Source organism: Cynocephalus volans, chromosome 4 (genome assembly GCF_027409185.1).
Source record: "Cynocephalus volans isolate mCynVol1 chromosome 4, mCynVol1.pri, whole genome shotgun sequence".
Classification (NCBI taxonomy): domain Eukaryota; kingdom Metazoa; phylum Chordata; class Mammalia; order Dermoptera; family Cynocephalidae; genus Cynocephalus; species Cynocephalus volans.
In genome coordinates, this window is record NC_084463.1 from 5,139,553 (window position 1) to 5,275,233 (window position 135,681).

The 135,681-nt window shown below is 37.2% G+C and overlaps 1 protein-coding gene across 1 annotated transcript; it reads right to left on the reverse strand.

Annotated features, from left to right (window-relative positions):
* Positions 1 to 233: 233 nt before the first annotated feature.
* On the reverse strand, positions 234 to 71,472 carry LOC134375109 (rho GTPase-activating protein 20-like). The gene is made up of 17 exons (XM_063093287.1): positions 71,177 to 71,472; positions 70,459 to 70,492; positions 58,190 to 58,266; positions 45,238 to 45,402; positions 37,823 to 37,972; positions 34,033 to 34,074; positions 33,029 to 33,113; positions 30,018 to 30,095; positions 27,686 to 27,752; positions 24,792 to 24,980; positions 14,438 to 14,616; positions 13,096 to 13,257; positions 9,799 to 9,908; positions 6,165 to 6,354; positions 4,873 to 4,987; positions 3,597 to 3,746; positions 234 to 3,140 (listed from the first exon to the last, which is right to left on the reverse strand). The coding sequence occupies exons 3-17, from the start codon at positions 58,261 to 58,263 to the stop codon at positions 1,483 to 1,485; spliced, it is 3,414 nt and encodes a 1,137-aa protein (XP_062949357.1). The 5' UTR covers positions 58,264 to 58,266; positions 70,459 to 70,492; positions 71,177 to 71,472; the 3' UTR covers positions 234 to 1,482.
* Between the last annotated feature and the right edge of the window lie 64,209 nt (positions 71,473 to 135,681).

A 135,681-nucleotide genomic window follows, 5' to 3' on the forward strand; every position in this document is an offset into this window, starting at 1 on the left:
AAATAAACCATGGATATGAAATGAGGTATAAACCATGAATCATTTGGGACAAAAATATGGAAAAACTTCAGGAAGTAAGAAAACCCAAAGCCAATGAACATCTGATAAGGCCTGGCAGCCACTTTGTTCAGTATTCTATCCAGGGACTTCTTATAATTTACCAACTTCTAGATTGCTCTCTCAATTACAAAACTACAAAAATCAGAAAAACGATTTATGTCTATGGCCCTCCCACCCTGAACGTGCCCGATCTCATCAGAAAAATGATTTATAAGTAACTTTTGGGGGGGGTTGACTGTAATCTGAGGGTAAGGGCTGCAGAGAAACACCTCAGCAAAGAGGTGCCAAGCTTTCACATGATTTGATGGTTTATACCTCCTTGGTTTAAGCCTCCATGATTTATACCTCCACGGACCTTTCTCCTCTTTTTTGCCATAAAAGGTTACACCAATTCATTTCCTCACCTAGGAATAGGTCATTAGGCCTTGCCAACTAGTATAAAAATGGACGTGTGTCTTCCTTTATCATAACTTCTTACTATAATGCTTTGATTACATGTTGGTAACAGCACTTGTGTAACTGAGAAGGAACTGTTGCTGCACTCTTTTCCTCCATGCTGAGACAGCGAATGCTGTCAGGAGGTCACCTTCTAAACAGGAAAATTTACATTTTTGAAGAATGTTACTAGCACAGGTACCTAAGGAAAGGGCATTGAAATGAGCAACCATTCCCTTCTTTCTCCTCACATCTTTTTCTTGGAGCCTTTGCAAAGCAATTCAACACTAATGGAAAAAAACACATCAACTAACACAACAAACAAAAGTTATATCATGGTACCCGGGGCTCTTGAATCACTCCAGTTTTCTTCACACTAGCTGAATCAATGGGCTGTTTCTGGAATGATCCTGTGAGGACATGTGACTATAAGATACCACAGAATGGCCACTGGCTTAGATTTGAGGAAAGTGTTTCCATGACTTCCATCATTATCAGACATGCTTTTCTTCTTTTGCTTTGAGTAGCGGCATTTTTCTTGCTTATTAAAAACATTCCATCGAATGTGGATGTTTTCTCTGTACCCTTCCCCTCTCTCTCCAGTCCCCTATATTTCATTTATATCCTGGTTTTCTCAGGACACTAATCTCACAGACTGTTCATAAGGCATGTTTCCTTTATAGAAGATGCTTTCTCTAGTCCTCTGCTAGTATCTCTATAACCATATAACAGGACCAATCCCATGCTTTAATAAGGAAAAAATCTCCCAAACACTTAGGTGGTAAAAGTTTTTAGCATAAAATTTTTGTCAAGTAGTCTCAATAAAAAGAATTATTTTGTTGCCCTAAGTATTAGCAATAATTATCCTTATGCTACCTATCCCAGATATCTTGTACAAAGGGGTCATAATAACTATCATCTTTATATTATTAGCCTAGTTCTTGTTCTCGTAGATGTTGGATCCTCATTGTGGTTAAATGTCTTTGGTTAAATGTCTGGGCTGGCCATATCCTCCAGTCTCTGATAGCTGGCTGAGGCTCTTCCCCAACACAGAAGTGTAGAATAGCCCTGACCTACAGGCTTGACTTCCTTGTGGGGCTTCATACGCAGTTTGAGTCCGCTGTCTACTAGGCTGAATGGAGAGCTGCTGTGTCTCTCTGATTCCTGGGAGGGAGAAGAATTATATGAATGGGTTGTCTGCACAGTACCAAGTCCTTCCACGGCCTTCATGGGCATGTCTTTCTGTCTCTCTTCCAGTGAGTTGGCTTCTGGAACACCAGAAGCACGAGGAGGTGGCTCTGAAAGTCCTTTTAGAGAACCTATTTTATTTTCCTCTGGCCTGGCTGCCTTTGCTTTCTTTTTGAGGGACCAGTTTCTCAAACGGGCTATACCATTTCTCAACCATGTGTTGGGATGAAGACTTACAGAACGCATTTGTGAATGCCACCCTACACTATCCTTTTCTGTATTGACGAGGTGGCTGCTGCCCTGCCCTGATGACGGACCAGGCATTCCAGAAATGAAGTTGGAACTGCTAAAGTCAGAAGAGAGCTCTCCCTGTTTTCTTTGAGCCTGAAAATTGCAATCTATTGGAGAGGGAGTTTCAGTGGGTGGAAACACGGAATGTTCAGAAGTCTGAGGAAAAGGGCTGTCCTGACAGCTCACTGATGAGCCATATGGGGAGGTGCCTGGGGAGGATAAGCTGGAACAGCTAGTCTTTGGGCAAAGGCTTAATCTTGGGGGTAAAACCTTCTCAGTGTTTTGGTTTGTGGCACTACTCTTGCCCACCTCAATCCCCATGACCAAACTCTGATTAATAAGCTTTTGCCCCTCCATTTGCAAAGACTTATGCTGTTTGAGATAATCCTCCTCTCCCTGCAAGAGACCAGCTCCACAGCTGGTTTTACGTTTCTTTGAATCAATCCCCCTGAGATAGGTCAGTTTGCAGTGCTGGTTATCTATGTTGGGCTCTGAGCAGCGCTGGTGTGTCCTTGACCTCTTGAGGGTACCTGTTGTGTGTGGCAGGGAGTATCCTGATGTATCTTCATCAAAGGGCTGGTTCCTGGAATGATCTTGTGAGGACATATGACTATAGGATGCCACAGAATTGGACACTCGCGTGGAATTACGGAAAAGTTTCCCATGATTTTCTTCAGTACCAGACAAGTTTTTCTTCTTAATGTTTTGATTGGTGGCATTTTTCTCGCTGACATCAGTGCTTGTGACTGAACTCTGTTTAAAACATGTCTTATCTCCTTCCTGGAGACGTTGATTCTGCTTCAGATAATCCTCATCTTTTTGAGAAAGAATTGCATCATAGCTGGACTTGCGCAGCTTTTTCTGATAAACCTCCTCGAGAGAGGAAAGCTTAGAATCTAGACAGTAGGTTCTGGGCTCCGAGCAGCGCCAGTGTCGCCTCAGGGTTTTTGGAGCATCTGTTGCATCTGAGGACAGGTAGCTGGGTGTGCACATGTCAGATGGGGCCCTGGCATGCTCCTGCAGTGGGAGGGCCTCTCTGTACATCACTGCAATAGTCATCTGCTTGGATTCAAGAGGCTGTTTCATTTGAATGTCTTCATCTTTAGACTGGTCTAAGTCAAAGTCACTCAGGGTTAAAAGGCCTTCCACCTCAGGCTGGTCAAGATCTTCCATCTCAGGCTGCTCAAGGTCTTCCATCTCAGGCTGGTCTACGCCTTCCGCCTCAGGCTGTTCAGGGTCTTCGGCCTCAAGCTGGTCTATGCCTTCGGCCTCAGGCTGGTCAAGACCTTCCGCCTCAGGCTGTTCAGGGCCTTCGGCCTCAGGCTGGTCAGGGCCTTCGGCCTCAGGCTGGTCAGGGCCTTCGGCCTCAGGCTGGTCAGGGCCTTCGGCCTCAGGCTGATCAGGGCCTTCCGCCTCAGGCTGGTCAGGGCCTTCCGCCTCAGGCTGGTCAGGGCCTTCGGACTCAGGCTGGTCAGGGCCTTCCGCCTCAGGCTGGTCTATGCCTTCCGCCTCAGGCTGGTCAGGGCCTTCGGCCTCAGGCTGGTCAGGGCCTTCCGCCTCAGGCTGGTCAGGGTCTTCACCCTCAGGCTGGTCAGGGCCTTCCGCCACAGGCTGGTCAAGGCCATGGTCACTGAGGGTTAAGATAGAGTCCATGCTTCTGCTACTCTGGTCAAGTTTCTTTGCCAAGTCACTACAGGGAGCGTCCACATCCCCATTTACTTCATTTTCCAAGCTGTCATGAGAAGAGTCACTTGGTTGGAAGCAAGAGACATCTGTCAAAAAAAAACCAAACCATGATTAACATATTTACTTACCATAAATATAGCCCAAGCTGCCTTAAGCACAAACTATGGTGCTTAGTTTAATTCTCTTTTCACGCAGAGTGTTCAAATCTCTACTCTCAGGAAAGAAAGATTCTGTCACAATCTTCTCATTTGTTAGTGCAGAATAAAAATAAACTGTTGGGGTATACTGTACTAAATTTATCTCAGTTCCTGACAAAATGTTCCTTAAGTTTTTCTCAAAACATTGAAAATGTCATAAGACCATGAAAGGGTTAAAAAAGAACCCCAAACCAAAACAAGAGCATAAGGGAATTACTACTAGGTATATCCAGATTCCAAATAAGACTGCCTTCTAACATGGATTGTTGGTGTTTATATAGAATTAACTCTAGTCTTGGGGAAACCATTTACTAACCCTATTAGTTCCTCTTTTACAAAGTTCTTTAATATCCATTACCTTATTTAATCTTTACAATAATCATAAAGTTAGATTTTATTGTTATCCACATTTTACAGATGAAGATACTGATGTTCAGTGGCATAGAATAATTGGCCAAGGATGACATAATTGGCAGTAGAGGAATTCTGGAAGGTTGTATGTCTTTGAATTCAGCACTTCCCCCCCCCTCAATGATGCTAGTTTTCAAACTGTTTCATAGCACACTAGAATCCTGAGGTGTCTCAGGGATCAGTAAGAGGAAGGAGAAAAAGGAAAACAAGAACAAAAAACAGGTCTGCCTCTACTGCCTCTGGGCCTTCTACCCTAGTTTTAACAACAGCAATTCTATTATATATATTAGGATTCTTCATAAAGTTTTACTAAAAAAAAAAAAAAAAAAAAGCTTCAAACGATCATGCCACAGCACGCTGCCATTAAACATTTCTTGAAGGCTGGGACCTCATCTTACACATTTCTTAACCCCACCACACTGCTAATATACCCTGACCTACGTAGCAGGACTTCTAAGGAAGGAACAGAGGCCCTGGGCCCCACTGACCCAGGTCAGAGGCCTCTTTCACCTCAGCTGCTGTGGGCTTTTGGACATCCACTGTCCTAGCATCTTCACAGACAAAATCTCTTTCTCACAAAAACAAACCCAATTATTCACAATACCTGAGGCATTCTCTCTAGTGCCACATCTCACTGAAGTCTCTCCTAAGAGGGAAGTAATTTCTTCACCAAATATCCTGCAGCAATTTTCAATCAGAAACTGTACAAGCAGGGGAACCTGTAAAAAAGGGAGAATGAACTGCTACTTTTCATATAACATGTTTATAAATCACATTTTATGTGAATCTTGATTTTAACAAAAAATACTGAAGTATCCTGAGAAATTTATATGCTTTAAAAGTATACAAAACAGTATCCCCTAAAAAATACTTTCAAGAGAAGTTTGGGCATAGAACTTAATTTTAATCAGTGGCCTAAATTATTTGTGTCCTTGGCTTAGAGCTAACATTTTATACCAATAGCTCTGTTTGTAACATTAGGATAATTTCAAGTATTCTCTATAGGGTGTTTGGGATGAAGAAATATATTTTGTTACTAAAATTTTTAAGTATCATTACAAGATAAAGACTTATGAAAAGTACTTCTTGTGTAAAGGACAGCTTGTCCTAAGCTTGGGAAGAGGGCTCCTCTGTAGGTATATTGTGAAGGACAGAGACAGCTAGAAAGAACATTTGTGTTTTTCCTGACTAGTGTCTACCCATGCACTTGTCTGACTAGCTTATCCACTGTTGCCTTCCATAAGCTTCCTAACTGAAAGTGCTTGTGGGGGTAAGAGTTTACTTGGGGGCTTTGTGAATCCATTGAGATGTACTGGAACCTTTCTGTAGTTTCTTACCCCAGTAGCTGAGGCCAAGGGGCAGGAGGAATGTTGGGAGCAAAGGAAATTAATATCCCCAAACCCTTTATTAACTGCCAGGCACTACAGGGGTGTGATTTCAAGTAACTACAGTATTATCACCACCTCCCTTTTTCAGATGAGGACATAGTGGCTCAGTATAACTGACTTTGCCTAAGACTGTACATCTGGCAAATGTGGGGGGGGGCTGAGAATTAAACCTTAGCTTGTCTAACTCCAAAGTCCTTGGGGTTTTTTTTGTTTTTTTAATAATCATATCAACTGCTTTATTATCACTTTATGGTTTAAGTCAGTCATAGAGTTTAGCCTCCTTAAAGGGAAAAGAGAAGAAACCCAAGTGCAATCTCTTTTCTGCTTAACTATCACCTTCCTATAGCCTATTAGGCTAGGATAAACCACTTCATAATCAGTAAACTCAGTTTATAAGGAGGTGTACTTAAGTTAATTAAGAAACTGTCTTTCAGAATTAATGCTCTGAATTTTGGTTTCAAAATGGGGACTCAGTCCCCCAGGGCATAAAAATGAGAAACTTCTTTACCTTTTTTGTAAATTCATTTTGTACTTCCAGGCTGGAGGAAAGAGGAGGCCAAAGGATGCTTGGAGCAATACACACAGCTAAATTATATGCAGTCATCTGGTTAGACGAGGACTGTTGTTCGATGTTGTGTAATACCCCAAAAAGATTCCTTAGGAGAACAACATTTGCTCTCGGAAGCTGGTCTAATAGCCTAAAGACAGAAAAATGTGCTGTTTAAACATTTCATTAAGAAACTTGTAAAGATGGGCAACCCTAACTTTGCATAAGGAACTGTGCAAGTCAAGGGGGTGAATCAGGAACAGAGTTCAGATATGCAAGAATATCAGTTAACGTGGTACCATACAGAGTGAGGACCGTCTATACAGAAAGAGAAAATTTTATTTTTTATTTTTTATTTATTTATTTTCATCTCAACCCTTGGCTTGGTGTTGTCAGCACCATGCTCAGCCAGTGAGCAAACCGGCCATCCCTATATAGGGTCCGAACCCGTGGCCTTGGTGTTATCAGCACCACACTCTACCGAGTGAGCCAGGGGCCGGCCTCAGAAAGAGAAAATTTTAAAAAGCACTGCGGATTTCTTTTTTCACTGCCTTCACAACCCAATGAAAATGTAAAAGAATGCAGAAAAATGTCCCATAAAACAGTGCTGCCTGAAATATTTCCCTGAAATTAGTACAATGTGTTTTAGCTTAGGCAAATCCTATAACATTTCAGAATATTCTCAACCAAACTCCACAAAAAGTTTTCTGATAAAGTGTAACAGTGATTAAATTTAAAGTGCTTCTTTATTTCCAAATAGCAACACAGAAATGCTGTCTCTTGGTGAGAACCCAAACCTTAGCTATTAAGACTTTCAGGTCTATTCTGAAAACTTATGCTCTGCTACACCAGCTTCCAAGGTCAATTTTGTCCCAAATCTCTGTTTCATTGGTATCACTTTCACATACCTGTCAAGCTTACAATAGTATATTTTCTACTGTTTTCATTTTGTAATTGATAAGGGATTTTATATTTATTTTTTTTATTTTTATTGAATCAAAATTGATTATACATATTTTGGGGGTTCAACATAGAGATATGCTGATCAAATCAATATTACTAGCATAAGTATTGTTACAAATCATAATTATTCTTTACACACTTTGTCCAATCTCTCCCCATTCCCCCTCTAATTAACCTAGATTTCTTCTCTCCTTCTGAGAGAATAATGGTTACTCTGTTGATTTGTTGCCTAGATGATCTGTCCAATGCTAAGAGGTGTGATCAGGTCCCCCAATATTATCATAGAGCAGATGCTTCTTCTGTCACTCTGAAATGGGCTTTGTGGAAAGAGACATCCTCCTCTTTTCTTTATCTCTGCTGGTGACTCTCCCTGTGTCAGTGCATTCCAGTGGCTGGTGGACCATTTGCATGGTGGTTGTGGCATCTAGCTGCTTTTGTGGCAGACATGGTTATTGTGATGGCTGTGATGGGCCACCCACATGGAGGTGATGTTTTTGGCATGCTTCTTGGCGCTGGTGGTGTGCCTGGTTGTGAGGAGTGTCTGGTCCCTGGCTCCATACCTTGGGTCCCCAGGTGGGCCCCAAGGAACTGGAGTGGTGCCTGGTTGTGGGAGGGGGTTCTGGTCCCTGGCTCCATGCCTCAGGTCACTGGGTGGGCCCTGAGGCACTGACGCAGTATGCCTTGTTGTGGGTGAGGGTTCTGGTCCCCTTCTCCATGCCTTGGGTCCCCAGGCAGGCTCCAACGTGCTGGCACAGTGTGCCTGGTTGTGGGAGGGGGTCTAGTCCCCACTCCATGCCTCGTGTCCCCTGGTGGACACTAAGGCACTGGTTGTATGCCTGGGCTGGAACTAATTTTTTGTCCTTTGCTTCCCACTTCCTGTGGGAATCAGTACTTGAGCTGTGTGGTTGAGCTAAATTGCTGCTTTGTTGCTGTTTCCCCAGGGAAGGCATTTTTTGCAGCTCAAGGTTTAATTGTTGGCCTTATAGGTACTTCAGGCTCTCCAGAGACCTGGTGCACCTGGGTGGTGCAGAAATCCTGATCTAGGCCTGAGTTTTTCCATCAAACTGCACCCCATACAATTCTGCATTCCGGGCCAGTCTCCTCTGAGTGGTCCTGTGCTGACTGGGGGTCAGATCAGCTGTCCTTGCTGTGTCCCAGTGTTCTCTTGGTGGGCCTGTCTCCCCCACTGCCCATGCTCCAAACAGTTCCCATGGGACGGGGCCTGCGATGGTCCCTTGTGATGACTCATGGGCCTCTGAATGGCTCCCCTTTTTCAGCTGTTCTGGCTCCTCCTGCGTGGCTCCACGGGAACCCTATTAGTGGTCTTGCTCTCCTGGGGGCCACCAAGGCCCTCTTCTTCCTCCCTGCTGCCTACAAGTAACTCCATCTGAAGGGCACAGCTGCGGCTTCTGCCAGCTCCTCTTTCATGCACTCAGCAGTTCCAGACTTAAAGTGGCCACAGCACGAAATGCTCAGAGCAGTTTTTTCTTTCTGTCATCATGGTTTCTCCCACCTTCATGAACTCTGTAGGTCTCTCCTTCTCTTCCCCTGAGCTCCAGCAGCCCCGGCTTGGCTGATGTTACATTTTTATAGTTGTCAATTTGTGGATTTGTGGGAGAGAGGGATACTGGGGACCGTCTATTCTGCCATCTTGACCAGAACTTGATACGGGATTTTTAAATGATCATTCACCAAAAATGTTTTTTACTACCATTCGGAAAACAGATAAGCTGATATTCATGACTACTGCTTTTTTCAATAAGAATCTGCAACCTGGGGGGAATAAGGTAATCTGAATCCTGTTGCACAAACAGCAGAGAGGTCTTTCTTCAGTACAATGGACTGACAATGAGTATATTTTGTTAGATAACTTATGAAGAACTTTGAAACAGACCAAAAGTTTACTGGGTGTATTCAATGGCAAATAAGTCATCTAGCACATGCTTCTGGGTTCTCTGTTTCTATGGGGGCTCTGAGCCTTTGAGCTATTTTACAACTCCACACGTTATAGATAACTGATAGCAGTGTACCTAATACTTGTCTACAGACTTGAAAATTCTGTCTGACGGAGAGACAACTGATTGATCTGCACTCATGTTTGAAAGTTGCTCAAGAAAAAACTGTACTAAACAAGCACACACAAAGAAATTATATTGGGATTCTCGGGATTCTCGGGTTTACTCCTATTATCTTTTACACCACAGATTATACTGCATTGTAATTCACAATTTATCTACTTTATCAGACTGCAGACTGTGAGTTCCTTGAAGGGAGAAAATAGGTCATTTTCTCTGTATCACTTCAGTTGCTGAAGACAATAAGGAGTCATCTGGTTAGTTAGATATTTACCAAAATTAAGACCATAAACTATAGATTGGGCCTACATTGTCGCTAGTAAACGAATGTGTTTCATTTGCTACCAGATTCAGATATACAGAAGGTATACAATGTTCAAGTATTCCATGTTAATAAGACGAGGGAAAGAAACAATAACAATGACAGAAGTCAGCATAAATCTATTTTCAAACTGGTCCCTGGGACCATGACTTTGATAATTGTCCTTATTTTAATAGACAAGCTTATAAAGCTTTTTAGAAGTATTTTTGAGACATGACCAAATTAGAATAATTACCTTTGAATTGTATTTATTTTCTCTTCATTGTTTCCTTGATCCATTACACAGACCCAGTGATCATAGAGATCTGATGAAAAAATGCTTCCAGGAATATTTCGCAGAAATTCCTTACATAGATGGAAAAACAAACATTTTAAATCATTATTCTCATGCCAAATATGTATTGGATAAATAGGAAAGAAAACATCTTGTTGAAAGTTCTGTGAATTCCTCCCTTCTTTGTACTACACAGAGCTCTGTGCCCGCTCTCCACTGACTTCTGCACATGGAAACGTGTGCTTTTATTTTTTTCTAAGGAAAACCATTTGGATAACCAAAGTCTGGATGATGGTGAGAAAGATAAAGGACAACCTATTTGGGCCAAAGCCTCCTGTTTTATGTATTTTAAGCAAATTGGTACTTTATAGGGTCTGGCAGTAAACCATCTTAAATCCTTTTTTCCCTCCTTTCCCCTTAAATAGCTAGTCCAAGGAAATGCACTAAGATATCTGGGAGATTCATAATCTGGTAATCATTCATTTGCTCATTCTATATATATTTATTCAACACTCTATATGTATTTATACATATATGTCAGGCACTGTTTGAGGTGCTAGGGATAGAGAAGTGAATAAAACCAAGTCCATGCTAAATAGTATGTCCATGGTACAATATCCTTTCTTAGAGATCCCATTCTGCTGAGACCACTGGCAGGACTAAGTGTGGTGAAACTAGACGATGACACAAACAGGATAGGACCAAGGGCATTTGCTGCTTTGATTTTTGTTTATCAAAAGCTTAAAAATAAAATACGTTTGCTCTTGGTCCAAGAGTTCATTCTAGGCCAATCTTCTCTGTTGCTTTCGGTATGGCAACAAGAAGGCCAAGCTTGCAGTCTCATCTCCTGTCAGCAAACTTTAGTCAGAGAAAACTCAGTTCTTTGTCAATGCCAAGCACATCCCCAGCCATAGTAGAAGTCATGACTGAACTGCTGCTATGTGTCACATGGGAAAATACTAATGGGGGACAAGAGAAGGCTAATCAACTGTAACTGAGATTCTAAGATAATTTTAAGAACATCCTTGTAGTCACTCTGTTAACATATTCTTTTTAGAGTGTTTAACAAGAAGGATGGATTAATTCAAAGTTTTCCACTGTTCTATTGTATCTTGCAGTAGAAATATACCTGGATACTTGTGGTTCAGATATATTGTCACAAAACTTACCTTTTTGGGTAAAGCTATTGAATTTTCATAATTCCAAACTAATTTTAGCTGCTGCACCCACTTTAAAAGTCAGTTAGAAGAAGCAAACTTTGTTATTTTAAAATGGGGTGCTGACAATAGCTCTCTTTTTAAATCTCAATGGAAAACATACTTATGATCTGCCTTGAAGAAAAACATCATTAAATCTTAAACTTACACTAAAAAGATAATAACTCATAATATCTCAATGAACTCTCCCACAGCTGGAATAACAAGTTACAAAATAGAGCCACCATCACAGCTGAGAAGGATGTGCGAGCTGGTTCTGAATTACAATCACCAACTCACAGAAACCACAGGCCAGACCATCAGCAGAACTCTCCAATTCATTTGAGATGAAATACTGCCAGATTAAATATGAAATTTTCCTTAAAGGTCTGATAAGATCAAAGCTATAGTGTCTCAAGCAATTTTTGTCCAATTATAGTTTGAGAAGTTAAATGTATACTATACCACTTTAAAACAGTCTTAAAAATGAGAAACAAAAGTTCAAAAACTTTTGGCAAAATTGATCTCCTTTCATGAAAGCACTTGGAAGAAATGTGACTAAAACACAGTTACATAATGATAAACCTTCAATTATTTGGAACCTATTTACTCAGACTCTTCAATCGGATAATTTTTTGTCTTTTGCTTATTTTTGGAAAAATAATATTTCTGCAATCTAAAACACAAATGAACTCTTCTAGAACTATGCTTCTTTGTAATAGCCTCCAGAATGTAGCACAAAATTTTAAGAAGTATGGTGTTGTGAAGAACAGCACAGTAAGGAAATTCTTCTAAAACATTGGTTTTACCTTCCTAAATTGCGAGCTGGGAGAGAACCTAATTATATGAACAAGAAAAACTCATATGCATATACTCGTATATCCTTGGCATATATATCTAGCTAAGCATACCACAGATATCCTTATTGTATTTCAGGACTGAAGAGTCATCACAAACCCTGTACAAAACAGATTAGATGACCCTAGCTAAAACTCTCCAGTTCTCTTGAGTGATAATATATTGCAAAAGTCCACAGCAGGGTTTGTTTAAGAGCAGACATGGCCCATTTACCCCCAAACACCTAGTGTTCATGAAGTTATGCAGTAAAATTCTGTAAGCAGCTGGCCACTCAGCTGGAGTAGGGGTATGCAAAAGTCTTCTTCACCGTATTTTCCGTCATTTGGTTTTTATGTTTCAGGCCTTGGGATGCAGGCTGGGGGCCTTGTCTCTACCTGTGGCTCCAGTATACCCCAACCCTTTGGGAGATGGGGCCTCCTTCTGCAGGTCTGCAGAAGCTACTACTGGGGTCAAAAGCTCTGCTTAAAGCTGGTTTTGACTCTAGGTTTTCCAAAAATGTATGACATTTCCAAGAATGTGAGGGAAGAAAACATTTTAGAACTCTGTCAGCCATGGGTAGATGTGACTAAGTAACCATGGGTAAAGGGTAAGAACAATAGAGACTGTCAAATGTAGTAAAAGTGAAAGAAGGCCCAGATGTTGTAGCCTTTCTTACTCCACTTCCAAAGTAAAAGGCATTAGGGGACAAAGGAAGGAATATTTGTGGGCATGATGATTATGTAAATGAATGCAATTTTCAGTCGTCTCAATAGTTTTTTGTTTCAGTTGTAAGGCAAATTTTTGTTTATTGCATGGTAAGCTGTAACTGTTTTTGAAAACTTTGCCTTCATTAGGAAGGTAGTGATATAGTGAGAAAATCATCATAAGCAGGATGTTTATTTTGGTAAACATGCTGTGTATGTTTTGATTATTTTAATTTTTAATTACAATTTTTTCTTTTTGCACGGGGTGGCAGAACTGAAGAAGAGATTGGTGTGAGGTAAAAAAATTTTTTTTAAGTATATCTGACATGTCATATCATCGGCAGTGGCTTTAAAGTCCAATATTGACTTTTTGAAATGTTTTTAACCTTTTTTAGATTCTAAATCTACTTTGGTTCTTTCCACATAGGAATAATGTTCATAATGAAACAAAACAAAACATAAAATGTTTAACTTGCTCCAGAGCTACACCACGGGGTGGATAAAGGGAGAACTTTTCCTACCTTGAAAACAGATGCTATCACAAAAATACATTCACAGTCTAGGTGTACTTCGACTCCAGAATTCAGTTTCTCTTTTAGCTCTCTGCAGGATTTCAGATTAGCTGATAGCCTGAAGATTCCTTTTGTTAGGGGTCCTTTTTGATTAAGAAAATAAAGCATATCCTATGGGGAAGCAAAGGAAACAAAACAAAAAAGCACTTCACACATACATGCAAGGGAACATGTACTTCGGCTGCTAGAGGCCAGATGAAAAGCACTGAAGGATCGGAGCTGGATGGACAGCTAGAAGGATTAAAGTCAATCTTTTAGAGAGTAGAATGGTGGTTACCAGGGGCTGGGGATGATGGCGGGGGAGTTAGGGAGATGTTGGTCAAAAGATACAGAATTTCAGTTAGAAAAGAGAAATAAATTAAGGTGACCTATGGTATAACATGGTGATGACAGTTAATATCAATGAACTGAATTCTTGAAAATTGCTAGGAGAGTAGATTTTAAGTGTTTACTCACTTTGCTTTCTTTCTGTTTGTATGTCTTCTTGCAGTGTAGGAAGAGAATGGGTTTGGGAGACAAGCAATCCATTTCATTTAAAATCTAGTTATGCCACTTATTTACTGTGTAACCCTGGGTAAAGTTCAGAGGCTTTTTTTTTAATTAGTAAAGAAGGAATGATGACAACAATAACTACCCCCTATATTTGCTGTGACAGATAAGCTGTGAAGGGGCTAGACTAGTGTCTGGCATTTATAGATGCACAATACGGCATAAAATGCCATACATCTAGTATAGTGCTTGCAGGATACTGGATACTCAATAAAAATGTTGGTTAACAGTGATTATTTAATATATCAACACAAACTCAGTGGCTTTCAACTGACCCATTCTATACACAAAAGATAACTAAATGCCAGAGAATGTATCTTTATTCTTAAACACTTGAAATACAAATAAAGCAGTTTTAAAAACTTTAAAAAATAGAAGATTAAGTAGTCTCTGTTGCTGAAGTGGTTAAAAAAAAAAAAGACTTTCAGAACAATATGGAGTTTAAGAAGGATTTGTGAGAGATAGAATATGGATTGTCTATCTACAGAGCAAATTCTAATTTACCTGAGCAGGCTTATATGGCTCTTTCTTGAAACCAGTAGTCTAGATTATCTCTTATGTTTTCCTTATGATTCTGCAATAGCTAAGTCAGATTTTAATTCTTTTAAGTAATGATAATAGAGATTCTTAGCTAAAGCCAGGGATGTCTATAATCTTTCCATCTGGGGACAGGTTTACTTTCCAGAGTTCCCCATTCCTAAAATTCCTTTCCCATTAGTTTACAGGCCGAAATGAGACTTACTAAGACAGGTTTGGGCAGATTATCATTCTCACAAATATTTGGCAGAGAAACTCCAAACAGCTGTCCTGGCACAGGAGATGTTGGAGATATGGGCAAGTTGTGCTGGTGAGTGCTAGAACCTCGCCAAAAGGCCCAGTTTAAGATAGATCTTCTCCTTTTAAATGTCTTCTGATTTGAATCTAAGGCAGAATTGAGAGTATTAGAAAAACTAGTTTAGTTTACTTAACTTTATTTCTATAATTTCCATTTCACTGTATGTTCGTTACTATGGCTCAGAAAAAAAATGCTTATAGTTGTCCTTTGTTATTGACAATTGAACCTATGAAATTTCATTATGATATTCTGTAAATTAAGGAAAAATCAACTAAAGAAGAATCAAATGTTTGGTTCTTCTTCTATCCATTTTTGAGACACCACTGGTATGTTTACTCGAGTTTTGGCACTAAATTTCAAAGGTGAAAGAATGGCTTCCCTATTGAACTATTACAACTTAAAGCAAAAAGTGTTTTTCATACTAACATATACATTTTCCCATTTTAAAAGACTGGGCATCCAAAAATTTGAAGACTGAATTATACTACAATTAAATCATGAGAAAAAGCAAGCAAGGAGGAGGGAAAGGGGAAGATGGAGGAGAAAGAGGAAGAAGAGGAGGAAGAGGAGAAGAGTTGTTGTCTCTATTAAGATGTTCTATGGAAACAAAGAATGCTTTATTGCCTGATGTCCCACTCTACTACTGACAACAGATACAGGAAGCCAATGTCCTTCATTTTTTTCCATTCTTGGCAACTGCAAAGACTTTCCTGTATCTTTTCAGTTCCTGACTTTAAGACATATGCTTAAGGCAGGATGGATGGGTGCAAACATGACTGAGACTTGCCCTTGCTATGGTGACATTTATAATCTAATAGAGAACAAGACTGGTGATGGGGTGGGAGAGGGGAAAAGTATATTAATAAATAAAACATCATAAGGACATGATGTACCTTTGGTACAACAGACCAAAGGTATTTAGAAGAAAGTAAAGCACATTGATCCAGTATGAGGGAGAGGAGTGATCCTGGAGGCGTTTGCATTTGATTTGGATGTTTTTTTTGGCAGTTGGCCGGTATGGGGATCCGAACCATTGACCTTGGTGTTTATAACACTGTGTTCTAATGAACTGAGCCAACTGGCCAGCCTGATTTGGATTTTGAATAAGACTTCAACAGACAGCATCCAGCGTAATGCCTTGTACCTAATAAGTACTCTATTGTTACTGAACAATGATGGAAACGGAGGAGAAATTTAAGTGGAAAAAAACAACATATACAAAGTAGGCAGAAGTAAAAAGGGTCAATAGTGAGTTATGATTTTGATACCACAGTGCTGAAATTTTTGTCATCTGTGTCTAATTTTAACATGAAAGTTTGCAAATGATCTGATACATAAAAAGGTTCCATTTTTTAAAGTTCCACTTCTAAAAGTGGCTGGCTCCTTCTCCCCCTCTCCTTTCCCCCAACACACACACACACACACACACACACACACACAACTATAAACTCTACACAAGTGAATGAAAATAAACCTACCTGTAGTCACTAAAGAGTGATCAAAAGAAGGTAGATACTGAAAGTAAAGGTTTGACCCTTCAAAGAAGGGAATTGCATGGCACTGAATGTTTCCCATTCTTATAGCTTTTATCATGAAGACAGGCCCCAGGGTGGCGGGGTAACTAAAATTTGGAGAGAAACTGGAACTCTTACTGGCTTGGAGAAATAGAGAACAAAGATAAAGGTACCCACAGCATCTGGAAAGTGAGAGGGAATCATAGAAAGGACAAAACCTGACAGTGGAAGCCCCAAATATTGTACATTCAGTTCTGCCCAGATTGCTGGCTAACCCCTAAAGCATGCATTCCTGGGGCAGATTCAAAACATCTTGCAATTAAGGCTAACAGAACCAAGATATGAGAGGCCACAATACCCAGATAACACTCACTCATGGTTTGACTCCATTCTCTCTAAGCATCATCAAATACTAACTTTAAAGAAGTCTTTTATCTAGTTTGGATATAATGTACCTTAGCATTTTATTTTCTCAGAATAACCTACTTAAACCAAATACTAAAAAAGCCAAGTTGTGAGAGGAAAGCAAATAAGCAACATTTTACCAGATGGCCTTACGACCATCATCCACACTTCACTCCCTTCGGATACAGTAAGCACGTTGTCAATGTACACACACGGTCAGGTGTGCAAAGCTCTTTGGCTTTGGAGTCAGGAGCCGAGTTAGACTCTTGGTTCAGACACTTATTTAGGTGAGTTACTTAACTTCTTTCCTTAACTTTAAAATGCAAAGGATAACCTATCCCTCAAAGGCTTACTGAAAGGATCATGCAAGATAATGTACGGAAAGTATTACTTTGCCCAGGGCATGGGTCAAAGGAATCTTGATTAAAGCTGCCAAGAGACCAATCTACTCCTCAAAAACAAGACCTCCTCTCTGTACTTACTCTCCATTTGGTTTAACAGCCTTCTGGGGGTATGTAGACATGAAAGAATACCACTACTCTATTAAGAATTTTCTTCCTGCTTTGACATTCCCAACCTACACCATTTTAGAAAGCAGAAAAAGAAATGAAACCCTTTCTGAAATCCAGAAAGGGGTTCCTGTATGTCTAGCAATGTCAATCTGGGCAAATGTTTGTTTAGTATGTACCATAATATATATGCTGAGTAGCTGTACTCAGTCTGGTTTGCTCATATTTAACCTGGTCTTTTTTATTTCTATAACTATGAGATTTACTTAACTTTTTAGCTTTCACATTTCTTAAGAATGCTCTATCACAAGTTATAAACTCAGTTATTCTATAAATGTAGACAGAGGTTTAAGTGCAAATTGAGTTCTTTACTTTATCATAAATACTTTCAGCTGTAGCCATGCTTTTAATGTTCAGCATTGAATCTGAGAGTCCAGGTTCCCTCTGGGACTGAGAGAAAAAAATTCATTAAAATTTACTTTGGTGCAGAGCCTTTAATGTATAGACCTTATTTTCTAAATGTCAAAAGCTGATGAACAAACATGCTACTACAATAAAAAAAAAGATTATGTAAATGTAAAGCAAACTAATTTCATGTAAATCTAGCTTTCCTAAATAGCCCTGGCAAGATTCAGGCTAGTGTTTTTGCATGCTTAAATTAGAAAACTGAATATTAAAAATTACGATCCTTAAAACTTTGTGCATATAGAACATAACCACAACAGTAAAAGCTTTAAGTAGAAATTCTATTCTGGCCACATAGCTACAGAAATTAAGAATACCGTTATTTTTGTTTTTTTCCAGAGTGGGAAATACATATGAGAGAACACTGGAATGACAGGGCAAACAGGTAAAAGAAGAAACATGTCCCATATTTTACTATCCACTATAAAAGTTCAGATTAATTCCAGTTTAGTCCTGGGTCTGAAGCAGATATGGAAGGTAATAAGCCTGCTGTGGGCTCACAGAAATGGGAGTTCCATTCACAATAGAACCCCAAGAGTTGCTTCAGACCACACTCAGAAAGATCCCGCTTAATTAACTCTTCCACTTCATTCAAGGTTTTCCAGTAGGTGTGACTAAGCCATTCAATCTTTCATTTAACTTCTGCTCTGTTCTATACACTGGACTAAGTCCTGGGATGAGTTCCCAGGCCTTAGACAAGCTCATAGTCTAAAGAGACATGTAGATATGTAAACAAATAATCAAAATGTAATTTTTTATGTTACACTAGAGATATGTATACAGTGCTCTGGAGACACAGAGAAAGGGGTAGCTAAAGATTCAAAGAAACAAAGATTTCCTAGAAGTGACATTTGAGTTGGGTCTTGAGGTCAGATTTTTGAATGTCTCTATATTCTGCATCCTCAATTAACACTAGAGCTATCTCACTGTGGACCAACCACCCCAAGGATGAGTTGTAATGACTCGAGTCTCAGAGGTGGAGTTCTGAGAGATCTATTGCTCTTCTGTTTCCAGTGTAAGACTATTTAGTAGGAGGTCTTCTCCACCATGAAGCAGAAATTTGAAAAACAGATGGAAGATGACTGTGCTCACCTAAAGCTATGCTGGTTAACAGGGATATTTTCTTTGAGCTAACTAGAGAAAACCTCTCTCAGAAATGGATGTATGAAGCTCTGTCTAATTGTGGCTTATTTTATTCAGGTGGTTTAAAAACATTAATTGTTCTCAGCCAATATTTTAATAGAAACTATCTTCCTCTTTTATCTCCTTGCTAACCTTAGAAACAACATATAAATTTCCACATAAGATCATGCAAAATATCTACTTCCTGGGGCTAAGCAATTTAAGATTTTAAGAGTTCTGTGGATTTTAAATATACAGGCCACAAACAGTGTGATGAACTCTGAGTATAACAAGTGGCACTTGGTAAATAAGGCCAAATTCTATATGTATATAATATGTGCTGAAAAAGTATTAGCTCATTTTTCCCTGTTAGAAGTCAGGTTAATTGTTGGTATGTATGTGAAGAAAGGCAGGGAAAGAGAGTGAAGAGAGTCCTGTTCTTAAACTCATTTCCTCCTACAAGGTCTCCTTGTTAATTCTGATTTATGTTAGGGATGAGTTGGGGGCACAGAAGGTGAGAAAGAAGGAAACAGAAATATGGACTTTAAAGTACATAAAATTTTGATAATCATAGGGTCATATATTCTACATCACAATGAGGCTATGGAAGTACTGAAAATTTCCAGAGTGGCATGTTGCCTTCAAATTTGAAAAAAATCAAGAGTATTAATAAAAGCTGTGAGGATGTTAACAGTAAGACAAACAATAACTATGTAAAACTGTCTCTATTTCATGAAGTGAGTTAGTACTAACATGTCCACATAATAGGGCAGTTGGGTCTAGTGATGAGTGGAGATCTAAGGACAGAAGATCTATGTTGAGATTTCAGTTCTACTGCTATATGCTTTGTGATGCTGGACACAGTCTGAGTCTGCTCATTTGTAAAATGGGTAATAATGGAAACTTACATGGTTGTTTTGAGGCTTAAAAGAAAGTATTCTATAAACTGTGAAGTTTTACGTAGAAATTACTTGAGAACATTATGAAAAGTGTCATCATCCAGGGACCAAAAATTCCATTGGTAGAATTTCTAGGCTCTCTACAGTTCTTTAGTCTTTCTAAATGCCTTTTGGCTTTTTTACTTCTCATTAAAACACTGCAAAGATGTAACAGGCAAAGAAACGGAAACCAGTCAAAAGAGATGGTTCTGTTACTTAGGGGAAGCTCTGTTATAAAGTCTGGTAGAATACTGAGACTTTAGCTGAAATGTTTTTGATTAAATGTGCATTCTAATAATCTAAATTAGAGGGCAGCAAACTACGATCCCTGGGCCAAATCTGGCCTGCCACCTCTCTTTGGATAGTCTGTGAGCTAAGAATAGTTTTTACATTTTTAAAAGGTTGAAAAATTCAAAAGAAGAATAATATTTGGTGACACATAAAAAATGTTATGAAATTCAAATTTTACTGTCTGTCACAGTTTTGCTGGGACACTACCACACTCATTCATTTATGTATTGTCTATGACTGTTTTCACTTCACACTCTATGGCAGAGTTGAGTAGCTGTGACCAAGACAATATGTTGTGCTCTCATTGCTTTGCACTGTTGCTCAGGGCACTACAAATTTTGGTGACTCCACTATATCTTGACAATGTTTCAAGTGCCAGGTGTGTCATGATACTGCAAATCTAACTTTATTTTTTATTATTCATCATGTCAAAACAAGAAAAGTAGACTTCCAGTGCTGAGTTTTTAGGGCACCGTGAAGTGTGTATGACATTGTTATTGAATCAATAGCCAAAGTATGTGGTTACTGTGCAACGACATAACAGCCATGGTGAAAAACTATATGTCAACTTTACCAGACTAAGCACTTGTCAATATAGGTTGACATTACCAGACTAAACAGTAACAATCACAGTATCCCCAATGTAAAGAAAGCAACGATAAGAAAAATTAGAATATTTAAAATAAAATATCTCATCACCGCAGAGTTTCTTCACAAAGACAAAAAATGAAAACAGACTGCAACAAAAGTAAATTTGAGTGGCTCATTTGTTAGCCAAGAAAGGACAGCCATATACTAATGGTGAGTTGATGAAATCCCGTGTGCTTGTAGTAGATGAAGAAATGAGTCCAGAGAAACTAGACTTAAGATTATTAGCCTTTTAGTGAGAATAGCTGATCAAATAGTTGAGGACCTCAGGAATAATATCCACAGTAAACTAAAACAAGGCAGGTGACTCTCTTTGGTTCTTAATGAGTTGACAGATGTTACCAATACTGCTCAGTTGCCAATTCAAGAAGTTGATGCCAAGTTTGAAGTGACTGAAGAATTAGCCTTAAACAAACTGCATAGAACAACTATGGGTGAGAATATTTTGAAAGAATTTGAGAAAATAATTCAGCACCACCTGAAGTGGAATCTGCTAAAATGTGTTATGTCTGATGATGTAGCAGATGTGTGGAGTGGAAAAACGGTGTGATTTAACAAATTTACAAAGGTTGTAAAATTTTAAAATGTTTAATACCTATGGTTTATTCATTGTATTGATCAGTGGCACTGCGGGGAAAATATTTCAATCTATAAAGTGTTACTGGATTAGTAGTGTCAACAGTGACCTTCATTTACTCTCATGGACTTAACCATTGTCAGTTTTGTGAATCATCAGAAATAGAAGCCAAATATTAGCCTTTCTTGTACTATCACAGAGTAGTTCAATGGCTCAGCAGTGGTAAATTTTTATAATGATGTTTTGAATGCTGGGCTGAGATTAAACTTTTTATGAATGAGAAGAACTGCTTTCAATCACTATTCCTGGACATTGAATGGATTTATAAATTAATTTTTCCTGTAGATTTGATGTTTCTTAATGAATCCCACCTAAAATTACAAGGCAAAACAAGGCTTACACATAAAACTTTTAATGCAGTAAAGTCATTCAACAATATTTAATCACAAGTAATGTCAAGCTGCTTTATACACTTCTGGTGCTGTCAAAACAAGAAGCAAGATCTCTAGTCCCACACAAGTCTGCAGCACATATATTTTCCGAGTTCAAACGATAACTCTAGTAGTGTTTTACCAATCTCCACGCAAGAACAAAAGAAAATATCATAACTCAAAATCTATTCAATTGAGGAGCTTCCACTTAACCTGCAATTGGAAGTGATTATCTTCCATGAAATGAAGAAGAATCTAACACAAGTCTACAAATGCCATCTAAGAGAGAAATGTGCTCAATTAGGATTATATGCTCGTAGAAGGATATCGATATTTGGCAGTACCTATCTGTGTGAAGAAAACGTTTTCAAAGGTGAAATATAAAAATCTCATTACAGATCAGAACATTTGCAATCGATTTTGATGATTAAGTCACGAACTTTAAATCCCAATTAAGTCAAATTTTATCCCCCTCCAAATAATTCAACTCTTATTAGTAGACCTGTATTATGTATAATTATATTCAATTATTATATTTTGAATTCCATCAGTAAAAAAACATGGAAACTTTCCTTCTTTTGTTACATAAGCACCTACCTGCAAATTTCACTATCCAGCCCCTTACAGAAAAACTTTGCTGACCCCTGATCTAATTCAGTGGTTTCTGAAACAATTGTTCATCAAAATCTTCTGTATTAAAAAAAAAAAAGAAACAACCCACATAAGTGGTTCACCTGCAATTTTTAGTTGCACAGGTGATTCTGATATCCAGCTTGGCTTTGGCACCATTGGGCTATAGTTACTCCATCCCTGATCCCATGTGCCACGAATCATCTACCACTGGAACTACCATTATCCTAACTTTCAATAGAAAGAAACTAAGCGGAGGATGCCTACAATTTATCTTAGAAAGCAAGTCACTGGCAAAACTGAGTAAGACCCTTAGGATTCCTACTCTCTGATTATCAGTCAAATTAATTAAAATTGACAACAGACCCAGAGAAATAGTTCTGAAAACATGGGTAAAAAAGGTAGAATGGGAGAATATTATTCTCCTTAGCATAGCTATAAAGATTCTCTTTGTATCTTTAATGAGATAACAAATCTAAAAATTAATTTGATTATCCATTAAACAAATATTCATTGAGTAAATATTCATTTACATATGCCAGGCACTGTGGCAGGTTCTGGCAGTACAGAAGTGAACAAAACACACCAAAATCCCTGCTTTCATGAAGCTCACATTTTACTGGATGGTAAACCATGATACCTTTCTCTATAGCACCCCCTCAGAACAGCCCAAGGAAGTGAGCAAACAGCTTTATAGTCCAAAAGTTCAATTTACCGTTATAGGAGAGGAGAAGATGACAGGTATGAATTCACGGTAAGTTTGTACACCGGTGTTGGCAAGATGAGGGAGCCCCTGATGACTGATCTATTAATTTACTGTTGACTTCAGTAAAGTATAGAGTTGGAGGCCAGGTCACCATCCACAGAAAGTGACGGGATTGGGTGTGTATATGTGTGTGGAGGCGATTCAGACAGAACTGTTGACTCAAGGAGTTGGAAAATGCCTTAGAGAAAAAGTTAAGTCTCTCTAGCCAGTATAGACTGCCCATTTGAGGGGGGTCATTAGTGACATAAAACTGCCCTGCTGCTGTATTATTTCCTCTAGCAGTGTTTCTTTAGAGTTCATCTAAAGAAGGACTTTTACTAGGTACATAGGAAAGTAGGAGAGAGGGTCAAAGAAGCTGAGGTTATCTGCAAGAGAGATACTCATGATAATCATGGAATTCAAGTTGGATAAGGAAAGAAGTAAAAGTAGGAGTTGACTAAAAGATGGAGAAAGTGATACAGTGTTGTAAGTTATAAGTAGACAGGAGGAATCTGGGTTTCCAGAGAGGAAAAACTGTTTTGTTTTGTTTTTCCATGTTTCCATGCACAAAGACTAGACGTGTTATTGTAAATGAGGAACTGACAAATCATTTGGGAAGGTCGAGATAGTAAATATTGTAGCTTTTGTGTGCCACAGCTTCTGTCCTAGTTATTCAACTCTTTAACAATAGCAAGAAAGCAGAGAAGAAAAAATGAACAAATCCTGGCTGAAGAGGAAGAGAGGGCAGTTACAACTCTTTTTGCCCAATAAGATGTCAAAATTTGGAATCAATGGAGTGAATAGGAAGATAAGTTTTATGCTAGTATTGCAATTATTTTTTAAAAATCTATACATGTTTTAATATGAAAATTATAAATTAAACAGTTTTAAAGGAATGGAAAGATGTTTTGTTTAAAAGGATCTTGGTGTGTAAAATTCTTCACAATGAGTGCTGATTTGTCTGTTTTCTCTAAGTTTAGATTGCTACATACATACACATTTTTCTTAAAGTAGGGTCATTCTACAATGAGGTTAAAAACAGTATGAGCTACTTTTTCATTAATGCTATATCAATTGGATCACACACAGATGAAGTACTTCAAAATTTCATCTGGCATTCAGACGATGCCTAAAATCTGTCATGTGGCAGGTAGGTGGCTTCAGTGATCTCTCAAGGTCCATGCTATGCCTTTAAATTTATTACTCCTTGGGCCCGAGTTTGCTCATTTGCAAAGGCAATTCCACTGTTCACTGGACCCCCTAGTTGGTTCAAATTGATAAGGGCAACTGTAGAAATTTAGCATCCATTTTCTACTATCCCACTCAGTTTCTGGTATCCATTTTCTATTTCTCATACACTCTTAATGTCAGACTGAGAGCTTAAAACTCAAACTTGGCTTAGGGTAAATTATGTTGGACACCATTTTTATCATTCTAGAGTCTTTATAATGCAGAGGTAACAGACAGCTCTGTTCACAGGAAATTAATACTCAAATGGTAGGCTAAGGAGAGACTTTTGTAGAAATCATCCTAGTCTTCACATAGCTATCAGTCCCAGGATCCAGGCAGGGCATCAGAGTCTTCTGACATCCATCACTGACAGCCTCATTTTTATACTGTGACCAGTTAGGGGGAACACACAGTGGAGTGTATTACAGTACAAAGAAGGTATTGAAGCACCTGCAGCATTGCCTAGTGCCTTTGACTCTGCAGTGGCCATAAGGTTAAAGGGGAAAGAATGGCGAAGAAAGAAGGGATAGACTGTATTGCTCTTAGTTGCTGGTTACATCAATCATGCCTATTGCTGATTTATAAAATGATCTTCTTCTAAAACTCCATCTTTCCTTTCAAAACTCCTAGCTAATTCAAAAGAAAAATCACCCCATCTGGCTGGAAGTTTGGGTCTTTTCATTTGTACAAAATGTGTGTCCAGGAATGAAAACTTTTGCTGAAAGATGGCTCTATGAAGGACGAGAAGCGACTCACCACTCAGTTGCTGGGCCATAGCCAGACGGCTGCGCTTCAGGATGAACTGGCACCGCATCTCTTTGGGCAGCTGTTCCATAAGGAAGGGCTCCTGGAAGTTAAGAGGTGTGGTGGAGTCCTTTGATCCCTGTGTCAGGAGTGCAGTGTCTCGAAGATGGCTCATTTTAATTCCATAAGGATATTCATGCCCTACACAGAGAAAAATCTAAATGTAGACTTCAGACAGGCTGATACTGTGAGCATGTGTGCTACAAGCTGGAATGTACTGCAATTTACCCCTGGTACTTTTGGTATAAAGAATCCTTTTGTTGACTGAATGATCACCATGTGCACTCTCATAGTTGGAGACCACTGCATAATGGAGGTGGTCCTACCAAAATAGTTTTAAGGACGAGAAGAAAGGAAGGAAGAAAAAAAGTCTTTTAAAAATATCTAGTGTGGAGTGAATGTACAGGTCAGTTTGTGAGTTGCATAATGTTGGTTTCTCCTATCTCCATATAAGAATATTTAGAGGTATTCTAGTTTCTCCTTTGACACTAACCAGATCTATAAACCTTCGGCAAATCCCCGTCCTCTCTCAGCCTCAAATGCATGATTTAAAATACTTACCCTACCCCTATCACACGAGTATTGTAAAGATCAAATAAGTAAACATTGGTGGTTAATATTACTTAAATAATAGGGACAATGAACTATATATGTCAAGAATTACTATTGTTACTATTATTTAACACAAGATGTCTGACTGAAAAACGTTTAATTAGTTTTTATTAGTTATATAAGTAGAGCTTCTCAAGAGCATTGAGACTGGTTTGACTTATGCTTCCCTCCCACTGCTGCCCTCTGAGGCTGGTGTTCATAGGCAATAATCAGAAGGAAGACTGCAGGGGATTAGAAACACAGAAACAGATGCAAAAAGGAATTTACAAACTAGAAAAGCTAAACCCTGCACATCTGATCACAACATAACTTTTGCTCTTTAATACTCTAAGTAATTGCAGCCTCTTAGTGTAAAGCTCAAACACTACTGGGTTGCAGATTTTTTAAGCACAGGAGTAAGTTCCCTTCTATTGCTGACTTATCACTAAATGTAACTCAGTAAATGCTTACTGTTCCTTTCTACCTGGCACAGGCACATAATGTCAATATTCGATTAATATCAAGCGATACAGCAACTTCTAAGAATTAAGCCAAAAAAAAAAAAAAAGAAGGCTTCTATAACAGCAATAAAACAATCAATTTATCTAAATAGCCAGCAGCTCATCTACAATTGAGGTTTGCAAGGCACATTAAAATATACAATTATTTTTATTTTTATTTTTTGGTATATCGCCAATACAGGGATTTGAACCCTTGGCCTTGGTGTTATAACACTGCACTCTAACCCACTGAGCTAACCAGCCAGCCCCAAATATACAAATAAGAACTGCTATTCAATCGTGGGACAATCATATGTCATGTTCCATGGTTTTTTAGTAAGAGCTAGTAATGAAGCTTGGAGATGTTTCCAGCTTGAAAGTTACCATCCACCTAGTTTTAATTAAATTAATGTATTTTATTAAGACATATTTTAAGTATTTTTTTAAAATTTGACAACTTTAATTGTTGTCCATTGACTTTACAAAAATGGCAACATTAAGTGAGAACTAAAAAAGAGAAAGAAAGGAACTACAATCACAATAATACATTGAACTTCCAGAAGTAGAAAACAGAACTGTGATTACTAGAGGTAGGAAGGGGTAGGGGTATTAGGGAGAAATTGGTTAATGGACACAAAGAATTATGTTTTGAAATGATAAATACACTAATTATCCTGATTGGATCACCATATATTGTCCACAAATACTGATCGTCCACTCTGTACCCCACAAATATGTATAATCAACTATTTCAATAAAAATAAAATTTTAAGATAGAGGGGGGAAAAAAACCCTGAAATAAGTCAATTTTGTCCTCAGTTTATGCATGATCACTTTCTACATTCTAGGCATACACATTTTGTAGAAAAGTTTGGTTTTAGATTACTCACATCACTTGAAACACTGATTACACAGTAGTGACCTCACAGATAAATGAAAGGACTGCACGAGATGATGCATGTGAAATGCTTTTCACAATGTCTAGCAGGTAGTAAGCATTTTTCAATTGTTAACAGAAATCATCATCATCAACATCATTGTGTTCATCATCTCAAAATCTGCTACAGATATTGTCCCTCATTTTAATTGCTCTGTTTCTGTTCACCACTCTGAATAAAATTACTGATCAAAAAACATTTTTAAGTAAAATGATTTAAATAAGGTGAGGTGTAACCTATATACCAATACTCCTCAAATCAAATGCTGGGTAATTGAGCTACAGAAATAGCAAAGTAAGTTAGTGAAGGGGTAGTAGGTTAGCCAGTGAAGATTTATATGTTCGAATGGATTAATCCATTTTCTTTGATGCCTAGAAAGTTCCTGGCACAGGGCAGGTATTTCATACTCACTGATGGTTTAAGATGCATGACTGGATTATAGACTGGTCTTCCAGAGAGGCAAAATAGTAGATAGGAAAGGGAACAGAAAATCCCAAGAACTGAACATAAAAATAAGTGTATGAAGAAAAGGAAATACATATTGCTGTGTTACAGAAAAAAAGTAAAGGTTTGGCAAGCTAGCTCTGTTTATAAAGTGAAAAAAAAAAATTCACATTTTTCTTCCCAACTATAAAATTAGCTGCTTGAGCAAAGAGATTTTGTCTAACACACAGAAATGTTTGGTAGATATTTATTCTTCATATGAGATTTAACATTTAATAGTATTTAAACTTAGGACCATACGACTAATTCTCTCAGCCACTTAGTATTCACTGAATTTTAATTATAGTTCTCTTAGATTTTCACAGAAACTTACCAATGAGTGGGTATGGTGCCGCTTCTTTGCCAGAATTGACCCATAACTGGTAATCTCTCTCAGAGCCCTTGGAGATAAAAGAGTTAAAAGTCATAACAAATCTTCAACATTTGGTACTTCAATGAGGACTTTTTTTTTTTTTTTTTTTTTTTTTTGCATTTTTATGTTTCGTCAAAGGAAAAATCTGGGGACAATGTAAATGCTATATAGGTTCACGGGAGTGATTATGATTTTTTAAGAAAACCCCATCTCTCTCCCCCCAATCCCCAGTGATGGCTAGGGATCCACAAAGTTCAATGGAATCAGGCCCTCGATATAAAGGGAGCTCACAGAATGGGAAATCTTGACTAAATCTTTTTACAAAGGAAGAACAAACTTCCTGGTTCTAAAAGGCTAATCTCTTCTTTAGAGTCCTGACTTCTGCTATGTCTCTGGACTTCTCAGAGAATATCAGACTTAACCTTCAACATGTCCCTGGCAAAGACAACCTTGTTATCCAGAAAGCCACAAACATTTCTGTATGTATGATTAAGAAGTAAAATATCAAAGGCTGATTTTAGTTCAGCTGCTACTGAGCAGGAGAAGAATGACCAAGAGGCTTTGAGCAGATAGGCAGTTGGCATAGTCTACATTGGCTTTAGTTTGGGCAAGTCCACTCCTGGGCACAGAAAGAATGAGAATTCAATCTAGAGAATAGTCCCAGTCATGGAAAACAATAAAACAAAATTTTTCACTAGTAGAATTATAACCCAGGAAGGGTTATATTCCTCTAGGAGGAATAAGGTAAATATATTTTAAAAGAAGCCAGAACAGATAAAGTCAAGTCTGTTGGCAGTATTTCATATTCTTGACTTTAACTTCTGATTAGCAATCACAGGCCTGCCCTTATAATGGAGGGTCTTGGCTATGGAGAATACCCTACAGACTGCCCCCACTACCATACACACATAGTTTGTTACTTCATCACTAGTCAAAAAATTATATTTCAAATGGAATGAGCAACCTAATAAAAATCCTTTCTTTTTATATAGTGTCTAAAAACACTGTGATCATCTCTTACACCAGGTATACTCAAATAGCCTCAATTCCTAATTAAATTAATAGAATTATTTTTGGGTCTGAGGAGATTGGTCACTTTATCCAAAAGAAAAATACAGATAAGGAAATGAATCCTGTCATTAATTAATCTCCCTTCCTACCCCTAAATCTATTCACTTTCTTCCAAAACATATTCACACAGGTTAGAAATCAATGCAGAGATGCCTGCTTTACTCACTGCATATAAATTTAATTACATTTAAAACACATTACTAAATTTAATAATTCAGATTTTTTAATCCCAAATTTTTAAAGAGCTCAGGATAAACCCTGAGCTCTTTAAAGGCTTACTATAGCACCGTATAACTAGAAAGTTGAAATACATGGCATGTCTTAAACATGTGTGATGTCACATCAGTGTGTTTTAAAATTTATGGGGAATCTCACGCAAGGAATAGTGTTGTTCAAGTGCTTTCCTTAGTTTCCACCCTTCTGAAAATCACTCTCTTTAATAAAAGTACTCATTATGTGGTGTTTATATAACTGATAGGGAGGCAATGAGGAGAGCCTTCCAATTCTCTTTCCCCAACTCATTCTCAAACATTTTAATATTTTCCTCTAAAACAATCTCAAATGGTAACCTCTGTCCCAGAAAACAGGAGCAGAAACTAAAAGCAAAATGAAAAATGTGGAGTATACACTAAAGCCCTTCAAATCCATGATCTAATTAAAAGCTTGTCTTTTTATTTACCAGTTCATTAGAAGTACCAGGCATCTTATCCTCAGGACCTGCAGCCAGGCAATATGGCTTCTAGCCATGTGTTCTTTATGTAAAAATTCTACTACAGAGCAAATCCTTCAGAATTCATCATCCTAAGACTAATTGTGTCTTGGGATAATAACAGGATGATTAGGTAGGGAGAACTGTCAAATATTGACAAGCAGAAAGGAGGGAAAGAGTTGAAACTGTATTATTAAGAATCTTACACCAAAACAAATTTTTTTGTAGATGTATATAGTATATACAATAAAAATACATATCATCATCCTAAAATTATAGTCCAATCTTATGCTTTTTGGTTCATACAAGTTTTAAAATAAGAGTGGAAGATAGCATCCATATTTTAAACAAATATTAAAGATTTACTGTCCTTATTTTCTATGCTTTGGGGGATAAAATATGATTTGGGTATATCTAATAACCAGCTGTCTTATGATGGAAGGGATAATATTTACATGAATCTAAAGTATCAAGGTTTGTTTTCAAATAAGAATATCTAGCAGAGTAACTTACAGTTATCCTTAGCATTGTTAATGACATGTTGATAACTTCATTCGCTGTATCTGAATTCATTACTGTTATAGTTTTAGACTGTAGAAAAAAAAGAAATAAGAAATACAGCTATAAATAAAGAATTTTAAAACAGGTGAACAAATAACAATTCTCAAATGATTATCCAAAGGCAAATCCTGATTTCCTTTAGGTGGTTGTAAATAAAATTTCAAACCCGATTTCAAGTGTGGACAGAGTAAAGCACATGACTTAAGTAGAATATACACCTTTGACTATAATTTACTTTCATTTCCTTATATATGATGCCCTTTAATAAAACATTTATTTCTCTCAAAATAAAGGATGTGTGGCTCACAAAATGTAAGAGCTTAAGCAAGTAAGGAGAAGACTAAATATATTTCATAGAGAGTATAATAAGAAAAATTCAGTGAGCCTGGTGTTCTGCCTCATTTCCATAGTTGTATTTCCATAGCGCAATGGGTAATAAAAAAGGGAGAGAGCTGAATCTCTTTCTATCTCTTCCTTAGTACTGTTTTCACAATGTAGGATTTTATTTCTTTGCATGGTATAAAGTTAGTTTAGGTAAAATCAGAATAAGAATTGGTTAGGAAAGACATTTAAAGCTTAGAATTTTAAAACACAGCTATTTATTGAGCACTTTCTATGTGTTAGGCATTGTGGCTACTAAGATTCTTATTGTGAAAATCTTCAGAGAATTTAAAACTGATGAGTCTAGGAAAAAAATGAAAATTTTAGAAAGCTCAATTCTATTACCAACTCTGCCATTCAATAGGGTATCTGTAATAGCTCCGTGCTAAACCACATTGAGAATTGCTATTTAAAAATAGACAATTTGCATGCTACAAACAGAAAAGGGATTAAGAAGATTCGGGGCTATCTATAGAGCTCACTGCATTCCAGAATATATTATGTAAATATAAGACAGTGTTGTGTTATCAAAAAGGAAATATTTTTGCTATGCACATAGGTTTTATATATGATAATTATCAGATAAATAAGTGATCAGGGCTGCTGATAGAAGGGCTTAAATGGTACAAATAAGTAGCATAAAAGGAAAAAAATAATATAAAAGCAAAAATGATATAAAAATAAAGCTAAGTGAAATCCACTGATAATTCATCAATTGCTGTTCCCTTATATTATGTCTTCCCAATAAGTCAATTACTTCACATGACAAATTGCCTTTAAAAGTTGTTGGTTAATTGAATTTTATGTAAAAAAAATTTTTTTAAGTGCACTGATTTCCAATTGTCCTCCTTCTATCCCAAAGATTATGCAAAAGTGTCTCAGAGCACAACAAAAAGGTCTTGGAATGCCCAATCCGGTGCCTGTTTTCTACCAGAGTGGCATAGTTATATTACATACTGAGCTTTGTAACTTGACATATAATTTCAAAAAAGGCTTCTGCTTTTTTCTTTTTCTTTCTTTTTTTCCAAGTCTGAAAACCATTTGATTCAATTTAAAGCAAATCTCTCATGAAGTCTTTGGTAGTGAAGAATCTATCCTCCCAATTACCTGGTCTCTAAGGTAATGGTTTTTCTTAACACTAGGCACATATGTTTCAAGTAGTGCTATAGGAAGTGTATTTTTTCCTGCTTGCCTTTCTGGTAGACAAAAAAAATGAATTTCGGCAGATAAAGCTCTTTGGCTAGTAAACAAACAACAAAACAAACAGACAAAACTGAAAATGTGACAATTCCTTTCCATATTAGCAGAACTCACTGACAGGTTGTGCCTAACTGAAGACCAAGGATAAAGAATACTTCCCATAGATGCACTCCTATTTGGGGAAATCACTCTTTCTGGAAGCAGGGCTCCCTGAAAGAGAGTCCTGCCACAAAAGCTACTTCAGAGAGCAAAGGACATAGTGTGTCACAGCACCCTTGACTTATAAAGGGTACTAGTGATAAAACCAGAGCACCCAACCTGACCACACCTCCTGTCTTCTCTTTCAAAATGGGGGACATCAGTCCTTTCTCAAGCACACACTTTCTATATACTGAAAAAAAAAGTGTTAAAGGATTTTCCATGAAAATCCTGAATGTAACCAACTGCCACAACAGTCGAATGAAAGCAGGCTGAAACAACAGTGTTGTTGTTGTTGTTTTCCGACTTTGCTGCAGGAGATCTCCGTAGTCTCATACCATAAAAATCTGAGTACTTTCCTCAAGCAGCGATATCTCACACTCAGGAGTTGGTCAGAACATTTGCATAGCTTTTGCTTTTCTCCCAAACATAACTGTTTTGCATGTATTTTCTACACACAAATAAAGCTATCCAGTGTAATCTAGAGCTGCTGTGAAGTATGACAGTCCATAAGATCATAAAAACATTCCTAAGTTTCCGTCTTGTTCATCACTGATAACATCTTGGCCCTTGTACTACAATTTCAGTCATCAAATTAAACATAACAACTATGGTTAAAGAATTAATATTAATTTGACCAAAATGATAAATACCGTGATGTAGAAAAATGCTGATTCTCCTATAAATATCATCTTTCTCAGATCTTCCACTTATTAACCTGAGGGATTCAATCCCTAAAAACTTAAAGAATGAAAAACTTTTCAAAACCACTCTCTACTTAAGAAGTGATAAGTTGGAAAAAAATTGCATAATACTAATAGGAAATACCTTGTGGAAGTAGATTTACTAAAAGCCTCTGCAGCTGCTATTGAAAAGATCCAGAGAAACATTCAGGCCAGAGGGAGGAAAAAGACATCTGACAAGCAATATTCTTTCCAAGTGTAAATGTTAAATACTGTAGTTCATATAAATCTTTCTTGCTTTATTTTTGCTAGGTTTACTTTTCATATATACAAAGACATAAATATATCCAGGAAAATGCATTTTCCCCCTATCGTATTTCAAAACACCTTCCTCCTATAGCACACACACAGTCTGTTTGCCTGCCTGTCTCTCTTTTTATTCATGGTGTTCTGCCTTATGCAGGGACTTGGAATTTAATTTTCTGGCTTAGAAACACTTACATAGGCACAATTCCCAATGTCCTTGGTGAAGATTTTGAGCGGAATGCTCTTCGGGTAGTCCTTGTCTTTCTCTAGATTGATGTATCTAATCAAATGCAACAACAACCCAAAACAACACTGAGTCAGATGGAATTCGCTAATGGCTTATTTTAAAAATCAATCTATTTTGCTAATATTCTCAATATACTACTTATATGCCATTTTTAAAAAGGCAGAAGGAAAGACTCAGCAAGCTCAGATTACATTATGGGTTGGAAGGAAATTTTTAAAAATCAGGACATTAGGCATGGGCACAAAAAAGAATGGGACATTCATGTCAGATGAGGTTTGAGAAGCACAATCAGCTCAAGGCACCTCTGGGAGATATTTTATCTTCAAAGCTTCCCTGTCTTCTCTGGACAGGTCTGGCACCTTACTAATAAGTACAGGAACATATATGATACTTTTAACTAGGACAAACCAAAGCAATGGCTTTGGACTTCTCATTTAGCTCTCCAGCAGAGGGTAAATCTTGGTTATCCCACTGCTTAGGAAGCAGGAGAGGGGAGAAAGGGGAAAAAAATTGTGGGTCTAACAGACGTGCCTAAGTTGACCATTTTAGTCTGTATGTTCAATAACAGGGATAATAATTCATTTTTGAGGTGCTCAACAGAAAGCTCTGAATTTGTGGAAACGGTATATACTTTGAGGAAACTGTTAGTTCCAATTGGTAGGTTGGAGACAACAGAAAGAGATGGGAGAGATTATTACCTAAATTCTGTCTCAAATGATCTAACTAGACCTCAATGTTCTCCTTCCTAGAAAGTACGAAATACATGTAATGAGAGAACATTATTTACAGTAAGTAGTAGCTAATGTACAGTCTAAACAACAGCTTATTCTGAGGACAAATGAACAATTTCTACCAAAGAGAAGGAAAATAGTTTGGGGAACATCTCTGCAGAAAAGGTTTTAATTCATTTATTACAGGTTGAAGACTAAAAACACATATACTGAAAAAGTACCTCTGAAGGAGAGAGAACCATTTTTCCTTTTGTTCCGGAGAACTGCAATCAAAGAAAATGAGAGAAAAAAAATTAAACCATGTAAAATATTATGCTAGCATATTTAAGATTGTCAATCCAGGTGAAAATATCAACAGCCTGTTGTTACTGATGTAGTTACACATGTAAGCTGCAACCGCGGCACAACTGTGTTTTGGATAACCCTGCTGTGAAAATGCCCTTTAGGAAAAACTACATAGTCAAGTGTGGTTTTATTAAATCCTCTTGGATAGATACAAGACAGAACCAGTGTCCTCATTTACTGCTCTTTTACAAATGGTATTATACCAGTGGGAGGTATCTCTTACAGTGGAAAGAACAACTTGATTTGGAATTCAAACACCTGGTTTCCAAATTATATGCAGGCTAGGTGATCCTAAGTCACTTAATCTCTATAAGCCTCAGTTTCCACACCAGAAAAACTGGGTTAATTATCTCCCAGAGTATTTTTGCAGCTTAAAGGGCCATACAAATAAATTATCTTAGAAAGTTTATGCAGTTGAAAAGGGCCATACTTAAGAAAGTATGCTTAATATTGAGATTAAAGAGTTTGAAGAGAAATTTGGCATATGGATGGAAAAATCTTGGCCCAGAAACCCATGGCCCAGAGCCCATGGCGCTTCCTGCAGTGCTCGGTGGTGGTTGCTGGGCTGTCTGAACACTTTAAAGATGTTGTTCCACTGTCTTCTGCCCTTCATGGTTTCTAATGAAAAATCTCACAAAATTTTAAATTGCAGTTCTGCTATATGTAATGGGTTGTTTTCTCTCTGGCTGCTTTCAAGAATTTTCTCTTTTGATTTACAGAAATTTGTCTATAACATGGCCAGGTGTAGTTTTCTTCATACACTTCCTTTTGGAGTTACTGTGCTTACTGAATATGTACATTTTTGTCTTCCACCAAATTTGGGAGGTTTTTAACCATTATTTCTTTACTGTTCCAAACACTCTCTCTCCTCTTTTTCAGATTTCATTAATACGTATATTATATCTTTTAATATTTTTTCACAAGTCTCTGATACGTTTTTTCATTTAAAAAATCTTTGTTTTCTCTGTTCTTCAGATTGGACAATTTGAACTGATATATCTTCAAATTCACTGACTCCTCTTTCACTTCCATTCTGCAAGGAAGGCCATGTGGGAGATTTTTTATTTGAGATACTGCAGTTTTCAGTTTTAGAATTTTTATTTGGTCTTTTTTATATTTTCTTTTTCTCTGCTGAGATTTCCTATCTTTTCATTAATTTCAATTGAATTTTCCTTTTATCTATCATGCATACCTAAAAAAGCTGCTTTAAAGTTCTTTTCTGTAATTCAACACATAGGTCATCTCAGGATTGGCTTTTATTATCTTTTCTCTTTCCTTGTTATTCATATGTCAAGAAATTTTAGATTGTATTCTGGACATTACGAATGTTTGGTTTGGAGACCATATTCTATTGTAATTGCAAAACGGTGTTGATGTTTTTGTTTTAACAGACAACTAACCAGATTAGATGAAGCTACAAATTCAAACTTACCTGTGGTGGGCAGCAGCTCAGTTCAATTCTTTTAGTCTTAGGTTTAAGGTGCTTTGAGTCTATCCCATGCATGTGAGGTTCAGCAATCAGCCACAGACTTGGGCAGTATCTATACACAGAATTTGGAGATTCCCTTCTCTAATGCACTCCTTTTTGAGATTTCTACTTTTGCTTTCCAATAACTGTGGTTGATCTGGACTTCATATTCTAGTTCTTCAGCCCAGAAAGACTGTGGGTTTTTGTCAGTTTTAGTAGCACCATACCATGATGTGACTGCAGCCTGACCTCAAGCTAAAGCCTTAAAAATAGGAAACGCACCCAGTGTGGTGTCTTCTTCCAAGTTTCAACTCCTCTCCCAAATCTTCCAACTTTTGTTCAGTCTCCCAAACCCTCAGTAGTTACTGTTTGTATATTATTCAGAGTTTACAGTTGTTATCTGTAGGGTGGTCAGTCGGTTGAGACCTCACTCTGCATTCCAGAGGCAGAACTCAACACTTTCTTAAAAAAATAAACTTAACTTTGAAATAATTTTAGATTTCCAGAAAAGTTACAAAGATAACCCAGAGGTTCCCTGTATACTTCTCATCTAGTGCCAGTTTCCTCTAATGTTATCCTCTTACATTATCATGGCCTATTTGTCAAAACTAAGAAACCAATATTGGTACATTACTATTAACTAAACTCTTGATCTTACTCAGATTTCACCAGTTTTGTTTTTATTTAATTAATGATCCTTTTCTGTTCTAGGAGCCAATTAAGGATAACACATTACATTTGTCTCCTTAGTGATTGGTCTATGACAGTTTCTCAGTCTTTCCCTGTTTTGTTTGTTTGCTTGTTTGTCTGCCTTTTTTTTTTTTTTTTTTTTTTTACCTTCACAGTTTTAAAGAGTACTGGTCAGGTAACCTATTGAATGTTCTTAATTTGTGCTTGCTGTATGTTTTTCTCATGATTAGACTGAGATTATGGTTTCGGGGGTAGGAATATCACAGAGATGAATTGCTTTTCTCTTCACATGATATCAAGGGGTATATGATATCTACATGACATCACTGGTAATGTTAACTTTGATCACTTGGTCAAAGAACCATAGTTTGAGCAATACAATGTATGTAAAACTTGTTTCCACATTTTCCCCTCTTCTTAGAAAGAAGTTTCATGGAAAATCCTTGATTAAAAATATCGTGTAGTCACATCCCTCACTTGAAATTGCTTCCTTTCACTTCCAATTCCAAGAAGATTAAGCAATAGGTAATGATAATATGAGAATACTTCAAAAGGTTCATGGAAAGATTCATATTATCTTTTGATTCTACTTTTCCACAAACTTTTTGAAGTGTCCTTTTAACTACAGAAATACATCATGCAGAGAATGATACAAATACATGTTTCTTCCAAATAAGCTGTTAAAATCTTGGGGTAGGCCAATACTGCAAAACAGAATATAATGGCATGCCTGTCCTTTATTGGAAAATTAACAGCTTGGAAAATTTTAGTTACGTGGCTTTAGAATGGTGCCTAAAGAGTTTGGTGGTAGTGTGAAGAGAAGCAGAATGAAGAGCATCCTTTGCATGTGATAAATACTAACTCTTAAATGTAAAATAAATACTGGAGTTGGGGCACATTGTTTAAAAATTCACAGGTGTGAATTTTGGTTGTTCACTCTAACTGAAAATTACAATTAAGTATGTTCAGGGTAAGAGGACAAATACTTTGTATTCATACATTCTCCAACCCCATCTCAGCCGAAAAGTGAGTCTTGGGAAACTAACTTTTACTCCTTAAACTCATAAATTTGCTTATGATTATTATATTTCTATAGATACTAAATCAGATTTAATACACAATTCAGGCAACCCAGTATTTCATGACATTAATTTATATAATGAAAAACTTTCTTTAGAAAGTTTGTCAGTATAAACCAGTTAGTCAAACTTAATTGGACATTTAATAATCATTTTATAATGATGGAAAATGATCCCAGGAGTTCCCAATATTTACCATTAATTTTCACATATTTTAATTAAAAGCTCTTTGGGAGAAACATAAAGCACACAAGTATTTGCATTGGGGGTGTGTGTCAAAACATGAGTTATCGAGTGAGTACTCAAGCAGAATAAAACATTTTCTTTTAAAAAATTAAAGGAACAAGATTTTATTAAATTTTTCTCTCCAGACAAGAAATTATCACAGTAGCTAACCCAGGTAAATACAGAACAAGCTGTGGTTCTTACCTGAAAGTGGCCACAAAGTTCACTGTGGGCCAGCCCAAGACAAAGGATTTCATGGCATTGGTGTTGCCTTCTCCCACTTCGTCCACACAGGTTGCCGTCCACATATCAGTTAATTTAATTTTATTTTTTATCTTAAAGTTGTTGTTATATCTAGAAAGATAAAATCCAAACAGGATCTCTTGTTTTGTTTCTTAAATTTTACAGGAGCTTCTGTACTTGTGATAAGAGGGCAGTTTTCACTAATCATGACTCAAGAATGTCTTATTCATTGTATTAATCTTCAGTATCCAGCACAGTAAATCGTAACATGATTGGCTACCTTGGCCCAAGAAAGCCTCTGAAACTTTGGTGAAACATTTATTTAGTCGTCACCCTTGCATTTACAGCAGCAAATAGCCACAAACTGGCTTTTTAAAAATTTTCTATATGTTAGGCACTGCATTTGGATCAAAAATCTAATTTTAAATTTACTGCTGTTACAAAAATTAATTTATTATTTGTAATTTCCTTACTTCCAAAAAGATTGGAGTGGCTGAACACAAAAACTACACATGATTTATTAAGATGATTTTAAATTTTTTATCTTAAAAGAGATGCACTAAAAAACCCTGAAATTAGAGGAATTTAAAGTACATTTTTAAGTAAATGGTTACAAAATTTTCTAGCCTTTAGAAGCACAGATTAATTTCCTTTCTTAAGATTTTGTTCAACTATTTTCCCTTATATTCCAGCTAGAACTGAAAAACTGTAGCCTAAAAACAGAACCTAAACTTAAACAAACAAAAAAGCAGAGCTGACAAAATTAGCAATCATCTCTGGGGACTCTGAAGGTCATCTACTTTAAGATAGCAGTGAAATTGCTTTTTGACAATTTCTACCTAATACCGTTTAGTCCCCTGTTATGGAAACCACCATCCATCTTCACATAATTGACAGATTTACTGCTCACGATAGACCTGAGAAGTAAATACACATCAATCATAACAACTCCTTGAACTTTTTAAGACAAGTGAATAGATATGATGTGGGGGAGAGGGGAGATAAAAACCAGGGAAGAGGAATGGGTAAAGGGTCATGAAAATCAACTACAATGTATATTGAGACGTTAAAATTTTTTAAAAAGATACATTTGGAAGTATCCCTAAAACTGCACTGATTTATAGAATATTTAAAGCTAAAACTATTCACCAGGATTATAAAACGAAAACGTGTTTTTCAGGAACTATAAATGAAGGATGATCTAGATTCAAAGTCTCATTTATACTTTCCATAGGGTACACTGATTTTAAGTGTAATTGAAAAGTGCCTGTGTGGCATGATAGCTTCTTTCTATATCTCACCCTACTGCTATAAATCTTTAGAGTTTGTTTATGAAATAGACTCTATTACAGACAAAATCTTACTTCTTTGTGGCAACTATTTAGGTAATGTCAAACAAAATCTATAAAGTCAAACAGCTTAAGTAGTAAGCTAGAATATGAAATTGGGCAGTGTTGATTCATGATCTTATTCATGCCCTTAACTACTATGTATCTATAAAAAGCTCTGGATATTGCCATTCCTATAAAGCACATGGATGAAGTATCTTTCCATAAAGTTCCCTTTTGCATTTCTATCTTTGGCCTACTTTTTTGTTTCTCCAGAGCTATACGGTTTTTCTGATGAGGCTGTGTTAGTTTACTTCAGAGTTTGGGAGAGAAATCTCATGAACACTGATAGAGTTTGGATGTGTTATCCCTGCCAAAACAAATGTGGAAATCTGATCCCCAATGTGGCAGTGTTGGAAGCTGTGTCATGGGGGTGAATCCCTCATGAATGGATTGATTCTCTCCCTGGGGGATGGGGGTTCTGAGTGAGATCTTGCTCTATTAGTTCCTTCGAGAGCTGGTTGTTTAAAAGACTTTAGTACTTCTCTCTCTCTGTCTCTCTCCATGTGATCTCTTCCTCTCGCCATTTGATCTGCTAGTACCCACCAGCTGCCTTCCGCTTTCCGCCATGAGCAGAAGCAGCCTGAGGCCCATGCCAGATGCAGCTGTCCCAGAATTGTAAGCCAAATAAACCTCTGTTCTTTATAAATTACCCAGTCTCAGGTGTTCTGTTATAGCAACACAAAATGGACTAATATGAACGTTTTTGTACATAAAGCTAGATGGGCGAGCTTGAAAATATTTAAAAGAAGTATTCCAATAAAGCTTTGTATTAAAATGAACAGTCCTGAAGTCACAGTGTACATTTTCAGATTTGTCACTCTCAATTTCCAATAGCGTTATGCTACAAAAATTTAAAAATATATAAATCTAATGTGGACTGGCTGAAAACAAAGCAAAACAACACCTAAAATCAAATATTTATTTCCACAATGTAGTTCCTTACTGCAAATTTATTAAGATAACAGATATACTTTGCTTTCCTCTCCTCCAATCTTCAAACTGTAAGGAATTAAAGTGTAATGTTGAAATACGCAAGATTCTAGGGAGGTTTCTCCAAATTTTAAGATGAAGATATCTTATCAAATATACTCTAGAGCATAGATCAAGATGTATTCCACAAGTATATGATGGCAATTCTATTGATAATGAATTAATAATCAGACTTTGTTTAACTTCATCTTTTTCACTTAAACAGAACTCATTATTGTTTACTATTTGCTTAGGAAGTAAAATATGAGAATAGTGATGGCTTAAGAGGGTGTGAGGTAAGTATAGTCATTTTCTCTCTGTAAATTCCATATGAGTACTGTTGTAGTTTAGATATGTTTGTCCCCTGAAAGCTCATCTTGGAAACTTAATTCCCACTGTGACAGTGTTAAGAGGGTGAGAAATCCTTTTATGGTAATTGAAAAGTAGGGCCTTTAAGAGGTGATTAGATCGTGAGGACCATGCCCTCGTGAATGGATTAATCCATTGATGGTTTAATGGTGGTTATGGGTGTGGTTCTGATGGCTTCAAAAGGAGAGCGCATGAGAAGCTCTCTCTCTCTCTCTCTCTCTCTCTCCTGCTTCTGCCATTCTCGCCATATGATACCCTGTGGCACTTAGAGTCATCACTAAGAATGAGGCTCTTACCAGATGTGTTCCCTGGACTTTGGACTTACCAGTTACCAAAACCAGTTATAAGCGATAAATATTATTTCTTTACAAATTACCCAGTTTCAGATATTTCTGTTATAAGCAACAGAAACAGACTAATACAGGTGCTCTATGACTATTAAAAAATATGAACTCTTCTAAATATTTTAATGTCTATACAACAGATCCTGTTTTAAAAAATGAAAAACCATAATTTTATTGGAAAAACAATTCTTATTTATTTTTCTAATGAATATCAAAAGTGGTCTCTAATAACCCATCTACCTTTAACACTTTTCTAACTTAGTAAGGAAAACAATGACAATAAACTGAAAACAATTTTCAGCAAACGTTGTCAACATTCAGCACAAAATGGAGCAAATGTAATACTTTAGCCAATAAAAGGAAGCATTTCACATCCTCTATATTATTGCACTTACTACAATTAATTTAGTTTGACTAAATAAATATGTAAGTAGCTAGTCAATGATTTATCCCGCTTGTTTATTTCTGTAGGCTCAACTAAAGATTGAAAGCAGTTTCCAAATGAAGCATGAAGATGAGGTGATATAATATGGAAATTAAGTTATCTCCTCCTTCCTCATGGTTAAGAATAAAGACTAACTGCTAGTCTTGGATAATTTCAGCAAATATATTGATTCACAGTACTACCCAATCCTTCATCTAAAAGTGAGAAGTGATAGGAAATAAACCGGTTTGGTATTGCAGGTGGCTATTTCTTCTTGGTTGCTGTTTATTTCAGAAAAAATAAATAAGTTCTTTCACATTAAGAAGGATCTGTGAATATATTTAAATGTTTGCTACGAGAATGATCATGTAAGCAATTTACTGGAAAATGGTGGTCAAAATTTTTGCAATGTGGCAGGATTCAATAATAATATAATTATCTCCTCAAATATCCATGTTTTATCCCAAGGGTCTTGGGTTTATGGCAAAAAAATAAGTAAAAACAACTTAGATCACTCACACTTTTAAATATCCCCAACAGATATAGAAAGTACTAAAATGAATTGAATCTCTCAAAAACAACATTTAAATCAATTCATATAAATTTTGTCACTTCATAAAAGCATTGAAGTGGACACAAAGAGTTCTCTCAAAAGCAGTCTGTGGAAACAAATTGTGTAACTTTAGGTACAATCAAAATAAAAAGTCAGCTATAGAAGTAGAAGATTGGCACACATTTTTCCAATATATCTAAAAGAGCAATTTTCTAGTGGAAAAGAAATTGTCCTTATATAAAAAGTTTTTCCAAAACATAGGTTATATAAAAACCACTTAGATGCTAGCAGTAAACAGAACATAAATAACTTCAGGTAAGAAAACAAAGGCCCTGTATGATAAATATTACTACAACTGCTAAAGGAAAAAAATCTAAAGATAAAGGAAAATACATTCCTCCCTATGAACTAGATGCATGTTACAAGTAAATAGTCTTTAAGGTTCTAAAGTTTAGGAAATTGGTTATTATAATAAATTTTTGTTGTCTGTGTATCTACCTCCAGGCTGAGCACAAAGCTATGTACCTAATGAACACAATGCGGTAAAGTGGAAAGAGCCAGCCATGGAATTAAGGCCTTCATTGAAACTCCAGGTCTGCCATTTTCTAGTACCCAACAAACCTCACTGAGCCCCTGTGTTCAATATGTAAAACAACTCTTGTTTGGGGCACTTGTTAGGAAAATCATTATTATTTTTTCCTACGATTTTATTTTATTGACAGTTTTTTTTTAATTCATCACCAATATGTGGTGATCAAATCAGGATAATTAGTATTCTCATGTTTGCAAAATGTAATCAATCTTTGTGCCCCTTAACTAATTTCTTGCTAACCCCCCTTCCCCTCTCCCTTTCCCACCTCTAATTTGTTAGGAAAATTAAATGAGACATTTGTGATTCTCCTATTATAATACCTAGCATATAGAACCCATCTAATAATTTTTAAACAAAAAAATCATAACTAAACTACATTTTAAAAAAATAATGATTTGTTCCTGTGTTAATAGCCTCCCTACTTAGAGCTTCAAGTGGACCTAGTGCAAAAGCATAGAAGGAGAGACTTTTCGTGCTCTTTATTCCTCATAACATCATATCCACATATAATTACATTGTATTATTTCTATTCAAAACACATTCTGAAACTGTTTTCTTTATCTTTGCATTGAAAAAAATATATGAACATTTCACTAAACATTCCATTCCATTTCTGACTAGATGAGTAGTTGGACACTTTTACTCATCACAAAGGGAAAGACTGATTTTAATGGTAATAAAAACTATATGGTTGAGAAATCTATGAAATCCAGAAGAAAACAAAGAGTAATAGAGGCAGCAGACCACATATGGGTTAAAAGAATGAAATTAGAAATAAGATGGACATAGGTTCACATGTAGGCTCAACTAATTACTTTGTGATCTTAGGGAAGTCACTTAACTTCTCTCAGTATCAATTTCTCTTGTAAAATGAGGCAAATAATACCCACCCTGTAGAACAGTTATAAGGGTTAAAGTACGTAGAATAATACCTAACATACAATAAGATCCCAATAAATTTTGGTTTTATTGCTATTAATACCACTCAGATTAAATATAGTATGTTGCAAAATTAGTACTTAGCCCTGCCCATGTCTCATTTATGACACTGAACAACTTAGGTGTGAGAGTGTAGGTATTAGAAAAAGTGTTTACTATTCTCTAGTGACTAAAAGTCCCTTTGATGAGATTGAATCTGTTAAAATACCCTTATCGTTCATGATGTTTCATAAATAATGAGAATGAGGGATGAAGCAAGTAGCAGCCACCATGTTCTAGTCTGGGTATTAATGCATTAACATTGAACATGAACATTTAGTGTTGAACAGAAAGTGAATTCTCTTAGGTACTTCTAAAGTATATTCCAAATGTCTGTATCCTTCTTTTAACTGTCATTTCCTCAGATGAAGCCTCCTTATCTCTCATCAGGATTGCTACAATAACCTCCTGTCTAGTCTCCTTGCTTGCACTCTTGCCTACCATTATTCAATCCATTATCTAACATGAGCCGGAATGATATTTTAAAAACATGAATCACATTATGCCACTCCCCCAGTTAAAACCCTTTGGAATAATATCCAAACTCCTGATCACAACCTTGGTGGAACCAAGCCTCCAAGATGGCACCCAATGAACCCTGCTTCCTGATATTCACACCCTTGTGAAGTTCTCTTCCATACTGTACCAAGACTGATCTGTGTGGCCAATAGAGTATGTCAGAAATGATGGCACACCACTTCCAAAATAAAAGAATATGGCTTCTATTTTGGGTGCTCTCTCCATTGCCTTCTCTCTCTCTCTCTCACACACACACACACACACACACACACACACTCTCTCTCTCTCAGATTTTTCACTCTGAAGGAAGCAATCTACCATGTTGAGTAGCCCTGTAGAGAGACCCACATGCAGAGGAACTAAGGCCTCTGGTCAACAGACAGTGAGGAACCGAGGCTGCCAGCATCCACATGAGTGGACCTGGAAGTGGATTCTCCAACTTCAGTCAAGCCTTGAGATGACTGCAATCCTGGCCAACAAATGACTGCAACTTCACAAGGCCCCTTGAGCCAGAACTACCCAGATAAACACTTCCACCTTGCTGTCTTCAGAGAAACTATGAAATGTTTATAGTTTAAACTCTTATGTTTTGGGTTAATTTAGCAATAGATAACTAATATAACCTACAAAGTTCCTGATAACCTAACCCTTGTCTACTTTAACCTTAACTCCTGTCACTCTTCTTTTGTTCATTATGTTCCAGTAACACAGGCCTTTTAACTCCTCCAAGGGCCAACCTTTCCCACCAGCTTTAGACCTGCTATTCCTTCTACCTAGAATGCTTATCCTCACAATACCTGAATACCTGGTTGCTTTTCATCAAACTTCAGTTATTTTTTGCTCCTAATTCACCTACCTAACATATATCCCACCCCCATTTTACTTCACCCAGCAGCCTATTTTCTTCATAGCACTAATCACAATCTATAATTCCCTCTCCCACACATAAGAATGGAAGCTCCCAAAGTGTAGGGACCATACCCATCACATTCTTCATTGCATCTTAGAATAAATTTATTCAGGGCATAGCACAGAACAGAGATTAAATACACATTTGTTGCATGAATAACAATTGACTTCTTTTTGGCAAAAACAAAACAAAAAGCTCACTACAGATATTAGCTTTAGTAATAGAGGCCAGACATTCTTACAGTAAACATTGTATAGAAAAGGTATCTTTGTTAGTGGAAATGCAATCTTATAATGATTACTGGGAGAGAGTATGCAGTATACTTACTTGATTTTAGTCACAACAAACAGATCGTTGAATAGGAAAAGGTGTCGCTCCTTCCTCTGCAGGCCTCTTTTCAGTTCTGCTGGGGCATCAATCAGCAGAGTCCTACTGGAGCACATAAATGATGACAGAAATGCAGATGTGTCAACACTAGCAGAAGGACTTTTCCTGTAACAGATCAAATGCCACAGATCAGTTAGTCAAATGATCAAGTATAGAACCAAGTTTTTATAAAAGTATAGCTAATAGTTGGTCAAGAAATATATAATTCTATAATTTTTTTAATGCAATGGCATAGTGTCCTTATTGGTCTCCAGTCTATTCTTCACACAACAGTCTTTAAAGTTTCATTATAAAAATTTTGAAACATAAAGCAAAGCTGAAATAGTTTTACAGTAAACACATATATACTCCAATGTAGATTCTAACATAAATATTTTATGTACTTGCTTTATCATATACCTACTCAACTATCTATCCTTCTATCTCTTTATTCATTTTATTTCTGGCATTCTGTGCAAACTGCATACAGCAGTGCATATCTCCCAAAATATTTCGGTATGCATATCATTAGAGTTCAATATTTATTTAGAATTTTTATTTTGATATAAAATTAATTTAAAAATGAAATACACAAATGCACAAATCTTAGGTGTATATTCACTGAGTTTTGACAAATGTATTCATCTGGGTAATTTAAGCCCCTATCAAGATACAGAAAATTATTATCATTCCAGAATATTCCCTCTTGTCCCTTCTCAGTAATTATATATATTATCTCTATGCATTGGCCCCTAGGTTGTTAATTTTTTCATTGTATGCTGAGACCTATTAGCTCAAAAGCTCACTGGTACCAAATTCAAGTTCACACACCCAATTATTTGAAAAACAGCCCAAATGAGCAGATTTTTAGCCCCCCACGGCACCGCCATGCTACTGAGCAACATGACCTGGACATGTAACCACCAGAGATATCCTCTCTGATCTTCCTCTCCCTTAGGAGGTTCCCTTGTCCTCCTCCCCTTCTGGATGGTGGCCCCTTGCCATAAGCCTCTGGACAGTTTCATGCTATGAGTGACTTATCTTCTCAGGCAATCCTGTCCAATGGTCATATCTTTTTCCATGATCAACCCCCAAATCCCTCAAACTCCTTATACCAGTCAGTCTCTATTCCATCTCCCCATAAGCAACCACTATTTCCCAATGAAGATTAGTTTTGCCTGTTCTAGAATTTTATATAAATGGCACCACAGTATATTCCCTTTTGTGTAAGATATCTTTTACTCAGCATGTTTTTGGAATTCATTCATATTGTTACATTTGTGAGTAATCCATTCCTTTATATTACTGAATAGTATTCAATGTATAAACATACCAAAGTTTATCTCTTCTCCTATGGATGGACATCTAGGCCATTTCCAGTTTTAGCTATTATGAATAAAACTGCTATTAAATATTCTATTGATCTTTTTGTGACCTACGTTTTCATTTCTCTTGGGTAACTACCTCAGAGTGGAACTTTTGGGTCACAGAGCAAGTGTATGTTTAATTTTAGAAAAAACACTAGTTTTCCAGAGTGGTTGTACCATTTTACATTCCCAGCAACACTGTAGAGGAGTTCCAGTTTCTCCACAAACTTACCAACATTTGGTGGTGTCCGTCTTTTGAATTTTAGCTACTCAAGTGGATGTATAGTAGCATCTCATTAAGATTTTGATTTTCATTTCTCTGATAACTAATTAATTTATTTCATGTTCTTACTGGCCATTTGTGTATCTTCACTGGGAACTGTCCTTTAGCCTATTTATCTAAAAATCATGTATGTATCTTTTTATTACTGAGTTGTAGCAATTTCTTTATGTTTCCTACATAGCAGTCATCTGTCAGGTATGTGTTTTGGGAAATATTTTCTCCCTACCTACTGCTTGCCTGTATACTTTCTTAGTGATGTTTTGAAGAAGAAAGAAACAATCAGCACTAAAGGTACATGTTATCCCTCATTTTACAGATTTGAAGCTATTTACAGTAGTCAAAATATACCATAATTAAGTGAAAGCAATTTACCAGTAAGCATGGTTTCAAAACATGTGCATTTAAAACTTCAATGTAGCCTCTCAAACAGCCAAGCATTTCACATTGATTCAACTCCCTCCTCTACCCATGGTGACTGAGCTCAGTAGTTTAGCTGAGTCGGTTAGGACTTAATGGCTTGGGAGGTGGGGGCTGATTCTAACTTTTTTGTGAAGTAGCGTGCAAGTTATTTGGTTGCCTGTTTCTGCAGCTGTAAAGTAAGGAAGAAAGACTTGGATTATAAGGTCTTTAAATTTCCCTTATAATTTGTATATGGTACTAAGTATAATAAGAAGTACCCAAAAAGTAGAATTAAGATTACTGATGAAAGAGAAAAAGATAATGGATATGATTAGCTATCTCCATGAAAGCAACCCAATCAAAAAGCATGGTTTATAAATGCATAGTTAAGCATATTGAGAGTCATCTCAGGGAAACAATTTAGAGTTGAAATAATAATAATAATAATAATAATAATAATAATAAAACCCAAGCAACAGTGACACATCCATGCAAGCAACAAAGCCAGCCAAGATGCCTGGGGGTCTGCAGGCAGGGGCCAAGGGCCTAGGCCATGCCCTCGCCCACATCCAGGCAAGCAACACAGCCAGCCAGGATGTTCAAAGGTCCTGAGATGGGAGCCAAGGGCCAGCCACACCCCCAACCGCAACCAGATCCTAAAATGTATTTATTAGACATGTGTGTTTCTTTGGGGTGTGTGACTTATCTGCTCATTTATTTGACCAGATATCTGCTTAACTTTTTCTAACACATTTTTAAGAGTTCTTTTTGCAATTAAAAATTAAAATAAAATAAAATAAACCCCAAGCAACAGTAATAACAATAATAATAACAAGAACTAAGAGATAGTTCTCTATTAGTCCAATTAAAAAGGAGCTCAAAGAACAAGAACTTGGCAGAGTCTCCATTAAATTACACGTCATAAGAGGCCATGAGTTATCACCCCAACTATCCGATTCACCTGGCAGCTATAATAAATGGGGATTCTAGCTTATCTATGTTCCTTGGGTTTGAATAGTATGGGTCATAATGTCTGATCTCTCCCAGGAATACTAAAAGTCTAAGGACCATACACAATCCTGACAACTTTGAGATAATGCCTGAGTGATCAGCCATCCCTTCCTCTATTATAGTCATTCTCTGTGTGTTGTCCCCTGACCAGTAGTATCAGCAATAACTGGGAACTTCTTAAACATGCAAATTTTAAGGACCACCTCAGACTTACTGAATCAGAAATGCTGAAGGGTTGTTTCAACATTCTGTATTTTAACAAGCCATTCAAGTAACTACTACACATTGACATTTGAGAACCACAGTGGTTGACTGCTGGTAACTGAAACTGTGGGTAATGGGGGACTATGTATAAGTTAAAAAGATGTATAGGGGAAGAACAAGGCAAGTAAATCAATTAGAGTCCTTTGGAAGAAAAGGGAAAAGGGGTTTTTATGCTTGCTATTATAGATTGGAATTAAGCAGGGACAAAAGAAAATGCCCACATTCTCCATCATAGAGAAGAATCTTTTCTCTCTCAAATTCTCTTAGGGTGAGGGATCAAAAAAAGGTATAATGACATTTTTTCTATGTAGTGATCTTCAAATTTATAGAAGATAGGAATAAAGCTTCATTTACTCTTACCAAAACTGGGCAAGGACAAGGCTAGCAAGCAATAAATGGATGAAAGAATGGCTAAAATAGCATTTTACATAGCTTTAATCTCTTTATGGAATGACAAGAAAACACTGAGAGAGAGAAAATCATCTTTTGCATTTCGGTTTAGGTATCCAATAAACAACTGCTTTTTGGTTATAGTAATAAACCAGCAGAGAGCAGTATGGTTTAAACTAGCGATCCTCAAACTATTACTTAAAGTGTCAGATAATAAATAATTTAAGCTTTGTGGGCCATACAGTCTGTGTTGAAACTATTCAACTCTGCTTTTGTATGGCTACATCACTCATAGACAATACATAAGTGAACAGGTATGGCTGTGTTCCAATAAAACTTCATGCATGAAAACAGGAGGTCTGTCTGGGCCGTGGTTTGCTGACCTCTGGTTTAAACAATACTTCTAAATGTTTAAATGTTTATAAATTAAGGATAATCTGAAACAATTAGGAAATCATTATTTTTTGCTTGGGGTTAGCCTAGGCCAAAGATTAAATAGGCTATTTTTAAAACTGGTTTTTATTTTAGAGCAATTCCAAAGGATGTTCATACATAGCAACTCATTTCTACTTCATGGTAATACTGTCCAATAAGTACATTTGGTGGTGGCGTTGAGGAGAATCCACAATGAAATTACTTTTATTTTTCTGTGTGGGTTTATCAACATATATGTCTATAATCTGTCATGTTAAAGATCGACATATAAGTATGGCAAGAGATGTTTCAATACTTTAGCAAGCTCAGCATTGGTTTAAAAACATTCATGCAGTACTTCAGAGAAAAATAAACATCTCAGCACCCACATAAGTTAAAAAGAAAAAAATCTTTCATAGAAGGAAACAAAAACACAACCTTTGTGTTTTTTAAAACTACAAATCTTAATCAGTGTTTCCTACATGAAAATGTATTTCTCAATTATGTGATTCTGAAGTGTTTATTTTTAATCTGAGTGCAAAGTAGATGTGTTTATTTTAGTCTCTTAGACTATGGAAATGGGGGGGGGGGTAAGATTATAACCTTCTATTTAGCCTCTTAATATAACCTGATTAGGATTTACAAGTTATAATTAACAGAGCTCTAAAATGATCTAACAAATACAAGCAGAGTCTAACAAGCAAGTTTCTTGCTTCTTATATATTAACATTTCATTTTCAAATGGGATTGTGAAGCTATTTCTGAAGGCAAAAAGGAGTTTTAGGAACTTAATCTTTTTTTGCTAAAACTAGATAATAACCTTCATGAAAGATGGCCACAGTAATATCTCTTAGTTTATTGCTAAGGCTCATTCTAAAAGTCAATCCACTTTTTGGTACAGTTTTAGAGGTGGTGCTTTGTTGTAAATCACAAAATAAACTAAAATTCAGAATACTTCTTGGAAATGTCTATGTTTATAAGTGGTAATCAATACGAGATTATGATGACCACTGCTATATATGACCTGGACAATCTCAAAGCCTGTTACACTAACGAGCACATAGTCACTGCTCAATAATTACTGAATAACTGAATAGAATTTACCTTCCAGAAATTTACTCATATCTCAAAGCCCATTCCAAATGCCATCTATCCCATGAAAACTTTCTCTCCACTGAATCCTTGCTTGGCATCTCTATACGACATCTAACATTCATATTCTCATTTGACATTAATTGAACACACAATTACCATATAATAAGTTATTTGTAATAGTGATAAGGGTTGCCTTTGCTGGCTATCTGCCAAGTGCCAGGCACTGAAGATAGGTTTGATCCCTGACCTTAAGGAGTTAGCAGTCTGACAGGGAATTCAGACTTACTAGTAAACACAATGATAAACCAGTGAGGTAAGTGCAATAAAAGAAATGCAAAGTGCCAAGGCACAAAGAAGAGCAAACACAGGAATCCCTATCTGAGATTGGATTGGTTAGAAAAGTTTCTTGGAAGAACCAAAGTTTTAAGACAGACAGACCAATGAAGTCTGAAGAGAACTCTAAGAAGAGCATGTCAAACATGTACCTGCACCGTGTGCTTCAGGAACTGTGGAAAGTTCAGAAAGTCTGGAGTTACAAGCACCTGAGGAAGAGTTGCAGCAAATGAGGAAGGGGCCAGATCATCAATGTTTTCCCTACCATGCTATGGGGCTTTGATCTGAAAGCTTAAAGGATTTTAAGCAGTATACTGTGTTTTGTAACATATTGAAGAAAACAGAGAAGGGCATCTTAGAGGAAAGGAGACATTAGGGAGTTACTGCAGTAATCTTAGGCAAGAAATGTTGCACACCTGAGTTGGCAGTGAGAAAAGGATAGGGAAGATAGAAGAAAACATATTTAAGAGATTTTTTTTAAAGATTGTTAATTAATTCCATGCAATTGTATGTTTAAAAATGATTAAAATGACAATCCTTATGTTATATGTATCTTACCACAATAAAATAAATAAACACAGATTGTTAAAACATGTAAATTGATAAGTTGTGAGGGGTGAGATGAAGATAAAATTTTTTTAAAAATACAGCCTTACTGCCCATTCTTTATTTATTTTTTATTTATTTTTCATGCATCAAATACCTGCTGAGCGTCTATATGTGTTGGCTAGGCATTGTGCTAAAATGGTGGAGATACAAAGCAAAGAGTCTAGTTATTCAGCTCGATTTCTAGTAGAGGTTGGAAACTGCACTCCACAGTTTAATTTTATTTGGCCCACAGAGGATTTTCAAAAACATTTGGTTTTCAATGTCTAGTTCACCATGTTCCCTCTCTGCTACTTCTTTACTCTGTCTACTGCACTTCCTAGGGCCCTGAAATCCTTTCAGTTTGTGATTCTTGTCCTAGTGTTGCTTCTTTTTAACTAGCTTAATATTGAGTTCTTTTTAAAAATTATGGTAAAATGCACATAATAAAAAATTTCCATTTTGATGATTTAAAAATGTATAATTCAGTGGTATTTAGTACAATACCAATGTTGTGCAACCATTAACACCATCTAGTTCCCAAATATTTTCAGCACCCCTAAAGGAAATCCTATACCTATTAAGCAGTCACTTCCCTTAGCTCCTGGCTGGCAATTACTAACAACTTTCTGTCTCTATGGATTTGCCTATTCTGGATATTTCATATCATATAATACATATGTCCTTTTATGTCCAGTTTACTTCACTTAGCATAATGTTTTCAAGTTTGATAGATGTGGTAGCATGTATCACTACTTCATTCCTTTTGATTGCTGAATAATATATTCCATTGTATGAATATACCAAATTTATTTATCCAGTCATTAGCTGATGAACATTTGAGTCATTTCCACCTTTTGGCCATTCTGCATAGTGCTGTTATAAAAGTTTGTGTGCACATTTTTATTTGAATATCTGTTTTCAATAATTTTGAATACATATCCAGGAGTAAAATTGCTGGATCATATGGTAATTCTATGTTTAACCTATTGAAGAACTGCCAAACTGTTTTCCACATTGGCTGCATCAGCTGACGTTCCCACCAGCAACGTATGAAGGTCCTAGTGTTACTTTTGATTCTTCCCTCTTTTGCTCCCCGCATATAATAATTTCCTATGTTTTAAGGACATTCTAACTAAACAATAAAATTTCTTGACTCCAAGCCCTCACATAACCTACAGTCATTTCATTCATAATGAACTCCTAACTGAACTCTCTACTTTCATGCTCTTTTTTCCTAATCTATATTACTCACTTCTCACTTCTGTCAAATTAATCTTCCTGATGCAAGTACCAATCATTATAACATGTACTCTAAAGAGTAAACCCAACTTAATAAACTATCAAGTTCTAGCATGTTTTACCTTACCTGGTTATGATATAGCAGGTTAGAACTCCCTATATTGCCTGTATAAGGGGCAATCCTGTTGAGTCTTAGACAATAAATTAGTCCAGAAGTAATTTGGAACAAAAAGACATAACTATTGAAATAAAGCTATAAAAACCATTATCAACATCAAAACTGTATCTTACTCAGCAATAAAAATTTGTCCATTAAATATTAATGACTATTTTGAACATCTCAGCATTGAAAGCATATTATCTGGAAATAGAGTCTAAAACGACCATTTGTCTTATTGATGAGACAAAGCATAAGAAAGTACTATGACATTTTGATTGTCATTATCTTGATAAAATCACATTCAAATCACCAAAGGAAACTACATATAGTGATTATAACATGATGTGATTGCAATATGTACTATACTTCCACTTCCAAGTACTCTCAGTGATAAAATGATGAATCATGTAGCTCATATACAGTCTGAATTCTGACTTGGATTATGAGAACAAAGCCTAGTGATAATCCCAAGATCAAAATGAACTAAGATAGGATAAGGGCTTAGCAGGATAGATGGATGAGTGGTTGGATAAACAGAGTGAGCAAGGGCTTAAAAGCAAGAAGTATTCAAAGCAGCATTTTAAAATTATCATCAAAATGCTGATTGGAACAGACAGCTTATATGATATAATGAGATCAACAATCTTACATCAACAGTAATGCTAATATTTAAAGATCAAGGAAAACATTAAATTAGTAAAGACAGAATAACAAGAATGGAAAGAGGGAGTGAAGGACAGAGAAGGACACTAATAAATAGTTACACTAATAGAGCAAGATCCACACACAAAGAAACATCATTTCCAAAGAAGGGAGTTAATTACATCACTTCCTCACAGCCTTGACACAGAAACTGCGCAACAACATCTATTAGGAATTCACTTAGTGCAAAGCACTTGACATTACAAAAACAAAGGAGAGAACAAGATCCTAAAAGCATTGTCTCTGAGGACTTAAAAAGGTGATAATTTATATACAAATTACATACCATGATGCAAGCCCATTAATCAGAGAAAAATTTGAGCTTGAGAACTTCGAATAGCCAAGTAAAAATGGCAACTTTTTGAGAAGAATAGCTCTACTTGATTATGAAAGAATGAGTAGAAACAGAGAGATACCAATTAAGGACTGGAGAAAACGCCAAACCAGTCACTCTCTTATGGCCTGCTGGCTTGAAAATACTACTTATCTTCATTATCAACTAAGTAAAGTTGGTTTTGGTCATCATCTTGAATCAAAGAAGAATGGAGAAAACAGTCAGGCTACTCAAGGAAATTTATATATGTAGTAATTACAAAGTGATGTGGTTATATGTTTATTTACTGATTCAACAATGAAACAAGTCACTAGTATGCAGATTAGGCATTCTAGTAGTTTGACTAGTTTAGTTCAGGTAATAATTAAATAATGGTACACTAAAAAGAGAAAAAAGAATAATACCTGATTAAAGGTAGTTTTATCTACAATTTTTAGGTCTGTTAAAGTTAAAAAATATCAGCTAATAACTTGTAACTAGGACATTAAGAACTATCATATTATACTTATGAATTACAAAGTCTTTAAGGCAGTATACTCCAGGCACTGACTTAAGTTACCTATCACCTCCAGCTCATTAATGCCAAAATGTCAATATTCAGGTTAATACATAAATGAGTTGATTCATAATTAATAGAAGAGATAGCTTGGACAGGAAACTTTAACTATTATCCTGCCAAAATACCTACATAATATGTTTTAAGATAAGTAAGAACCACATAATGAATACTTGCTTTAAGACATTTTTAAAAGAAAATAAGAGGTTCAATGAGTTAAAGTTTCTTTAAAAAAAAAATCATTACTCTTTGAAATAAATTTTTGAGAACATTCTTGTTTTTGATAAATTTATTTCAAATTAAATCATTTGAAGAATTAGAGCAAATAATTTTTTTAGTGGATGCTAAATAAAAACATGAATATAATGGAATATTTTAATTCAGAGTGTTGTTTTTCTATACTGAGGTGGCTAAACTATTTGATGAAGGTTTAACTTTTATTTTTTAAATCCCAAATCATATTCCACATCTAAAAATAATTTATTCCATCACTCACACATGAATGATTGCCCACAGTACATTAAATACTATTCAAAGTACTGGGAATATAGCAGCCAATGAAGTAGCGAGGGGCCACACAAAGAATTTCACATTTTAGTCTAAGTGAGATAGAAGAGTGGATGGTTTGAACAGAGAAACAGCAGAATCCATATGGCGAACAGATGGCAAATAGACTGGAGGGAGGCAAGAGTGGAAGCATGCATTAAATACTTGCTTCAACAAAATTTTAAAAGACGGTGTTATAACAACAAGGTCAAGGGTTTGGATCCCTTTACCAGCTGGCTGCACAACCTCTGCCTCCCCAAAAAAGAAAGAAAATTTAAAAGAAAACTACAGTAAAGAGTTGGCTAAAATTATTTAAATAAAATCTTTTTGGAGGCTTTTTGCAATATAATAACTTAGGAGAGAGATAATGATGGTTTGCAAAAGATGATAGTTGTGGAGGTGCTAAGAAATTCTGGATATATTTCAAAGGTAGAACTTAAAAGGATTTGATGATAGAGTGATTTCTGGCATGAGCAAATGGGGTGGAGATGAAGATAAGAAATTTGGTTTTGTACAAGTTAGGCTTGAAACACCTGTTACACATCAAAATGGGGATTTTAAAGCTACGGGAGAGATCAGATCATCTAGAAAGTTAGTACAGAAGGAGAGCAGGTTCAAGTACTGAGCCCTGGGGCATATCGACATTTACAGTATGGGAAAAGAAGGAGAAACTAGTAAAGCAGAACAAACTGGCTGTCAGTAAACAGAACTAAGAAACCAAGGGAAGAAGGGAGAGACTGGGGTGTCCAATGCTGAAGAAAGGTCAAGGAAGATGATATGACCAAAGATTATGAAGTTCTCTAGTGACCCTGAGAAGAACAACTTGATGGGCATTCATGAAGAAATGACTCCAGCTTGGTTTTATGTTAACTTCAAATTTTTGGAAATTGATGATTCTGCAAAGTCACTATCTAACTTGTTCAAAACCATGTTCGATTTCTGGAAAAATGTGTTAAGAAGATAACAAATAAAACTGGATACATACAAAAGATGTCTCAAATCTAGGGAAGCCCTAATAAAGTGATATTGTCCGTTATTTGGTAGAGCTATTTACAAAGCTGTAACAGTATTCTCTCCCTACAACAGCTAAAACAACTAAACTTAATAGAACCTAAAAGCTACATCATAATTAGAGTAGATATTTTCACATATTCCAGAAAATTCTTCCCCACAGTTCCAAGAAAGTATCTCCCCTGTGAGAATGCTGAGCATGCTTTCTTGTGCTCAGCAGCAATAACATTTAAGAAACACTACCAACTTTTCACAAATTTTTATTGGAAGTTAAGAATCAGTTGAGATAAAGAAAAGAAGTCAGAATACTCTCCTTTGACAGCGTCAATTTCAGTTTTCCAAAAGAATGTTTTAAAACTATCTTATATATTAAAGCCTTGAATAACTACCAAAAAACCGGGGATTGTTTGTTTTAACATTTAGGACTGAACAGCCTTCCTGTCTACCAAATCTAACATATGTATGTCACAATATACATGTATATATGTATATGTATATATGAATATGTGTGTGTACAGATGTTTTTAACTTACAATGGGGTTACATTCTGATGAAAACCGATTCTAAGTTGAAAATATCGTGGGTTTAATATACCTAAACTTATGGAATATCATAGCTCAGAACACTTACATTAGCCTACAATTGGGCAAAATCATCTAACAACACACTTATTTTTATAACAAGTTGTTGAATATCTCATGTAATTTATTGAATACTGTACTGTCTTGAAAATGAAAAACAGAATGGTTGTATGGGTACTCAATTATGATTTCTACTTGAATGTGTATCACTTTCACACCATCACAGAGCTGAAAAATCATAAGTCGAACTATCTTAAGTCTGGAACCGTGTGTATCTGAATCCTTGATAACTGAGGATTAAGTAGATGTTAGAGACAGAATGAATTATGATTCCGGACAAAGGAATAGACTCATAAGTCCCACATCATAACACGAAATGCTTTTTAAATCAGTAAATCTCTGATGTTCACTTGCAATAAAGTATTCAATGTCTCTTTTGGAAAAAAGTACACCAAAATTCAGATAACTGAGGTTTCCAGATAACTTGGTTGTTTATTTTACTGTACTAAAACTTACTTACTCTAGGTAGAATAAAAGCAATAACATACTAAAAACATACCGAAGTCTTAGATAGGGCTGCTTTAATATATCTCAAGTGCTTCACGCAAGCCTACATTGGAAAATCTAGTCTTGCCATTTACACTTTGAAGCATTAAAAATCTAACATACTTTCCATTTTCAAACAAAAGAAAACTCAAGTCTTAAAATTATATAGAATATACGCAACATACATTGTCAAAAAACTGTGCTAAAAGGCTCAAATTGGACAGAAAATTTCATATTTACTACTGTATAAGAAATTGCCTATTTTACAATTATTAATCCTTTCCACCTGGTGCTGTCACCATTGGTGAAAACACCTAAATGAAATATGATATAACAGTACTTCAAAGGTCTGGCATTTAAAATAACTTTTTACCCTGTACAATCTTAACATCTTTCATTTCATTTCACCGTCACCAAAACAAATAAAAATCCTCTGAATTGACCAGATACATGGTCATTGCCATTAATATGTACTAAAAACAGTGTAATTAGATGTAAAAATGATACAAAAGAAGGTTAAAGGTGGTAAGTATCATAGAAAAGAGGTCAATATTAAGGGAGTTTAGGAGTCAGAAAGTGTCCTCCCTGACAACTAGGTGGTGAAGTTGCAGAGGAGGGGGCAGGGAGGAAGACAAGATCAGAAAAAGCTTCACAGAGGAGTCAGTATTTTTTCTAAGTCTTTCGGAGAGTTATGTTTTGGATAAAAGAGAAAAACTGAAGCATAAATTGATCAGGTGATTTGCTAAAGGTCACAAAGCTACTTATTGCAAAGTTAGACCTGGAACAATGGTTTCCTGATGCCTAAAGCAAGTTGACTTTGGATTAGGCATGAAATTCCAGACATAAGTGGCAGTTTGGGCAGTATTTTTCATCTAGTTTTACTTGTAGGAAATAATCTTTGTTTATTTTTCAAACAACCCCCATGCATAAAAAAAAATGTGATGTTAAACACTCTTCGTCTAACAGAATGTTCCAAGCACATACCAAATGTATATCAGAGTACTTCAAAAATTTCGTGGAAGAATAGAATTAAAAAACAATATGGACTTTCCGTGAACTTTCTGAAGCACCCTCATATAAAACTTAGCACTCACCTGGTACTAGGCCGCTTTTGTAAGCCTTTACCCAGGATATGAGATGGAGCATTCCTCCTCCTTTCTGCATCCATTTTCTGTGAGGAAAAAAAATATTGGAATGAAGACCACGTGGCTTATAAGGGAAGTAAATGTTGATTTTCAACTCAACTCAACAAATTTTGTATTGCCTTTCTTTACCTAGTAAGGAACCTAAATTTCATTAGGGAGATAAACTATAACATCAAAAACGGGCTAGTAAGTGTCAAACATAGTATAGGCAGTGTTTCTTATGAGAATAAACAGGTTAAATGTTGATCTGAATATTTGGGAAAAGTAAGATCATAACCATTATTATTGCTTATCGTGGGTCAGGCACTATGTTAAAGGCTGGACATAGATTATCTCATTTATACCCCAAAATGTCATCAGGGTAGGAACTACTATTCCTATCTCATAGGCAGGACAGGAACCAAACTGGGCTTCAAGGAAAGACAGGACTTGGAAAGATCCAGTAAAAGAGAAGAAAAAAACTGTTAAAGTGAAGGCACAGAGACTAAATTTTTACATAAACATTTAATCAACCTTTAAATTTTATTCTACATTGAAATATTTGCACATTTGGGAATCTCTTCCTCCAAATAGGCTTTTTTACTATAACTTTTTTTTTAAAAAGAAAAAAATCATGTTTTCTCTTCTAGGTGGTATATTAATAGAAGATAAACTTTATAAGTCAGGCACTCTGTTTCCAATGACCTAAAATTTGTGGTGAATGAGGTTTGGATTACCCAGATAATTACTCTCTAAATTCAATCTTAATATCTCTAGATACAGCCAGAGAGCCTGCCACTAGAGACAGATGAGTAAAATTAACAATATAACCACAAATAGCCATGAGGGAAGTTCAGGCTGTGTCACACTAAAGCCATTCTTCCTGCTATACCCTTTCGCCCTATCCTAACCAGAAGTCTCACCCATGCCTGTGGGCCTAGGGCAGTCATGCTTGGCAACGGATGTCACTCTAATAGGAACCATATAAAACTAACTAGCTGGCTCAGTGTCAGTATCTCATTACATGACTCATAAAGGAACTGTTTCTTGGCTAGTAAAATAAAACCTACATCCTAGCACAGATCCAGTGGGAAGGGGATACTGAAATTCTTTGGCACAATTCTTATCCCACAAATTCACCATGACTCCAGGGATCTCCCCCAAATTATTGTTGTCGTCACTGCTCTGGCCTTAGTGTTTCTTTCCCCTCATTAATCTTTTGGTTCACATAGGGAGTCTATACACCCAAGTCTTCTTACCACAGCTGAGACAGCAGTTGAAACAATTATATAAAACACCGATCAAAGACAAGAAACAAATGGGTTAAGAAATAGAGAATATCAAACGTAATGATCAGGAGTTATTGACAATGAATCAGTTTCATGTCAGGTTACTTGTATAACATTTTTTGCATGATGTGTATTTATTTCGTGCTTTTCTTCTAGAGAAACAGCCCACAACTGTCAGATTTCCAGAAGAGTCTAATCTCTCCCGACCATAGTGATTTCAATAACCTAGTTTATATATTCTAGCTTGCTAGTCTCATCTCACTACTTCTATTAGTCACACCTCTTCGGAACATAACCCTCAGGAATCTAACATCCTGAGGCGAATGTAACTGCACAGGTTGCAGGGAGAAAGGAAATCTGGAAGTCAAGTATTTGTATTGCAGGATATAGCAGCACCTCCCGATGTGAAAAGTATCAATAATGGAATACTGCATTGATTTTACTAAAAAAAAAAAAGTGGCAGTTTGTTCATATGCATCAAGCTATAGTCTAAATTTTTTGCAGGATTCTGTTTCACGTTCAGACCTTGGTTTGATTCCTATTACCTGTATTGTATTGATACAGCAGTACCTTGGCTTGATTCCTACTACCTGTATTGTATTGTTACAGCAGTAGTTACACCAATTGTCTGGTTGGAGTTATTGTTGGACTCCTGCCGACATAAGCAATGGTAAAGCTACGTGACAACAGCAATTGTGTGGCTAGGCAATTCATAACTAAAGCCAAAACATTTCATTATTTTAGTTATACTAAGTTTCCACTTGTACTGTCAGGACTAGGGCTCAGACACTTCAAAGCCATTGTATAGACTGGGTCATAGACCCCTCACACACAGGTCCACACTAGGTAATTGGGAAAGATCCCAGGAGCCATTGGCAGTCTTCAGCAGTAGCAGTAGAAGCAGCAGTGGTGGTGGCCTCCCAGGACATCCTGGGGACACTGGCAACAACAGCTTACAGCAATGGCCTCCAGCAGCAGTAGAAGCCTCCCCATGGCCGCCCCCACCCCCTGGGGGCATCCCAGGGGGTGAGGGGCTTTGTGGATCAGAGCCACTTGTCCTTTACACTTAAGTCCATAACCCAGGACACCTGGGTGCACATGAGCAATTACATTAGACAATAACCAAGGAACACCTGGGCACACGTGCATCTCTACATCAAATGCTCGGCAAGATTCTGAACATCTGAGGGGCTCTGACCACTGATTCCCATTTTTCAGGACCTATTTAGTCCTTTGAAATTTGAAATGTGCCTAATCCTGTGAGCTTTACCTGAGCCCCTTACCCTCTGTTTTGGCCTTGAGGGTCTGGCCTAACCTAGTGGGGGTCATTCCAGGATCTATCTCAGCAGCTTTATGTCTGCTTCCTCTACCTTTTGATTTCAGTATCAGATCCAAGATCCTAAACTTTGTTAGTACATGATTTTTAATTCTGAGCTCCTGGCTTTTTCAGATTTATAAAGAATTTGGAAAGAGTTCAAAAGACAGCCATAAAGTGATTTAAAATGTGGAGAAAAGAAAGAGCCTATGAAAAAAGGTAAAATGATTTGAGAGTCTTCACTGGAAACAGCCATAATCTCCAAATTAATAAAGACCTATAATATGGAGAAAGTAAGCATCTTCCAAGGAAGACGAGGCAAAAAGAAATGGGGCTAACCTGTAGAGCAGGAATCCATGTTGATGCTGGATGTGGTTCTTTAAGAAATTAACAAAAGCTGTGAACTAAATTTTGCATACAACTTCAGGGGGTTCGGAAATTCCCATAAAATAAATTCCTTAGGCATTCATGGACTCCAAATTATGAAACCTCCTGGTATAAAGAAATCTTTCTGAAAGTGATAGCTGTTAAACATGAGAACATATAATCAAAGAAGGGTGAAAATTTTTCTTCTGCAAAGGTGCTTTGAAAATAGAAGTTTTGCATATAAACTTAATGTAGATCTTTTACATACACAGTGATTAGACTGTGTTTTCTGAGTTACCAAAACTGTCAGGTGTGTAAGCAGCCAAATGTTGAATGCATCCACCTCCTCCAGATAAATTCATATTGACGAGAATGCAGTCAAACCACAGGCAAATGTTGTTTTTATCTAAGGTCCTACTGTTTGTATTCAGACTTATTCTACCAGTAATGAGATATAAAACCCAAGGCAATTCAGTCACTTCTCTGGGCCTCCATTTCCTTACTTACAAAATGAGAATATTTGGACTACTTAGTTTCTTAGGTCCTTCTATTTCTGACATTCTCACATTAAGTGTTCACTAAAGATTTACCCTGGATATGTAAGAAAAGAAACATTACGTGCAACATGCATTTAGGATTCACAGGATTCATTTTTTCTTGTAAGCAATAAAAAATCTTAAGAGCAGCTAATATAATCAGCGCTTAATAAATAGATTTAGGTATAATTCATTCAAATACACATATCTCTTTCTTTTGTTCAGAAGTGTAGCAGAGCAAATGGCCAATAGTAACTTCAAAACAAATTCACTAATCTATTAAAGAATCTGTTCTCTGGCAATAATGACTTGAATTTTCTTCTTGTTTATAACAACTGTGTGAAATGCAATACATCGAAATAGAGTGAAACTATTGATTAATTTACAAATGTATAATAGTACAAACTTATCAGGACAAGTTGAGGTTATGCTCATATTAGCACCAACACATTTCACAGTTGTTCTGTGACAGGAATAACTATTATTCTTTGCCTTACAGGAAACAGAAGGTAAACTTCAAACAGTGAATATTTTCTTTGTAAGTTTAAAAATCACATAGTGGATGCCATTTTGAAGTGAATTATTTTTAATTTTTTTTTAAATCGATAAACTATAGATTAGGCAAAAAACAAAAACAATTTCATTAATCTTCAGGAAATGGTTTTCTTCATATAGTACCATTTACCTAGTGTTAAGCAATCCCAAAAACTAAACAAGAAATTTATGTGAGTTAGAAAACAAACATAAAGTAGCATCTATCTACTTCTCTGCCCCCAAATGGGAAAATATGAGGAGGAGCTTGGAAGAAGTTATAAATGGGAATTAAGAGTGGTGAAATTTCAAAAATTGTTGTCTTTTTACAAACAGCCATTTATTAGGGAAGCATAACATGCCTATTGTGGTTTCCTACCGTTCCTCCTCTACTCCTCTATTGCTCTACTTAGGGTTTGGGGAGATGAGGGGGGGAAGTGGGGTGATTGTGTATTAAGTGAATGAATTAACATTGTCTATACATGAGATTTTAAGGTGGTAAAAAAGTGTGCCTATGTACAAAAATGAAGTTATAAACAGGTAACTAAAAAAAAGTTTTGTTTTATTTTCAACAACTCAAAATATTTTTACAAATAAACCTGTATATACAATGAAATTTTAACTTCATATCAACCAAGAGATACAGTATCATTTTTGGAACTTCTAAATCAGTCTGAATCTGGTCATTCTTTTTTCTCACAGCAATTAAAGGAAATTAAAGTAGACCAAAAGAAAGGAACAGAATGAAAGATTTGTCAGAGGCAAACAGCAATTTTTCTTGCTTTATTTTGTTCCAATCACTATGAAGAAAAAAAGTTCATGCATTTTAGTTGAATTTAAGTGAAATGGTGCTGAAGTCACTTTCAAGTATTTGAAATAAGCATAGCATTAAAATAAGGGCTTTGAAGAAAGCCCTTAAAGATTACCCTAGGTTTTTAAGGCTAGAAAAAATATTTAAAATATTTAATCAAATTTACAAATTGGCTTATTCAAATTTGACAATTAATCCTTTTGTGGCTAGTCTGTGCAATTTGGTGAACAATAAACTATTTCTTTCTTCTCTTCCCTACATGCCTGTAGCATTTATGTGTGGAGACACACCCAAGCCATTGAACAATTACACTTCAAAGACCCTGGCTCTGCAAGAGGAAAAGAGAATTACTTTTAACCTTGCTCCTTGTCTCTGGGCCCTATTATCACAACAAGGTTTTGACCACCGCATAAGCTGAAACTTCCCACTATTGTCAGTTTGGTCTGTGATAAGTATGATCTATTTACTCACAAATCATCTTATCCAGAATCAGTGTGAGCATTTATCTAAAACAAATGTCATCACAGTACAAACTACTGTTAAGGAATATAAATTCCTTCCTGAGGTTAAGAAAGAAATTCTTTCACTTTTGGCTCTTTCCTCTTTCTAGGGGACAATTACCACTTTGAAGTACAACAATAAACATGAGAATTTATGTAATGTAGAAGAACAGGCACTGGGCTAGAAGACATTAGACCTTAATTCTGGACCCAAGTTCTATTACTTAATTCCTCAGATTCTCTCTAAAATGGACATAATACTCCCCCTCCCTACCACAATCAAACAGTGTGTGTGTATATATATATATAAAATCCTCCGAAATAAAAGGCACTGTGATAATGTAACATATATAGTAAGCTTTGATGTGCGTAAGTACTGTGCATAAATAAATATGAGGACACTAGAATTTTCTTATGCATTATTCTTTGTTCCTCTGCCTCTTCTCCCACTCATACAGGACTGGAGTATCACAATGGGCCCTCAAGATGGCTGGACTTTCTTCTTTGGCAAAGCCACCAGTTTCAACATTTGGTCATGATTCCAGCAGTATCTGAAGTAGGCAGCGTCAATCACCAATGATCTCTGCCTAATAATCGGCAGGGACCCATTAAATTTTTCACATAATGGCCCACACAAAATATTATTTATACAACCATGACCCAGTATGATAGAAAAATGGGCATTCTGGCTACCCTAGTACCATCCACTTCCCTGAAAGCCAGGAGGCTGAATGCATCAGACACATCTGCAATGGTTGGGAAGCTTTGCCTTATAGTAGAAAAGTACATGATCAAATCCAAAAACCATACTGGTAAAAAACAGTGTATCAAATGAGAACAAAAAAAGATCCAGGTCTATCAGGATTCTGACATATTACCACCCGGTAATGGCTACTGTCAAAGTTGAAGTTCAAGAGTAGGGGTAGAAGAGAGAATACAGATATTCTCCTAGGTGTAAATTAGGACCCAGGTAAAGAGGAAAACAAAAGGCCACAGAGAAGCTGGGCTTTCCAGATCTTTGGTATGTGAGCTGAAGTGGGAACACATACATTCTTTTTTCAGAGTCCACACACAAGTGACCAGACATCCAGAAAGAGGTTTCACATTTCAGTTGTGCCACGTGACAAGTGTCTGACAAAATTAGGTCAAGGCTGTTCATCACAATGCTGACATACAGTGCTGATGAGGCTATTTCTGCTGTTGGTTGGATGTCTCTAACCTAAACTTGTCCTAGATAAAGAAAATAAGTCTGAAACAAAATTACAAAATAAACTGGGCTGTGTTGCTTATAAGCCTCATAATTGGTGGCTGAAAAATGAAATTACCTCTGTTCCCTTTCCAGCCTCCCCCATTGTGGCCAACTCTCTCATAAGTAAACAAAAGCTAAAGATCACCCTCACCCCAGTTTACCTCAGAAAACTGCTGCCAAATTGAGCATTCTCTCTGCAATCTTCCTGCACACATCAGGACCTCTAGAATCCCTGTGATCTTGAACACTTGAGATACCAAAATAAAAAAGAGCAAACTTTTCCTTTTGTGAAAATTTATTTTAGAGGTTTTTACCAAATGATCTGGAGACAATAAGGGGAATGAAACTCCACTGAATCACAATAATAAAAATATATATATACCTCAAAGCACTGTGTATATTACACAAATGTATGTACAACCATATATACACACATATAACTTTGATATTGTATGCCTTTTTGTGATAATTTATAGTTTATAATGTGATTTAGTGACAGTTTAAGTTGAAATCTAGTATATTTTCAGATACAGATACATTATACAACAAAGGCAAGTTTTATAATCACATATTTTTGGTAAGTTGTATATGATCCTATAAGGCACAAGATGGCTCTACTTTGAAAAGAACAGCCACCGAGTCGTGGATGGAAGGATAAAAGGTATGAAAGAATTCAGATATCTGTTATTGATTGGAGAGGATTTCATTTTCTGTAGGTACCATCAGTTTTTTCACTTCTATTCAGTCTACTGAATATGGTCTACCTTTTGTTCTACATATTTTTCACCAAATTATAACCTGGGAGAATGCTGAAGTCACAGAGAGTGATAAATTACTTGACAATCTTCATTCAGAAATAAAAGCAACAACTGCACTAACTATTTAGGTGCCTGTGATTTGTGAATTTTCAGTCTATGAGTTACAACTATCTATGTTAACTTAGGAGACTCAATACTCAAAATTAATAATTACTTTTTAGACAAATGTGTAAACATAAAAGATTATCCTTAACATTTATTTTATAAAGACTATGACTAAATTGAGAGAGTTTCATCTGGGTTTCCCACACATGTGATTTTCCACAGCAAAATCATCCGAGACCTAGGATTCAGTGCACCCACAATGACTTTTGAAATATAGCCCTAAGAGTTTGTCTGGAGAATATGCCAAGCTTTCCAACAGTTAGCACGACTGAGGAATCAGCATGGAGATCAAGCTTGGCTGAGGAGCTCCTGAAACACTACATCTGCCTGATACAAAAAAAATCTGAAAATGTCAGACAATGAGGCATAAAAATCACAAAGTAATTAGTAATTATCAAAGTAGTTAGAACAGTGATTGTGTCATTGATTGTCATTATTAGCCAATGTTTACCTAATGGCAGCAGTGAACATAACATTCAATGATAGGGAGAGACGGTAGAAACTCTGCTCCCTAAAGAATGTAATCTCCTGTCAAGAGAAAAGCCCCTCAAATGTACTTTTTCCAGCTGGTTGTATATAATTCAAATCTACTCTCTCCTACATCTAATGTTACAAATAATAATAAATGCAGATACGGTCTAGTTGGAAAGAGAAACAGAGCTGGAAGATCTGGGTTCAAATTCCAGCTCTGCCACTTACTACATGTAGCCTTGATAGGGCTCAGTTCCTTCTGTAAGAAAAAAGTTAATATCTACACCTCATATAATTGATGTGTTTTAAATATGGTTAGGCATTCACTTAGAGGTTTTTAAATTTTCTGCACTCTTCCATAAATTGCAGCCAACTCATCTTTTTGCTCAAGTTTCTCCCTGTAAATGTTTTAGTACTATATATTTTTTTAAAAAACAAAACTTTTGTTGCTTTACACTTACTCATGCATGGTAAAATACACTAATGACTTCTGCACTTTTTCTAAAGTGTTTTCATACACCTTCTTTTAACCCATAAAAGCAACCTTGTGAGGTATACAGGATATGGATTATTACCCCCATTTTACAAAGAAACAAAGTCCAATCAGAAGTTGAGGTCACATAAGTGATAACAGAGGCATTTCCTGATTAATCTAGTTCTATTTTTATAATTCCAGGATCCTCCCAGCCAAAACAATCTTATATGTCTGATTTTATGCAATTCACTCTGTGAGTCACAGCAGAGAAAGGCTCAGCAGGATCCTGGTTTGACCACGAGCATATCTTTCTCAGTATTGAAGAGTAAAACTAAAGCTTACTCACCAAGATGTTTCATTCAAACCCCAGTATAAGACACACATGGCCAAAGTCAGCTCTTGGAGGTGTTCTACCATAAGGTGGTATAAACACATTTGGACCCAGAGAATGTAGGAAAAAAAGAGAGAATGAAGTTTACAACAGCAGCTGCTACTGTTTAAAATGTTAGAGCTATTTTAAAATTACTTCCCCCTGACTAGCTTTCTGTGCCTGTAGATTTCTCTTCTCTTTCCCAACACTCATTTAAAGAGTTTTTGATCAGTATGTGAAGCCAAAGTGTCACTGTGTTTGAGTAGGACAGAAATCATCCCTAACTGAAACGATATCAAAACTGTTCTATGCGAATGCGAATATCCTCAAGGATGCATTATCCCAGAAGTATCTATATGCTGCTATTATATTTTATTATTTTTAGGAATTATTGTACAAGTTTACTGTATTCTTTTGAAGAGCCTCAGTGATGGAAAATCTTTGTCCTCTGAAGGTGGATTTGATTTTTGGAAATAACCAAATCCTCTGAATAGCAAATAAAGGTGATCCAGCTAGGCAATTCGGCTTGAGGTTAAAAAAATAAATGTGGCAATAAGATAAGGAGGCTGACTTCTTATACACTATCTATAAACTAGCTTCTCAAACATATCTACCTCACAACCTTTGAACTTAATGGTCCCATTTCTTGCAATCTTTTTATAGCATGCTCTTTTTCATCCATAAAAGAGTTAGGGGTCACTTAAAAGAGGCCTTCCCTGAACTCCATAATGCAAAGTGGTCTAGCTCAATAATCACATTTGTCTAAATCGGGGTCATATTTATTTCTTTAATAATAGTTATCATCATTTATATTTTTTTTTTGTTACTGCTATTGTTTTTCTCTCTTCCTCTTGACTTTGCTATCCAATGCAGTAACCACAAGACACATTTGGCTATTTAAATTTAAATTCAAATTAATTATAATTAAATAAAATTAAAGAAAAAAAACCTGGCAAATTAGACTTCACCAAAATGAAGAACTTCTATTCTTTGAAAGACACTGTTAAGAGAGGAAAAAGACCAGTCACAGACTGGCAGAAAACATTTGCAAATCACAAAGCTGATAAAGGACTTGAATTTAGAATACATAAGGAATTTTTGAAACTCAGTAATATAAAAGCTAGCAACCCAATTAAAACTGGGCAAAATATTTGAATAGGCCCATCACCAAAGATAACATATAGATGACAAATAAGCACACAAAAAAAATGCTCAACATCATTAGTCATTCCCATCATTAGGAGATGCAAATCAAAACAACTAGATACCATTTTGCACCTACTAGAATGACTATTATCAAAAAGACAGAAAATAACAAGTTTTGGTGAGAATGTGGAGAAATTGGACTCTTGAACACTGCTGGTGGAATGTAAAATCACTGGGGAAAAAAATTAGTTTCTTAAAAAGTTAAGTATTCACCTAAAATATAAGGGTACTTCAGAAAGTTTGTGGAAAAATGAAATTAAAAGATAATACAAATCTTTCCATGATCTTTTTGAAAATCCCTTATATGATGCAGCCATTTCACACCTACATATTTACCCAAAAGAAATGAAAGCATAAGTCCATGCAGAGACTTGTACATGGATGTATGTTCACAGCAGCTTTATTTGTAATAGCCAAAACCTGGAAATAATCCAAATGTCCACTAATAGATGAATAGATAAACAAACTGTGGTCTATCTCTACAATAGAATACTACTCAGCAATGAAATGAACTATCAAAACATGCAAATCCACAGATAAATCTCAAAATAAAAGAAGCCAGGCAAATGTAAAGTCTGATTCCGTTTATATAAAAGTCTTGAAAATGCAAATTAACCTACAGCAACAGAAAGCAGGCCAGTGGGTGCCTGGGATTGGGGAGAGACTAAAGGGATTAGAAAGGGACATGAGGGAACTTCGAGGGATGATGAATATGTCCCTTACCTTGACTGTGGAGATGGTTTCACATGCATCAAACTTATGTCAAAACTCATACATTTACAATACTTTAAAGATGTACAGTTAAGTTGTATGTCAATTATACCTCAATGAAGCTGTTGAAAAATTTTAGCTCCTCAGTTGAACCAGCCACATTTCAAGAGCCATATGTAGCACAGTGGCTACTAAACGGGACATTGTAAATAAAGAACAGTTCCATCAATGCACAAAGTTCCACTCAACAGTACTGCTCTAGACCAGGGGTCAGGAAACTACACAACAGGGAATAACTGCTTGTTTTTCTAAATAAAGTTTTACTGGAACACACAAGCCCATTCATATGCATATTGTTTACAGTGCCACAATGGCAGAGCTGAGAAACTGCAACAGAGTAGGTATGTCCTGCAATCCTAAAATATTACCTGGTCCTTTAAGAAAAGGTTTGCTGACCCTGCTCTAAACCATAAATTCTGAGGACAGGATTCATATCTGCCTTGTTCACCACAGTACATAACCCAACTAGTATTGATGAAACACCTAATATGCAGCAAGCACTACTCTAGGCACAGGGAGGTAGCCTTGAACAATATAGAGAAGGTCCCTATCTCAATATTTTCACAATTTGGGGAGAGATACAGGTAACAGATGAAAAGCAAGTAAATAAAATATCAAGCAAGGATGAATGCTGAGATGACAATAAAGCAGGGGCAACTTCCATTTAGGTAGTCAGGACAGCCCTGTGGGAGAACCTAAGATCTGAACAACATGAAACAGTCAACATTGCAAAGACACCATGGCCTCAAAACAGGAATTGATTTGATGATTTGATGTATGAGAAAGAAGGCCCATGTAGCTAGAGAACAAACAAATGAAGACGAAAAGAGGTCTAAATGTTGTTATAAATGTGACCGAAAGCCACTACAAAATTTTAAGCAGGTGAGCAACATTATCAATTTACATTTACACTGAGTAAAAAAGTGGAAAAAGGGTAAAGCAACCTTTCATTTATTGGGCAAGTACTACTTGATAAATGATGAAGCTATTCTTTAATTCTTCCCCCCTTTACCAGTATGCTTAATAACACTTAGAACTGTTCAGGAAAATGTCTTTTATTTTTTCCCAATTCTGTAAGTTCACAAAAATAAAAAATGCTTTAAAACCTCTGTCAATTACTTAACATTCATTTATTTTCCCAAATGTAGCACTAACCTCATAAATTCATATGTGTTATTTAGGAAGACTTGAACACACACACACACACACACACACACACACACTCACTCTCTCTCTCTCTCTCTCTCCCCTTCCATCTCTGAAGGGGAAAAGCAACAAGGACAAACCGCAGCTTGAATACATCAGAGGCTGAGCTGGCACTACAGCCCATACATCATCAAGCTCACGGACACCCCTAGATGGCTCTGCGACACGATTAAGGTCCTTAAGAACTTATATACTCATAGACTCGGCGCACAGATCTCACCTCTCTTCAACTGACCTCCAGCCGACCCACGATCCTGTTGGGAAGATTTATGAAAGACAGTAAGATCAGTACAAGCAGGGAGCTAGAGGTATAGGTGCAATGCCTTAAGATATTTCCTCAGTAAGAGCTACATGATCCCTCCAATCACATCTTCTTTCCAGAGAAGCTGGAAGAGCACCACCATGATAAAGAACAAAAATTGCCAAATATCCAAATATTGTAAGGTTTTGTGCTGGGAGTGAGGGGGCGGGGATGGTGGCAGACACGGCTAGAAACATCCAAATCAATGCCGCACCGCGGCCATGTTTATGGGAATGGCAACGCTACAAGTAGTTGCCCGCATCCCTCCTCCCAGCTTTGACAGGGAGCGCGCCGCCCCCACGCCCACACAGACACCCAGATCCCTCTCCAGCTATGCCCGAGTCCCGAGGGCCAGAGGACGAGCGCAGGGCGAAGGCCCCCCCACCTCGGCCCTCGCAACTCCCTGACACATCCCCAGCTCCCACACAGCCTGGCTCTAGGCCAAGCCAAACCCCTATGTACCTGAGTGTCGACCATTAGCACCCATAGTAGCACCTCCAACTCTGACCACCACCTTGGAGACCTGGGGTTGATCCAGGACCGTCTGGCAGAGCACGGGAACACCTCCCCTCCCCAAATTACCGCGGAGCAGCCGCGCCTCCGCGGCCAGGGGAGGGGGATGAGCCCGTCCACCTACCTTTTAAGTGGCTGGCTGCTGCGCCCGCGCAGACGCCTGCGGTCCTGATGACTTTGGAGATGACCTTGCCAAGGGGCGATGCGCGCCCAGACGACCTTGGGGGGACTCAGGGGCGGAGCACGCAGAGGGGCCGGGGGAAGGTGAACCCCCAGTCCAGGCCCCAGGCCCGGACTGAGGGAGGAGCCGGGCTGCCGATCCGGCGGGGGGTGGTGACGGGGAGGGAGGCTGCTGGTTGCTCAGAGACGGGTTAAGACTTCGGAGATGGGTTAAGACTTCGGAGACGGGTTAAGGCTTCAGAGATCAATAAGGCAGCTGGTACAGGAGTGAACCGAGAGACGGCAGTGTGGTCGTCGTCAGAGGCAACAGAACAAGCGCGAACACCCTGAACGGAACACGGAGTGCCTCAAGCTTCCAGCGTTAAATCCCTGCAATGGCGTCCAACTCACGTGCCATGGTGGCGGGCGTGGAGGGCATGTGCGGGAAGAGGGAACTGCGGCAGCCACAGCCAAGGGCGCAAGCCCCCGCTCAACATCCTCACCTTCTTGGTGCCGGGGCATCCGGCGATGAGAGACACTCCTGTCAGGGGAGAGGAGCGCCCCGGCTGCCCCCACTAGAGTCCCCTGCTGGGGGGATATCGCTTCCATGAAGAAAATCTTCAAGCAAATCCCATTCCAGGAGGAGGCTTCGCGGTCATGTCTGCGGGCTGGCGGCCAGAGGGGCGAGGACGTGCAGCCGAGGCACGGCCTCCGCACTCAGGCAGGGCGCCGAGCTCCGGGTGTGTGGGCAGCGCGCCTCCCGTCGGGGCCATGTATTGCCGCCTGCGCTGGGCACCTCCAGCAGAAGGCGATTACAGCAGCGACCGCCTGTCAGCCCAGGGCCGGGTGCCTCGGGTCCGCCCCCTCCGCGCAGGGACTCGCCCCCCGCCGCCGTCCACAGGCCTCTGTGCTCAATGGATGGGTTTAACAGCCTATTGGACACAGCTAAAAAAAAAAAAAAAAAAAATCAATAAATTGTAAGATAGGTCAGTGTAAATATCCAGAATGAACCGTTGAGAAACAGAGGTGGAAAACACAGAAGAGAAGTCAAGCAACAGAGGACACAGCCATAAAGTCTAACACTTTATAACTGGAATCGCAGAAAAACAGAAAGTAGAATGGACCACAAGAAATATTTTAAAAGATAATGGCCTAGAATTTTTCAAAACTGCTGAAAAGCATCAACTTGCAGATTCATGAATTTCTATGAAAATTAAAAGAAGAAAAATTTAAAGAAATGTACATCTAACAAAACATGGGAAGATTAGTGAATATGAAAGATAAAGACAAAAATTTCAGAGCATTCAGAGAAAACTAGACTATTTCCTTCAAAGAAGCAACAAATAGATTGATAGCTGGCATTTCAACAGAAAAAATAAAGAAAGAAACCAGAAGACGATTAAAATACATTTTCAAAGTTCTGAAAAATAATTACTGCCAAGATATCTATATTCAAAAAAAAGATATTTAGCTCAGCAAAAATATCCCTCAAGAATGAAGGTAAAAAAATTTCCAGGAAAAGCAAAGCTAAGAGAATTGTTCACTTCCAGTATGTCATTAAAGAAAATAACAAAAGAATTCTTTAGAATTTTAAATTGAAGACATGTACAAAGAATTGAGAGGACAAAAGGGTGAGAGTGAGGTAAAATAATTGTTTAAACAATAACAGTATCTTGTTAGTTTAAAATAAACAGAATTAAAATACTCAAAAACTGTAGTGTATAAGTCAGGAAGATGTGAAAATATTTCCAAGGTCTTTGCATTGCCCAGGAAGAGGGTAAAAATGCAATTAACAATAAATATTAAGCTTTGATAAACTGATATATCTTAATATTTAGAGTAATTACTAAAAAATCATAAGAGCATGTAACTACTAAGGAAACAAAGATTAAATAATTAAAGTTATCAATTCAGTAACTAGAAACCTAAATAACTAAAAAATTCCTTGTCTAAAAGCTAGGAAAAAAACAGCCAATTAAACCTAAGGGGAGTAAAACTAAAGAAATAATAGTGTAATGTCAATAAAAATCCAAATAGATTTTTAGGTAAGAATTGAAAAGCTGATTCTAAAATTTCTATGGATGATCCAGCAATCCGCCTACTGGGTATATGCCCAAAAGAATGGGAACCATCATGTCAAAGAGATACTTGCATTCCCATGTTTATTGCAGCTTTATTTACAAAAGCCAAGATATGGAACCCACCTAAATGTGCATCGACAGATGACTGGATAAAGAAAATATGGCATATATACACAGTGGAATACTACTTAGCCATAAAAAAGAATGAGATTCTGTCATTTGGAACAACATGGATGAACTTGGAGAAAATTATGTTAAGTGAATAAGCCAGGCACAGAAAAAGAAATACTGCATGTCCTCCCTCATAAATGGGGCTAAAAAAGAAACACCAAACACAATAAGACATGGAACTTTCAGAAGGAGAGATCAGAGCTATAGTTGTTAGAAGGGGAAGGGGAATGGGAGGAGGGTTAGGGAGAAAATTGCTTAATGGACACAAAGAATGAGTAAGTTTATAATGAATATGTCAACTATACTGATTTGATCATCATGTATTGTATGTAAATGCTGATAGTCAATTCTGTACCCCACAAATATGTATAATCAATTATGTTGCAATTAAAAATAAAATTAAAAGATAAAATAAAATTTGTATGGAATTACAAAGGTCTAAGAATAAACACAGCATTCTTGAAGAATTGGGTGAGATAATTTTCTTTACCAGGTACCAAGACTTCTGAAAAATCTCCTATTATCGAGATAGTGCAATACTACATAAGGAGAAGACAAATGGGCCAAGAAAACAAGACGTGGTACAAAAACACCACCATTCGTAAATAGCCACCTGATCTATACAAAGGAGGCATTGCAAAACAGTAAGGAAAGGATAATCTTAACTAATTTTGGCTGAGTCAATTGAGTATCCCACAGGGTTCTTTTGAAGTAAATCTCAGACATCATATTATTTCATTCATAAATACTTCATTAAGTATATTTAAGGGATTTTTCAAAAACATAATACAATACCGTTATCCCATGTAAAAGTTACTATAATCCCTTAGTATACTCAGATATCCAAGCAGTGTTCAAATTTTCCTTTCATAGTTGGCGAGTTAAAATCAGTTCCAATGAAACCCACACTTTTCATTTATTGTTATCTTTTAAATCTGTGTGTGTGTGTGTGTGTGTGTGTGTGTGTGTGTGTGTGTGTGTGTGTGTGTGTGTGTGTGTGTGTGTGTGTGTGTGTGTGTGTGTGTGTGTGTGTGTGTGTGTGTGTGTGTGTGTGTGTGTGTGTGTGTGTGTGTGTGTGTGTGTGTGTGTGTGTGTGTGTGTGTGTGTGTGTGTGTGTGTGTGTGTGTGTGTGTGTGTGTGTGTGTGTGTGTGTGTGTGTGACTGGTAAGGGGATCGCAACCCTTGGCTTGGTGTCGCCCGCACTGCACTCAGCCAGTGAGTGCACCGCCCATCCCTATATAGGATCTGAACCCGGGGCAGGAGCGCCGCTGTGCTCCCAGTGCGGCACTCTCCCGAGTGAGCCACGGGGTTGGCCCTTAAATCTTTTTTAATCTGTAGATCTCCCTTCCTTTTTATCTTGCGAATTATTGTAAAATAACTGAGTTCTTTGTCCTGTAGAGCTTCCTACATTTTGAATTTTGTACCCCTGTAGTGTCATTTAGCATGTTCCTGCGGCACCTGTACTTCATATAAATTAGGAGTTTGATAGAGGTTCAATCAGATTCAGGTTCAATATTGTGTAAAGACCATTAATGTTGTGTTCTTACTGCAACATAGCAGAAGGCATATAATGTATGCTTATCTCTTTGTGGTTTTAATATTGATCAGTGAGTTCACTTATTGTCAGCCTGACCCATCCATTTTAAAATTCCCCAATCATTTTTTGACCTAATGGACTTGGTTGGTAAACTAGATTCACTTGGTAATTTGCCTAGATCCATTATTTTACTAAAGGCTGAAAAATGAGGATATTCTAACTTTCCTTCTTTATTTATTAAGCCTGAATACTTCCATAAGGAACTTTCCTTTATCAACTGCTTAGCTAATCCGAATATAGTTCACAGAGGAAAAGCAGGATTATTTTGCTTTATCCTACTAGTACTATTATCCTACTACTACTACTACTACAGTACTACAACACACACACACACACACACACTCTCTCTCTGCACACACACAGGGCTTTCAGGAAAACAACTGCAATATTATTAATAACATGTTATTAAAATAGTTTAAGATTTCTTTGAAGTTTTTGTCAAATTACTGTTTTCAAATCATTTGAAATAATTTTCCTCTATGTCATTACAAAGTTATTTTTATTGCTTTTAATTTTTAGCCACTGCTGTTTATCTTTGTTCATTTTTATTTAATGGTGTTTTATAACTTTCTAACATAGATCCAAAAACAGATATACAAAATAAGGTCTAGCTTTCTTCTCTGACTCCTAATCCCTTTATCTTGTTTTGTCCCTCTAAGTAATAATTTTAGTCTATGGTTTTTAATCTTTCCATTTGTCAAAAAATAAGTACACATAAACACACATTCAAATACATATTTGTATTTTTTCTCCCTTTTTTATAAAAATGTACCATACTATACATTGATCTGCACTTTCCTTTTCTCAATTAACTTGTATATAGAAATATTGCAGAATTTTTGCAGAAGAATAGTACTTCGTAGTGTGATTGGACCATAATTTATTTAACTAGTTCTCTATTTATGGGCATTTGTGTTGTTTCCAGTCTTTTGTTATAATAAACAGTGCTGCAATATGTAGCCACTTGTATACATCTTTTTGTATTTTTGCAAATGTGTAGTTTTATTGTTGGATCAAAGGGTTGGGTCAAATCCTTATGCCATTTTCCTAGCTATTACTAAGTTCTCTAATAAAATATTCTGATTAAATTAAAATTAAGAGCTTCAAACAAAAGAAACCATTAAGAGAATGAAAAGGCATATTACAGAGAAGATATTTGCAACATGTACAACTGACAAAGGGCTCTTATCCAGAATGTGTGTACTTATGTACATATAAATCTTAAAAATTCACAAGAAAGACAGACAACCCAACCCAATAGGAAAATGGATTGAATCTCATTAAAATTATATTACAAAAATTGAAATAAAAACTTGTAATGTTAAAATGAAAAAGACTGCTAAAACCAAGTGTTGGTGAAAATATGAAGCAAATGGAAAATTGGTGGGAGTACAAATTATTATACTCAGTCTGGAAAACTGTTTAACATTCTGTATTAAAGCTGAAGATACACATATTCACCACCCAGGGATTCCTCTTCTAGATATAAGCACAACTAAAGTGTGTATAATGTGCACCAAGGGACATGTTCAAGAATGTTCATAGTAGCATTGCATAAACAACCACGTCTATCAGCAGTAGAATGGTTTACTAACCATTAATTGTGGTAGACCCATACAATGAAATGTTATATAGTCATGAACATGAATAAACTTTATCTATCTGCATATAACAATATAAAGCATTTAAATATAAAGTTGAATGAAATAAGCTTGACACAAAAATATATACTATATAATCCTATGTATACAAAGCACAAAAATCAGGCAAAACTAAACCACAGTAGTAGCAGTCATTGTAGGGGTTACCTTTGCAGGGAAGGAAGTGATTGAGGTAGTGGTTGAGAGGGGCAGTATCAGGAAGGCAGGGGGCTGCTGGGATGCCAGTGATGTCTATGTTTTAAACCAGGTAGCAATTAAATGGGTATCTGTTTTATTGAGATGTATTTTTATTTTTATGCAGTTTTTACATGTGTTTTACTTCCCAATAAAAAAGTAAAAAAAAAAAAAATTTAGAAGAGATGTTTTTGTGTTCACTCTCTGTCCATGTCCACATTTTTATAAGAGTAAGGGACTATTCTCTTGGAATGGTGGTTATTATTGCTCTGGAGTCAGAGTACCTTGGTTTGGGTCCTAGCTTGTTCATTGTTTTGACTTTGTGATCTCAAAATCTGCTTTTTTTTTGTGGTTTAGTTTTCTTATATCTACAATGGAACTGATAGTACTAATTGCCTCGGATGAGTTCATATATTAAATATGCTTAGAACAGTGCTCAGCTGATACCAAGAACTCAGTGTGTATCAGCCATTGTCCTCTGTCTCCCTCCTCCTCCTCCCCCTCCTCCTGTCGTCGTCTTCATCATCATTACCATTATCATGGTTATTATTCTCTCAGGTCACTGGTAATGCAGAGGCCCCAGAATTCTTTTAAAGTAAGAAAGGATGGGCTCTCTCCTCTCTTAGGGCTCCAAATCCGTCCTAGAAAGTCTGCTTGTTCTTTAGAGAAACCTTCCACCCTTTTTCTTAGAGAACCCATATCAGAGCTTGAGCCTGGGGGCAAAAGCTGTTCTGCCAGATGTTCTGTATGTGAGGGTGACGGGGAGGGGCCTGAGGCTCAGCTGTTCCAAATGTAGTTCTTAAACTAACTACCCTAGTGATTCCCCCATTAGCCTCTCTGACGTGCTGTAGTTAGTTGTTCTGAGCTTGGAGCTTCTCCAGGGTGCCCCTTGAGAAGAATTGTACTCCCCTCTGGTATGTGAGACAGACATTTTCTCTGTGACAGCTTCTCTGTCTATCTAATCCCAGGGATTTCCAGACAGCATAAATTTCTTAACATTTTTAGTTCATTGATTGCATTCTTTATTGTTTTCTTTATTATAATTGTGTCTTAACACTATGCCTCTTTTTGTTATTTCAGCAGAACCTTTGGCAAGAGGTAAGGTAGATATGTGTTCATATTGCTACTTTGAACAGAAGTACTCTTCCTCAATCCTATTTGTCAGAATTAGACTGTATTTTGACTATTGTTTTTTACGTGTGTTGTCTGATTGTCAGCTCTGCTCTGATGCTATATCTTCTGCCCTTACGTTTAGCTTAATTTCTATTAGCTTTCCCTCCACCTTCTGAATAGTTTTTCACCTTTCCTCCTGGGCACCACATGCTGTAAACCTCTTCTGGGGGCTAACCTCTAGTATAATATCCAGCTGGACACCCAACGAATGTTTGAATAATTTGAACTAAATATTGTATTTTCCTCTATTTCTTTTATGAAAAATACATAAAAATAATCAAAGTAATCTTCAAAATTTATTACATCATTTCTTCTATGGCTTGTCAGTTGGATATAAGTACTTGGTCACTGGGAAAATACTGACTTCTTGTTCAACTTTGGCTTCCAACCCTTGACTGCTGATTCTCTTCCAATTTCCAATAATGGCTGAGACAGTAATTTAAAGGCTCACAGATCCTTCCTATAGTGATTCAGTGGAGCTGGTGAAGTGGTGGGTAAGCTGTTCCATTCAAATCACAAATTCTCAGAGGGCTTAGTAAATGCAGGCTTAACTCAAGCTTGATTCAGTATTATTATTTCTGACATTGCATGTGGGGCATGGCAGTGAAAGCTTCTATGCAGGGATGAGAGTTCCAAGGGGACAGACACATCCTCATTCTGGCTGGTCCCTCTTATTTGTATGACAGGCTGCAGAGGGGAGGATCCAAGAAGTGCTAAATAGCGGCCTGGAGCTCAGGCCAAATAAGCTGGGGTTCGAAACACAAATCTTGCTTCTAGAGGGAACAGACAAAACAATCACAGCAACCACCTTTTCCCAAGATTTGGCAAACATAGCAGAGGTGAGAGAAGACCACAGCCTGTGACATCCAGTGGCTGGCCAGGGCTCACACAGACTCCAGTCACCAATGTGGATAGGGCTCTGAATGTCCCTCCAAGCTGGTGAGGACTGACTCAGGCCAGGCTTGGGATCATCCTGCAGAGTGAGGCTGGGGAAGGCAGGGATTAGCATATCATTCCTTCAAATTCCTTCTCTGGGTTTTCAATGTAGTTTCCATCTGTACAACCTGCTGTTCTTTGCAGCTGGGCTTCTTTTCTGGCCAGTCAGAGGGTCCTCACTGCTAAGTAGGGGTGACGGGTGAAATAAGCACATCCATGCTCCTCCTTCTGTGCCTCTGATCCCATGAGAGGAGCCAGTGTGAAGCAGAATCTTCAACCAAACAGGCCCCAGGGATCGCTGCAGCCAGTGGCACCAGCACTTTCTCTGCCTTGAGATTATTCTTTTTCTTTCTCTCTTTTTTTTTTTTTTTTGCAAGTTTGACAGCGATACTACTGGATATTGACAGACCTTGCAAGTTCATCTTGCCAACTGCTCCTGCCAAAGCTGAAAGGTGAAAGAGCAGCAACAGATGCCACGATAGCAGCTGCAGCCACTCTGCTAGAAGATAAAATGCATTGCCAAGAACAGTGCTGGGAAGAGGAGAGGGGAAAAGAGGGCACACTTGAAACGAACCAGCCACTCCACCTTAGAATCCAGAGCACGGCAGAGCTAATAGGCAGTTTTTTGTTTTTCTTTCCTGAGGTAACTCTCCGCACCTCTCCATCTGCCACTCTGCCTTCCCCAACTCTATCTCCTGGTGAACATTCAGTTAGTGAGCCCCCAGCCCCCTTGTTTGAGAGTGCTTTACAGACTGCAAATTAGGCCCTGCCTTCCACACTCAGATCAGGTCACCCTCGAGCTCCCAGAGCTCTCATCTTGTCAATGAAAATCACTTCTCCTCTTCCTTGGATCCTTTTCCATTCCAGTACAGAACCTAACGCTGCTTGTGTTTAGGCCTCCCAGGCATGGAAGGAACCATGACTTTTCTACTAATATGCAGATCAATGAGGGCTATGTGAAATTCTAGGATGTTGGATAAATCAACTTCTCTAGACCTCGATGTTCCCATTTCTAAAGTGGAAGGTGGAATTAATAAATTATATGTATTGAATACTTAGTAGGCAAGAATTTAAGCCCTTCACATTTACTAACTTATTTAATCCTCACAACAACTCTGAGAAGTAGGTATTATTATTATTATCACCATTTTACAGATGAGAAATTTGAGGCACAGAGAGGTTAAGTAACTCTCCCATTCAGCTAGAAGAGGTAGAGCTAAGACACAATTCTAGACAGCTGGGCTCCAGATCTTGTACTTCTATCCACCGTGTTGTATTGCCTCTGTTATAGCCCCTTCCAGTTTTAAGATTCCCTAATTTTCTTCAAGGCCCTAGCTTTTTCTTCTCATTGTGGAGGACACATTATCAGAATTGAGGACTTTAAGTAATTTTGCAAAAGGTACAAATCAACTTCTGCAGGTCTCATGGCTAGAAAATGACAGAGCTAGGACTAGACCTCTTTACTGTCAATGTCTTAGAATGTTTGCCCAAATTATCCTAAATGGGTTTGGGCATATCCTGAATGTAGAAATGTAGCTAGTCACATCTGGATTCTTAGAACTTTTTGTTTGCTGGCTTCCAACCTTTCTCCTACTCTCAAAAATCCAGAACTGCCCATTTTACTTTTTTTTGATATTATTTATTATAAGCATATTATTACAAATTGTGATTTTTCTTTATGCCCTTTACCCAACCTATCCCTCCCCAACACTCCCCACTATCACCACCCCACCCTCTCCCCCATCTCTAGTATTCTGAAAGTTCAAGGAATTGTTTAGGTCTTTCTTTCTTTCTTAGCACCCAGTTATAAGTGAAAATGTGGTATTTTGCTTTCTTTGTCTGGCTTATTTCACTTAACATAATTTTCTCCAGACTAATCCATGTTGCTGCAAATGGCAGAATTTCATTCTTTCTTATGGCTGAGTAGTATTCCTTTGTGTATTTATACCACATTTTCCTTATCCAGTCATCCCTCAATGGACATTTAGGTGGGTTCCATATTTTGGCTATTGTAAATAGAGCTGCAATGAACATAGGAGTGCAGGTATCCCTTTGACATGATGATTTCCATTCCTTTGGATATATGCCCAGTAGTGGAATTGATGGATCATATGGTAGTTCTATCTGTAATTGTTTGAGGAACCACCACACTGTTTTCGATAATGGCTGTACTATGCCACTCCTGTCAACCTTCAGAAGCATCCATTGACTTTTCAGATCAAATGTCAATACTTCTGCTACCTTCACAGCTTTCCAACTAGTGATCTTCTGGTGCATGTGTGATCTCACTGCTTTCTAGCACATTCCTCCATTTGGGAGAACTTGCATTCTTGTCTTGCTTTATTCTCACTTTACTTTGCCCTCCAACATTTGCTGTTTTCATTAGAAAAATATTGTTTTATGTTTGTTTGCTTTACAGTTTATAGTCTGCTTCCACATGCATCATTTCATTGGCTCCTGCCAGCAAATCCATGAAGCATATACCTGGATTATTACAACCAGACATTGGTTTCTCTACTTCCAGTATGTCCACCCCAAATCCTTCCTCTGCATTGCTACCAGAGGAATCTTTCAGGCAGGACAAATCTATCCATATCAATCCCTGGCTTAAAATATTTCAGTGGTTTCTTATGCCCACAGGATCTTGCTGATTTCCACCTATCCAGTGCTTTTCACTTCACTCTCCTCTCCTCATTATGTGATTCAGCAATGCCAAACTAAGCACAGTTCCCAGAACCCACCACACCATCCCACGCTTGCCAGTTTTTGCTCTTGCTCTTCCTTGGCCATGACTTGCCCTCCCCTTTTGTTGCCTTTCCAGTTCCTATTGTCCTTTAATGTTTTGGGGCCAGCTCTCCCAGGCACTTTCTCTGCCCATCTTCCTGCTCCAAGATCATGGTCCCTTAGTGTGCTCGTCCACATCCTAACATTTATCAGTTTGTATTGAAATGATCTATTTGTCTTCTCTCCCAAAGTGCATTTATTCCTGTAGCATATAACCTATATCAATACACCTTTGAAGCTTTTGAATCCCATGTTTTAGCACTGCAGCATTCTGCTAAAGAAAGTAGGCTGACCTGAACTGAACTGACTCCCCATTTTATAGACCAGTAAACGGAGTCTGAGAAAGCTTCCACCATCTTGTGCAGAAAGATGGAAGCCGTTTTCTATGGCTAGGAGACAACAAAACTGGGATTAGACCTCTTGACTGTCAGTGCCTTAGAACTTTTGCACAAATTGTCCTAAATGGGTTTGGGCCATAATCCTGAATGTTGAAATCTCAAAAGATCAAAATTTCAAAAATATAATTCAGGGAAAAAAAATTTTTTTTAATTCCGTAAGAAACATTTACATTTTTAAAAGGGTATTTATTTGGGAAACATGTAAAAACACAACAGAACAGTTTATAGGCCACTTTGCACAATAAAACAGGCAATAATAACACATTTTTGTAAGCATAAACACAGGTATACTAACAGTTTTAACAGTTATGAGCAGATGAACTGTATTCATAAAGGGATAGGTCAAAAAGCAAAATGTATAAAGGCGTATCTCTATGGTTGGTAATTGTGTGCACCAAGCTCTGTAACTGCAGTCATCTGAGATACCATGACCGGCAACCTAAGTCTTTTGTCATGATCTATCAAAAACCGCAATGAGTCACCACCACATATGCAACTGCCCAGAGCCATGATCTTGAGAAATTTTATCTTTCACAAATACAGATATACAAAAAAAGGACATCTCCTCATTTACTGAGGAAGTTGCAACATTTTTACATACAGGCACAGTGTTTACAAAGTCAACTTTGTGATAATGCACTTTCTTGGAGTTAAATATATAAAAAATGCTTTAAAAGAGTTAGAACTCTCTAAATGTCTTTACACAATTTATACCTCCAGTATTAGAAATGATGTGAGGATGAATTGTTAAAAAATAAAAATTCAGGATTTTAATCCTTAGGGATTGTGATTTTCTGGATTTTAGATATTAAGGATTTTAGACTTTAGGGATTTTGCTCTTTAGAGATTCAACATTTGGGATTATGGCATTTGGGGGTGTGACTTTCAAAATTCTGATCAGCACGGGGTACTCAAATACCTACTGGCCAGTATTGCAGAGGCGCTGACCACTTAAGGACCAACACTGGTTGTAATCCTGAAGAAGGGCCCTGGCAGCTTCCTGCTGTGCTGGGCCAGTTGCTTGTTTGATCATGAGGAGATCCTCAGGGGTTGCAGGGGAAGGGACCAGAGGAGCATAATCAGTGTTTGAGAGGCTCCAAGAAGTGACTATTTACCTAAGGTTTGGAAGTATTTTGATGGTATAGTAAAAAGTATAGTCACATTGGTGTGTACTTGCTGAGTACCAGCCCTGCTTTCATGCTTTCTAGTCTGGGGACTCTAAATAAGTACTTTAGCTTCCTAAGACTGTCTCAGATGGCAAATGGTAGTCTGAGAACTCTTTACAAGGTTGTCTTGAGAATTAAATGAGATAATATATATGTAAGAAAGAGGCTATTCCTGCTTAAGACACAATAGGCGTTTGATAAATAGCAGCTAAATGAACTAACAAAAAAAATCTGTCCTGCCAGCTATCAAAGCTTTCAAGTGCCTTTGGTCCACCCATTTCCCTTAATGGATAGTTTTAGAGCTATTTGTTAGAGTGTTTGGACACTCTGTTTTTTCTCCCAGCCTCTGTATCCAGTAACAGGATTGACAACCCTCTCAAGAGCCAGCAACTAGTGTCTGACTGCCAACAGGAAAATTGAGTGAATGGTCATTAAAATTAGTGTCTGCCGGTGGAGTCAGACAAACTCTCCATTTAGGAAGCAAGCTCACTGTGTGCTTGAATGCCTCTTACCCTATCTGCCAGGTAAATTAAGGTGATTTAACACTATCGCATCCAGGAGTTATTCAGGATTTGCCAAATAGAAATAAGAAGGACTTACCATCAAGAAGGACCTGTAGCCATTTTACAGATGGCTAAGCTGAGACCCTGAGAGGCATCATTTGCCTGAGGCTACATGGCTATTCAATAGTGGATGAGTTTGGCCTAAGAGAGCCCATGCTCTTTTCAAATGTCCCACTAGAAATGTCAGTAAACAGGTGCAGTGAGCAGGTAATTAAACACAACAGAGACTATCTGCTGCTAGAGGCAGTAATCCATAAAAATAAAGCCCTATATTTTTCAAGTAAAGGTAATATTGCTAAAAAGTAAGATTCTAGAGACTCATAGAGCAGGGCTTTCAACAGAGACATGAAACCCAGTGATCTACTTAGAGATGAAAACTGGCCGTGTTCCAAAGAACTCCACAGGAGAGAAGTAAGTCCTTGGCTCAATGATCCTAATGCACGTGAGTCATATGATGAAAATGCACAGACTTTGGGCTCCATTTATTGGTCTGTGTCCCGGGGTAGGAAGCCCTGTTCCTTCCTTTGGGAATGTGAAGAGGTCTCAGCTGACAAATAGTAACAATAGCAGGGCAGCTGGACTTAGATCCCATCCTTGGAGCATCTCTCCTTCAAAATATTTACAGTTCCCTGGAGAAAAGAAAAATGCATGCAGTCCTTTTCAGGTCTTTGTACTTGTTCTTTCTGCCTGGAATTCGATTCCTCTAGACACTTTCATGGTTTTCCCCCTTGCTCAATTCAATTCTCTACTCCGATGCCTCCTTCTCCTCTGAGAGATCATTTGAGATCATCCTATTTAAAAAAGCCCTCCGGTCATATTCTATATCCTTACCCTGGTTTATTATTCTTTGCAACACCCATCACTATCTAAAATTATTTTATGCATCTTAATGGGTATTCATCTCCCCTCACTATTGTATAAGCTCCATGAGGGCACAGGCTTTGTTGGTTCTGTTCATGGTTGTATCACCTGTGACTAGAACAGTGCCAGACACACAGGGGACACTCAGTTAATATTTTTCAAATAAATAAAAGCAAAGCTGGCCTTGTCTGCATCCATGACTGCATATGTGCAAAGGTAGAGAGGTAATAAAGATCAAAGAAAATCAAATGCCTAATACAGGAACCAAAAATATTGCACATTCATTACTACAATCTTGTGAAGGAGATTTTTTGCTATGTTGAGCATCATTATGTAAAAATGTTTGGGGAGCCAACCACCTCCTAACCCTCTCACCCGAGCCCTTGATGGGTGGAGTGTCAACATCATATTGCAAGAAGAGTATGGGGGATGAGAGATTCTGTAGTGGCCACCTTGGAAAATACAATTTGCTACAACAATGTCATCTCATAGAAGTTTTTAAAGGTTAAAGAGCTGAAGAAATACCAGTTTCAAAACAAATAAGCACCTGCTGTGATGTGACGGGAAGAACACTGGACTAAAATTACAGATTCCTGTGGAATCCGGCTTCTGCCACAAAGTCACGACTCTTCAAGCCTACCCTGCACTCAGGCTTCATCTCATGCAATTTCCCTGCTTCGAATGTCTCTATTTCCTCTGCTCCACCAGAGGCAGTTGGAAAAGCTTCCCTGACATCACTGTGCCCACACTCAACCCCCAAAGGATGCTTTCAAAGGTCTGTTAGGACACTGAGCTCCTTGCATCTTCCTTCCTTCATGCCTTCAGTCATTCACTGCACAGACATTTTTACAGTCCCGGACACTATTCTAGGTACCAGATAAAGTGGTGGATCTTTCAGAAAATTAATGAAGGTGGAACTGAGAGCCCCTCACTTACATGAGTCCCCTCTAACACCCTCAGAGAGGCCTTAATGTGTTCATATAGTCAAATGTTGTATTAGTTTGCAAGGGCTGCTGCAACAAAATACCAGAGATTGTGTGACTTCAAAAGCAGACATTTGTTTTCACAGTCCTTGATGACTAGAAGTCTAAGAACAAGGTGTCAGCAGGTTTAATTTCTCCTGAGGCCTCTCTTCTAGGCCTGTAGATGGCTGCTTTCTCAGTATGTCCTCACATTGCCTTTTCTCTATGTGAGAGCATCACTGGTGTCTCACCCTCTCATTTTAAGGATGCCAGTCATACTGGATCAGGGCTCCACCCTAACAGCCTTGGTTTAACGTAATTACCTGTTTGACAGCTCTGTCTCCAAACTTAGTCCATTAATTGGGATTAGAACTTCGACATATGAATTTGGGGCAATACAATTCAGTCTATAACATGTTTCCACAGTACTTGCACAAGTAAGGTCATAAGTGCTATGGGCTTGTCCTCACCACTAGATCAGGAGCTCCTTGAAGACCAGGATTGTTTCTTATTTCACTGATCCCTGGAACCTAAGCACAGTTTCTGGAACAAGGTAGGCACATGATAAACATTGGATAGATGGATGGTTAAGGATTTGAGCAAGTTAGTTAATCTGTGTACTTTAGTTTCCAAAGATGGAAAATTAGATTTTATGATCATTTTTACTCAAAGTATCTTATGTGATAATAAATTTTAATACTAGCTGTATAATCTTTCTTTGTCCTTAGCATTGGCTGTTTTATATTATTATTCAATTTTTAGCTCTATGTTTTATTTGTCCAGCAAGATTTCAAGTTTCTTAAACTAGAACATCTTTTTACCCCTGATGTCTAGCAGAACGCTGCATAGGATAGGTGTGTTTGCTGAAAATACCGATGCTGGAAATGCTGATGAACATTGGTATACTCACCATTCTTCTTTACATCAAGATAACAATCCAAACAAAGAAATACGAGAGGCAACACTATGTGGAGGCTAGGACCCTGGGCTCTGGAGACACACATCCTGGATTTGCATCCCTTCTCTGACAAGTATTAGTGTTTATAAGCTTCTCAAGTTCTTATCCTCTCTGTACTCCTGTCACCTTATCTGTTAAACAGATATAATAACAGCACCTGCTCATAGGGTTGTTGTCAAGGGTTAATATATGTAACGTACTTATACAGTGCCTGACGTGTAGCAATTGCACAAAGTATGCCAGCTATTATCATTACCATGGGAATGAGAACATATTCACAAGTGTGTCTCTCCCATTTTCCTTTGCTACCATCAAGATCTGCTCTCCTGGGTCCCCACTGGAACAGGGGCTGATGTTGGGAATCACAAAGTTTTTTCAATTTCCAAACTTTTTAAAGAGGCCGTGAGTGTGCAGTGACATAACATTCCCTAGGCAACCCCCAGTGTCTGTCTGGCCAGCTCTTTCCCTCGGATAGCTCACTTAAGGACCTATCTGCTTTTGCAGTGCTGGCTTGTATGGCCTGTTAAAACTTCAGTTACTTCTTTCTTCTGTCTATTCTTTTATAATTTGATCAATACAACATCACTATGTACCCATCGGGTGCCAGATGCTGAAAACACAAAAATGGAAAGACACAGTTCCTGGTCTTAACTAGCTCATAGACTAGCTGGGAAGACAGACGTGAATATGACTCACTAGAGGAATATGGTAAGAGATATAATGAGAGAATGAAAAGAGCACTTTGGGAACAGGGAGGAAGGCATCAAAAAGCCACTGTAACCTGCCTTAAGTACTAAAGGTCACAATGTTATGGTCATCTTTAGGGGCATTAAAAGGACAAGAAATGAGATAAAAGAACAGTTAATAGGTTTTAATATGAAGACTAAGAGACTCTAAGATAGTTAACTCATTTGGGTCTTTGGTGAGCCCAATAATCTAGTGTTTCTTCACTTAATAATTATCTTTACAGATCTGCCATATGACCCAGCTATCCCACTGCTGGGAATATACCCAGAGGAATGGAAATCATCAAGTCAAAGGTATACCTGTTCACCAATGTTCATCGCAGCACTCTTTACAATAGCCAAGAGTTGGAACCAGCCCAAATGTCCATCATCAGATGAGTGGATAAGGAAAATGTGGTATATCTACACAATGGAATACTACTCAGCTATAAAAACGAATGAAATACTGCCATTTGCAACAACATGGATGGACCTTGAGAGAATTATATTAAGTGAAACAAGTCAGGCATAGAGAGAAATACCACATGTTCTCACTTATTGGTGGGAGCTAAAAATAAATAAATAAATTCACACACACACACACACACACAAAAAAGGGGGGGGGGTGGAGAGAAGACATAACAACTACAATTCCTTGAAGTTGATACAACAAGCAAACAGAAAGGACATTGTTGGGTGGGAGGAGGGAGGGAGGTTTTGGTAATGGGCCACAATAATCAACCACATTGTATATCGTCAAAATAAAATTAAGAAAAAAATAAAAATAAAAATAAAAATAATTAAAGGATCAGCCTGTGGCTGACTTGGGAGAGTGTGGTGCTGATAACACCAAGGCCACAGGTTCAGATCCCTATATAGGGATGGCCGGTTAGCTCACTTGGGAGAGTGTGGTGCTGACAACACCAAGTCAAGGGTTAAGATCCCCTTACCGGTCATCTTTTAAAAAAAAAAAAAAAAAAAAAAAAAATTTTTTTAAATAAATAAAATAAAATATAAAATAAAATAAAATAATAAAATAAATAAAATAAAATATAAAGGAAAAAATGAAATTGCCAGAGAATTAGGAGAAAAGCCAGAAGAAAAATTGTGTCACAAACACTAAAGATAAAGTAACCAAGAGTCTCATTTTATCAACACAAAATCAATTTAGTTCTAAAATGTGTCCGCCATAACTTCTGAACAAAAAAACAGAAATCTTCATTCAATTTGTTCAAAAATCAACCAAGTTGAGGAAGCTGGAAACATTTTTCTAATAGTTGTCAGCTTACCTAAAAAGAAGTAGGTGAAGAAAGAAATCTTTACTACTAGACAGCATTTTGCCAGCAACTGAAATGTAACATTCCACAAAATAAAAAGGGAGTGCGTCTCTGATTCTCAGAATTCATGTTAACATTGACCCTGACTGTTAACACTGACCCACTAAAAAAAAGGAAAGCTGTACTCATGAAAAGTAGGTTAACCTCTCTTGAACACATGCGAGAAGAGTAGCCCTTAAAACAAGTTTTCTGGTGAACTGGTCAATCTGGCCCTTCAGTGAAAGACCTGGCTACTACTGAAAGCCCCTTAGACACCTGACAGACCCTTCCTCCTACGCAGGTGTGGCCCTGGTGGTGGCCCTACACCATTATCCCTAGCAACTCCTCTCCTAGGTCCATGCCCTCTGGGGAGTGCTCAGGGTCTTCCAGAAATGTCCGCTGCCCTCCGTTTACCTCCTTCCCTGGAACTATAACCTCTGAAAAGAAAAAAGGGAAGCTGGTGTCCAGGTTCCTCAAACAGCAGAAAATAACTGTCACTAACAGGCCAGTGATGGGAGTGAACCCGGGTTTCCACCGTCTGAGGGGTTGATGGCCTAGTCCTGCGAAGGCCCGGCCAACAGACTGGCTCGAACTCAGATTCGACGAGTGAAGGGAGCTGAAGCCAGTTTCCTGCGTACTGAAGGGGGAAAAAGGAGGGACCCCTTGATCCCTCAGCTCCACAGAGCCTGAGGAGTCCAGCAGGCTCCCGCCCAGTGGCCGGTTACCCCTTGGCAGTATCCAGTGAGCCCAAGCCTTAGAAATGGCGCCCAGCCTCACACATCCCAGATCTATGAATGTTTCAGTGCTTCCTGGGCCAAATGACACTCACCCTGGCCTCAAGGTCCCTACCGGGGTCCTCACTCCAGTCTGTCAGGCAAATTTAGGATGAAGAAGCCTCAGCTGAGAAACCTTGCAACCTCCTCATGCCCCTTCAGGCCTCTTTAGATCCGCTCAGAAGACACTCCTCGCTGTACCTCACAAATGGCCTTTCCCGCTGTTCTGCGCACGCGTGGCAGCCCCTGGCGCGCGCCACCAACTGTTGTAGCTAAAGACTTTGCCACTTCTGTTCCCTCAGAACACCTCTCCCCACACGCACGTGCCTACGCTCTCCAACTGCGCATGTGCCGATGCTCTCAACGGTTTCTCCTTTGGACCGTGTGCCCCCGATCCCTTTCCTCCTCCTCCCTCGTCGACCCCTCAGGCCAGGATCTCATTGACCCGTCTGGCTCTTGTGCTTAGCTTCCACTTCCCCAGATAAGGTGAAAGTGGAAATGAGTTGGGAGGCTTGATCTTCCCATGTTTTCCCTGTAGCCTTCAAATCTTTGAAGCTTATTTGAAGATCCCCTACCAGCAGCCAAATTTTAAATACGCATCCAACAAGGCAGACAGCGACCATGCGTTAAGAGACCTCGGAAATCTACTGGGGCTACAGAAAAAAATTAAAAACTCAAAGATTTACTTATACTTAGGTCAGCCGTTCTCAAAATTTTTTTTTGTCTCAGGGCCCCTTTTACACTCATAAAAATTAAGGATCCCAGTAATTTATATGGATTATATTTACATGGGTTGTGTGTTTATAGAGTTATATCTATCAATACTAAAACTGAGAAATTTCAAAAAAAAATAATTATCTTTACAGATGTTAATGTCTGATTTTCTCTGAAGAAACTAGACATGAAAGGAGAATCCTGTTGTTATCAATAAGTCAGTTACTTAGTGCAAAATTTCCATAATAACAAATTTATATAATACAATTAATATAACAATGTCAACTGGCCATACATATAAATAGTATTTAATTATTTCATTAAAGCCTATTGTAATGCACTGCATCTCAGTGATGAAAAATATTTTATTTTACTTCAACTCTGCACTGATGTGCTCTGGGAATCCCAGATATACAATATTTTAATGCTACTATTTGTAAAGTTGAAAATTGTCACATTTATATAAACATCATCAGAATCCACCCCATGCTTATCTACTTGGTAAATCCTCAGGATATTTAATTAAAAGAGGCATGCACACGAGCTCCTACCCACACTTCTAACCGCCCCCACCACCACCATCAGAACTCGCTACTGTACTGAATAATCCAAACATCATGAACTTTAAGCCTGGCCTCTTTTTTGACATTCTGGCTAGCAGTCTCTCCTTTCACATCCTAGTCAGCCCCTGTGTTGTAGTCCGTTTTGTGTTGCTATAACAGAAATACCTGAGACTGGGTAATTTATAAAGGAAAGAGATTTATTTGGCTTGCGATTCTGGGACAGCTGCATCTGGCGTGGGCTTCAGGCTGCTTCTACTCATGGTGGAAAGTGGCAGGCAGCCAGCGGGTACAAGCAGATCACATGGCCAGAGAAAGCAAGAGAGAGAGAGAGAAGGTGCCAGGATCTTTTTAAGCAACGAGCTCTCACAGGAACTAATAGAGTGAGAACTCACTCATTTCCCCCTCCCCCAGGGAGAACATTAATCCATTCATGAGGGATCTGCCCCCATGACTCAATCAGTTTCCTACACTGCCACATTGGAGATCAAATTTCCACATGAGTTTTGGAGGGGACAACACATCCAAACTCCATCACCCTGCCTAAGGGAGGATCCAGAAAGGTAGATGTCTGGTGTGATCAATCTATAAGAAACAGTAAAGCACCAGGGAATAGGCAGACACTGAGGTGGCAGTTTCCACACATGATGACATCATAAGCAGAATGAATGTGGTCCAGATCACATAGAGGTGGGCAGTACCCTCGAGTGAAAATTTTAAAAGGTGCTCCTCGCCGGTGCTGATCTCTCTGTGTTGATTATTTCCACGAGGCACATATGCACATTTAGGTATGCACCTGCAGTAATCTGAAGCTGGCAGTCACTGTCAGCATCACGCAATGCCCTTCACTGCAAATGATTGCTTCATTCTAATATCTATATAGTAACCCTTTTAGTATGATTCTGAAGAAGTGGTCCAGTTCAAAAGTTCAAAAATAAAAATGAATATAAAATAGAAACAACCAAGAAATGGGAAACATTGTGCCTACCTATAAGACAGAAAAAAGTTTCAAAATATTTTGAATAAGACTTAACAAGTATCTCTATGTAAATTGCTTCTATACTTAGTGCATCTGAGTGACATAAAAACTGAAAAATGAAAAATAAACCAAATCAATGAAAACATCAGGTTACATTTGGTACAGTGTATATGACAAGTTTTGCATATGCCCTACTTTTAAAGAATCAAGAGTTAATGAGACATAAAATTATCACAACACAAGTAATTTTGGACATAAAGGAAGAGGCATAAAAATTTTATTAGCAAAATATATAAATTTGTCCCATTCCCTTATGTAAATGTTGAACAAGTATTTTAAAAATACTGATTAAAAGGGTCAGCAAATCATATGCCTGCCTGTGGGTATTCACATGTATCCGCCCACCTCAGGTCCTGGCTTATTGTTCTTCTCTTAAGGTCAGAACAAATTGAGAGAAAAACACATAAGTCAGGCAGATGCTTTTTGGAGAAGATGACTAAATTCTGGGTCAAGTGGTCTTTCTAATATCTCCAGTACGAATTTATCCTGATACACCCAGAGACCAGCATTTTACCCAAAAGCAAAATGCTCTGAACATTGAATTTACCTAGCACTTCTTGCAGTAGGGGGATCCAAAGAAATAAAACAGAAAGCAAAGGTATAACCAGTTACTCCTCCCAAACTTCTCAATCAGAATTCCATTCTCCTACTGTAAGAGGCAATGAGTGAGATCAGAAAGTAGCCAAAATTCTTAACTGACAAAGCCATCCCACCTGGAAACAGGAAGAGCAGGGAATGTTCTCTCTTCCCCCCCACCACTCCCCCCAACCCCAGGTTAAATTCTGGCACTGCTATTAAGAGCTGGGTACTACCTACCTCATCAATTTCTCCACATAAAATGGAGCTGATAATATAAGTATCTCTCACTATGTAAATTATTTTATCCAAATTCAGGAACTGAACAGATCCATATAACACAGTGTATCAGTGGAACTTCACAGGATTATGGCGTTGAGATTATATGTAGATATACATATACATACATATATACACACACATATATATGTTTTCTATATCCTAGCAGAGTGCCTGGCATTTAGCATGTGTTCTATAATGTGGTAGCTTATTACCCCCTCTATTTTTCCATCTGTAAAATGGCAACAATAAAATCTTACATTTTGGCATATACTGGGTCTCAGCAAATGGTTACTATTATTGTCTCAATCTTGCTCAAATTAACATTTTTTTTTCCAAGTTCTCTCTGAGGAGGATTACCATATTTCAGGTAAAAGAAGTGGTTGTCTCATCTGAAAACTAAAAGAGGGGGAAATACTCTTTTCAGCCTAACACTTGTTGGTTATCTTTTAATGTCTAGGATGTGGCCTGGGTATTGAGATTTTTAAAAAGCTTCCCAGGAGATTCTAATGAGCAGCCATAGTTGAGAACCACTGCATTAATCCCATGTCCAAACAGATGAGAGGAAGAAGGTCAAAGAGTCTGTCCTATCTTCCTGAATTCAATCTCCCAATGCCAATCCTTGTTTGTTTGTGGGTTTTTCTGGGGTCCCTCTAGCTTTTTGCCCTCTAAGAGCTCTGAAATGGGTTGATGTAGTTCATCAATCCAATTAACTTCACAGCTTAAAACTTCACTCTGTATTCCATTTCCCATCCCAAATTTGCCCAGCCATTAAATTTAGTACAGCTCATCAGAAGTTCTGCATTGCTATTAAATAGCAACAGACAAATACTGTACACCATTAATAAAATACCAACAGTACATGTCCCCAAGTCTGAGTATAAACTATTTCAAATTATACATTTTCCAGGAAGAAATTAATGTTCAGAAAATGAATCTTATTGCAAATCAAACTCCAAAATCAAATTCTCTTTCCTTTTTAAATTCAAAGCCCAAAGGCTTTGAATCCTTTAGGATGATTCTCAATGCCTGGGTAGATTTTGAATTTTTCACTCCCTGCTGCCTGGGTTCTTGTCTACTGTATGTATTTAATCTCTTCAGACACTTCCAAGTTGAATTAAATAACAAGCTTTGTGTTATGTCCCACTTTTAAGGAATCAAAAGAGTTAACAGGACCTATAAAATTATCACAGCACAGTTCCCACAGTGATGAAATATAGACCCTAAAACTATTAATCCCTGGATCCCTACATCCCCAGATATGAGTACTTTGTGGTACCACAGACCAGAGCAAAGACTCACTGCTATAAGGGGAAAATGAAAGTCAGACAAAGATCTCTTAGTTCAGCCTCACCCAGACACCAGAGTCTCTGCCGTTGTTAGAAAGTCCCCATGTGTGCCCTTAATAATCCAATCATCTCTTTAAGGCCCCACCTCTCAATATTGCCACATTGGGGATTAAGTTCCAATATGAGCTATGGGAGGAACATTCAAACCAAAGCAGTATGGATATATTTTGAAGGAAGAGTAAGCAAGACTTCCTAAAAGGGTAGATATGGAAGGTGAAAGTAAAAGAAGATTCAGAGATAACTATCCTAGGTACTTGGTCTGAGTGACTGAGTAAATGGTATTAAACACCCAAGAGATATTAAACAGCTAGTTAAAAGGACTTTAGGGAAGCTGAAGGGGGGGTTCAGAACATACATCTAGATTCAACTGCACACAACAACTTACTGAAGTTGCCTAGGTGGATAACAGAGTTTAAGGCAAAGCCTGGGGGTACTCCATCATTTAAAGATGGGGGGAAAAGGAAGAACCAGCAAAGATGACTAAGGAGGAGCAACCAGTTACAGCAGGAACAAAAACCAGGCAAGTGTGGTGTGCCAAAAGCCATGTGAAGAAGGCATCCAAACAGAAAAGGAAAGTGCTGAGATGCTGATTAAGACGAGTCTTAATAGTTGATTCTTGAATTTAGCAAAGTAAGAATTGCTGCCAACCTGAGCAAGAAAAGTTTTGACAGACTGGCAGGGAAAAAATTCCAACCAGAAAAGATTCAAAAGGAAATGTGAGGTCAGGTAGTGAAAACTGTAAGTACAGGTTACCCTTTCAAGAATTCTCTTCCTCATCTGTCCCCCACAGTGCAGGTCCTGAATTCAACCTAGTGTTATTGGGACTAGAGTTCACCTATACAGTGGGTTACTTTTTTTCTTTTAATATGCTAGATTGAATGCCTAATCACCAATTTTTATGTTTCTCAGAAAATAATTAAGGATTGTAAATACAGAATTCTCATTACATCATTGCATTTATTACAGGAAAAATGAGATAGAATCTGAAAGTATTACAATAAGGGTTACCTGAGTAAAATTTGTTACATATCCATTCACACAATGAGATATAAGATAGCCATTAAATCATGGCATTATAGAAGCATATTTACTGATATGGAAACTTTCTCTAATATTGTGGACTTTTTTTTTTAAAAGTTATAAATCAGAATACCACATCTCCTCTATAACTTAAAATGTGTTTGCGGAGGAAGAGTATGTGCATGTTTGTATACATAGAAAAAAGGGGCCCAGAAGTATACAAATTAAAAGGCTGACAGTAGCTATATCAAAGTACATGATAGTATTATGGTTGATTTTTATTTTCTTTGTCATATGTCCTTATTTGACAAATTTTTAGGAGAAAATCAAATGACTAGCAAAAATTATTAGTCATAATAAAATAAGATCTGCTGAGAAAAATGTTAAAATGAAGGACAAAATTCCTACTATCCTTCTAGATTAGCTCTATTGTCAATTACGTAAAGTAGTGTTTCTTGATTCCCATCTTCTTCCCCATCCTTATAGGATGGGTGACGTGCCCTTGTCTAAGTTCCTAGAGACTGTATTACTTAGCTGTCAGTTTCTGAGAATTAATAATTCACCAGATTATTTAATCAATGGCATCAAACTTAGCAAGGAAAACTGGACATTCAGTAAATATTAGTTTGTTCCATCTCCTATAACAAATTGACAGATGCGCTCCAAATTTTCCCCCAAGTATCATTAACTTATTACAAACAATCATTTTTCTTTAAAACTGATGTTTGAAGATGGAGTCCTTTAAAAAATTTGAGGTCTTTTTGTACTCTAACATTCAAAATTTTAAGTTCAATAGTTTATAAACCAGAAAATATCTGATGTTATATTAGTATGTATACAAAGCATTTACATTTTTATTGTGTTCAGTATCCTATGGTAATTTATGATGCATTAAAAAAGATACATATCATGATGTGATAACTTGTCATCCTAACTTGCTAAAAGATCAGAGCTGAAAGTGAATTCCCTATACTTGGGGCTTATTAATTACAAAGATGTAAAATAATAGTTGCATTTGCTTTAGAACCTAAATAAACAAACAAAAAACATTTCACAAACCTCTAATTAAAAATGAACAATGACATGTTTACAAATAGGGACTGATACACAAACGAGAAAAATTTCATCCTCTACTTTAGCCTGCAAATAATCTTTATATAAAAAATAAAAATTGGATGAGACCATGTTTCATTTATAATACAAAGTCATCACTTCTTATTCTATGTTTGTCCCACCTGAATAGCTAGAAATATAACCTTTCTGGTAGATATATTATCCTATACTTCCTAATGAAGCTTTCAAGAGATGACAATTCACGCCAAGTGCATAAAAGAGGAAGGAGTAGTAACGTAGATTTTATTAAATTTCTGTGAAATGATCTAAAGAAAATAGGTAAATTACAGCATTGAGGAATGCAGCCCTAATTAACAAAGACCTTCAAAAGTAGGAATATGTTAAAGTTATTTTAAAGACAAGCAGTAAATTCTAAAATTCTAAATATACTGGAATTCAATTGTCCAAACATGCTACTATTTCATTTTAGACCCAATCTCAAAGCAAATAAACAAAATTAAATTTTGGACTTTTAAATTTTAACAAGCTTACTCCTTTTAATCTCATCTTCACGCTGTGATGGAGGGAATGACAAATCAGTTTATTATGATTCAGATTTAAGTAAATAAGAAAAAGAAATACAGTTTACTGAGCCCCCCCCATCTCATTATTTAAAGAGTCAGATTTGATTCATGGTCGCAAATTTGATTTACAACCATGAAAGCAATTAAGCGCATTTTACAGAAAGAAATCCAGATCTTTGGAACATCTTAAATAATATTAAACACCCATTTCCCAGGAAACTTTGGATCATTAATAGTGCTCATTAATTCCAAAAATCTAGCTCATCCAAAAATAATGTAAGCTTCCATCTTGCTTACCTTTTCTGTTTTAAAATACCTCCCAGAATCTTACTAAGAGAGACTAATAAATTTATCTAATGATTAATCATAGAATTTCTTAATGTCGAATTAGAAGATTTCACCTCCTAAGCCTAATAGGGTTGGTAAAGCATGGAAAGGTAAAAACGTAAGTGTTCTGTTATTCCCAAGATTAATAACCAGTTTGTTTGTTTTAATGATAGTGTTGTATCAAAAATCACTAACATAAAAAATAAACTCTAGATATAATAAAGAAAACAATGGGTTAAAGAAAGTGTCTAAGCAGGGATAGTTTGTTAATTTTTCATTGTTAATAAATATGGACGGGGGTAGAGAGTAATTCTAGAAGACCTATACAAAGACTTGATTTTATATATACATACTGTGTGAGCCTGACTAGACCTGGCCAACCATTATTTGCATAGGTATATTAAAGATATGCAAATTTGCTACTGTTTAAGTCTAACAATTAATGGAAAAATAAAAACTGACTCAAAAGGCTTGCTTCATTAATGAGGCAGTGTAACAGAGAGATATGCATACAAGTTTCAGAACTGCTTATTACTATGTCCAAATCCCAGCTCTACCATTCCCTAGCTCAAGTTTTTTAACATTCCAAACTTCAATTTCCTCATGTGTAAAATATGAAAGATACTATACTTTCGATAAGGCTATTTTCAGGATTAATTGGAAAACGTTAAGAGAAGAGCTTAGCAAACTGCCTACTGCAATAAGTGGATCCTATCTTGTTGTCGCCACACCACCAAGGCAGTCAACAAAACAATGTGCCAGGGTGTAACAGCATCGATGCCCAATTCAGAGACCAGCAGAGAATGGGAGTGGGCCCCAGAAGTTTTAACTTCACTCATCTAGTTTTCAGCCAGTTCTGATTTAAAATGTGCCCTTCTACTTTGGTTCTGCTACCATCACCCCACCAACATATTGAGCATGGCATCTAGCACTGATGCTCTGACCACTGACCTGTTATGCTTTCTACTTCACTCTGTTGTCCTGCCGCCTTATACTCTCTCCCATATGACACTGCAGACCTGACTCCTATTTTCAGTGTCAGTTCCCTCACTCTGTGGTTAAGAGCAGAAAGCTACCCGCCACAGGTCTGGCCCAAAATAAAATAGTCACAAGCTTAGAAAATAAACTTCTACTAACATTCAAGTAGTGTTTAAATAAATATAGAAAATAGTTTACATCTAATGTCAACTTAGAAACACTGACAAACATCTAATTTTTGTTTTTCATAAATCGTGGCTTGTCCAATACATACATCCAAAAAATGAAATGTCAAAAGACCACCTAAAAGTTTGTTCAGCCTTTCTACCCATTATCTATTCTATACATAAGAGAAAATCATACATCACTATTTATAGGAAAAGTGGTTTTAAATGCATAATGAGGCATATTAGTCCATTTTTGTGTTGCTATAACAGAATACCAGAGAGTGGATGATTTATAAAGAAAATAAAACATTGCTCATGGTTTCTAAGCCTGGGAAGTCCAAAGTCCATCTAGTGGTGGCAACAGTGACCCAGGGGTCTCACATTGCAAGATAAGATGGTAGAAGCAGAGACAGAGAGAGACTCTCCTCTCTCTTCTTTTAAAACCCTCAGATCCACGCCCCTGACCACCATTTCTAATAAAGTATAGTCCTACAATCTAATCACCTCTTCAAGGCTCTGCCTTTCAATTACCATAATAGGATTTCCCACCCTCTTAATAGTCACAGTGGAGACCAAGTTTCTAATACATAAAACTTGGGGGACACGATTCAAGCTTCAGTGAGTTTTGGGGGGACATAATTCAATCCACTAAATGAGGGTACTTCAGAAAGTTCATGGAAAGACTGGTGCTATCTTTTAATTTTATTTTCCACAAACTTTTTGAAGTACTGTCATATTTAGAGACTCCTGGTTCTGACAACATGGTGAAACTCCTACCATAAACATCTAGAAAAAGTGATAAAATATAACCAAAAAGCTTTTCAATAATTAAACACATTGTTAATTTTGCAAGAAAGAATCAGAAAAGAAAAAAGAAATTAGGCAGTCCTGAGGTATGCTATCAATCTAGAAACATACTATAAATGCTGTGGTGTTGAGTACTAGACCTATACCTAGACAGAACACATGTGGGAAGTTAATACTATTAATGCTCTCTGAAACTCTCAAAAGGCTATACTCTCTATGAAAGAAGGACCAGAAAAAATATGCCTAAGAAGCCAACACAATTGTTAGTTTAGCTGATGCTCTGAGCTTTGGGTGCAAGGTAGAAGGTAGGGGGAGGGAAATGAAAAACACTCAGAATAAAATAAAACCCCCAAGGTGGACTGCCCAAATTTCTACCACCAGAAATCTCCAGGTCACAAAACAAACATAAAAATAGTTTAAGTTCAGGATTTCAGAAAATTCTGAAAAAGCATAAGTAATGCTCAGAAATATTTAAATATACTATGAAGGAACATATGGAGATCAACGGAACAGAATAGAAAGTCCAAAAATACACACAAAATATATACAAGTTTTTAAACAGGATAAAGGTGGTAGGTTAAATCAATGAAAAAGATATTTCAATAAACAGTGTTGGGATAACTGGCTAGCTATATAAAAAAAAGTTGGATCCACACTTCATGCCTTGCAACAGAATAAATTGCAAATGGGTCAAAAACTTAGATACAAAAAAATTAAGCCATAAAAGTACTAAATAAACCCTGGGAGAATTCTTTTATAACCTTAGAGTAGTGAAGGCCTTTTTCAACTTTAACATGAAACTCAGAAGCCACAAAGACAAAATTGGCAAATCCAACTATATAAAAATTTTATTTTATGTATTTTTTTATTTTTTGGCGGCTGGCTGGTACGGGGATCCAACTATACCAAAATTTTAAAACATTACCCAAAGTCAGTAAAACAAATGACAATCTGAAAAATGTAAAACAAGAAAAACAAGTTACTTGCAACTTATCAGAAGTAAAAGGCAAACATTCCCAATGCAAAGAGAATATAAACAGTAAGGAAAAAGATCAACAGCCCAATAGGGCAAAAGATATGGTCAGTTCCCAGAAAGGCCAATATAAATAGCTCACTCATAATATGAGAAATGTAAATGTAAACTTCACTAAGATACCATTGCCTTCCTATCTAATTGGAAAAGATGAAATATTTGAAACAATACTGTGTTAGGAGAAAAAGTGGAGTAATATACTGAGTGGAAATGTAAGTTAGTACAATTTACAGTATCTAACAAAATTTAAAACTTCATACCCTTTGACTTAGTAATTCCATTTCTAGGAATTTATTCTATAGGTATTTTTTCCTCAAATGAAGAGAAATACATGGTCTTAAATTTTTTTAATGTCAGAAAAAGAGAGAAAATAGATATTTTGGTTGTTGTTTTCAAAAACATATCATGAATTTCATACCAATTTAGGAGCAACTTGGGAAATCTGTTCATAAATAGAGTAAATGTTTGTTCAAGGAATTTTCTATGACTGTCTTTTTATTATTACAATTTCTGAAATTTCCATTTTATATCTCTTCACACATACTACTATCCAATTAGGCAACAATTATTGAGGAACATATATAAGTAGATAAAGAATAATAATACCTAAGAACTACAAAATTGCAATTTGGTGAGTTATTTCATCAAAAATCTATGAAATATTAATATTCTCTTTCAAGTGCAGCTTTTTGAGAGATATAATAGTATAAAAAGGAATATTTGCAAAGGCAAAAGTTAACTGAAAACAAAGCTAGCTAACGGACTACATACAATGTCAATTAAAGCAAAATTCACTGATACTGTGTGACAAAAATTAAGCTTATCTCAAAAGCATACTATGAGTGCATTAATGATTTGTTTAGCAAACTCTGGAAGATAACTAAGTTTTTTAAATGTCTTAATTATTGATTTTGCTGGCCATTCCACAAATAGTGTCTAGTATGGGGCCGAGCCCGTGGCGCATTCGGGAGAGTGTGGCGCTGGGAGCACGGCGACGCTCCCGCCGCGGGTTCGGATCCTATACAGGAATGGCTGGTGCACTCACTGGCTGAGTGCCGGTCATGAAAAAGACAAAAAAAAAAAAAAAAAAAAAAAAAATAGTGTCTAGTATGTATGTTGGGCAACATTTCTAGCAACAGCTATAGGGAAGTTAATAAGCAAGCTGGTTGCTGGCCATTAATGCAAAGTGATCAATGATTTTCCTAGAAGAAAAATGGAAATATAGGAACATGATTACACCTAACTAGTAAAAGGATAAAAAAAACTTTAGGATAAGTGAGCATTGACAAAAAACATGAAGATCTTCCCATGTATGTACAATTGGAATATATACAAGAAGAGTATGGTAAATATGTAGAATAGTTAATGTCAATTCTATCATCCCCCCCCCCATATTTAATTTCCCCATCCTGTATTTCCCTCTAAGAACTGTCCTTTGCTCTATTTGTTCCCACTAACTAAAATTCAGTAGGATCACTTGTCATTTCCAGGACATAAAGGCAACGAGAAACTGGTAGGCAGTTAATATCAAAATGTAACTGCACACTAGAGCCACAGTAAGTCTTTGGAGGATTCTTTCCTACTCCTTGAAAGTGAAAATACACTGCATGCTTGCGTTTTAACAAATATCTCTAAGGTAATAACAATTATGTCCAACAAGTTTTTTGCTTTTTTGAGAATAAGATAATCTATAGTAGTGACATTACAAAGTAACATTTAAATTTAATTACGTGCTATAAGCCAGATAACGGCAGGAGACAGTGAATGCCCTTTTAGTTTGTTTTCTTTTCAAAAATAAATCCTGAGGAATGGGAGTAAGATGAGAGAAAGCTCGGAGGAGGTAGCATGAGGGCTCATTTCCTGGAATATCATTCCTTAATCATATTCATCCTTTTAGAAGTCCAGTTCAAGTGCCACCTATTTCACAAAGCCATCTCTTGCCCACTCCAACATGCTGACCTTGGATCAATTCCTACCATATAACCTAGCAATTAACTTATACAGGGTCTCATATCATTTCCCAAGTTTTACACCTACTACTTACTTATCTCCATAATATAACCTGGAAAGGTGTGACAGGTTGAATATGAGTGTACATGGCCACTACTGCCACCACCGCCATCCCCAACATACCCCAACACTGGGTATGCTGCCAAGTGCAATAATGATAGTCAATGTGCACTTACACAGTGTATCAACTGGCCAACTATGCTCAAGTGATTCAACAAAATCTAGTGACCTCCTACAAGAGATCACTAGGGAAAGTAAACAAAACACAGGCATCTCCCCTGGACTATTTACTGAATGAATCAGCAAATAGTTCCCCCAGACCCCACTCTTCTATCCCTACCTCCACCTTTACTGACATTCATGCCTATCCTTTATTTTGTTCTCTCCCTTCCATTTCTTATCCAAAGATTATTCTACTGAAATCTGGAATAACTTCACACTTGCAGAGAGACTTTAGAGCATAGCTTGTTCCCTTTGTTTCCTGTTGTCACTTTCAGGATACATACGCTCAAAAAGTCAACCAATACACAAGGCAGCAGGGGGTGTATTCCTCAACTCCACATCCCCTTTATTACCTTCTTGCCATCTAAGCTAAACTACTTTTAAAAGTCTACCTCAAATGTCTCTACATCTTCACCTTTTATTCACCTCTCAGTCCACTGCAATGTGGTTTCTGTTCCCCACTACTCCACTGAATCAGTGAAACTGCTCAATAAATGTTTCTGAATGAATATGTAAAGGACATTTAAAGTGGGTTTTAATTGTTATGTAAGAGTTTACCTTTTTAAATGTTTTAACTGATCTACCAATATCTCAAAGTTGCCCCAAATAATTATTTTAAGATCAGTACTAGGAAAAACTAACATTTCATAAGAAAATGTTATTTTCCACTCTTAAAATTGGTACAAAGTCAAAACCCTGGTCTTTCCTTTTCAATTTGGCCATCAAGAATACTAGAGACAAACAACGTTCAATTACAAAAACTACACACATGCCCTAATTGTAAGCATATGGGCATTTTTTGTACTCATGTATGTGCACGTTTGCCCTTGACTTCATATTCGAGATATGCTTTCCCTGCACCAGATTTTCACTTATTACGTTTTTGCCATTTTCTTTTTCTCCCCCCCCCTACTTTTTTAAAACGTGAGCTACCTCAAATACTTTGCTAGACTAAATGTTCCTATTTGATCATGGGGGAATATGAGCATATGGGTAGAGGGGGGATGGTCCCTCATCATTTGTACTGGAACTCTATAAAGCCCTGAAGGATAAGATGGGAAAAACAAACAAACAAAAAAAAACATCCTTTGCTAGAAGAGACATGAGCATGCCTGACAGAATAGATGGCTGGGTGGATGGGTAGATCTTTTCAAAATGTAGCCTGTTGCTTTTCTAACTAGTGCATTATTACTGGGATACCAGTTGAAGATGGGAATAACCTTAAGGACTACTAACCACTGATTTTCTGACTCATACAACAGGATTTACACACTTCCATGACAGGAAATTTCACCCCCTTTTCCACAATGCTACAAGTAAGTAGACTTTTGGTAGGCACAAAAATGCTGCATTAAAAACAAAACCATTGCTATACTTTCACCAAAGATCAACCCTAGAGGTATTAATACATAGGAAAGGGATAACAGCGTAGAGCAATCAAGGCAAAATCCCCAAACACCCACCAGATTCTGTTGTGGGCAGAATAATTCATTTACCATGAGAAAGAAATGAAAAATTGGTTACATGTGAGTATAACTTGAGCCATTGGAAGCAACTTTAGAAGTAGAATTGATTTGCCTAAAGAAATTTATAAGTATCCATTAACTAAATCACCTAGATAGTTATGAAGTTGAAATTAATCTTATTACCAAAAAAGAAAAAGAAAAACATCAGCTGACTTCTTTGTTTAGACTAAAAGGCAAGGATAATGTTTGTACTCTGTACACACTGCTTGTTTAATACAGCTGTTTTTAAATAGCTCAAAAGTTTATAGTTCAAAAATTAATAGTACAAATCATTGAAAATTCATAAAAATAAAGAAGATCTGTCAATTCATAAGTATGACTCTAAAGTGATAATGGGAAAATCTTTCATTAAGCCAGCCAAAATCACACAGGTCCTTGTCAGATTGAGTGGGTGTCATAAAGAGAAAATTTGATTTTTATGTGGGCGAGAATTATACTTTTATAAAACCAATCCCTACATGCACAGATACACAACATGATGGCGTTAGGAAAAATTGCCAGAGGGGTGTAAAGGGGAGGATCACCAAACAAGAAAAAGAAATACATAAATAAAAATTAAAGATGTTTAGAAAATAAATTTATAGAATATGAACAATTCCATTATGAACTGGAGGGGCTAAAGCCTGAGGCAGATCGGTAACTAATGGTTGCTCACAACTGCTATTCTATAAGCAAAGGGCTTTAGATTATCCTTTCAGCCATCAAACTAGTATTGTCCCAACCAAAGTTAGTTATGTGTGGTCCTTTTCTACTAGGTGGGCTTCTGTGAAGAACCTAATATTGGACTGGACTTAGGTCAAAGCAGTAGAAGTCCACATTTTTAAAGCACCATCTAAAATAAACCTACTTAAATTTTTGCTGCCTAAATAAGATTCAAGGTGATTTTTAAATTTCTGAGTTTACTACAAAAGAATATTAAAAGGAAGAGTATCTTCTTCGTAGCAAAATTCCTCTAAGCTAGAGTAATTTTAGGTTCCTAAGGTTTTATTTCTGGCCGTATAATATGTCCAATGAAAAAACCTGATGATATGAAGATGTCCTTAAGGCAAAGTGTAGCAAAAGCTATATATTCCTGCACAGAAATGACCAAATAATGGTAACACTATAGAACTCCAGGAGTAAAACCACAAAATTGGAGGAGGAGGAGGAGGAAGAGACTGGCTAAACAACCCTAAAGGCCAACATCTTGCCTAAACTATGCCTAAACATCTTAAAAGTGGATACTGCTCTAATAAATCTATAAATATGTAAAAGCTAGTGTCACGCAACATATGCAAAACAAAATTAACCCTAATCTATTAAGCATCTTTTTTTTTACTTAGAGGTCAAATTACAGATGGAGTCTACATAATACATTCTCAAAGTACTTATATCTCTATCTTCACTGAAAGAAAAAATTGTGATGAAATATGCACATACCCATCCTTGAAGCATTTCTCTCACTACTATTCTTTCTCCTTACCATTGTAACTAAGCTTTTTTTAAAGACAGTCTTCCCTGTCACTTACTCAAACTAATTAAACCTCTTACCTTAATCACTCTACTAAATTAGTCTTTAACATAATCATCAGGATATGTGCAATTGTAATTCTTCTCTCACCTGACTTGATTGTATGACACTGTGCCTCAATGTTTCATCCACTGGGTTTTCAAGACATGACACTTCTCTAATTTAGCTTTTATCTTGCTAATAACTATGTCTCCATCTCTTCTCCCTATATCTGTTCCTACTGACCACCCTATATTTAGTATTTCAGAAGGTACTATTTCCAGAATTCTCACCCTACATTCTTCTTTTGTGGAAGTTCTTATCTTTTTATATGACCTCACCTACTACCTACACACATATGACTCTCAAATCCCAAACGCTCTGTAGTGTTCCAGACCCATAAAAGTCTAGCTGCCTACCAAGCATTTTCATCTACATGCCTGAAAGGCATGTCAATCTTAACATGTAAAAAACAGAACTCATATTCTCCCATAAATATTCCACTATGATTTTTCTGATCAATAGTCTGCTACTTTCATTCAAATATTTATTAGACCACTACCACATGTGAGGCATTGTCACCATACCTACTAGCTCAATCCGTTTCATCTCTCAAACCTTCCAACCTATAACTTTCCCACCATCACAGTCTCAAGTCAGTCCTTAGCACCAATACAGAAACATTACTTCAGTACTCTCTAAACTGATTTCTCTGCCTCTTCTTTTGAGTTTCTCCAACCTTGCCTGACACTGCTGCCATTCACGGTGTAAAACAGAAATGTGATCACATTCCATCTTTGCTTATGCCTATTGCTAAGCAATAAAACCTAAACTTTTTAATATGGCTTGATCTCAGCCCACTTTTTCGACTTCAATAATTTCCACCATATTCTACAAATCTTTAATTTCCAGTTGCTCAGGTCCAAAAGTTAGGAGTTATTCCTTATTCCTCTCTTTCCCTCATCTCCTATCTCTAATTCATTAGGAAATCCCATCAATCTTGTCTCAAAAATCTATTTCCATTACATCCACAACACCCACTATCCCAGTCCAAGCCACCTCTTTCCTGGACCTGGCACATCTGCTTCCTCTCTTATCCCCAACAGCAGCGAGGGTAAACTAACCGAGATCATCTCATTAATCTGTTCAAAATCCTTCAATGGCTTCCCAAAACAATTAGAATAAAATATAAACTTATATCATAGGCCCACAAAACCCTACACAATCTGGCCATTGCTTACCTCTCCATCATCATCTTTACCACTCTCCACTCATTCTCTATTCTCTTCATACTGGCCACCTTCTTTGCTAGATCTTGCCAATTTCTTTCCCACCTTAAGTCCTTCATGCACAGTTGTCCCTCTGCCTAGAATTCTCTTCCCCCACCTCTTAGATGACTAGTTCCTTCCTAGACTTCAGGTTGGTTCTTTCTCAATCTTCAGCTCTCGTATCAAATGTTCCCTCTCAGAGAAGCCTTTGCTGGCCACCACATTTAAAACATCCTCTCTTCCACAGTTTTTCTTAATTACAGCAGCCCGCTTACTTCCTTCATAACATTCACTATACTGTTACTTGTCTTATTTGCTTATTTGCTTACTATTTGTATGTCTGCCTCTAACATGGAGCTGACTTGACCACTACGTGGTCTGTCGTCATTCTTTGGCAGTGTAGCAGACTCTGGGCCATAGTAAGAATTCAGTGTACTGTAGCTCAATAACTGAACAAATGCATGGATATCCTAGGCATTAGACAAACTGAATATCATATAGTTTCCCATATAACCACACTCTCCATATCTCTATCACAGTATCAAAAATATTCCAGGGGAAAAGATATACCTGTTAAAAATCCCTTCAACCCTATTTTGTTGTTTCTGTTGCTGTTTTTCCTAATAGAAAATTTAAATGTGTAAACAATTTTTTAGGAAGGTTATGGTTTATTCTAAACATTTAACATTAAAAAAAATCTAATGAGTATCAAATTTCTTCTTCCTTCATTATTAAATAACACATATTTCCCAAGAATAAAAGTAAATTTAAAATGTGAATCCAATGCAAAAAATCTTTAATATTAACGCATCTGTCAACTGATGCCATACTGGCATCAACAAACTGAGGATGTAAAAGCAAGACACCAAGAAATTTGATGTCTCTGACTTTAACTTATAATCAAAATTAATGGTCCCTCCTCTAGGTTGTTAAATTCATGATATCAACTCAGCAATATAACACAAGGCTTAATGTTAAGTAGAAGAAACAAAATGAAAATATTTAATAGAAATAAGCTCATTGCCTTAAAAATCTGAAGTTAAAAAAACTGTGAAATCTAAAACTGCAATATATTACTGCTAAAAACATGTAAATTTGAAAAAATAATTATCTTCTATACATGCCTATTCTTTTAATGAGACTTTTATTCAAGCTAACTAGAAATTTATTTGATGTCTATACTGCTTGCTACTTTAAACAAAGGAAACTATATTAATAGTTTTTTGAAAATCTTAAATATAAAGTGGGGAGAAGGGAGTTCTGACCTCCACTGTAGAGGATCAAACATATGTGGCACGTCTCACAGAATGGTAGGGCACAGAAACTGCTGAGTCTCACAAGAGACCTAATCCTTAGATTGTATGTAGTCCAAACAAAACAGCAGCCATGGGCCAACATATTGTCCAAACTAGTCCTGGCATGAGCACAATATATAAGCAATAAAATACATGCCATTTTTAATCACTTGAGGTTTATTTACCATCTACTTATTTACATCTTTCCTGTGGCAGAAAGACCCTAAGGTGACCTCTCAATGATCCTGCTTCCTCGAGTTAACACTTTTGTATAATCCCCTTACCTCCAGTGTGGACAGGACCTATAACTTTCTTCTAACCAACATAATATGGCAATGGTGACTGGACGTCAGTTCCCATAGGTTACATTACATGGCAAAGGTGATGGCTAACACTCCTGTGATTGTGTTACATTACATACGACTCCATCTTACGAGCAGACAGGAGCTACAGACTCCCCTTGCAAGCTTAATGGTGTAAACAACCATGCTGGAGGAGTCTACATGCTAATAAACTATAAGTAGCCTCTAGGAACAAAGGATGGTATCTTAGTTTGAGCTGCTGTAACAAAAATACTATAGACTGGGTGGCTTAAACAATAGAAATTTATTTCTCACAGTTCTGGAGACTTAGAAGTCAAAGATCAAGATGCTGGCCGATTTGGTTCCTGGTAAGGGTCCTCTTCCTCATTTGCAGACAGTTGCCTTCTGCTTGTGTCCATTATAAGGGCATTAATCTCATTCATGAGGACTCTACCTTCATGACCTAATTACCTCCCAAACACCCCACCCTCTAAATTCCATCACATTGGAGATTAGAGCTTTGTGTTGCTATAACAGAATACCTGAAACTGTGTAAATTATAAAGAAAAGAGGTTTATTTGGCTTACAATTCTTGGACAGCTGCATCTGGCATGGGCCTCAGGCTGCTTCTACTCATGGTGGAAAGAGGTGGGCAGCCGGCAAGTACAAGCAGATCACATGGCAGGAGGAAGCAAGAGGGAGAGAGAGAGGAGGTGCCAGGGTCTTTTAAACAACCAGCTCTCATGGGAACTAACAGAGCGAGAACTCACTCACTACCCCAATGTCCGAGGGAGAGCATTAATCCATTTATGAGGGATCTGCCCCCATAACTCAAACAGCTTTCAGTACTGCCACATCAGGGATCAGATTTCCACATGACTTCTAGGAGGATGATACATCCAAACTATCAGGTTTCAACATATGAATGTGGGGCAGAGAGGGAAGAAACATTCAGTCCTTAGCAGGTGGCCTCCAGCCAACAGCCAGCAAAAAGTGGGGCCCTTGGTCATACAGCTGCCAAAGAAATGCATTCTGCCAACAATATGAATGAGCTTGGAAGTGGATTCTGCCCCAGTTCAGCTCCTACGTGAGAAAGCAAACTGGCCAATATGTGAGTACAGGCTTGTGAGACCCTAAGCAAAGGTCTCAGCTAAACCATGTCTAGACTCTTGACCCACAGAAAACAAGATAATAAATGTGTTGTCTTAAGCTCCTAAATTTGTGGTAAATTTTTATGTAACAGAAAATTAATAAATTGCTTCAGAATTGCTCTCTAGCTTCATTTTGCTTTTAATTCTTTGATTACTTGGACTAATATACAACGCCCTCAATAAATGCTTACTGAATTAATTTAACTGTGAGAACCAGATCTTTCTGATCCACTTACATTTCGATCCTATGATAATAAAGCTGGCAAAAATAAAAATAAGAGAGCTAGAAAAATTGACTTGGAAACAGACCCATCAATACTCTAAAAGGGATGAGAGGCTACAGAACCTAAAAGTGAGAAAATGTCAAAGCAATAGGATTATTTCATGTAACACTCACAAGTGAGTGAAAGGAAAACAGTCCAGAAGCAACCAGAATTTTTCATTTCCAGCACATGAGCATTTGCTTTATTTCTCAGATTCTCTTACCTAGAGATTACTTTATAAACAGAACATTATTAAAAATCAAAGTTTTCTGCTAAAACTAACATCTGAACTTTACTTATCTAAAAATAAGAATCAAAATATAAAACTACATATTAAGTACATTTTACATAAACTCAATAGATAACATTGATTTATATAATATATACCTAAAAGATATAATGACGAAAACAGCAATGATAAAGAAAAACAAAGATGCTTGAAGGTTCCAAGGTTCTAAAATACTACTCTTGGGTAATATTCACCCAGGTGGAAATGACCCTGAGTGACAAAGGTAGCAGAAAACTTGCAATATTAAATCAAGTCTGATATATTGAAAAAATATTTCTGGCAAAGAATCATCTATTTGAAGAGTAAGAAAAAAAGAGAAAACTGAAATAAGCAGCCACAAAGAAAACAAAAAGGCTCCTGGACACATGTATCTGTAATAGCAGAGTACCAAATCTATAGAATAAATTCAAATCTGATTGCCTTTTCTGGGAAGTACACTTTTTCCTATGTTGGATTTAGAAAATGATAGCTACGTGCATTAGTTTTATAGGTTGCTTCTGCTGATAGTACTTAAGAGTAGTATCTATACCCAAGCTGAGGGACTGATATGATTAAATTTACTTTCCACATACAAAATTGCTTTTGATCATATCTGGAAAGATAAATGCAAGAGACAGGTATCATGCGTTAGGACTTGCTCCTTCAAAAATTCACTGTTAACAAGGGGGGTAGGTTTTCACTAAAGTACACATACAATAAAAAGAAAAAGAAAAAGAGTACATATGTGTCTCTTTCTTACAATGCAACATAAACAACTAATTATATAAACCTTTTGGTTTGGGGGGGGTTGTTTTAGATAGTGAAGTCTCACAGAGAATACAGTTTCAGAAAATTACAAAAGGCTTCCTGTTGGCTAGAACTGAGGTGTAGTGGTGATCTGGGGTTGACCAGACAGACAAAGCAATGCTACAGGACACAGTGGGTTGTGAGCATGGCTGCACATTAGAATATCCTGGAAACTTTAAAATAATCCATGCCCGGGTCCCACTCCTGGTCAGTTAAATGAGAATCTCTGGGAGTAAATGTTCAGCATCAGTATTTTTTTATAGCTTCCCAGGTGATTCCAATGTGTGGCCAACTTGAGGACCAGTGCCTTAGGGGAGGGTGAAGCAAGAGGTGACTAGGAACCTGAGTGACCTTCAGGAGCTGCTTTGCTGACCTGGACTATTCATATTGGAAGCAGCCTGAGGCCCACGCCAGATGCAGCTGTCCCAGAATCCTAAGCTGCCATAGTGCACTGTGCATTTCCAAGAGCAAGAAAAGGTGGATAAATCTCTGATTTTATTTCTACCATGTGAGACCCTGTTGTTGCTGTAAAGCCACCACCAAGGAAGGCCCTCACCATAAGTGTTCCCTAGACTTTGGACTTCCCAGCCTCTGAAACTGATGCCGGACCAGATCTCCGTCTCCGAGTTCATCGCCGAGACCACCGAGGACTACAACTCGCCCACCACGTCCAGCTTCACCACGCGGCTGCACAACTGCCGGAACACCATCACGCTACTGGAGGAGCCCAGCCCCCTGCGCTCAGAACGGAGAGACGTCCGGCAAGTGAGGTGGAGGCTTGGCAGAAACCACACACCCTGTGGGGCCGCCACTGTGTGATCCAGCAGCACAGCCCAGAGAGCACAGAGTGGGGAGACATCCGGCAAGGGAGGCGGAGACTCAGCAGAAACCGCACACCCTGTGGGGCTGCCACTGCGTGATCTAGCAGGTAGGCTTCACTGCCGCCACCCGACCCCATTCACAGCCCAGCCCAGGGCACACAGAGTGGGGAGATGTCCGGCAAGGGAGGCGGGAACTCCACGGGGACCTCACTGCTGCCGCGCGATCCAGCAGCCTGGCCCAATGTGTACAGAGCACAGAGATGTCCAACAAGGGAGATAGAAGCTCTGTAGAGTCCACACACCCTGTGGGGGGGCTGCCGCCACGTGATCCAGCAGCAGGTAGGCTTCAGTGCCGCCACCCAGCTCCATCCCAAGCCCAGCCTACCACACACACAACAGGGAGACATCCTGCAGGGGAAGAGGAAGCTCTGCAGAGACCACACGCTCTGCGGTGCCTCGGTATATCCCAGCAGACCAGGCCAGAGCGCATGGAACAGGGAGAAGTCCTGCACAGGAGGGGGAAGCTCAGCAGAGACCACACACCCTGCAGTACCGTCCCGTGACCCAGCAGCCCAGCAGAGTCCAAGCTGACCAGAGAGGTGGCTCCCCGGAGAGGCCCAAGACCCAAGGCAACCACACACACAAGGCACCAGAGGCCAACTAAGCAGTCACGGAGGTAGGCATACCAAATTGGCAACCACAGCAACATCTTAGTTAGTCAATAGTGTCAAACCTGTGGACTGTGAAACCCCCTGCCACAATGAATAAACACCAAAAAAAAGATACCAGATATACAAAAAAATCAAGAAAGTACACCACCAAAAGTTAATAAATCTCAAGCTCTAGATCCTATAGAACAAGAAGCCCTTGAAATGACTGACAAGGAATTTCGAGTGATAATTCTAAGGAAACTGAATGAGATACAAGAAAACTCAGCTAGACATCATGATGAAATGAGGAAAAGTATACAGGATCTGAAAGAGGAAATATACAAGGAAATCAATGTCCTGAAAAAAAATGTAGCAGAACTTGTTGAACTGAAGAAGTTATTCAGCGAAATAAAAAACACAACGGAGAGTTTAACCAGCAGGCTTGTCGAAGTTGAAGAGAGAACCTCTGAACTTGAAGATGGGCTGTTTGAAATAACACAAACAGACAAAAAGAAAGAAAAAAGAATCAAGGTCATGGAAGAAAATCTGAGAGAGATATCAGACAATCTCAAGCGCTCAAATATCCGAGTCATGGGTATTCCAGAAGGGGAGGAAAAAGGAGATTGCATTGAAAACATATTCAACAAAATAGTGGCAGAAAACTTCCCAGGTATAGGAAAAATCACAGATCTTCAGATCCAGGAAGCTCAAGGATCTCCAAAGGTATTCAACACCAAAAGGCCTTCTCCAAGACATGTCACAGTCAAATTGGCAAAACTCAGAGACAAAGTGAGAATCTTAAAAGCTGCAAGAGAGAAGCCTCAAATCACCTATAATGGAGCCCCGTCAGGCTAACATCAGACTTTTCATCACAAACCCTAAAAGCTAGAAAGGAATGGGATGATATTTTCAAAATACTAAAAGACAAAGATTGCCAGCCAAGAATACTTTACCCTGCAAGGCTATCCTTCTGAAATGATGGGCAAATAGTATATTTCTCAGACAAACAAAAACTGCGGGAGTTCACTACCACACGACCACCCTTACAAGAAATCCTCAAGGGAGTACTGGGTTTGGTTCCTGAAAAATAATTACCACTGCCATAAAAACCCAAGAAAAATCAATACCCACTAGTATAATAAAAATGGCATTCATGAGGAGAAAACAAGCTAACAAAAACGCTATCTACAACCTGAGGAACCAACAAACAGAGAAACCAAACAGTAAATCAGAAAGCAAGGAACAAAAGACACCTAAGACAACCAAACAACCAATAAAATGCTAGGAATAAATCAACACCTTTCAATAACAACTCTTAATGTAAAAGGCTTAAATTCCCCAGTCAAAAGACACAGACTGGCAGACTGGATCAAAAAGGAGGACCCAACTATATGCTGCCTACAAGAGACCCACCTCACCCATAAAGATTCATACAGACTAAGAGTGAAAGGATGCAAAAAGATTTACCATGCAAACAGAAAAGAAAAACGAGCTGGAGTAGCTATTCTTATATCTGACAAAATAGACTTTAAACTAAAAACCATAAAAAGAGACAATGAGGGACACTACTTAATGATAAAAGGACTGATCCATCAAGAAGACATAACAATCATAAATATGTACGCACCCAATGTTGGAGCAGCCAGATTTATAAAACAAACTCTATTAGACCTAAAGAAGGAAATAGACACTGATACCATAATATCAGGGGACCTGAACACCCCACTGTCAATATTAGACAGATCATCTAGGCAAAGAATCAGTAGAGAAACACAAGATCTAAACAAGACTCTAGACCAATTGGAATTGGCAGATATCTACAGAACATTCCACCCAACAACCTCAGAATATTCATTCTTCTCATCAGCACATGGATCATTCTCCAGGATAGATCACATATTAGGTCACAAATCAAGTCTCAATAAATTCAAAAAAACTGGAATTATCCCATGTATCTTCTCAGACCACAATGGATTAAAACTAGAAATTAATAACAAACGAAACTATGGGAACTATACAAACACATGGAAATTAAACAGCATTCTACTTAATGACATATGGGTCCAAGAAGAAATCAAGCAGGAAATCAAAAAATTTCTTGAAACTAATGAAAACAATGATACATCATACCAAAACCTGTGGGATACTGCAAAAGCAGTATTGAGGGGGAAATTTATTGCATTAATCGCTCACTTCAGAAGAATGGAAAGATGGCAAGTGAACAACCTAACACTTCACCTTAAAGAACTAGAAAAACAAGAACAATCCAAACCTAAAGTTAGCAGATGGAAAGAAATCATTAAGATCAGAGCAGAACTGAATGAAATTGAAAACCAAAAAACAATTCAAAAGATCAACGAATCAAAAAGTTGGTTTTTTGAAAAGATAAATAAAATTGACAAACCATTAGCATGGCTAACAAAAAAAAGAAGAGAGAAGACTCAAATAACAAAAATTAGAAATGAAAAAGGCGATATTACAACTGATTCATCTGACATACAAGGAATCATTCGAGACTACTATAAACAACTATACGCCAACAAATTTGAAAATCTGGAGGAAATGGATAAATTTCTGGACACACACAAGCTCCCAAAACTGAACCGTGAAGACGTAGAAAATTTGAACAGACCAATAACAATAAAGGAGATTGAAACTGTTATCAGAAGGCTCCCAACAAAGAAAAGCCCAGGACCAGATGGATTCACAGCAGAATTTTACCAAACATTCAAACAGGAATTGACACCGATTCTTTACAAACTATTCCAAAAGATTGAAATAGACGCAGATCTCCCAAACTCATTCTATGAGGCAAATATCATCCTGATACCAAAACCAGGTAAAGATATAACCAAAAAAGAAAACTACAGGCCGATATCCTTGATGAATATAGATGCAAAAATCCTCACTAAAATACTAGCAAACAGAATACAGCAACACATACGAAAAATTATTCATCACGATCAAGTGGGATTCATCCTAGGGATGCAAGGTTGGTTCAACATACGCAAATCAATAAACGTGATACACCATATTAACAAACTCAAACACAAGGACCATATGATCATCTCTATAGATGCTGAAAAAGCATTTGATAAAGTTCAGCACTCATTCATGACAAAGACCCTCTATAAGTTAGGTATAGAGGGAAAGTATCTCAACATAATTAAAGCCATATATGACAAACCCACTGCCAATATCATCCTCAATGGGGACAAGCTGAAAGCTTTTCCTTTAAGAACAGGAACTAGACAAGGATGCCCACTCTCACCACTCCTATTCAACATAGTGTTGGAAGTACTAGCCAGAGCAATCAGAGAATAGAAGGAAATAAAGGGCATCCGGATTAGAAAAGATGAAGTCAAACTGTCCCTGTTTGCAGATGACATGATCCTATATATCGAACAGCCTAAAACCTCTACAAAAAAATTGTTAGAATTGATAAATGATTTCAGCACAGTAGCAGGATACAAAATCAACACACAAAAATTCAGTAGCATTTCTTTTCTCCAATAGTGAACATGCAGAAAGAGAAATCAAGAAAGCCTGCCCATTTACAATAGCCACCAAAAAAATAAAATACTTAGGAATTGAGTTAACCAAGGAGGTGAAAAATCTCTATAATGACAACTACAAACCACTGCTGAAATTAGAGAGGATACAAGAAGATGGAAAGATATCCCATGCTCTTGGATTGGAAGAATCAACATAGTGAAAATGTCCATACTACCCAAAGTGACATACAAATTCAATGCAATCCCCATCAAAATTCCAAAGACATTTTTCTCAGAAATAGAAAGAACTATCTAGACATTCATATGGAATAACAAAAGACCACACATATCCAAAGCAACACTGAGCAAAAAAATAAAGCTGGAGGCATAACACTACCTGACTTTAAACTATACTACAAAGCTATAATAACCAAAACAGCATGGTACTGGCATAAAAACAGACACACTGACCAATGGAATAGAATAGAGAATCCAGAAATCAACCCACACACTTACTGCCATCTGATCTTTGACAAAGGCACCAAGCCTATTCACTGGGGAAGGGAATGCCTCTTCAGCAAATGGTGCTGGGATAGCTGGATATCCATAGGCAGGAGAATGAAACTAGACTCATACCTCTCACCATATACTAAAATCAACTCAAAATGGATTAAGGATTTAAATATACACCCTGAAACAATAAAACTTCTTAAAGAAAACATAGGAGAAACACTTCAGGAAATAGGACTGGACACAGACTTCATGAATACCACCCCAAAAGCACGGGCAACCAAAGGAAAAATAAACAAATGGGATTATATCAAAGTAAAAAGCTTCTACACAGCAAAAGAAACAATTAACAGAGTTAAAAGACAACCAACAGAATGGGAGAAAATATTTGCAAAATATACATCTGACAAAGGATTAATATCCAGAATATATAAGGAACTCAAACAACTTTACAAGAAGAAAACAAGCAACCCAATTAAAAAATGGGCAAAAGAACTAAGTAGGCATTTCTCTAAGGAAGATATACAAATGGCCAACAGACATATGAAAAAATGCTCAACATCACTCAGCATCCGGGAAATGCAGATCAAAACCACATTGAGATACCATCTAACCCCAGTTAGGATGGCTAAAATCCAAAAGACTCTGAACGATAAATGCTGGTGAGGTTGCAGAGAAAAAGGAACTCTCATACATTGTTGGTGGGACTGCAAAATGGTGCAGCCTCTATGGAAAATGGTATGGAGGTTCCTCAAACAATTGCAGATAGATCTACCATATGACCCAGCTATCCCACTGCTGGGAATATACCTGGGGGAATGGAAATCATCAAGTCGAAGGTATACCTGTTCCCCAGTGTTCATCGCAGCACTCTTTACAATAGCCAAGAGTTGGAACCAGCCCAAATGTCCATCATCGGATGAGTGGATAAGGAAAATGTGGTATATCTACACAATGGAATACTACTCAGCTATAAAAATGAATGAAATACTGCCATTTGCAACAACATGGATCGACCTTGAGAGAATTATATTAAGTGAAACGAGTCAGGCACAGAAAGAGAAATACCACACGTTCTCACTTATTGGTGGGAGCTAAAATTAAATAAATAAATTCACACACACACATACAACAAAACCCGGGGGGCGGGGGGAAGAAGATATAACAACTATAATTCCTTGAAGTTGATACGACAAGCAAACAGAAAGGACATTGTTGGGTGGGAGGGAGGAGAGGGAGGAGGGAGGGAGGTTTCAGAAATGGGCCACAATAATCAACCACATTGTATATCGACAAAATAAAATTAAAAAAAAGAAATTTACAAAAAAACAGCAACTTATTGTAATCATGAGAGAACCAGAATTGAGAAAAATGACATATCCCTGAGGGGAAATAATATGCTGCTATATCATAACCATAAATTTTGTAAAAGAAATCAGATGCTTCATCTTTCTTATACATAAACAAGAGGACAGATAAAAGCATAAAAGATTGTTTCAGAGAAGAAAACCAAACATCCGACATGTTTTGAGTCACAGTATTGTTGAATTTCATACATTTTAAATGACATCAACCCACTCTTTCTTGGATGTTCCCGACCTACCCACACACACTTCTGAGTTTTCTGAACAGAGTAGCGATGGGTTCCACCTGATCGGCCACAAAAGGACAACTTATTTCACATTACACAGAGATTCTATTTTCCTTATTTCTGACTACAAATAAACACACTAGAACAATGCCCTGTTGAGAGTTTCTATGTTTTCCTTTTTAAAGCTTCCCATAGCTCCCTTTTAATTAATAGCTATGTCTCAGTAATATTCTCAAGATGACCATTCTACTAGCAATTGTGGTACAAGCTGGCAGCATATATATATTGGTTAGTAACACAGATTTAGGAGTACAAAGGAACTGGATTTGAATTCCAACTTTGCTATTTACTACTTGTGTTTTTATTTAGCACAGTGTGTGTGGCACACACCAAAACAAGCACTCAGATTTTTTTATGAGGAACAGGCTACTGCTTTTGCAAGTTGGATGTGTTATAAAGGGGTGAGAACAAACCGGATGTATTCATGCGGAAGAAAACGGAAACTGGTTTGATACCATATCAAACATAGAAACTAATGACACCTCACTTATAGGTTATAGATGTATCCGTTTGTGATCTTACTTGTTTTTCACAACATGGTACATGAGAAAATTGAGGGTATAAGAGGTTAGAAAACTTGCTTATGATCAGAAAACATAAGTATTCACAAGTCTTCTGACATCTACTCTAAGAAAATTTTCTCTACACCAACCAAGCTACTTCCAATCTTGAAATAGTTTAACATTTCAAAAGTTTGGACACTTTAAAAACATGTTTCTAATACACCCTCAAAAAGCACACTCATCTCAAGCTTTAAGGAGGAGAGAAAGACAAGCCAACAGAACAGAAACCTACTTGCTGATTCTATGGCAGTTTATAAAACAGCGAATCTGTCATTTCTCTTCACAGGTTAGGCAGGTAAGGAGAGCTGAAAATAAATTTTATTTTGTTCTAATACTCTAATATTGGTAGAAAACTATTACTAGAAAATTAAAACAATCTCTTTGGCATTCAAAATACCCATTCTGATATTCCGAAGTACACACTCTCACAACTACAGGGGTCTCTTCTATGAAGAGAAGATGCACTATCATCATCTTCCTGAGCTTGAGAATGAGGGAATTGGTACTTGAGCATAATCTGTGGTTCTGCTAAATCAAAAGATTACCTCTTTATGAACTTAAGCATATGTCTGACAAAAATGTCAGATATCAAATAACAACCACTGTGCACTTCCATCTCTACATACTGGACAGACAGGGATGCAAAAAAAGGGGGGGGATTCCTTTATCACCTGGAAAAAATCAATTTATAGATTAAACACTCAAAAGATAAGTTAATAATATGTAGTGAAAACCACCTACTGAGAAAATGGGAAAAGATACCTATAAATAATACAAAAGCAACATTATTATTCAAATAATATTTCAACCATATTTTTGCCTTAGGCAAAAAGCATCACCTCACACAATTTTCCATATGAATGTCAATTAATCAATAAGAACATAACTTCTTATAAAGTCTGGCACTAGAGGTTCCAAAAATCCATACCAATAGATTGTCATGAGAGCATTAGCTCTTATCTAAGGAGGTAAAGCACATACACAAGTAATAAGGAAAAAGAAAAGTGTTGATGTGTGATATACAGCCAACTGGAGAACAGGGCAGTAAATGTTAAGGCGCTCATTTTAAGAAGGAACATAAATGCAAAAAAGTAAGTTAGAAAAGGGAATGAATAGTGTGGACCACAGTCATGTTGAAAAAAAGATAAAGTTGAATGATTTTTTAGGAAGTCAATATAATTCTCATCAATATCTGTATGTCTATATCAACATATAGTCCACTAATATTTATTGAACATCAACTCTATCTGTATATATATTCCACTAATACTTACTGAACATCTGGCATGATGCTGAGTTCTGGAATGTGAGAATAAAGACAGACATTATTTCTGTCCTCTAGATGCTCAGCCTAATGGAGAACCTGAGTACACTAACAAATAATTGCAATGTGACAAAATGCTCCAAAGGACTGTGAAATCTGTGCAAGGGCAAAAGAGGAAAACAAACTCAGACCTTTCCCAATGGGGATTCTGCAAGAACATTAATCCCTAATGCCCTAAAGCATCCACTGAAGGTAATGAATTAACTTCTCTCTCATACATATAGAATAATAATAATATTCCTGTACCACCCTTGGGAAAATTAAGAAAACAGTCACTCGAATCACTATCTGAGTAAGGTTCAGATGAGGAACCCTGGTAGACAAAGTTTTCCATCAACTAGTAAGATTTCACCCAAAAACAGAGAAACAAGAAGAGAGTATTCCAGGGAGGAAGAACACCTATAAGGACAAGGAAAGAGTATATGCCATATTTGGAAAACTCTCAGTCATTTGGTAGTGATGGAGGCAAGGGTGGAAGTTAGTGGGAAGTGAACTGAAATCTGATAAGAGAGAGGACAAGAAATTTAGTTTTGCATCAGATTGTGAAGCAATTAATATGACATGCTAAGGACTTTGGAATTCATATACAGAAAAGTGTAGAAGAACACTTCAGAGATATGAAGCAAACAGACTTCTCCCAAGAACTTCTTTAGATGTTGTCAGTTCACACAGGCTAAGACTTAACTCTTTCAGAAGGCTATCATATCTACTACTGAGTAAACAGAAAAATAAATGTTCTATCCAAATTAGAGCCCTATTTTTATATTAAAAAATGTTTCATTATATAACTAGAAAAGTAAACTTTGTCATCCACATTTCTAACAATGGTTAACAGAACTCCAAAGAAATATTTTCAGATTACATAGGTTATCAGAGTCACATTTACATTACAGTTTTAACAGGCCTTCAATGAACACACACATATATCACAAAAACTGTAAAGAAAAGGTGATTCCTAAGATATCAGATAAAGTTATTGAATCAGTACGCAAAGTTAAAACCCCAGAAGCCCTGAAATCTTCTTCTCCCACCCTACCCGCACACTATAGTAATTCTTCTCAGATCTCTAATATTCTAACATTCTTAACCCTCTTCCCACACTGCTCTTCAAAGGAGATCTAATATTCAACCTTAAAAAGAAAAGAAATTCTGACACATGCTTCAACATGGAGGACATTATACTAAATAAAACTGGCCAGTTCCAAAAGACAAATACTGTATGATTCCATTTACATGAGGTATCTAAAGTAGCCAAATTCATAGAAACAGTAAGTAGAATGGTGGCTTCCAAGGGCTGAGGGGAAGAGAAATTGGGAGAGCTGTTGTCTGATAGGTACAGTTTCAATTCTGCAAGATGAAAAAGTTCTGGAGACTGGCTGTACAATATGAATATACTGAACACTTCTGAACCATACACTTGATGGTTAAAATGATAAATTTCATGTTGTGTGTGTTTTACCACAATTAAAAAGAAAAAATTAAAATTAAAAAAGGGGGAGAATCAAATAAATTCATTAAAACTGAAATGGTAAATAACAGAGGATGAGTCCATGTCCCAAGAAGGTGAAACCAAAAGCACCTTTACTGTAGACTAAGAGTTTAGGGTCTTTCATTCTGTAAATATTGAACATTGGGGAACAAACAAAGATACAACACAAATGCTCATTTAGGAAGATATGTGAAAGCAACATACTAAATATATATTAGATGGGAGCAAGAGGTAGGAGGTTAAATGAAGCAGTTTTAGAAAAACTGAAAGAAGGAAGAATTCAAGGGATTAGTTCATACAGAAAATTAAGGTTTCTAGCATGGGTAAGATGAAGGACGCAGCCTGCATCCTTGGGATCATTATTGAGGATTGGCTGAGCAAGCAAATAAAAGGGCAATAAACTGCAAAAGGTACAGAATGAGGCCCTTTCTATTACTCTTCAGTCTCCAAGCCATTAATCAGGAATCAGAGAATTGTTTTATTTATTTATACCTTTCTTCATCTGAAAAGGTCAAATAACCACTATTCTATTACTTGCTATTGACCAAGCAAAATAGGAGAATTTACTCTCCCCAGAATCTTACCTGCTGTGCTAAAGACATAGCTCTCCTTACAAATTATATAATAGATGCAATTCAGAAAGATTTTATAAAAAACATTGTAATATCTCTAGCCATATGTTAAATGTACTAGGTAAGTCCTACTTACTAGATAGAGATCTCCTAGAGTAAGTCTTTTAATAGAATCGTTTATCAATTTTTTTATATCTCAGTGTGTTTTCTTTTGCCTTCATATCTACTGCAGCTTGGGAGAAAGGCTTGGCATGAGGTTAAAAGAAAGCCCTAAATTAGATAAAGGTACTGTCTTAATCCATTTTATACTGCTGTTACAGAATACCACAGACTGGGTAATTTATAAACAACAGAAATTAATTTCTTCACAGTTCTAGAGGCTGAGAAGTCCAAGATCAAGGCACTGGCATTTGGCAAAGGCCTTCTTGCTTCATCTATATGGCAGAAGGCACCACGTGGGTGAAAGAGTAAAAAGGGACTAAACTTGTCCTTTTATAAGGAACCCTCTCCAGAGATAATGGCAATAATCCACTCCTGGGGGCATGCCCCCTGACCAAAACACCTCTTAAGGGTCCCACTTCTCAATATCTTTGCATTGGGGATCAAGTTTCCAACACATGAACTTTGGGGGACACATTCAAACCACAGAAATAAAAGATCCCTCCGCTTTTTACATACCAAAAGAAAATAAAACCAGAATCATCTGATGCATATTAAAAAGAATGTGAATCACATGAAATTTAAGTATTTAAATCGCATTATAGAGACAAACAATTTTTGGATAAAAAAGGCTAGATTTGCCATCCCAGACAATAAAAAGGCTCTCTATGCCTTTTTGTCTTAATTTATGAATTCTATATAAGACAGTTACAAGAATAAATCAACTTCTTATTCCAGCTTCCAAGATCTTCATCCACCTTTACTGAGTCCAATTTAATTCAAGACTCTGTGGAAGAAACAAAGATGAATAACAAAAAATCTTTGTCCCAAAAAAGCATAATGTCTGCCGGGGGGTGAAGAGAGAGAACACAAGTCAACAGTCAATTAGAACACAAGGGATCTGTACTACAAAGGTGAGAAGGAGTAAGAGTTATGCCATCACAGAACAAAAAACACAAAAACAATACTGAAGATCAATGAACTCAAAACTGGCTCTTTGAAAGGTCAGTAAAATTTATAAGGCTTTTTCCCTAAATCAGGAAAAAAGAAATCAAATACAATTTATGATATAACAAACGAAAGAGAATATCACTATAGATAATACAGACATTAAAAGGAAATTAAGGGAATATTACTAACAACTTTATGTCAACAAATTTCATAACTTAGATGGAATCGACAATTTTCTTTAAAGGTGCAAACTAGTGAAAGTCATCAAGAAGAAATTGATAACCTGAATAGCTTTATATTTATTAAAGAAAATGAATTTGTGGTTTAAAAACCTTCCCACAAAGAAAATTTCCAGGCACAGATGCTTATTTCTTTCTCTTAAGAAAGAAATAACACTGCTACACTAACTTACATAAAACATAGAAAAGGAAACACTTTCCTAATTATTCTATGAGTCAAGCATTACCCTGATACCAAAACCAGACAAAGACATTACAAGAAAAAAATTTTTAAAGATAAAGAAAAACAGACCAACAGGTCTCATAAACATAGAAGTAAAAATCCTTAAAATATTTGCAGATTGAACCAAGCAATATATTTTTAAAATCATGGTCAAGAGTAGTTCATTCCAGGAAAACAAAGCTGGTTTAAAATTCAGAAACAAATAAATATAATCAAGCATATTAACAGACAAACTTTCCCCAAATTAAAAAAAAAAAAAAATTGTCTTAATAGATGCTTTCAGAAAATGTGTTTGACAAAATTCAACATCCATTCATAATAAAAACTGAAAACAGAAGTTAAAGGAAATCTACAAAAATCCTAGAGGTAACATCATATGTAATGCTGAGATACCGAATACTCTAAGATTTAAGAAAGGTTGTCACCACTTTTAGTCAACATTGTAATAGACGTCTGAGTGCAGTAAGGCAAAAAAAAAAGAAATAAAAGGCATAGATTGGTAAGAATGAAAACTATCCTTATTTAGAGATTACATGATTGTCAATGTGAGAATTCTTAAGAAATCTACAAAAAGCTACTAAAACTAATGAGTTGGCCAAGTCACAGAATATAAGGTCAATATAAAAAAATGCTTTTATTTCCATATAAAAGCAATACACGATTGGAAATAAACTTTTTTGAAAACACCATTTATAAGAGGACCAAAAAAATATATTTAAGGATATGCTGTGTTAATTCCAGCAGGCCTAGAATTAGCCTGGGCTGTTTTTGCTGAAATAAAAATGTACTTACATAGCACTTGACCTCTGGTCAAAGCATAAAATGTAATATTTAATAGTACTGCTTTGTACTAACACTATTCCTAATGGGTACAAGGCAAGTTTCAGAGAAGTTTATACCAGTTTGTCAGCAATGTTTATTGATAACAGTGAGATCTGAAGATTTGAATCTGGTCTCAGTGAGCCCTCCAGAAGGCTCTACACCAAGGGACTGATTATGTGAAAGAATATGCCTACATGACCAGCAGAATATAACTAGCTCCAGCCTTGACTCCATTGTGGGCTCCCTGGTTCTGTGCACACATCAGTGGCTCTTGATCTGACAGAAAAAGTGTGTCCATGTGTTCAACAGACAGGACAATAAGAGGTCATGCCCAGTCCCTCCAGACTCCTTGCTATGGCTGCAATGTGTATCTTTAATGTTCTAATCCTGTTGCTATATTGCATCTTTTTCCTACAATAAACCATATATTTGCCAGCATTGTCATTTTGGATTCTTTGAATCTTCTTTAGTAACTGAAACCTATCTGGCTGCTACTATAAGTAAAAGGAGTAAATTTAATAAAATCTGTGCAAGACGTATATACTGAAAACTACTAAGCACTGCTTAAAAAAAAAAAACATTTAAAAACCTAAATAAATGAATACATAGGATCAGAAAACTTAATATTCAACATGTTATTCTTGATAAATGGATCAACAGATTCAATATAACTCCCAACAAAATTCTAGCAATCTTTTTGTAGTAATTAAAAGATTTTAAAATGTATATGGAAATACAAAGAACCTAGAATAGCTAGAACAACTCTAAAGAGAAGAACAAAAGCTGGAGAACTTCCACTAACTGATCCCAAGATTGATTATAAAGCTACAGTACTCAAGAGAGTATAATATTGGCATAAGGATAGATAATCAAGAGAACAGAATACATACTCCAGAAATATCCATATGAATATGGTCAATTGATTTCCAAAGGTACCAAGACAATTCAATGAGGAGAGATACTCTTTTCAACAAATGTTGCTGGGAGACTGGCTGGTTAGCTCGGTTGGTTAGAGCACTGTCTTATAACACCAAGGTCATGGGTTCGGATCTCTGTACAGGCCAGCCATCAAAAAAAAAAAAAAAAAAAAAAAGTTGCTGAAACAATTTGATATCCATAGGCAGACAAATGAACTTTGAAACTTCACCCAGACTATATACAATAATTCTTCAAAATGGGTCATGTGCCTAAGTGCAAGAGCTAAAAATATGATAATACTTTGAAAAGATCATGGAAAGATTCACATTATCTTTATTTTTTTTATTTTTTATTTTTTTATTTTATTTATTTTTTTTATTTTTATTTTTATTTTTTTTAAATTTTATTTTGTCGATATACATTGTAGCTGATTATTGCTCCCCATCACCAAAACCTCCCTCCCTTCTCCCTCCCCCCTCCCCCCCAACAATGTCCTTTCTGTTTGCTTGTTGTATCAACTTCAAATAATTGTGGTTGTTATATCTTCTTCCCCCCCCCCCCCGGTTTGTGTGTGTGTGTGTGTGTGTGTGTGTGAATTTATATATTAATTTTTAGCTCCCTCCAATAAGTGAGAACATGTGGTATTTCTCTTTCTGTGCCTGACTTGTTTCACTTAATATAATTCTCTCAAGGTCCATCCATGTTGTTGCAAATGGCAGTATTTCATTCGTTTTTATAGCTGAGTAGTATTCCATTGTGTAGATGTACCACATTTTCAGTATCCACTCATCTGATGATGGGCATTTGGGCTGGTTCCAACTCTTGGCTATTGTAAAGTGCTGCGATGAACATTGGGGAACAGGTATACCTTCGACTTGATGATTTCCATTCCCCCAGGTATATTCCCAACAGTGGGATGGCTGGGTCGTATGGTAGATCTATTTGCAATTGTTTGAGGAACCTCCATACCATTTTCCATAGAGGCTGCACCATTTTGCAGTCCCACCAACAATGTATGAGAGTTCCTTTTTCTCCGCAGCCTCGCCAGCATTTATCGTTCATAGTCTTTTGGATTTTAGCCATCCTAACTGGGGTTAGATGGTATCTCAATGTGGTTTTGATTTGCATTTCCCGGATGCTGAGTGATGTTGAGCATTTTTTCATATGCACATTATCTTTAAATTCTACTTTTCCACAAACTTTTTTTTTTTTTTTTTTTTTTGTCGTTTTTGTGACAGGCACTCAGCCAGTGAGTGCACCGGTCATTCCTATATAGGATCCGAACCTGCGGCGGGAGCCGTCGCCGCGCTCCCAGCGCCACACTCTACCGAGTGCGCCACGGCCTCGGCCCTCCACAAACGTTTTTAAGTACATCATGTAAAGCTTCCAGAACAAAAACTAAGAAGAAAAATCTTTGTGATCTTATAAAGGCAATTTTTTTTTTTTTAAGATAGAACACAAAATATATAAATCATAAAAGAAAAAAATTAATAAACTGGTCTTTCATAAAAATTAAAAGCAGTATCTTTGGAAGACAATGCTTTGGGAGCAATCCCTAGTGCTCTCCTTATTTGCAAGTACAAAAGCAATTTCTGGTAACTTGTATCTCATGAATATTCACAATTTTTTTAAAAAAGAATTTATACATTTATTTATAAATGTATATAATCTTTGAAGTGTCTATTCAAATCTCTGTCACTTAAAAAAATTGGGTTTATCTTTTTAATTCTTTTTTAAAAAAATTATGAATATTCATGATACAAGTTACCAGAAATTGCTTTTGTACCCCGTGTCCCCACCCAGTTATCCCCTAACCTCCCTCCTCCTCTCCCTCTCCCCGCTACATACACAAACAACGGGGGGAGGTGAAAACACAACATTACAATTCCTTGAAGTTGATATGACAAGCAAACAGAAAGGACACTGTTGGGAGGGAGCGGGGAGAGGGAGGAGGGAGGGAGGTTTCGGTAATGGGCCACAATAATCAACCACATTGTATATTGACAAACTAAAATAAAATAAAATAAAAAACAAAAAGATTATATACAAATGGTGAATAAACACACAAAGGATTTTAACACCATTCATTGCAAGGACATGCAAATTAAAACAGCAATGAGATAAGCCCTTACACCTACCAGAATGGCTAAGTTTAAAAAAAAAAAAAAAAAGATGACAACAGCAAGAGCTGACAAGTATGCAGGGCAACTGGAACTATCATACATTGCTAGCAAAGTCAAAAGTCACCACCACTGTAGTGAGCAGTTTGGCCATTTCTTAAAAACTTAAATACTCACTACTGTAAAATCCAGCAATCCCGCTCTTCAGCATTTACTCAAGAGAAATAAAAACCTACGTCCATAAAAAGACTTATAAATAACTGTTCACAGAAAGTTTATACCAGCCAAAAACTAATACAGAAACAAGACTTCCATCCTGCAAAAGGCAAAACTATAGTGAAAGAAAGCAGATCAGCAGTTGCCAGGGGCAGAGGATGGTGACGGGACTGGGAAGGTACACAAGAGAACTTTCTGAAAGGATAAAAATGGTCAAAATTTAAATGTGGTATTGTCATGCAAGAAAACTGCAAGCATCTGTCAAAACTCAATGAATTGTATACTTAAAATTGGTACATTTTATTGTACATATCTTACACCTCACTAAAACAATCAACCACTTTTTTTTTTTTTTCATGATTTTCTAATTTAGGCAGGACTTGGCAGGGATAGCTCATCTTTGCTCCACACAGCATCATTTGGGGCAGCCTGACTGGGGACTGAAGGATACACTTCTAAGATCACTCACTTGTCAGGTAAGGTCATGCCAACTTTGAGCTGGGAACTTAGCAAGAGCTACAGGTGGGCTTTTCTCTCACAGCATGGTAGCTTTGGTCCCAATATTGAGTGTTCCAAGATGTACAGGCAGAAGCCATATCACTTTTTGTGACCTGGTCTCAGAAGTCACAGTATCTCTTCCATCATAGTCACAAGCCTGTCCTAATTCTAGTGGAGAAACATAGACCCTCTTCATGGGAGAAATATCAACATCACATTATAAAGCAGAATGCATAAGATGGGAGATACTTTTCTGACTGTCTTGGAAAAGATAATCTACCACGTTGGATTTTTATTCTGTAGGTAAGTAGGAGCCATTAAGGACAATGACAAAATAACATGATCTCATCTATGTTTTAGGATGATAACTCCAGAAGCACTACTAGGAATAAATTAAAACAGAGCGAGACTGAAGAAGGTACATGTGCATGGGGGTTACCTATTAAGATAATATTTCATGAGTCAAAAGCAAAAGAGACCCTGAAGTGGCTGTGAACTGAGAAAATATGCTCACCAGGACTGTATGAGTACAAGTGAAATGTCTTGGTGACCAGTGCATGCATCCAGCCTATATCTCCTGGAAGATGGTGAAGCCATTACGTGAGAAAAGTTCAGGAGGGATGATAAATTCTGTCATGGCACATGTTAGTGAAGATGGAATGCATTTGAAAATAGAACAAGGGAGAAGAGAAAGCCACATCAGGGAGCACATTTTATACAATCCATGAAGAAGGAAATTGGCTTTGATCAATCAGGAGTTGGGTACAATCCTCCTGACAAGGTAATACAGATCATTATATTTACCTTAAAACTTGGTATTTATCTGTACACAAAATGATTGAAAAGCATGCTTTAATACCCCTGCTTCCTTCCTGGCCAAAATATTCTTTGTAGTTCCCTGGGTTAATAAAACTGCCTATTTGGAGATTAGTCTCTAAGGCAAGGGGTAGGAACCATTCACATAGCTCTCGTTTAAGTTATCATAGCGAACAAGCACTAATTCGAATCATAAATAATTTTTTTTTTTAACTTTAAATCGTCTGTAGCAGGGCAGACACCATTGGTTGAATTCTCCATGCTAAAAGAACTGATTTCTTCAGTTATCAAATGACTATGTGCTTCACAGGAGCTGGGTTTATAATCCCCAGGGTGAATCTTAATTGGTGTAACTCCGTGTTCTCGATCCTAGTAGCTGCACAATAGAATCATCTGGGAGCTTTTAAAAGACCAATGCCTGGCCCACCTCCCCAGCTACTCTGATTTAATGGGTTTGGAATTACAGTATCTTTCAGTAATAAGGGAAAAAGTCTGAGGACAAAAGCCAACTCAATGAGGAACTAAAGTTGTCAGAGCAGAAAGATGAACAGAACCTTTATCTTGACAACATTATTGTATTAATCAGCCCTAGAACTGCCTTGCATCCAGGTTTCTCATTATGTAAATAAGTTTTCCTGGTTCTTTAAGCCACCTCTATTGTGTTTCTGTTACTAACACAAAATTATCCTATACATTACACCAGGCAAGACAATTTTCATGATAAAAGTTTGGCTTTATAAACAAGAAGCAGAACTTCAGTCATTCTGCTGACAAAGGACAAGCCAATTTTGTATGAGCCAGCCAAGAATGATTCATTTTACTGTATATGAAAATATCTTTTTCCACAGCTTATAAGATATATCTAATTTTGAATATCTGAACAGATAGAAATGTGTCTGTTCAATTACCTCTCCAAATAGCTAGAGATTCATCTTTGAAATGGAATGATGCAGTAGTATGTACGATAATATCTTGTGCACACATCTTTCACAAGCGTTTTTAAGGGCTACTTTCCAGATATACCTATAATATTAGTTTGAAAGAAATAAGGACATTCTCAAAAACCAAAATGAAACAAAATAAATAGTGACTTTTCCTCCTTTATCCTGTTCATCAATATCTACATACCTAAACATACAAAAAGCAACAGCCACCAATCCTATACTGCTGGTGTATACTATTCATCTTTGGCTCTGATTTAAAGTGCAACATGAGCAGGAAGCACCTGACTTAAGGGATGCTGCCCCAAAATTCAGTTCTAAGTCAATTATTTAGAACATCCTTCATTTGGGTCTCAAAGGAATGTGGACAGTTTGTCACATCAAAAGTCAAAAGCTCCCCTTTCTTCCATACTCTGGATTTGACCTCTCCCAAATCCTCCTGAACCCCACTCTCTCCAATGATGCCCTCTTCAAGGGCTCCTTCCTTCCCTTGAGCTATAAACATGTTCACATCTCCCAGTTTTCACATCTGGTATAAGGCTTTGCACCACATATTCCTTTCCTTGCCAGCTATAGCCTCCATTAGCCATCCTTCTTCAGCTGTGGACCACTTGTCCTCTCTCCCATTCATTTATCAGCCCATCTAAATATGACTTTCAACCTACACCACTTGATTGAATCGCCCTGGGAGAGGTCACCCATTATTGCCTCATTGCTAAAACTAATGACTTTTTAAAAGTTTTTGTATTTCTTTCTTGATTATTTTTTAAGTTTTCATTCAAGCCAAACTCTATATTAGGCAGTTGATGAACAAAGATGATTAAAACAGTATCTTATCTTTAAAAAAGCTCACGGTCCAATGGGAGAAATAGTCACAGAGACAATTCTAATACTATGGTAAGTTCAATTACAGGTCTCTATACATGATAGAGAGAAATCATAGGGAGTGGGCACTAGGTTTCCAGGAAATGATGAATAATCTGAGTTTTAAAAATTTCACAGGAATGCCTAAGATTATAAGCATGGAATGAAAGGATGTTCCAGACAGAGCATTATGTGTGTGAAGAATAGAGAACGGACGTAAACTCAGACCATGACAGTGAGCAAACAAGAGGTAGGGATAGATCTAGGAGAAATTAACCCATCAAGCATGACTTGACACCATTGATTCTCTCTCTGGCTTTCTTCCTGCCCTGTCTTTTGTTAGATTCTCTTTCTGTTCCCAAGAGTCCTGCCCCCATCCTCCTCACACTCTAAAGGTTCTCAGGAAGATGTGATCAAAGTTTACTACTGGCTGGTAATTTGCAGGCAATGCAAACAGGGTCACTCTAAAGGAACAGGAACATATTCACCTGTAACTTTAATGATGGTACCTACAAGCAAAAGAATATTTAATTCTCTCCACAGGATTTGACAAATTAATTGCTTTGATAAAAGTACTATATAAACATTAAAAAACAGCAGTTATGAGGACAATATGGTGCATGAATCAGGCCAGAAGTACACTATGAGAGATTAATAAGATGTATTCAACAGCAAGCAGACGTATTAACAAGCAGAAAGAGACTAGAGAAATGAAACCACAGAATCTAAAGTGATCTAGAAATAGCCTAACTAGAATTTAATTGCAGATGAGAAAAACCGAATCACAAAGATTTTAACCATATCCAGGAGACTTTCAAATGATTGCTGAATGAATTGATAGAAGCAACAGGCTTGTGCTGTCTCTGAACAATACAGGGTCCTTTATATCCAAATTTGAATCTGAAAATACTCTGCAGAACTGCCTGTGGGAACTATAATTCCTAAGCAGAAACCTAAGAGATGGTTTCCAAGGTAACCAAGGCCCATACCAATACCATACACAATCTGATATATCAAAGTCATCACCTGAGCTTGTCAGAAATTAATTGGAATAGTAGACATGTTGTACTTGTGCCTGAAGGCTGCAAGCCTTTTAACACATGAACTCCACGTTCTGCTTTAGCTGAATTTGCAAGTGGCCTTCTTGAGGAGAAAATGCACTTCTGTTGAGGTCAAAGGGGAATATCTGAGAATAATATCTCCTGATAGCTGTGCTCTTAAACTCCCAATGGCAAAAGGAAACACAGTCCTTTACTTACATTATTAGAGAAGAAGCTTTCAAAAACTTTTAAGGAGAATTAAAAGTAGAGCAGTTCAGTTGTCCTATTCATACTTTCTTCCTAATTTTACTGGGGAGAGGGGGTGGATAAAACAAGAAAACTGCAAATTTTTCAGCCAAGAAAGGAAATAAACAATGGGGGGAGTGGGGAGGTAATTCTCTGCTTTGCAACTTTACAGTTTTAGAACCTCTGATAACCAAGGCATGGCCTGTTTCCCACGTAAAGGAAAGCCACTTCGTCTTTAAATTGATAGAACCATTTTATCAGCACCGCACTCGCCCAAGTGAGCCACACGGCCAATAGAACCATTTTAGAAAGCAAAACAAAAACGCCTTCCTTCTTTTATCCTCTGGGAGTGAAAAGGGAAAGGGTTAATAGGAATGGAGCTGATCCCTTCATGCAGTTCAATACTATGACTATCGTTTGGTATATACATATATCTATATCACAAACAATGTTATAAAACTAAAGCTTTTCCATTCAGTCCAGTTCCACTAAATTAGCTTGTTTGTAAGTGGATCAGCTGTCACATTATAAACTGCATTTAAAATTATTTTCCTTCCTCTTGAGAATTTCATTTAATAGGCTTATGTAAATTAAGTATCTTTATTTACTACCCCATCGAAATAAAAAGAGCAAGTTGTCAATAACGGAAATATTTTAGAATAATATAACCCAGGCATCTACATTAATAAAGTGCATAAACAGAATACTAAGAATATATTATTTCAATGTGTTGTAATAAAATAGCATCCTTCAGGACACAGTGACAAGTATATTTATAGAAGATGTGGTAGACTAGGAAAATTACAAATCCAATTAGCACTTGATAAAGACCTCCAGTACAGCATTCTCAAAACTCTGGATTATCCAAAGAACACCTAAACTGGAAACAAACCAGACAAGTGTGCTTGCTGGACAAAACAGACAGACTAGACCTACACGAAGCAAAGAGAAAAGAGTCCAGAAGCAACCTCTCTAAGTCATCTCAAAAGAATTTCCTTTTCATGCACAAACTCAGGAAAATAGCATAATTCTACGTTTTGGAGCCCTGATTCAGCAACTGATATGTAAATACTAAACTGTTCTTTAATCTTTAACTTCACCTACCTTGTCCTGTGCTCTGCTATCTATGGTTCTCTCTCTGTGTTTCATTAGTTATACAGATCTGTTTAAAGAAAGCAATCCAACTATAAATCAGCATTTTACTTTTGGAAAGCAAGAAGGCAAAACACATCAATACCTATGATCATTATCTTCATCTCCTTATCTACCAGCAGTGAGTATTTATTTCTCTGCCAGTACTTTCTATTAACTATATAACTTCATCTTCAAATAACCATTAAGGATAGATTTTCTTACCCTTTCACATAAGGAAAAAAAAAATGAGTCTACAATAGGTTAACAGCACAGTGTCACAGCTAGTAACATAAAGGTAAACTCATAAAACATCTCATTCCAAAGGCTTTGTTATTTCCTCTCATCCCTTTAATGCAGGAATTCTACTCCAAATTTACCCTAAGTAAATAAAGCAACAGAACCAAGAGATAGAGACTCAAAGATATCTCTGCAACATTTTTATAGCAAAATCAGAAACAACCAAATAGCTAACATTAGGAGAACAGTACTCCAACACATTGAAATGTAATGCAAGTAATATGAAGCCCACATAAATAATTTTAAACTGAAAAGGGAACTCTCAAATTGATATGAAGAAGGATTTCTAGCTCCAGTAATGGCAGAATAGTTTGTATCACACTAACAGTCCCACAGATGACAATTATAAACTCAACACAAAATAAAGACCACAACTACTTGACAGACTAGAGAGCAAAATCAGGCAGAAACTGTAGGGGAGTCTCAAGAAAGAAGAAAATCATGCTGAAATCCCTGCTGTGTTAAGACTTCTGTTGATGCATAACAAATGACCACAAACCTAGCCACATAAAAATAATACCCACTTATTAGCTCACAATTCTGTAAGAAAGAAACTTGACAGAGCATGGCTAAACTCTCTGCTCAGGGTTATCACAAGTCTGAAATCAAGACATCAGCTGAGCCAAGTCCTCATGTGGAAGCTTTGGGGGAAAATCTACTTCCAAGCTTATTCAAGTTGTTGGCAGATTTTAGCTCCTTGTGGCTGTAGGACTGAGGTCTCTCATTTCCTTTCAGCCAGGGATTTCTCCCAGTTTCTTTAGACTACATTCTCATGTGATCTCCTCCATCTGTAAGCCAGCAATGGCATGTCAAGTTTTCCTTGTGCTTCAAAATTTGAGTCCCTCTTCTGCCACCAGCCAGAGAAAATCCTGATTGTAAAGGATCTCATGTTAATAGTCAAGCCCATCAAGATAATCCCATCTTAATGTCAACTAATTATTTAACATCAACATGTAAGGGATATCATATTCACAGGGTGCCAGGGATTAGGACATGGAATCCTGAAGGGCCATTTTTAGAATTCTCCCTACCATACCCACTTAGATGGCATTTTCCCTGAGGAGACTCCCAGTCTACCTAGTATGAACTGCTAGCACTAAAACAGAAAGGTACTGTCTGCTAGTCTGAAGAGTCAGAACATGTAGCATGGGCCCACAGAATCTAGAAATTAAGAAGAGAAAACCCAAAACAAAAGGAACCACAGAGAGGATGGTTCAAATATCTGTATGTAACTATCCTCAAATCATTGGCTGACAGCTAAAATGCACATGCAAATGTCAAAACTTCAAGGAGCTCAGGCAGAAACAACAGCTGGAAGAAAGAGTTGAGCAGAGATTTCAGCTGCTGCTCAATGAAAGGAAGACAAAGTTTGGAGTTTGAGTCCCATCCAATTAGAGGAGCTTTGTAGACACCTTGGACTTCCAATGAAACACCAGAAAGATTCCAGGACTGAGGCATGTTTCTCAAAACTAATCATAAAATCAAAGCATATCTGCTTTAATAAGGCTGAAAATGAAGCCTCCTCAAGTTCAAGGTGGTCTATCAGTAGGGTAATAATCTATCAGGAAAAAAATACTCTTCAAAGGAAGATAAAATCCAAAGTCTCTACAACATAGCATCTGGCACTTACAATATACAATAAAAAGTTATTATACATGGAAAAGATAGAAGAATATGGCTCAAAGAGAAAAAAAATCAATAGAGACAAATCCACAAATGACCCAGACACTGGAATTAACAAATATGTAAAAGAGCCTACAGGAAAAGATGGATTTAGTAGATTAAAAAGATGGGTATTTCAAAAGAGACTGGAACCATGAAGGAAAAAAATGGAAAAAACAAAATTTCTGAAATCAAAAATTCAGAAAGAATTGACTGTAAATCGGACACAATAGAAAAAAAAAACGACCAATAAACCTGAAGACAGGTAAACTGAAATTATCTAAACTATCCATACAACTTAAGATTAAATAGTCAAGTAACTAGAAATCACAACTGACTTTAACATAAGAAAAAAATCTTAATATCCCTATATATACTAAAGAATTCATACTTAAAAACTTTCTGACAAAAATTCTCCAGGTACCACTAGCTTCGATGGTGAATTCTACCATGCTCTTAAGGGTAAAACAACAATCTTACACGAAAACATCCAATTCCTCTTATGTGGCAAGTATAACCCTTACATCAAAACCTGCAAAAGGACGTTATAAAAAAAAATTATAGGGCCGGCCCCATGGCTCACTTGGGTGAGTGCAGCGCTGGTAGCGCCAAGGCCGCAGGTTCGGATCCTATATGGGGATGGGTGGTGCGCTCACTGGCTGCGTGTGGTGCAGACACCACCATGCTGAGGGTTGCAATCCCCTTACCAGTAAAAAAAAAATATATATATATAGAGAGAGAGACCAGTGTCACTCATGAACATTGAAGCAAAAATTCTTAACAAAATACTAGAAAATTGAACCAAGCAATATATAAAAAGGATAGTACAGAATGACTAATTTGGGTCTTACCCAGGAATGCAAA

Coding starts and splice junctions, on each gene's coding strand:
- LOC134375109 (XM_063093287.1), bottom strand. CDS start 58,263: ATGGATGCAGAAAGGAGGAGGAATGCTCCATCTCATATCCTGGGTAAA. Junction 37,973..45,237: donor TTTGTTGTGACTAAAATCAA/GTAAGTATACTG, acceptor TTATCTTTCTAG/ATATAACAACAACTTTAAGA. Junction 6,355..9,798: donor AAAATAAATACAATTCAAAG/GTAATTATTCTA, acceptor TTCTGTCTTTAG/GCTATTAGACCAGCTTCCGA.